This window comes from Mytilus galloprovincialis, chromosome 11 (assembly GCF_965363235.1).
Source record: "Mytilus galloprovincialis chromosome 11, xbMytGall1.hap1.1, whole genome shotgun sequence".
Lineage (NCBI taxonomy): Eukaryota > Metazoa > Mollusca > Bivalvia > Mytilida > Mytilidae > Mytilus > Mytilus galloprovincialis.
This window is the reverse complement of record NC_134848.1, coordinates 76,258,645-76,402,823: the sequence shown is the minus strand read 5'-3', so window position 1 is coordinate 76,402,823 and position 144,179 is coordinate 76,258,645. Positions and strand designations below refer to the sequence as shown.

The 144,179-nt window shown below is 32.4% G+C and overlaps 4 protein-coding genes across 5 annotated transcripts; 3 read left to right on the top strand and 1 right to left on the bottom strand.

Moving 5' to 3' along the window:
- Nucleotides 1–12,787: 12,787 nt before the first annotated feature.
- LOC143052821 (uncharacterized) lies at nucleotides 12,788–19,562 on the top strand. Of its 2 annotated transcripts, XR_012971260.1 has the most exons (5): nucleotides 12,788–12,925; nucleotides 14,130–14,675; nucleotides 17,734–17,912; nucleotides 18,614–18,629; nucleotides 19,271–19,562. XR_012971260.1 is itself a non-coding variant. In XM_076225929.1 (4 exons), the coding sequence occupies exons 2-4, from the start codon at nucleotides 14,228–14,230 to the stop codon at nucleotides 19,322–19,324; spliced, it is 681 nt and encodes a 226-aa protein (XP_076082044.1). In that variant the 5' UTR covers nucleotides 12,788–12,925; nucleotides 14,130–14,227; the 3' UTR covers nucleotides 19,325–19,562. The 2 variants fall into 2 exon arrangements, 1 of the variants encoding a protein (XP_076082044.1); XM_076225929.1 differs by lacking the exon at nucleotides 18,614–18,629.
- Nucleotides 19,563–44,581: 25,019 nt separating this feature from the next.
- Nucleotides 44,582–48,807, bottom strand: LOC143050908 (C-type lectin domain family 2 member D3-like). Its single transcript, XM_076224012.1, has 4 exons — nucleotides 48,549–48,807; nucleotides 46,490–46,569; nucleotides 45,946–46,042; nucleotides 44,582–44,682 (listed from the first exon to the last, which is right to left on the bottom strand). Exons 1-4 carry the CDS (start codon nucleotides 48,604–48,606, stop codon nucleotides 44,582–44,584), a joined length of 336 nt encoding a protein of 111 aa, XP_076080127.1. The 5' UTR covers nucleotides 48,607–48,807.
- Nucleotides 48,808–75,129: 26,322 nt separating this feature from the next.
- LOC143052003 (uncharacterized) lies at nucleotides 75,130–90,236 on the top strand. The gene is made up of 5 exons (XM_076224975.1): nucleotides 75,130–75,322; nucleotides 75,652–75,747; nucleotides 84,578–84,667; nucleotides 88,280–88,363; nucleotides 90,226–90,236. The coding sequence occupies exons 1-5, from the start codon at nucleotides 75,130–75,132 to the stop codon at nucleotides 90,234–90,236; spliced, it is 474 nt and encodes a 157-aa protein (XP_076081090.1).
- Nucleotides 90,237–100,137: 9,901 nt separating this feature from the next.
- LOC143052002 (uncharacterized) lies at nucleotides 100,138–138,693 on the top strand. The gene is made up of 3 exons (XM_076224974.1): nucleotides 100,138–100,159; nucleotides 103,483–103,611; nucleotides 136,832–138,693. The coding sequence occupies exons 1-3, from the start codon at nucleotides 100,138–100,140 to the stop codon at nucleotides 138,691–138,693; spliced, it is 2,013 nt and encodes a 670-aa protein (XP_076081089.1).
- Nucleotides 138,694–144,179: the final 5,486 nt, after the last annotated feature.

Below are 144,179 nucleotides of genomic sequence, written 5' to 3'. Positions count from 1 at the left end.
AATATTTGTCACAAATTTACCGACATTGTTGTGGTTTCTATTTATAGTCCAACATTCAGCAATTTTTCGAAGGTTGATTGTAGTCGTTTTCAAGCATATTTCTTGTTCATTTTGTAATTTCCGAAGCTTTGTGATTAATTTATATTGTTTGGTATTGTTGTGTATTAGATTTTGTTGATTTCAACGGGAAAAGTGAATATCATTGTAGGGTTTGTTTGGTTTTCAGGTGTGTTTGATTTGTTTCTTATTTCATCAAATGGACAATTTATCAGTCTCATTAAAACTAGTCCCTCCGAATGCCAAAAAAAGGAGAGTGGAAGTTGGTGTTGACAATTGCATTATCTGCAATTCTGTTGATGAAGAAAATTTGATAACATCAACGGAATCTGGAAGATAAAGCCTGATAAATGCTGCAGCAAAGAGACGTGATGATTTGTTTAGTTTTTTTTATGAGTTCTGCAATGAAATATCTAGTAAATTACCCGTATTTAGGTACCATAGATCATGTTTTAAAAGCTACACAAGTAAACATAATTTAAAAGCAGTAGCATGTTCTTCAGCTGAAAAGGAAACACCAGATATAAATTACGATTTCTCTAATTCTTTGGTGCCTGGAAATTATGATCACCCTCTCGATACATCAAAGTGTATTATTTGCCGCAAAATGTCACATAAAAGGGTGAAAACATTACATACCATTTCATCCGCTGAGCGGTTAGCCAATCTTAAAGATGCTGCTATTAGAGCATGCGACGCTGAAATGATTGATCGAATAGAGAAAGAGAATTTGCTCAATAAAGCAGCGTATCATGCAGCATGTCTGACTACATACTTGGCATATAGACCAAAATCAAATGATAAATCAGCGTATGATTTGGCATTTGAAAGAGTGGTTGAAATAATAGACAGAGACCTAATTTGTGACAAAAAGTCTCTTCTATTGTCATCACTCTTGACAATGTACCAGTCTTTTTTACCTGATAAAATAAGTAAGACCTACTGTAATTCCTCCAAGCTTAAGGCTAAACTTGAGAAGCACTACAAGGATGCAATTGTATTTTTTGCTCAACAAGGACAAGGTTAATCTAGTATTGTATTTGCTAGCGACATTTCCATTGGTGACTCTGTTAAGGCAGCTAATAGCATCAAAGCAGAATTAGAATTGCTTGAGATAAAAGCCGACTTGAGTACATGTAGCTCCACCAAAACCAATGAACAAACCGATATGCATGTACTCTATGCAGCCGCCTCAATATTAAGACAAAAAATGGAAAATGTATACATTTCTGGAGATTATTATCCTGCAAATGACGATTTATGTTTTTGCCAAAATGTAGAAAATTGTAATAATGTCCAGTCAGTATCCGCTGACATAGCTGATGACACAGATGAAATATCATGAAAATAGTTTTTGTTACAATATTTGATAGTTTTATTTTGGTTTATTATGGGTTTTTTGTCCCACGTTTCAATTTTATGAAATTAAACTCATCATAGATACTAGTACCAAAATTAACGTTCACGTCTTAATGTTTGAATAATTTCTACAAAATGCTTGCTCTCATTGTGTAGTTTACCACTCCAATATCTATATTATATCAAAAGGTATCTTGTATTGAGAAAGTTCATTTAAGGAAAACTCAGTGACATGTCTTATCCTTCAAAACTGAAAGGAAATTTAGCACGGCTGCACATTTTTATTGTTTTATTTATAAACTATGCATTTCGGATACTCTTTTAAACACTTTTTTCCTGAAGTATTTAAGAAATGCTATTTGTCGAGGTGAAATATCAAGGTTATTTTGCTACTGGTTTTTATTAGGCTTTAAAATTTGTATACCACAGACTACCTTCAAAAAAGTTAAATATAACGTTCTTTTGACGTCAAGTCCAAATAAAAAAACACAAAGTTGTATGAACTAACACATTGATACATAGTAATACTCATTTAATTTATTGAATAGATTATTAATTTTGAAAAATATCAATGGTATTGTTTCTCGAGATGAAAATAGGATTTTTTAAGTGATGACCTTTGACCTTGATTTTCGGCATAATGGTACCAGCTTTCATATTGACGACACATATTTTCAAAAAGTACACGATTTCAGCTTTCCAACGAGCTATTAAAAGTCCATGAGCAGTCAGGGGCATTACTTAAACAAGTAACAATTAAAATTACCTATACAAGTAATGTTGAAAACGAGGCTTATTTAAATATAACTTATATAAGTTATTTTTCTGAATATTATTTTTATAGGTGTCCAAGAATACAGATTTTACTAGCTTTAAATAATTTTCACAGTTATCTGGTTATTTTTCCCTTGATATATAAAAACTAATTCTTCAGAAACACTAATTAACTTTCCGATGCACTTATCTTTCATACCGACGCTTCTGGGTCAAAGATTGGTCTCTTGGGACTATTAAATTATCATTTTCCTCTAAAATCTTGAAGGTAGACTGATATACATAGATAGATACTTGTGAATTAATTAAGACCTGAAGTTATTTATAATTTGTAACCTAAATCAATTATATATGTGCCTTAGATAAGTGTAATTGCTATTATTTTCAAAAATGTTTAAAATAACTTATTCAAGTAATATTTTTGTTATTATTTTCAAAGTAACCCTTCATCTCTATACTCCTCTCAAATTTGATAAATTCTTTATTTTATGATATAAAATGTAGTTTAAAATCATGAAAACTACATTTAGTCTATGTTTCTATTGAAAATTAAAATAACTCTATTAAGTAATTTTATTGTATTTAAAATAAAAAATTACTTACATAAGTAATTAAAAAAAATAACTTGTTTAAGTAACGCCCCTGACTGATGAGGTATTTAGGTAATTTAAATTTCTGAAATTGTCTGCTCCGCCGCTCCACTATTATGAAGTACAATCTAGGTCAGATGTATGACTAGAAATAAAAATTTCAATCCAGTTTTAAACGTAAATCGGTTTTTATATCAACCAGTCTGCGCACACGCCAACCAGTTATATAGGGATAATAACAAAACAAATAAGACATGTCTCTCTTCTTATTTTAAAAATTTATAACGTAATATCTACATATTGCATCAATGCATTTTACCATGTACATTTTATTCTAAAATGCCAATTCTCTGAATTTTTGGTTTTTCTTCATGTAAATCATCGTCAAATTTATAATTATTGTATAAAAGTATTTAGTTTGAAGGCAAAAATATTTCTATGTAAAAAAAAAATTCAAAAATTCACCAGTTTTGATTTATATATAGTTTATTTTAAATTGTAAATTGCTCATGCTAAACATGTGTCTTTCATAACTGGATTAGTTCATTTTTTTCACAGATAAAATATCATTGACATCACCATCAGCATCCAGTCACGGAAAGACGGTTATACCTGGTAGCGAATCATTACATAGTACTATAGTCAGTGGTAAAATGGGAACACATAGTTCAGGAGAAATTACAATAATGATTGGACCTTCAAATAGCATGTCATTTCACGAGTCATTAACAGGTCATGTGCCATTAGCTGAGGGTATCAATGGAAACAATTAACATCAATCACTATATCACAATTCACCATTAGCTGAGGAATTAACTAACAGGAACTGTATAGTGCCAAAAATGGAATGCATACAGGTACAATATATAGATAAAATCGCTTTTCTCTGTTGAATACATTTTTATATCTATCTTAAACCGTGAATATTCTATTTCAATTTAATATAAAAAAAAAAAGATGTGGTATGATTGCCAATGAGACAACTATCCACAAAAGACTAAAATGACACAGACAACTATAGTTCACCGTACGGCCTTCAACAATGAGTAAAGCCCATACTGCATAGTCAGCTATGAAAGACAATGTAAAACAATTCAAACGAGAAAGCTAACGGCCTTATTTATGTTAAAAAAAATGAACGAAAAACAAATATGTAACACATAAACAAACGACAACCACTGAATTTACAGGCTCCTGACTTTAGACAGGCATATACATAAATAATGTGGCGGGGTTAAACATGTTAACGGGATCCCAACCTCCCCTAACCTGGGACAGTGGTATAACAATACAACGTAAGAACGAACTATAAAAATCATTTGAAAAAGGCTTAACTCATCAGATGGACAAAAATACAAGTGGACGTGGACGGGTACTAATACATCCCGACACAAAAAGACAAAATGAACAGATCTGAGAGTACTCGCAGTTATCTGACAGCTAGTTCAAAGCCACTAACAACCAATAAAAAAATCATGCATCTAAGACTAAACTATCAATCCATACACATCCAACATCCAATGGATTTAGTGTAAAGACGTCATAAACAGCCAGAGAAAAACATGACCTTGTGCAATGTCAAGTTGCAGGTATCGACAAATTGTAGATCCATGAATATGTATATGTATGTAACATACAAGTAATATTTAGTTAGCTTTTAATTTACTGATAACAAAATTAATATGTATACCAATAAAAACAATATACAATGATCTTATTACAGTGTTGATAAGGTAACCTTTTAAAATAAGTTTATTTAAAGGAGCAACAAGTTTACATGGATCATTTCTAAATTTTCGGGCACGGTTAACAACATTTCCGTAAAAATGAGTATGTGCTATCCCGTTTGAAAAAAGTTTTCTACAGGTACAACCAAACTTCAATACCAAATCTTTATATCTATGGAAAAAATTAGTAAAGGTTTTAAGTAATTTATGGTAACGATATCCCTGGTTTAATAATTTACCAGTAATACATAGGTTGCGTTCGTTAAAATCAAAAACGTCACAACAGACACGGGCATAGCGAACAAGTTGTGAAATATAAACACCGTAAGATGGAGCCAATTCTGCTGAAATTAACAGCAACATTATTTTGGGAAAATGAAAAATATGATACAACAACATAATGAAATGCAAGTAATACAAATTCAAGAACACACGAAATTTATATAATTATTTTAAACACATTAATTACTATGACGAGAGGAAGAGGTTATACAATGTAATAAGAAAACCTAACAATCTCAAGACTTTATCATTATTATCTTTTAAATGGATAATGAATTAGTTGCTGATTTCATGTAGTGTTTGTTTTTGTCAGTTTGGCTTATAGCATCATCATTTGCAGTTTGTTTTTAAGTTTGCAAATATATTTGTTTTCCATGCTTCTCTGAAACAGTATTTTTTATCTTGAATTTTACATATCAATAACAAAGTATGATTTTGTTGTTTCAATTGAAATTCAATTCACCAAAGCCAGACAAAAGAGCGATGGGAAATATATGTCTGAACTATACTCATTATTTTACAGGATGGACGGCCCATATTCAATCAAGCCAGTATGGTGATATATTGACTTGTGTAGTGTCATATAAACTCGGATATAAACTTGGTCAAAAAGAAACTGACGGTTGTCCCTCTTGTACATGTCTAAAATAAACTTTTCTTCATTTTAATTCATGTTTTCATTTATTAGCTTTATATTTATAGCCGAAATATCCTACGTTATTTTGGTCTCTATTTTGGACTTATTATATTGGCAATCATACACCATCTTCTTGCGTTTATGCTAACACAATAACAACAACCAACGTCATAAATAATTGATTCGGTTGGTCGATAATTTTATCAAGTGTTTTGATGTGATGAATTACAACATAATCACACCATATACACGATATGGACGAAGTATCACTTTAACTAATTATGAATCAATTGTACAACCCCCTTCCCTTTCATGAATGTGACCTACCGAATTAGACCATTTACCAGATTTGTTATCACATAAGCAACACGACGGGTGCCACATGTGGAGCAGGATCTGCCTACCCTTCCGGAGCACCTGAGATCACCCCTAGTTTTTTGGTGGGGTTCGTGTTGTTTATTCTTTAGTTTTCTATGTTGTGTCGTGTGTGCTGTTGTTTGTTTGTCTTTTTTCATTTTTAGCCATGGCGTTGTCAGTTTGTTTTAGATTTATGAGTTTGACTGTCCCTTTGGTATCTTTCGTCCCTCCTTTGTATTTCTGTCTGTTTATAAATTATGTTGTAAGATATATTTCTTTTGCTTCACAGCACGACTGTTTTATAAAATTTTAGCTTGATACACGATCCCTAACAGAAGTTCTAGTGAAATGCAAAACAAATAATACATCCACTCTAAATGAATTTTATAGTAAGAAAATTATGTTTTCGTCAAAACATCATGTTGAAGGCTGTACTTTGACCTACTACGGTCATGACGGTTTCCACTTAAATGGAAAGTTGTCTAATTAACATTGATACCATATCATCTTGTTTCTATCTTTGTTAACCTTGATAATAAGTGATACATTTCTATCCATCTGCAATTTAGCAAAGTTTTGCCATCCGAAAGATGAAAATTAAGATTAAAGGTTCCGTTTGAAACAACATTCATCACACAGTTGTGAATTAAAATACAATATCTACTTATATTCAAAAATGTTTTCATGCATTGGTCCCGTCCATGTAAGTATTACTGTGTAAGAAAACTTTATCTTTATATGCTGCATATACAAACACGTATGAAATTTCGAACAATTTGTGACCAGGTATTTTAAAATAACAAAATATATTATTGCCAATGCAAAATCGTATCGTCAGAGATTACATTACGTAGATGTGAGCCACAATATGTGGTATACTAGGGCCTAAGGCGGCAATAAGAACAACACAAACCTCTGAAGAAGGCCTGACATGGCGAAATGTAAATCTATTCAGAGAGAAGAAATAAGCAGAGGACCAGATAAATGAAAAACAAACAAACAAAAAAGAAATCATATAGTCCTTTTATCTGTAAATTTAAATCGTAGTATCGGTGTGTTTTATATAGTATAACAAAGTATACTTAGATCTGCACGACTGATGTAAATAAAACATTCACTGGCTTTGGTTGTTCTTATCAGTCCATCTAAAGTCTAAAATACATTGTTTTTAAAGCTCTATCTTCTTTATTCCTCAATATTGAACATTTGTTAAAAAAATGAAATCAAAGTGCTGAATAGCTCTGAGGGGAAAGACGGCCCTTGTTTCTATTCAATTTCTTTTTTTTTTGTGGGGGGGGGGGTATCTTTTGATAGTCTTCATATAAAGAATGAAAAAAAAGAAAAGCTTAAACATGTAGAAAGGTTGACAATATTGAAATGAATTGTTGTTTACTGTAATTTCCTTTCCTTAGTTTAGGATTCAATTTGGACCAATGGAAGAGATCTGCATCTTCTAAATCTAAACATTCGATTAAAGTTGATAGTTAATTATCTAAAATTCAACTGAATTCTGCCATTTGACAACAACTATAATATTTTTGGAAATCTTAATTGTGTACCACTGAACTGCAGGCTAGGGCCATTTTACATTTTTATTTTACAGTACTCTTAAGATTTTAATGTTTTTTCTTAAGAAAGTTTGGACTGAAAAATCTATTCAGTTTTAGATTTCCATTGATCAAGTTCCCAGTTACAACTCTCATCACAGGGATACCGGTACTAATAAAAAAACAATATGAATGATGTAAACTGTGTTTTCAAATCCTACATTTTAAAATATTTCTAAATTTCATGAATAAATACAATGTAGGTACACACAACAAAATGCAATATTTTTAATGTAATTCAATTTATTTTTACCATTACAATGATTATGTTGGTACACAAAGATTTAGTTTAAATGGAAGACTACTAGTCATATATCAAATGAAATGTCACATTTTAAGTGTTCAGATACATTAAAGTTTATTTTAGTGGATAATTACTTATCAATTGAGGTGCTCCTGAATTGGAGGAAGATTCTCAAAACAGAATTTTACAGAAAAAAAATGAAAAAAATTGTTTCTCTCCCCTATCATGTATCCCCACGATCTTTGTTTACTTTGAAACAGAAAGTTGTTGACCTACAAATTAAAGTATTGCATGTTGATGTTTGAATCATCTACAACAAACATTACTATGTTTAAATTTAAGAAATACCAATTTTTAATTAGTGCACGATCTCTGAGAATGATTTAAATAACCAGTGAAGGATATCCCTGCTTCTGCGTAGTGTGGCATTCCAACAATGACGTCACTATAAAATACAATGTAGGTTGGATATATTTAGAATATCTCGTCAAACTGATTTTTCCGGATTGTAAAAGAAACATAAATAGTGTAAAGGAGAGCTCAAGATACGATAATTTCGCGAGAAACAGAAGGGAAATGTGTAAAAAAGTGTTTAAAGTCAAACTACTCATTTGTGTGTCTCCCCCTCGTCAATTTCAGTAAGATTTGTTGGGTGGATTTCCACACTATAAAACAAAATGAATGATGTGAGGGAATGTCACTCTGGTCAACCCCATAGGGGATTCACGGCTTGAAGCCGTCTTTCCCCAAAAACAACACGTTTATTAATTTCTTGCGTCCGAAGCACTTTTCTAGAATGACTTTCATCAGGAACGCTCGCAGCCAAATATTTAAAATCCGAAGATATAGAAGTACCGAAAATCGATGAAGAGGTATGTCAAAAATACCTAAAATAAATAGCCAAATTTATCTTAAGCCAACTTTGCCTGAGGGAGTTGTAAATTTACTAATAGTTTCATAATAATTTCAAAATTTATAAACGGACAAATTCAGTTAAGTTTGTTAAATCATGTCAGTACCGAGACACTAACTACAGAGCTGGTGATACCCTCAGAGACTGATAGTCAGCAAGCAGAGGTATCGACCCAGTCATGTAAAAAATAGAAAACAACACGTTTAATAATTTCTTGGTACTCCAATAAACAAATTTAAATTCTGTGTTTCATATTGTGCAGTTATGTCAGCAGTTAATCTTTGTAAGTGTTTTGAATGTGCGTCAATCAATGAGTTTGACGTATTTCAAGCTGACTATTTTGATTAAAGTGCGTTTATCACGAAGTTATTGTTTTATCTGAACAAACCTAGTACAGCTGTTACTACAATCGTTTAAGTGAAAGTAACACTGCAAGATGCATGCGCCTGTCACAATTTGTTTGGCTTTATCTTCCATAGCAAGCAAGTGATATATAAAAGTCCAGAAAAGCTGTTTGGTCGACATGGGATTTCTTATCAAAACTAGTTCAATGTAATCGTATGGAATCTTACCGTTAGATTTTTTTATGTTTTATGAATGTGTATGCGCAAAACAGTCTTGATTAATATTAGAGCAATAGTTTTATTCCAAGGGCGTATGGTGCTTTTCAGTGGGTGCGTAAATTAGTCTGTTTGTTTGAAAATTATTAAAGACAAACAGCGGTCTACAAATAAAACAGTCGAAAACTAAAGACTCATCTCAACCAAACTGATGACGAACTCATGCGATCCGTATCTTTTGTTTCGATAATATTTGAAGGCTTGTAAAATACTCTATATCTGTTTTTTTGTATGTTGTAATTTCTTTCTCAGATGGAAATCTACAACAAAAAAAGTAAGACAAATTTCGAAAAATTGACATGTATCTTTTGAAGTTCGCTCATGCTAGAATGCAAACAATGATATGTTTCTTTGTGTATACTGCTATATCCAAATTGTATATAGTGCCAATTCTCGTTTCATCACATTGCATATACGAATTATTTCATTATGAACAATGTTCGATAACTGGAAGTTATATTTGGAAATATATCACCATGTAACTATTTATTTCGCGTGTGTTTAAATTTCGCTAATTTCGCTGTAAAGCTTAAAAGAGGGGCGATGGAGGAACAGTCAAACTCACAAATCGAAAATACATGGCTAAAAATGAAAAAAGACAAACAGACAAATTTAAGACTAAGCAACACGAACCCCATTAACAACCGGGTTAGATCTCAAATAAGAAAATTGTATTATTCGCTGTAGCTTAAAAGAAAGGCGATAGATACCAGAGGAACAGTCAAACTCACAAATCGAAAATACATGGCTAAAAATGAAAAAGACAAACAGACAAATTTAAGACTAAGCAACACGAACCCCATTAACAATCGGTTAGATCTCAAGTAAGAAATATTGACAACGCCTAAATTTCACTTAATATTTCAAAGTGTATCAAAATTTGAAAGTTCTTGTACAATATGTTCTTATAAATGAGTCTTTTGTGTTGTTAAGGTGACAAGGGTGTCTTCCTCAATCTTAAATTTTGAAGTAGCAGATAACAATTGTTCTAGATCTTTAATGAAAGGTGCAGATTTTGAAACTTGGAATGTAAATATAGAAAAGTATGTGTTTTATCATATTAACGACTGTAATTTCCCCCAAAAAAATCACCATACTTGTGTTTGATTCGATTTTTTTCGACTTTTGAAAAAAAAAGGTAAGATAAAAAAGATTCAGTAATTTTATAAAAGTAGGTTTTTTTAATTTACCTATTCTAATATGTAGCATTTTAGTCGGGTTTTTTTTTTATTCAAAAACATGTTATAACAGCTATCTTCTCACACTTTATTTAAAAATTCTATTATAAAACTTTTTTTTATAACGCAAAATTTAATTTTTCATGTATAATCTATAAAACAAAAATCTGACAATTTTGCACAACCTGTTACGTAAAAAAGATCTCGTAACCCATACTTTATATTATATTTGTGAGAAAAGCATGACAAATTCTTCATTTTGATAATATGGTTTTAAATCAAAACGATTGCTACACATAGTTTTCGCAACTCGATCTTGACAACACGGCAGTTAATTAGTGCCGAACTTTTGTATTAATAAGTGTCATAATCTGAACAAAATGCATTTAATGAAAAAAGAAATAATAACTGTCAAACGGATTTGTATTACTCATATTTCATTTGTGATTGATTACCTGTCGGTCATTCAATCATGATTAGTTTCATCTTTACCAAAGCCAAAAAGTTAGATTTTGGCGTGTATCTTTTGCATTCAGCAAATATTTAACAGATTTTTTTCGAAAAAAAATATCTGATGAAGAAATTATCTAATTAGCATACTTAAAACAGTAAATATCAAGCAGTACAAATATTCGTACGTGTGATTGTTACACTTTTGTGTTATAATAGTCTTAGCAGCCACTTCTATTTCTATATGAATTAGATATAAGTTTGATTTATACGAACGGATTAACATGTATAAATTATCATAAAAACCGAAGCAATGCTAGAATACTGCTTCTATCAAATCAAAAACAAAGTTTAGTTTTATCGATACATATTTGCAGTTTAAAAATTTGTCAAGTATTGAAGCATACTGTTATGTACATGTACCTGCTGTTTCCTAAACATCAAATTTGGGATAGCTTATCAATCAAATTGTTTAAATACGAATATCAGTTGTATGTCGAAAATATCGTTGTACGACCGTAACCCACAGTTTGTTAGTTATTAATCAAGAATCTGAGCGCTGTCAGCTTTATGTATGACTTTCAGTGTTATTGGTTTTAACAATGAAAAGGTTTATAAAGTCGAAATTAAAGTTGACTAATATGTTTCATCTCTGTGAGTTAAGAGTTATGACAATGAGTAATCAAGGAATTTAATAAACGCATATTCTTATTATAAAATGTTTGGAAATCTTAATATAACTATTTGATTCTCACCGCTCCAAGACTCACAATATCGATAACATACAAATGTAGCTTAGTATGTACAATTATATGTTGATCATTGATGCATTATTACGATGTGGAGGAAATACTGATCACAAACATTTTGAGTTAATCTTTAAGACGCCTTCTGTTCACATAGCGTGTCATATGTTTGATGGTAATGCATCCTTACTTCTCATTCCTTTTGGGTATAAGCGTTTAGGGTGAACGTAATTTCAAAAACAATATTGCTTTTGATGTGACATGATTTTACATCAGTGACGCTCAGATCAAAATTGTTAATTAACCAAACAAGTAAAAAGTTGCAGAGCATTGAGGAACTAAAATTCTAAAAAATAATTGTGCTTAATACGGCTAATGAAATCCATGCCTAGGGTAAGAAAATCCTTAGAATTTCAATTAATTTTTACTTTTTGCTAACAGTTAATTTATCAAAAATTGACCATGTTACTGATATACATGTCAACAAAGATGTGCTGATTACAGGGCTGGTGATACCCTCTGTGGATGCAGTTTACAGAAATTATTTCAGCTATGTTATACATCTAGAGTAAACTAACACAGGCGTCACGTATCAATTGACATACTTGAATAATAATAAATAGTGGATAAGGTGGATAATTGCTTTAAAACAATTGAGGTCGAAAGTTCATTACGTCTGCCATTTGTTATACTTTTAAGTCGTCCATTTGTGTCAATTTTGAGGACAAAATTTATCAATACGAGTAAACCATTTGAGTGTTAGACATGCAAATAAAGAACACCCCTCACCCCCTTTTTACATCATTCCGTTCCCGCTAAAAAAAAGTTCGTATTACATTTTAAAACAAATGACAAACAAACACTTTTTCCTTGAAAAAAAATGCTTGTAACCATATTCATCTGTTTATTCAGAAGAAAGTATTTTAATAGTTGATATATCAACGGAATAAATAGGTTGACAAATGTATAATAATGATAATATATAAATTATCAGACAGAGTAATAACAAAATCTTTAAAGTTTACAACTAAATTTAACTCTGGGTCTTTTCAACATTACAACTATTTAAATGTGTACATTTAACACTCGTGACGCACTGTTACCCTTTCTGACAGGTCGTTTTTAAACGAACAATAATATACGTTTATAGATTGTATCTAAGGAAATTTATACGCATTTCAATTCCTTTACACAAAAACCGGATAATGTTTTAAACACATAGTAAGTATGATATATATTGAACTGATATCACATATATTTTATCAAGTTTATCAGTATTATAATGACTCTAACTTGTGTAGTGTGTGTGTTTGGAGTGTAGGGCAGTTCGTCCTTGATAGTTACTTAGAAGGAATGTTATAAAGGGTTGTAGTTAAATAGAATGGTATGTATCATAAGTTAAATATAGGATGTTTAACTACATTTCAAATATATTACCTCAATGTATTACAATACTTAAATACGAAGCTGGGAAAACGAAATCAAACGAAGTGATACCCGGATTGTCAAACAGGTAGTGTTGTATACTATTTTTACTTCACCAACATAGATAATAGTTATCAAACATGTCAAAGGTAAACAATGAATAATTTACAGTACATAAATCATTCGAAACTTCAAGATAATATAATTAGACCAACCCAATATAATAACTACAATGTATATATCACTGCGCTATAAAACAATCTAAAAATCACATTCTTATATTATAAATTCAAAAAAAAATATTTATTAAATGCGATTGTTGAACAATGTATTAAAACGCAAAATTAATTATTTTGGTATTTGGACATCATGCATGAAATATAAACAATAAAACAAATACGAGGTATAATCTTTCGCGTAAAATGTTCGATATGATCATATTTGTAAAGGTATGACATCTTCAATTTTCAATTGAAAGATTAGTTTGTTATACATTTTGCCAGTCAAACACTATTGTATTATTGAAGTAATAATTCCCACGAATAAGAAACGATCTTGGTAGTTTCCCTTAATCCTGAACCTTCAACATCCCAAACAGGAAAGTCAGGGTTTTATAAGAACTTGAATACTGGATTACTTTATGACGAATTGGGACATCAAATAGTGTCATTTTCGTTTTTCTTTCAAATTCATCCATTTGTCCTTACGTTTTTGTTTTCTCTCTAAAGTAAGTATACTAGTCCTTGTGCCTTATTTACTCGGGAGCTTATTTATATATATACATCTCTGGGACGAAATTTCACTTACAATACCTTTATAACAATTAGTTGTAATATAATTATAAATATACAAACACTATAATTTACTCTACTATTAAATAACCCAAAAGCTAATCCTACTATATTTCCTAGAAATTGTAGCGTCTATACAACATGTACGAGATATTATCTTATCCAATGGGATTCACTCCATGTAACTGGATACGATTACTTTATCAGTGAACAATGCATATTCAAATATATCTGATATGTAATGAATTATTTATTCGGCCTATTACTGGTACGTGAATAATTGTAGATAATTGTGTTTGCATTTGTTTATTTACAAATCAGAAATCAACAATGTGAATAGAATAATAAAATTAAACTGTTCATATGTTTTAGATATACACATACTCATTGGAAGATAAAAATAGTTCAGACTTATACATGTTATATATAAATAGGGAAGTAATTCAACGTATTTCCTTGTATAAAATTGAATGATGGAAATTGATAACCAGATCATCCAGTGTAGTGTTGATGCATCATGTAGTAGGCATATCATATGTACTTCAAAAAGTGATTTTACTGATACAGATGTTATATCAAAAGTTGAGAAGTCGGAAGGTTTACCTGTATCAAATAATGAAAGTAACATACATTATGTTCAAAATGGATGTGCTGGTTCAAACATACTTCATCCACACGAAACAGTGATTTACAGTCAACGTGCACCACAACAAGCAAATGTTGAAAAGAAACGACAAGTCCTGTTAACACAACATGCACAAAGACACCATGGTATCAAAAATGAAAATAGAAGTACTCGACGTGCTAAGTTTAGATCATACTCAAAATATTGTATTAGGGAACAATCTTTTATTGGTTGGATATCAGATTGTGTTCTCCCTATATGGATGTTTGCTAAGGCAGGTTTCTTTTACAAAGGTAAATATAAACTTAACGTATTGTACATGTACAGCATAGTGCCATACACGAGTCCACTTTTTAATGGATGACAATAAGAATGAAAATGTTGAAAGAACTTTAATAAAAAAAAAAACCTCACGAAACAAGTTTTATACTTTTGATATTTTGTTATGCCACCCTTCTGAACTAGAACTTGTCTGTAGCTACGTGGGAGGCTTGCATAAATTCTCTGAATATAAAATGATGGCACTTCTAACCAGGCACGCAGTAATTCTTAAGGTCTTCAACGTCACGAACCAGGAAAAGTGTATTTTTTATTCTATTCGTCATCAGAGACCAGACATTTTCGATCGGGTTCAAGTCGGGTGATTGTGCAGGTCAGGTCGTTTGTGGTCTTTGGTTGTGCCTTTTCCATTTTTCAATGCCAAAATGTTTGGTTACAACTTGCCATAACTTATCGTCTACTATTTTTTTTATATACTTGACAGAGTTCATATAACCATTTACCATAGCTTCATAATATGTTATACATCCCAAGACCATAATATTACGATTGTGCAACATATTTGAAGCATTTAGGTCTCCAAATGTCATTTAACTTCCTCCAATCTTCAGTGTACCGTCATGTTTGATCACATTCGTCATCTTATCTGTAAATATAATTTTTTTTTCAAATGATTGTTAACAGTCCAATGAAGTTAATTATACAATAAGCAACTCTCTATTTTTGATTTACAACCCTGATGACAATTTTATTCCGAACAAAATCGTCTGGTGTACGCTAATTCATGCAACTTTAGTTGAACAGTTCGTCTGTATACTCCAGCGGGTGTACGAGTGTTGAATTTCTTAGTGGCATCCTTTAGGGTTGAACTTAGAGACGTTTTCACCATCCGTGACAAAGTGTTTTCTGCCTGTTAGGTGACAAATTTTCTCCTTACACTTCGTGACACAATTTCTGTATTACCTCGCATCCGTCAACGCTTTAAAAGCCAGGAAATTGTGGAATTAGCGCTTTCAAAGCTTTTCACAACACTGCTTGCCCGATTCCGGTTAAAAATTCGTATGTATAAAGTCAAGTTCGAGTTATTCGCCTTTGAACATGTTATTGATTTTAAGTTACATAACATCTGTAATGACGTTCTTAAAAGTCGGACACCAAACATCTAATCATCATCTAAAAAGTATAAACAATACATCCGTCAGTCAAATTCAGTCTTCAGGTTCATTTTCAGACTATTCCAATGTTGGAAATGCAATATTGATCCGTATAATTGCTTACATCTAATGCAGACTAGCAATCTGAAGACGTTTTTTGAAAAGAATGTATACTTATGACTATTGAATGTATGTGATCTTAGAGTGAACAAATCTTAATTGATTGCTTAGGTGGATAAGTATGGAAATTGACCGAAAGATTAAAAATTGGTCAAAATGCCCTTTTCAAAATTTGTTTTCTGATGTACTCTTTTTAAAATGGAAAGTGAGTCGATCTTTTACATCAATTGGTGTTATAGTTTTTCACGAAACATCATAATGAAATTTGCACAGTTTAAGTCGCGAAGGGAGTTTCATTGGTAAATTGCTCTGTCTATATTAACAGAATTGAAACAAAACTATAAGTGATTTTGAAATAGATCCAACCTGAGCAAATTTATGTTTGACGTATCTAATTTTAATCCATGTAAATGTTTAAAAGCATTAGTCTGTTAGATGTCACTATGAATATATAATTTGGTAAATGTTGTTATTGGTATTTCCTAAAAGACTCTCTGCAGAAGCGACAACAATTTGACCCTGCGTTCGACTTAAATGATTGTCATGTTGAAAGCTGGAGTGAACAGGTTTAAAATATAAACATGTGTTGATAAAATAGGATATGAAGCAAGAGTATCAACTCATTTTATAAATTAACATCTTGTACCGCTGCCAATAAGACAACCCGAGCCAATTATTATAATGATAATAAACTCATCTTACAGGTAGATACCAGGATTTTGTATTTACGCCAGATGCGCGTTTCGTCCACAAAAGAATCATCCATAACGTTTAAATCCAATTTTTTTTTTTTAAGAATTTATTTTCTGTATTTGGGATATTTTGTAATGATCATGTAGACACTCAGTCGTTAAGGATCTTGTCTTAGTCTTTATATTTGTCAATATATATATATATAATATCATTAACGGTACCAATTGTTCTGCACCAGATGCGCATTTCGACAAAACATGTCTCTTCAGTGATGATCGTGGCCAAATTATGTAAAATCCAAAGCATTATATAAAAGATGAAGAGCTATAATCCAAAAGTTCCAAAAAGTTTAGCCAAATACGTCAAAGGAATCAGAGCTTTGCATGAGGGAGATACATTCCTTAATTTACAATAATTTTTAATATTTTGTAACAGCAAATTTAATACACAAACAAATCCGTATTGTCATGTCAGTACCGGAATACCCTCTTGATACCCTCGGGGACTATCAGTCTACCAGCAGAGGTATCGACCCAGTGGTAGCATTAACATTAACGGTACCAATTTTGCACCAGATGCGCATGTCGACAATACATGTCTCTATCTGTCTTTGTGTAACCGTTGTTTATGCCTCACATCTCTTGTCATTGCAATTGCTATTTCATTGTTGTTTGTATTTCTGTCTCTTTTTTTACCATTAGCAATTTATCTTGCACATGATTCTTGTCGCACCTTATATAGGTATGATTCCATATACGATAGTTAATGTTTGAATGATACTTATTTTAACTCTTTATTTCACATGTTTCAGTCTCAATTTATATGAAAGTTGTTTTATATGGCACATGAACACGAATTGGCACTTATGCCACCTGTTTGGGTTTTTTTTTCATGTTAAGTAAATCAATTCCAAACAACGATCAACATGATCAATGTCGAATCTGCACTGTTTAGGTAAACAAAACCGAAAATCTTAGAATGCAATTACTGACATGTCAAAATAAACTAGTCAATGTAATTTGGAAAATGGCATTAATTCAGTTATACAAAGTTTAAACAGAAATGTAGTATTAAATGTTTTAACCTCCGCTATTAATGTATACAGGATTTGGTGACATCGTGGCTTGTTTTGAGTGTGGAATTATACATCGAAGATGGCAAAAGGATGACGATCCTGTCAAAACACATATTATGCTGCAACCAGATTGTCCGTATATAATGGATCTTATAGAAGAAGGCATACAATCATGTGAACAGCTCCAGAGATTTGGAAGCTGTAGTGAGGTAAGTTACAAGTTCCAAGTGCTCTACAATTGGCGATCTTGGAAAACAATCTAGCCTTTTCTACCACCATACTAAAGTAAGAAAGTATCTATAAAAAAACACCTTTTTGCACATCATCTAGTATATACTGCTTATTAAAAGCTACAAAGCATGGTTATTCATATTAATGTTAGATAAGACAAACACTTCCACTTGCCCTATTGGCAGGGAATAAGTAGGTTCGAGAGGGTAAATATTCCCTACATAAAAATGATAATTATTTAACCTCACGCTGGATCAAAGGGTACATCCGCAAATGTGACATTTGTGATACGCAGTTAAGAGTGATGGGACAATTTCCTAAATCAAATGTTTTAGGTTACTTTACACCGTTTTTCCTACTCACTTCTTTTCGTCCGTAAAGAATTTTACTGAATTAGGTTGACTATTTCAGAAAGCTGAATTGATCAATTGAGAACATTTCGTACATGTCGTAATGGAATGTAATTGAAAGCGCTGCTTAAGTGGAGCCGTTTTCTATATAATGCAAGCTAGCCTGATATAGTAAAATATTGAAACAACAGGACATTTTTATGTCATTATTTAAACGAAACAAAACGTTATTAACTGTACATTAATGTAAGCTTTTCTAGAGATGCTTTCCTTATCTTTTTTCCTAAAAACTACGTACAATATATACATAGTGACTTATTCCATTTTAGAGTTTCGAAATGAATGGTAAGTAATTAACCGTTTAGACAAATAATTGTCTTAGACGTTCATAAACTTTTATATTTAGTTCTACCATTTCGAAAGTAAGGATTTATGAAATCTGAACTTGTTTTGTTATGTAATATATAAAAAATCTACAAAACAATATTACATGTTTAGACTCAAAATCTGCTTTTATGTCAGTACTTGATTATTCTGGAAGCCAATGTTCAAATGTTAACGACCAAGTAACATTTTGAAATGTGGCACCACTACAACGAAGTGATATTTGTTAAAGTTGGAATGAGTAAAGTTTATATTACTTTAAATGTTGTTTCTTACTCTCTTTGTTCACTTAAGGGAAGAGTTTCAGAGTAGAGTATTACATTATACATTTTGAAAACACATTTGACGAAATATTATTAAAATCAACTAAATTCAAATGTAAGCAGCCACAGTACTATGCAAATATTGATGTATTATCGAGGATATTGAGCAAGCAGTTATTGAAAAGATAAAACTATTCCTTCAAGATAAGGGCTACATAACAATCTCGAGTTTTAATTTTTATAAATGATTAATTCGAACATAGAAAATGTACTGAATAAAGAACAATCTTGAAAGGCGTCTATATATAAGAGATGATATACAATATTTTATTTCTTCAGATGCTTCTGAAAGATCAAATAACGTTGCAACTATGTATTCATCTTCGAGCTTAGTAGAGTCGCCATCAAATCCCAGACTACAGTGCAAAGTTTGCCTGGTGAATGCACTGCAGATTACGATCCAACCATGTGGTCATTTTGCCATATGTCAAGACTGTTGTTCTCGTCTTAAACATGAAAACAACAGGTGCCCTATTTGCAGAGGACCAATAGACAATACCGTTCGCACATACGTCCCCTAAGAACATTTACATAGTATATATCCAGTACTCAACGAAAAGACAAAGAGAAATATATATATATATATATAGCTTTAAGTTTGTCAACAATTTAACAAAAATATTTCAAATGTTTTGTGTTCCTTATATCTGCTGTGATTTAAATAAGAATACCAGCATAAACGTTACCACAATATAGAAAGTATTTTAGGAAAACATGTATCAGAAATTCCAAAGATAAAGGACAAGGTTACAAAAAGTCTAACTACGTGTCATTGATAAAGGTGTATAATTTTTGTTTCGATACCAACATGCATACTACTTACACATCATATGACATTCATTTATCTCTTTATTAACCTTTTCATTTCCCCAAATATTAGTAGTGGGTTTTTTTTTCTTATTTGTACAAACAAATGTTGTATTACTATGAATAGATGTGGTACATGTATGTGCGCCCATGAAGCAATAACCAAAACAAAACATACTATGTATGATAAAAAAAACACACATGCATAATTATTCGTCTTTTTTACGATATGTCAGGTTCTACTTCGCCATGAGTCTAGATGTTTCTTATTGTTTACTCATGATTCTTGTCTTCAATTCCACGATCTTCATACTCTTTTACTTGGTATTTAATTGGGTATTCAATTTTTGTTCATTCGATTGATTATAAGACGTACTGAGCCAATGATCTTTAATTAATGTTTCAGAATCTATGTTTTAAGCAGGCTCGAGGGTTCAAAAATGTTAGCAAAATTTTAAACATTTTATTTGTCATTACAAATTTAATTTGTTTTGCTATTAATTGTTATTTAATAATTTGGTACAAAAAAAATCGATTTGTTTTTATCCTAGATGACTTTTAAAATGTATATGAAAATGATATTGAAAAAGGATCGAGTTATCTTCCTTTGGTGCAAAATTGTCATTTGTTTGCATCAAAATTGAAATTTTTGTTTAAACTCATCAAGGATTTGTATAGTATGAAGGATTGGAATCTCGTAGACTTTTGCATAGACTGTAGTTTAATGTCTTATGCAGCGTGAGATTTTATGTGATTACCCGTGATGCGTCTGGAAAATGCACAATGCGCCTTGATTAATGGCCGACATTTGTATCACCTAAACAAAAAGACCTCCGATATGTAAGTATTACAATCCATATGTATGTTTTGCTTGAAATAATAAGTTTTAAATTGTTCTGGTGTAATTAATAAATTTTACGATCGCAGTAAGAATACACGGCTCCATAGAATGAATTTGCATATTGACCGAAGTGACCTCACCCTATCCCGCCTATTGGGCGGTCCTAACATCATTTTCTTTTTTTTATACTCCTTCCTCCAAAATCAGAGATGAGTGATAATATTTATATTTTCTGATAGATATATGATTTTTCGTTTATTAAGTAAATTTCGTAGTGGTATATGCATTAGTTTTCCTAATTTTATCCGTTTCTTTGAGCTGACTACAACAAAAATGGCGTTCTGGAGCGAAAATGGGGTGGCTTTTGAAAAATGAATAAAGTTCTACAATGAGTCTAGAGTAATGTTCAAATATGTTTACAAACGTACAACATTGGTGATAAAGTGTATTGAAGAAAGCTCAAACCGCTAAATAAGGGAATTGTGATACTTTTCTATCTTTAAAACTCAATGTGGTTCTCAGATGAATCGCAATTTACCAGGCCTAAATTGGGAGGGGATCCAGTTGTCATAATAATCTGATTCTTCTTTCCTGTTTAAACCGAAATGAAATTGTTAAACCATGTGTTTTGAAATAGTTTTATATCAATTTAACTAGCCATGTTCCAAAACTCCATAGATTTGCCTTTGCGGCCGATGTGGAAAGGGACAACGATGGTAATCTTTTGAAATGTTCAGCCAATGTTTACTAGCTCAGCCCGGTAGCTGACCTTCAAAGTATTGTGAAAGTACATTGTGTACAAATGAATGTTCCTTTTTACTGACATCAATATAATACACCAACACAGCTCATCTAATTTAATGCGTTTTATAATGATGCATATGTATGATAAGTAGAGCTGTTTTTGTTTTCATTACAAATCACTGTCCCCCTTTATTATGCATATTATTATTATGGACTCCCTTTTTCTCTATCTGTTTATTCCACATATCACATGCATTACAAAATTAAGTCCATTTAATTATTATGCCTATTAATTATGGCGTATTACTAGGCTAAATTTTTTTCTGCAACAACTTCAAATCAAACAATGAATAAGGCCTTGCAAGATGTTTTCCTGTAACGGTGTCAAAGCAAAAATCAAAAATAGCCTTGGAAGAGGTTTTCCTGCAACGGCGTCAACGCAAATAATCAAAATATCAAGACGTCATAATTTTTTTAAAACCTGTGCATAACAAATATACACGAGCTTTTTTCTTTTCTAGGCCCAACTGCTCTAAACTATACTTCAGTCAAGTTCAGTTAGAGTTTTATATATATATAATATATGAAGGATATTCTGATATCTAACATTTATTCCTTTTATTGTTATTTTTTGGTGATGTACCCTTTTAGACTTATTATATATCATATTCTGTAGTGAAGTAATTTTATGATCCATCGCCCATCAAGATTTATCGTTGGCTATCATTCAGTCATTTTATATATATATTTATATTCATATCAAGATAGACCCAAATAGTTCCAACTTTTTTTTCTAAGTCACTCAATATTAAATTTTCCCATACATTTTGTTTGTTTGTTTTCAATACTGTGAAGATATGAAAATATCAATGTGTCTTTTGAAGACACGCATGCATGATGTGACAATGTGCTACATACGTAATGATATGTACATGTATATATACATAGTTTTGTAATTAAGCATTTTTATAAGCAAGCAACATTAAATTAAAATATATGATTTTTTTGCGACATCTTTTGATCCTACAATATTGCAAAATATTTAAAACAATAGAAACATTGCTACAAGTATAAATAATTCCTGAATTTGCATAAACCTATAGAAAAACTATAAACATAACAGAGATCTTGAGGTAATATTGCTATTGGTAAGGACAGATTTGATATTGGAATTGTTTAATCGATATGCTATTGTATTATTATTGCCACATGTGACTATATTACACATTTTTGTTCCAGTATTTTCCAAAATGCTCAAACTGGTGAATGTTAAGAAGAAAAGTCCAGGCACAAGGATTCAAGTCCCCAAAAAGTCTAAGCAGTTGTGTGCCAACAGAAGTTTTCCATTCATGCACTAATCATGTGGACTAGCATATATATGGCATGCCTTCAAATAGAAATAGAAATACTAGTGTATCGGTACAACTGAATGTCACTATTGACCGGAACGTTCCTCCTAATATCATTTATGGAGGATATACCAACAATATTCCATTGGATTATTTACATTCAATATCTTATACCAAAACTTGAGAGCTACGCTTTGTGTGTAGGGAACTTTGATAGTGACTAGATAGATGATCATGTGATACCTGGGTTAAATTGGATTATTTTTATATTTTAACATAGAAATAAATCATTGAACATCTTTATTTTAAATTCCATTACATGCCAGATTCATTTAATACTTCTGCTTGGTGTTAATTGTATATTGACAATTGTCTTTCTTTGTCACTGCCTTTATTAATCCATTTTTTCATATAAATATGTGTGATTAATGTCTTACTCTATGAGTACATGTATGTGTAGTAAAATAAGTAAGGAGACATGGGATATGATTGAAATGAGACAACTATCCATCCAATACCTACATGTACAATTATTGAATCAATGAATGTATGTCAACCACCATCAACAAAACCCATGCAACATAGCATGTTGATAAACATTATCACATGAAACCAACAGCCCATACATAATACATGTACAAAAATAGTTTTTATACCAAAGTTAAGACATAAGAGTAAAGAGATTCGGGATGTGGTATGATTGCCAATCGAATGAGACAACTCAGTTCACCAAAGAAACAAATGATGTTGATGTAAGCAATTATTCAATCTATTGGTATTTCTTATCTTGATAGACAAAAATCGTTTTATATATACATGTATATTCCTAATTGTGCGCTATAAAGTCAATTCATGTACAAGGCAAAATTGTACAAACAAAAAAGTTTTTATACCAAATTTGAAGTTAAGACCTAAAAGTAAAGAGATGTGGTATGATTGTCAATTGAATGAGACAGCTCAGTTCACTAAAGTTCAAATGATGTTGATGTACCGGTAAGCAATTATTCAATCTATCCTTGATAGACAAAAGTCAGTGTTTTACATGTATATTATTAATTGTGCGCTATAATGTCAATTCAAGACAAAATTATACAAAAAGTATCTTCTGTTAGACAATAAACATTTTAGTTATGTTTACAATGTCATTTATTGATTAATATCTATAGACGCTACTGTTTAAACCTAGCAAGCATGAAAGTTACAAACATAAAAGTATGTCTTTTGTTTTGATACTTGGTGTAAACTGCTGTTACTTTATACCTCATATGAAAGTGTACCAATGTACCGTCAGAAAACGATAGTTTTTTTTTATATATGACAAGTCGCTCTTTTCAAGTTAATTTCTGTATTATACATGTATAATTCATAACTAGGAATAATTCCAGGACTGACTTCTTGAGGCCGACATGTATGACAGAGAGCTGATTGACACTATAAGGTTGCCCTACTTATTCATGCACAAATTGATGTAAGTGCTCTGATAAGAAACAAAAGTGCATTAAAAGATGTAATGTTATTAGTACAAGTCAATTAAAAAAATTTGCTTGCAGTTTGATAATTTATAACACTCTGGCTAACGTTTCTTTTAAGGCTATATGTTTATGATGATTGAAACCGGCTACAGTTTTTTAGGGTTTACCAGTCACTGAGTGGGCTTCCTCTTTAACAGTACTTGTTCCAACCTTATGATAATGATCAGCCACTGACATGTATGTAAAACGCAATGCAGTAATTCGTCCTAAAATGTGTGGACAATTCCTTTTTGCCACAAAAATGGTTTTGCACCTTTTTCTCGAGATTGATAGTTTCCGAAGATGCAAATTCGCATATAGCTATAATGACATGATTTACAAGAATAAGATTTTTGTTTAATTTCTTTGACAATTGACTGAAAATAAAAATTTACAGAAGTTAACATACAAACACATTGTCAACTGTCGTTATACACATTGCATTACAATGTCCATCAAGTAAAACACTTAAATTAGGCTTTCTCGTCAATTGAAACTTGAGTGAAAATCAATAATAATTACACTTCAGAATGAATAAAGTCCTTTACCATTACAACATTGTCTATACGTGACAAAAATAAGAAAACAACTCGATGCATGTGTACAAAAAAATTACGTTCCGATATCGTAAGTGACGAGTAGTAGTAGTAGTAATAGTGGCGAGTAGCGAAGTCTCGCCGCGGAAGAGATTACGATAAACCGCGAGATTCCAATCCTTCTAACTATACAAATCCTTGAACTCATCAGACACCGACATCGAAGACAGATTGTGAGCTTGAATGAACGGTTACCTCATTTTTTTAATTTTATTTTTTTTATTTACTATGTGATCAAGTTTATCTATAGAACAAAATAGCGAAATCCTATATTAAAAAGATATGATTCACACCACGAGTCCCCTTAAACGACCATTTTCGCTGATCTAGACATTTGATCAATAGGTATATATGAGTGAGAAAGTGTTATGTCAGATGAAACAAATGTAAAATGAGTGGCTTATTGATCGATTGATTATAGTTATTCAACTTTCAATCCGAGTCACAATTTGTAAAAGTCAGCCATTATAATAGTTCAAAGTATGGTGTTCAACACGCAGTCTTGGCTCACACTGAACAGCAAGCTGTAAAGGGCCCAACAATGACTAGTGTAACACTATTCAAAGAGGAAAACCAACAATCTTATTTATATAAAAAAGAACTTAAAAGGAAAGCCATTTATGAACCATCTATACCATGTATCAACCCTTTCCTTAAACAATAGTGTAACATCAAAACATAGAAAGACAGCCTATGAAATATAAATTGAAATCGCTTAACTCAATCAAAAGACTTATTCACAAAAGCAAATGCACATTTCTTTAACGAATGAATTTGATCTTAGCACACTGTAAAAACAAATTATGAAAAAGAATCATATTTACTTACACAATTCAAGGTAAACATTGTAGTCTTTTATAATGTGACCTTTTTAAAAGAAATACCAATTCACACTAGGTTCTTTTTCTTGTTTTGCAGTTATAGTAACATTAACTTTCAAAATATTCATTAGGCATATGACAACAAAAATGTGTTTGCTGTTAGTAATGGATTGACGTTGTAACATGGACACTGTTTCGATATTAGGGACGTAACAGCTGTACGACAGGCACTGTTTTTGCCATACCAAAAATTTTAAATCGCACGATTGCCGTACCAGTATTTTTTTATGACACCCTTCTAGAACGAGCACTTCGCCTTACCAATATTTCAGTGTCTGCTATTATTGATACATGATTTAGGGATATACTTGACAGAACTGTCATGTGCCCATCCTCCACAATGACAAGTTCAGACAAAGCTGACCGTTGATGAATTTTTTTTTTTTCTAATATAAAAAAGAAGATGTGGTGTGATTACTAATGAGAAAACTGTCCACAATATATAATATGAAGTATTGCCTTGAAAAAATATTAAACTATTAAACTGTTAAACAACATAAGAACGAACTATAAAAAGTTTGAACTCATCAGATGAATACAAATAGAAATACATATAACAAAATCAAAGAGCGGACGTGGCTGGGTAATTATATAACCCAACAACAAAAGGACACTACGTACATATCTGGGAGACGTCTATTTTAGAAAAAAAAACGGTCGCTATCATTTGGTGATGACGACTTGTATGTTCAATTGATGCTCTTTTTCTAAAACTTTCTTACTCAACTTATCACTGAGTTTGTACTAACATGTGCATCATTACAGGAGTCACCTTTGGTGCATGATACCTTTATATTGCAGAGCACATATGATAATATCAGGTTTTTGATACGGATCGATTTGCCAGGTCTTTGGTCTTAAATGTTGTGTTTTTGTATACCTTGTTTGTCATTTTTTACGCCTAGATAGGTTGTTGCCTCAGTCATGTTCAATGGATTCCAGAACAATTAGATACACTTAACATACAAACATCCAAGTAATTTAGATTTTAGATTTTAGAATGTTATCGATTGTCGTTCACTGTAGTTTGTAAATTAACAGTAGCTTTCATACAAGTTCTTCACTTCAATAGGTGAGTTCATTTAAAGTCGTTAGACATTATCTGGTCAATATAATGGTCAAACGAATATTTATTTTAAAGAATGAATCCATTTGTTTTGTTTTATGTATTATGCTTATGGTTTTTCATGCTATCGAGATGGTGAAAGTCGTATTCTTTTAAGTATTACTTTTTTGAATGATATAACAATTCCAACGAGATCCATAAAAAAAATGTTTCCATATTTATTTGAGCGTTATATAGAATATGATTTCATTATACTACCTTGCAGCCTTTTGTTGAATAGTAAGAGAAAAAAAGTTCCTTGCATACAAAAATATATGATAGTTTTGACATTTTATCTTCCATAAAAAAGCAAATAAATTTTATACTTAAGTCATTTTCATCTTTATGTAATAAAATGCCAGTTTTATCAGAAAAACAATTATTATTATGACGATTTATGTCTATCGAAATAAAATAGATGAATACAAAACATCAAGTTTTCACATAAAACAAATGACAAAGAAGGACGAGAAAATCATGGCACACGTAATACTTCTTGCAAACATGTATTCAAAAGCTTGCATTGCTTATATGTATTTTATAGTTATAGTTGTGTCTTCTTTCTGTTCATAGATATAGGAAGATGTGGTATGAGTGCCAATGAGACAACTCTCCATAAAAAAAAAACAATTTATAAAAGCATGTTTGTATATTTATTCAATGTATGTTGTACTCACTGAAAAGAGTAAAAAGAATAACCATCCCTAGTTAGTACAACCACCTGCACGATATAATTGATGTTCATGTTACGAACCCAAGATAGACTTCATTGATCTTATAATGTTTCATTGAATTGTAAATTATATCTCCAGAAAACAATTACAAATTATTAGAATTTTGTTTATAACCAGGAATAGATGACTAAAGCCATAGTGGGCATACATTGATGAAATATTTTAACTTTATTTATAATTTTGCTATTCTACTGCTTTTGTTTGTATGTTTTTGATAGAAAAGTACCTGGAAATAAGAGTCAAAAGCACATTCATTTATAAAACAAACAGTAATATCATTACCCACAACTTAATACTCCTTTCGGATTCGGTCACAGTACTTAAAATCTTTCAATCCTTTATGGGTGGAATTTACATAGATAAATAAAATTGTACTATAATTAAAGAAACAAAATGAGGTTGTTAAATTCTAGGTATGTCTTTTTGTGCATCCTTGTTACATTTGCTTGTTTAAATAGTGATTAAATTGATAACACAATGTTGACTGCTGAACCCTTTTATGAATTTTTTACCTATTGTGTCCGTTTGTTTTGTTCACGAATCCATGACAATATAATGGAACTTGATGCGACTGTCATACAAGTGAGAGGTTTAGCTAGCTATAAAACCAGGTGCAATTCATTTTGTTCTACATAAGAACATGTCTATAACAAGTCAGGAATATGACAGATGTTATCAATTCGTTTGATGTTTTTGAGCGTTTGATTTTGCCATTTGATTAAGGACTTTCCTTTTTTAGTTTCCTCGGAGTTCAGTATTCTAATTTGTGATTTTACTTTTTTGAATGGTTCGTTTGTAGTCTCTCTAACGCGATAAGGGTTGATGACATCGACTTATGCAACCAATACTGAAACGTTATTTAAATCAGCACGTTCAACATAAATTCATAAAAATGGTGCAAAGCCTTAACTTGAATTAATTGTTCGTTGTTATATCATGTGAACTGAATAAATGTGTGTGTTCTAAGCGCCTTTCTTAATTACTATAAACAAGACAAATTCATATATATTGAATATAGATTATTGTTTTTTATTTATTTTATTATATATGGTGTTAAAAGATGCATGTATTGTAACATACATTGTTTACTTTAGTCAATACTTGCTCTTGATTGCTCCTATGTTTATCTTTGAACAAATGCGTCCACATAATTGTCTCATTGGTATGCTCTGTTTTACAAGCGCAGGAATATCAATAATAATTATAGCGCCAATCATTGAAATAAATAACACTACAGCAATTAATCCAACACCTTTAGATGATTTCCGGCCGTCTGGAGCACTGGTAAGTCTTCGTATAGTGCTTGATAACTGCGTTTTATCTACTAATAGATGTTGCCTGATTTTGGTAATTTCTGGAGCTAATAGCTCAAGCAATTCTTCATGTGTGTAATTATATGGGTTGGGTACATCAGCTGTGCATTCACATTCACATGAAGCTGCTAAAAATAAAATATTTAAAATTAACAACCCCTTTTTATGGATGACAAGTAATACACCGCTATTTGTGTTGTAAAACTTGTTACAACAAGTATTTGCATCTTCGAATTATGTGTAGGTGCACCGAGGCATGTCTTTTTGTTTATAGTAAGTGTACTTTTGACAAGCCATGTTTTATCTAGACACACAAGTGTTCATATGTATAAACCAACTATTGCATTACTAATGATATAGGGAATGGAAACGGAGAATGCGTTAATGAGGCAACATTCAATCCAGGAGCAGTTTTATACATTAATTAAAAAAAACCACCACAGTTATCTTTTCTCGACTGATACCGTTTCGGTTTCTCCTTTAAATGCTAATTATACTTTGTTTCGTTAGGTCAGGGTTTTGCTAAATGTATATTTATGGTGTTAAAATGTATGCAGTTAAGTGGATGGTTGTATAATTGGTTATTATCCGCAGCTCCTTTTTTCATATAACGGTTAAAAACATGTGGTTTGACACCCATGCTAGTTTAAAAGCTAAACTAAAATCCCATTTACCCTCATGATATTTTGGTGTTGTTCGTGTTGTTCAGTCTTTATTTTTTATGTGATGCTCTGTGTACTGTTGTGTTTCTGTTTGTCGCTCTCTTTTTTAGCCATGGATTAGTCAGATTATTTTCGATTTATGAATTCGAATGTCCATTTGGTATCCTACGCCTCCTTCGTCACTGATATTTGACTGTCAAGATTGACGATATGTCGTACTGCTCACAATGAATTGGGGAACTCTATTTCTCTAATTTGTGTGCTATTTTCACATTTCCTGACCGATGTGAGAAAAATATTTCTCCTCACTAGTGAAAAATCTGTTCTCGGCAAATGATTGGTTGAAATTTAATTGTGACGTTAAATTTTCTTGTTTTCCTCTGAATTTTCTTTTTTGTGACGTTATGATAAAAGGCGACCATGTCTGATGACGTCACATCAAAAGTACACAATTGTTCTCAAATCTTTGAAAAGGCAGGATAAAAATCATAAGAGAAGCAGATTCAACCACTGTAACTCGTGTATTACGATATTTCTCCACTCTCAACAGTTAAATTTTTAATTATTTAAAAAGCTTGACAAGCCTCGCGCTTTGAATATTAAAATTTAACTGACTCTAGTGGAGAAATATCGTAATACACTGGTAGCAGTTATGGAATCTATATTTCTCTAATATTTGTTAGTCAAAATATCGTCAGAAACTTAAGCTTTCTCAGTCAATTCTCCTTTAACTGTTTTCCATGATCTCAATACAGGCAACTCAGCAGAAAGCAGATCAATTGGAAGGTATTTTTTTTTTATTTAAGACAAACAAACCTTACATTTATAAATGAGTACGGCAGAAAATCGACAAATCTGCTTGGAATCTGGTAAAACTAGTTTCTATATAAAATTCTGCGCCATATACACTTAAGTATTGAAAACGACTTTTAAATATCTAAAATTATTCGTAATATCATCCCAAATATATAAAAACAAAATCTGGTATGACTGCAAATAAAAAAATATCCACAAGAGACCAAATGCACACCAATGACCAAATGACACAGAAACTAATAACTATTTGTACCCACATTTTCTTAACATACGTATGTATGTATGTATGTATAGCCTACCTTCTAAATTAAAGATCCACGACCCATTGGATCCCCAGCCAGTCATTATGCCATAGCCTTCAATCATAAACGAATTTGGATCAGTCCAATCGATAAAAGTATGGGAATCATTTCCTACTGCGATTCTACCACTGTTAAACCAATTCACAAATAGGTTGGTATACTCATCGCAAGACAGGACTATTGCTTGAACTCCAGTCATAAGTGCAGTTTTCCCGCCATATTTTCTTCGTAAAAAAATTGCAGTATTTGCCCTGCTACCTATGACAATTTCGTACAGGAATGTTGAATTTAGGTCACCTGACGATGACAGTAATACGAATGCATCATTACAGGCTTTGACTCGAAATTCCAAGGAAATGCCATCTATCGGTAAAATTCCGTACGGTGTAAGATGTGTGTATATGTCGTTGCTTGGGTTATTTCGACTGTCTTTTCTACCAACGTTATTTGTGTGAATTGTTATAGCTGTAATGTAAATAATGTAGCAATAGTGATATAATTCTCTATTGAGATAACTCCTCCTTGGTAGTAATATACAAATGAATCAATATAATTTTATTTCGGGTCCGATAACAGTAATATCGTATGTACCGGTTGTTATTATATTTCGGATACGATATCAGTCAAATACAAATGAATCAATATAATTATCGATATCAATAATATTAAAATTAACCAATGAATTACCATGAGTATCCCCTGAATTATTAATACATTGTTTTATATTACCAACCCTTCCAGAGCATCATTTTGTTTAAAGATAAATCTTATTAATCATATACTTAGCATTATATGATATTATATATTATATGATAGCTTTTGCATATGTGTTATGAACAGAATTACACACGCCATAATTTCAAACCCGGGGGCTAATTGCCAATATAAGTGGCCTATCGTGCAAAAAAAAAACCATAACAATGCCTTTCGTGCAAATTAAATGTGGTTTTTCCGATATCGTCTGTTTACTTTTCTTTTTTGTAAGAATTGTTTTATTATGACGTTAAAATTGTACGGGAACTTTTGTGATGTCCAGTAATGGCGGACGTATAGCGATAATGTGTATTGGTTCCATTGGTACATCTGTAGTACAGAACAGGCTGTTATTGAATAACTTATGAAAACATGGTTAAAAATTCAAAGATATGGATTTACAAAATAATGATACTTTATGATTTGCTGATATGGATCTACAGGAAGTAACACAAATGCCATGGACAATTATGAATAAACTCATAGTACAACATGTAGTAAAATAGTCATAAAACTGTAAATACCTCTATGCTTCGAGCTTCCAAATTTTCTATGTTTCAAAATGCCTCTTTAGGAAATGGTGTCATAAATATATATGGAGGTAGTGATGCTACTGTTAGACATCATTTTGTTGGATTCATAATTTAACACTTTATAAAGTTTTTGATTGTTTTAGTTATTTCATTTGTTTATTGCCTTAATTAAAAACAATTCCGGAAGTATATGATAAAGAGATTAATACATGGTCTTTTCAATATCGGCCCGAGTATCATCCCTCGACCAATATCAGCACCTCGACTACTTCTCAGGTGGTTGAGGGTCTCGGGATGATACCCGGGCCAATATGAAAAAGGTCATGTATTAATCTGTATATCTTACCATGATAAGTTTGGGAAAATGTACGTTCAACAATGAATATGGTGATTAATTTCGGTAATAATAAGTGAATTGAACTTATTTAAAGTCATCTATGTTTAAAAAATAGAATAGCTTAAAATATTAAAAAAAAGATACATGTTATTACAACCGAGGAGTTTGATCGTTTCAATCATAGTGTTTTCGTAAACAATTATCTTACCCGACAGTAACTTTATTCCATATACAGTCACAATTATATAAGAAATATACGAAGATCTCAAGCATACCATCTCATTTAATATAACATGTAAAACGTCAATTAAAAACATCTACAATTGGAAGTTAACATCATAGTTTACGAATATTTTGTAATGTTCCCATACTGTTTATTGATTTCTTAACAACTATATATTGCTATAGTTAAGACAATTGATTTTTAAATGTTTGAAGTTTACAAAGGACTTTAAACCATAAACACATTAAAAGGATAATTCAGGATTATTAGAAATGATCAACTTTTTAGCTTGATATTTTAAGTAAAGGTATTTGATCAAATCTGATAAGTTTGATTTATTTGTCAATTTAAAAACCAATATTTCAAAATTAAATCTAAACAGTTTTAGAATATCGCATTTCCTTCCATTAGAGTTTAATATAAAATCATTCTATCTGTATGTATCCATTTATCTTATAATTTTCCGTTTAATGGAGTCATGCGCATTGTGGTTTCATACTTTGTTTCCACTCCAAAGTGATGAAAATCAAATACATTTTAATAACAATGAATAAGTTACATTAACATGACAAAGGATAACATGGCTTTATATGATTTTTCATGTACATATTATAATCATCTAATTGCTTCTGACACTTAAACAAACACGATCTTCTGTTTAAATGTGTGCTAATATTTTTAATAAATCGTTGGTCAATTATGCTAAATGCATAATCTCATCTAAAGGTCATGAAAAAGGACGGTTAAAAAAATGTCTGAAAGTGTTCTTTTAACAAGATAACTCGAATACATTTAACGTCGCATAACTATGGTATTTATATTTTGTTAGTTTATAGGTTCATGTATGCGTGCATACAATTACAATGACATACTGTATTTGCTTTTTGTTTTAAGAATTTATTGTACTTGTAACTATAATACATAAAGTATTTAATCATAAATTTGATTTCAAAAATAATATTCAAAAGCACACATTGTCCAGCTTAATCTGAAAAGGTAGTCTCTTCTGACGCACGAATATGTTGTATTTTCATTTTGTGCACACTGGTATTTATGTTTTACATAAATTTTACTTGATCGAACGAGCATTAGAAAGTACAATATTATATTTACTATCTAGCACATAAACATATTTGATGGAATTTTCGCTAGATTTAAGTGTATTTCCGTTTGATGATTCATTCTAAGAATGTTGTACAATTTCACTATTGGTTCTCAATTAGTGCTACGTTTACCAGCTTTATCTGTGTGTGTTGTTAAAACACCTTTGTCATAAATGAAACAATATACAGCTGTTGTACATGCTATACAAACAGGTTTAACTATTTTGTTACTTCGAAGAAAAAATGCCTGTACCAAGACAGGTTTGGGACAGTTGCAATCTAGTTGCAATACCGGTAATTCAATGTGTGTTTATGTCATTTTCATGGACTTTTCCATTTTTTAGTTTACCTTTGAGTTTAGTATCTTTGTTGTGACGTCATTCTATCATTTGTTTAAAATATGTAAATATAAAATAACCAACTGGTGAGAAAGGACAACATTATATCAAAAATAATAAAGGTTCCTTGTAAGAAGACTATTCAAAATGGACTAACATATCGTCAAACGAATATTGTAATTGGTCATTTAGAATGAGGTCGTTCAAAAGTTTGATATTGTCAAAATGTGTCATTGTAAATCATTAGCCTGTATTTTTTATAATACTCGTTTATTTGTCAATTATATCGTTTGGTTGACAAACTTGCTACATTGATCTGATGATGACATTAAATTTGTAACTAATGATATAAACGTTAAAGACCTAATGAAACCCAACAGAACATTCAGGAAATACTTGACATTGGTCATTAAACAACAAACAATCAACCAATAAAACGCACCTATAGTAAAACGAAAACAGAAACGGAAATCAAAGCTATGCATTAAGACGATACATTCCTTAGTTTGATCATATTAAATTTTTATAGTCCAAATTTGAATCAAACAATTGCAGTGTTGTCATCCCAATAGACAGAAACAGAACCAGATTGAAGACAACATAGTTGTATAAATTCGATTGGTGTTGATAAAAAAGAAACGTAATAAATATAAGCCTTCATTATTATGACTTTCTGACTAATGTTTCGTATCCTTGATTCTTCGGTTACTTGGTTTCTATACTTAACTTTTTGAGGAAGCTGCTATGATTCACAGATTAGGATTAATAATGTCAATGTTATCACTTTACATACATTTGTATTCTTATTTTGTCTAGTTTCACTCGTTATATTAAAAACAACAAATATCCTTAACCTAAATAGAAAATCAGGTTTAGATAAACTTGTTTTTAAAAAAGCTGTGCACAGTTTGTATCTTAAAGACAAAAAAAGAGGCGGAATAAATCAAGGTTATAACTTAACATTGGTAACGCTGCGAGATCTTATATAAGGTCAATTGTCATCTGTTGTATATATAGTTAAAAAAATTAAGTTAGCATTTACAGGAAGTTTTTCGTTTAGTGCATTAAATTTCGATAAACATGTTTTATCTTACATTTATTATCTATAGAATAGTTAGAAAAACGTAGGACCATAATCGCTCCCATTTGAACACCTACAGACCTGGCCCTGACTATACACTTGTATTATATCTAGTTATTCGTGTTAATTATTTAGAATAAACGTATTTAAATTTTATTGATGTACGTCCTTCTTTTTATGTGTATACATAATTGTCAGAACAAATAAAGGTTTGGCACCAAACGTAAGTCTTACTTTGCAGTCTGTGATCAAAACAATTACCGCATTTTATTCGGTACAATGAAACCATCGATGTGGATACTTCTGTAGTGTTTCTGTTGTTTTTTGTTAATACACTTCGAAGAGTATAAATGGCTTCATACAACAACGTGTATGAACTTGCAATTATATTGTGAGTTTTTGTTCTGTTTACTTCTGTTTTTCTATTTTGTAAGAGTTTTCTTTTTCTTTTTTTTTATAAAGTCTTTCTATTTTTGTTTCACTCATGATCATTTGTTTGGTAACAAAATCGAAATATAGATGACGTAGATATAAAAACAATGACAACTAAAAAATGTACACGTACTTCAACCTCCGTAAAAAAGAGATCAAAAGGATATTTTAAAATACACCAACCGAAGTGAGAAACTTCGAAAATTCGTAACCAGTTTTAATGTTTTCTAAATGTATTTGAGATGTCATGATTAATTTTCACAACTGAAACACTGTTAAGTTATATTTTAACTATTTATCTTGCATATGAAAATAACAGCATATAAACAAATTGTATATTACATAATAAACCAGTAAACTTTCTGTTTTATGTCCACATCTAATCCTATTGAAACAAATTGTTTTTTTTTTTACATTTTTATTGTTCCAAATTCCAGTGTCCGCTCTCCGTATGATTGCAATAAGCAGCACCGACGCCACCAAATAGTGTATCTTTCATATAAATAAATTTCCACGGCCATTTACGCGTACACATCATGTACTTTCCGTCCTCAAAGTTGATAATTTTCCATTCACGTTCGGGACCTGTAATTTCGTTTGTTCCCCTCAAAGAGCCGTTGTCTTTCATATAGACATACCATGACATCCATTTCACAGATTTTATCAAAAAATAATGATCAACATTAGATAGAGAATGAAACTCAAAATAAACGCTCTTCCTATCATCAGGGCAATTTGTTCGCCAAATTGTGGCCCAGGGATTTTTCGACATCACTGTCCAATGATTAGGCTAGTTTTGCGAACGAAGGGAAAAACGTTTTCCATCCAAGTTCGTGTTCAGTGATTGCATTATAACATCTTTACTTTTGACATATGAACAGATAAGGCCATACTCTGAAGGGTTGAAACACCCAAAGAATGTTACCCGGATATAAGTTGGCTACTCAAACGTACGTTTCAAGAATGTTCTCACTGTGTCCTCTTCTTTGTTAATGGCATATATAATACCGCTTACTACTGGCGATAAGTCTATTGCATGCGCGATACAGAGAACTCTCAACAGAATCGTAGATCTTAGAAATGTTATACATACATAGAGTTTTATGAGTTCAATTAAGAATGGGAAACTTTTTTTATCACATTTTTGCATTTCATCTTCAATTTGTTTTTGTAGCTTCCCTATAAAAGTAGTGCCGTCATCGATGCTATTTCTATCCATAACTTTTGCGTCCGATTGCAAGTCGTTTGTAGAGTAGACGTGGTTTTCTACCCCCTCCAAATAAGCTTCCGACGTTTCAAATTGCTGCAGATTTAATAATTGGCTCTTAAATGAAAAATATAAAACAATTCAAACGAAAAATCGAACGGCCTGATATGTGAACAAAACAAAAACGAATTTATATATGATGTACAACAACAATTATGCTATTTATGGTTGATAAATTAATTCAACAAACTGATGATTAAAGCTTGGATATTTGGCATTGCTTGATTACATCTGCTAGATAATCAGAAACCTTATTATTGTTTGCATTGCTACATCAATACCAAGTTATTATCAAATATTATTGGTTTTTTGTGTAATATGAAAAATCCAAGTTCTCAAATAACTCAATGGTCGTTTATTGTTATTTTGTTTATATGAAAAAGTCTTATTCATATTTTTGTTGTGTTGTTCAGGTTAAGACTTCGTAAAAAAACAAATTCACTTGTGAATTAGTTAGGGTTTGAATCAAATTATTCAGAATCAATCATGTGTCAGATACACTAATTGAAATTACAGAATAAACCAATCTACAATTAACAAAAGACCACTTACCAGCGCCAATGTAGCCATTTTATCTGTGATACCTGTTACATCCTTGGATTCTTTCCTTTTTGTAATCTTAACAGATTTATCTTTCAATTCTTATTTTATGCGCAGGTTACTGATAATCTTATATGACGCATGTGTCACCAGTTTTATAATATACATGTAACTTTTCTTCTTATTTCTTTACTTTTGAAATAAAACTTTTACTGGGTCTTCCAAGTGCTCCACGAAACCTCTTTCTAAATTATTAACATCTATTTTATCAGCAATCAAAGACGGGCTTCACAGTTATTGTGAAACTGCCTATTATAGAGGTGGCGTGAATCAGATGTGGATAATTAAGAATTCCAAAGATCTTTTAGAGTACATACAATCTAACTCTCTTTTATCTTGTAACAGTATTAAAACATTTGACTTTTCTACTCTTAACACAAGTATTCCACATTCTAAACTAAAAGACAAATTGAAAGAGTTGGTATTGCTTTGCTTCATAAAAAAGAATGGCCAACGTAGATACAAATATCTTGTATTTAGAGAGGGATAAATCCTACTTTGTAAAGAATCACTCTGATTCAAATAAAAAATTCTCTGAAACTGATATTAGCAAGATGCTTGATTTCTTGATTGACAGCACATTTGTTACGTTCGGAGGATGTGTTTTTCAACAGACTGTCGGCATTCCAATGGGAACAAACTGTGCCCCTCTACTTGCCGACTTGTTTCTTCATTATTAAGAGTTTGACTTCATGCAGGAATTTCTTAGGAAGAAAGATAAGAAGTTGGCAATATCCTTTAACTCTACTTTCCGCTATATAGATGATGTTCTTTCCCTAAATAATTCAAAATTTAGTGACTATGTTGAACGCATCTATCCCATCGAACTAGAGATAAAGGATACTACAGATACAGTTAAGTCGGCCTCATATCTTGACTTACATCTAGAAATTGACAATGAGCGTCGGTTGAAAACAAAACTTTACGACAAAAGAGATGATTTCAGCTTTCCAATTGTGAACTTTCCATTTCTAAGTAGCAACATTCCAGCAGCACCTGCATACGGGATATGTATCTCCTAATTGAAACTATATTCCCGTGCTTGGATTTCCTATCATGATTTTCTTGATAGAGGGTTGCTGCTCACAAGGAATTTATAAAACCAAGAGTTCCAAATGGTGAGGTTGAAATCATCCCTTCGTAAGTTTTACGGACGCCATCACGAGTTGGTTGACCGTTATGGAATAACCGTTTCACAAATGATATCGGATATTTTCCTAACTACAATTCCCTTCCCTATCATAAATCTGACCGAACGAATTAGACTTATTTACCGGATTTGTTATCACATAAGCAACACGACGGGTGCCACATGTGGAGTAGGATCTGCTTACCCTTCTGGAACACCTGAGATCACCCCTAGTTTTTTGTGGGGCTCGTGTTGTTTATTCTTTAGTTTTCTATGTTTTGTCATGTGTACTATTGTTTTTCTGTTTGTATTTTTCATTTTTAGCCATGGCGTTGTTAGTTTATTTTAGATTTATGAGTTTGACTGTCCCTTTGGTATCTTTCGTCCCTCTTTTGTATCTTTTCCCGATATGCCACAGTTGGACGTGGCGAAAATAAACTTTTACATTATCAACGTCATTACCTGCCCTGGTACTGTATCGTATGCCCTTAAACTAATTAAAACGTCATTATTACGGGCGGTGTGATAATACAATAATTCTATAAGGAGTCACTAAATTCCATATTGGAGTAAAAGAAGGACGAAAGATACCAAAGGGACAGTCAAACTCATAAATCTAAAACAAACTGACAACGCCATGGCTAATAACTGACCCATATATATCTAATAAGGTCACAAATTCACTGTGTAATGAAATATCGTATCAACTATCTAACATATGGCGTTTAGACTAGCGGCCTAACAAAGAAATCAAGTCTTCTATATATTAAAGAATCAATTTCCATTTGACTGTACAGAAACAAATACAACCAATAATAGCCTGCTTACTTTTAATATGTTTTAACCGTACATCATCAATATCTTCATCTGTTGTCCGGTTTAAATGGGTTTTACACTTTTTTCTTACAGATTTATCACGTCATAACGTTAAACCAATAATTTCATAGAAATGTAAAGGAGATATCATGAAGTCAGTATAGCCTAAATTCAAAAAGGATCAGATCGTTTTAAAGGAAGATATTTTCCTTATATTGAACGTAATGTTAAAAACAGTTTTTAAATTTAATCGCAGTTTATGATTATTTATTTTTGAAATGTCAACTTCACCCGATATTTTTTGAACTTGATAAGATCAACAGGATGAAAACCGTAGGAATCTTAGATAGTGTTTGCAAGGTATACCAAGTAGGTATAATCACAGAATAAACTGAATTGTAAAATCATATATATCAGTTACATGCTATAAATATCTTTTATCAGGTACTTTTTCATGTTATTCAGTATCTCATTTGTTAAACTGTCATTCAACAAAAAAGTTTCACAAGGAAACACTTCAGCAGGAATCTAATTTTTTTGACTGTTTTGACATATTTGTAATATGTAAACATCTATGATATAAATACGTTTATATCTTTCCTATTCCAACATCTAATAATTTGTGCACGAACCGAACGACACATAATTATGAAAGTGTATACAGTAAACGACACATTTATAAATCACTGATCTAAAGATGATGATGATTTTTCTAAAAAAATAAATTTGTCTCGCACTCCATATATTTCTTATTGCATTGTTAACAATATGTGTCTAATACATAGTCAGAAGACGTGGAAACCATATATAAAACAATATGACAGTTATAATGCATATACTGTAAAGATACATTGGTTCTTCCCAACACTTGTTCTGCTAGAAACTTCAGTTTGTTTTTAAAAAAAATTGCCATGAAAACTGTTTTTTAGAACACATATTTTGTATAATTGTTTCCGTTCATAACAAATACTGATATATTCATTTCAATTAAAATAACATCACATAATACTGTTTCCGTTTAGAACTTGTATATTGGAGGAACTTCTATTTCGTGACAATACGATCGCGCCACTACTATTTAAGAGGCATTGATCAGAAAGCTTTAAAAGTGTAACGATGGGCATGCCTTTTCTGATGAATTGTAACGTGTGTGATGTTTAAGAGATACTAATAATTTCTTTTTTTTTCTTAAGACTGTGCTAATTGATTTTTGTGTCTAAAGCTCATAATTTCTACCATCACACGTTTCTTTCATTTATGCCACAAAAAAAATAGCATGAACATATTGGCCAAGGGTCTTTACCAAGCTATATTTTTACAGTTCCAAAAAAATATAAAAAAATTAGACGTCATGAAAAGCGCAAACCCAAACAAATCTTTTGTTGTACAGGACTGCCTTGACTGCTGCAAACCTAACCTTTTTGCTCTTGATTTATTTTGGTTTTATTCTTAGAGGACTGTCAATAGCATACATAAAATAAATACATTGATTTAGAGCGCAATGGAAGAAGAATGAAAAACAAACCATCATATCTCGAAAAAGAAGCAACAACAGCATTAAAATGTTATATCGCAAAAATACTGAAGTCCAAGCAAAATTCACTAATCAAATGACAAAAGCGTTAACACATCAAACGACTGAATAACATTCGTAAGTGATCGTAGGAACTTAGCGCATAAGCTACAACCGAATTATAGTTTCTACTCTTAATGTTGATAAACTTTTTTCAATGATATAACACTGTAAATTAGACTTACATCTAGAAATTGACAATGAGGGTCGGTTGAAGACAAAACTTTACGACAAAAGAGATGATTTCAACTTTCCAATTGTGAACTTTCCATTTCTAAGTAGCAACATTCCAGCAGCACCTGCATACGGGGTATATATCTCTCAATTGATACGATATTCCCGTGCTTGCATTTCCTATCATGATTTTCTTGATAGAGGGTTACTGCTCACAAGGAAGCTATTAAATCAAGAGTTCCAAATGGTGAAGTTGAAATCATCCCTTCGTAAATTTTACGGACGCCATCACGAGTTGGTTGACCGTTATGGAATAACCATTTCACAAATGATATCGGATATGTTCCTCACGTCGTAACTACAATCCCCTTCCCTTTCATGAATTTGACCTACCGAATTAGACTATTTACCGGATTTGTAATCACATAAGCAACACGACGGGTGCCGCATGTGGAGCAGGATCTGCTTACCCTTCCGGAGCACCTGAGATCACCCCTAGTTTTTGGTGGGGTTCGTGTTGTTTATTCTTTAGTTTTCTATGTTGTGTCATGTGTACTATTGTTTTTCTGTTTGTCTTTTTCATTTTTAGCCATGGCGTTGTCAGTTTGTTTTAGATTTATGAGTTTGACTGTCCCTTTGGTATCTTTCGTCCCTCTTTTACAAAACTGTTTTGATTTATCTCCATGAACACTATAAACCACGAGCAAATGATAATTACCTCGCAACAATTGGCAATTAGTGAAATAAGAACGTTATCCATGCCGTTAATGCTTTTTATTGTATTTCAATTGTCTTTTGTTGTTTCTTTTATAAATCCTTTTAAGTGATGTCGCAGATATTTAGCCAATTATTTCACCAGAAACACTACAAAATAAAGTTTATAATTATGCTATGCTAACCTAAGTTGACATTTTCTTTCATAATGGACATTTGAACTGAAAGTGACAGGTTCGTGTATTTTGCAATATATAATAAGTTAATATCCATAATCCATCTAAAACCTTTAATAATGAATACAAAACTTATAGGAAATATCTCTTCGGAAAGTCCCTATGCAAATTTTAAAATCAAAAGCTCAAACACATCAAACAAATGGACAAAAACTGTTATATTCCTGACTTGGAACAGGAATTTTCTGAAATGGAAAATAGTGGATTTAACCAGGTTGTATAACTAGCTAAACCTCTGAGTTGCATAAAAGTTCATCTTTGTAAACAAATTATCTCCTGCCAATGATTTCAGATATAATGGTATTTTTATGATGTTTGAGCTCCATCATTTTTGATATTATTTTAAAAGAAAAGTGAACACTAGATCTTAGTTGATTAATAAAATATGATAAAAAGTCAAACAACAACTTTATGCATTTCAGGATTCCGATTCCATTAAATGAAATGTTTGTGTTCAAATGTGAAATGAAAAAACACGCAATGCATAACGACGATTTTTGATGGGCGAAGGAATTAAATTTCACGCTACATTGAAGACCTGTTGGTGACCTTCTGCTGTTGTTTTTTTCTATGGTCGGGTTGTTGTCTCTTTGACACATTCCCCATTTCTATTATCAAATTTATTTGTTATAAATAAAGGCAACAGTAGTATAACGCTTTTTTGAAGTTCATAAATAGATAGAGAAAAAACAAATCTGGGTTACAAACTAAAACTGAGGGAAACGTATCAAATATAAGAGAACTACGACACAGCAGAAACACAATATTAAATTGTAACACACACAGAAACGAACTTTAATATAACAATGGCCATTTTCCGGACTTGGTACAGGGCATTTTAAGAAAATACAAACTACCTGATATGAATTTCTCATGTTATCCGATTGATTTGTTCTACATTATACTACTTAAGTATAATATTGGTTCTTCTTTTAATTTTGTTTGATGTGTACAATATATCTGTTCTTAATTAGCTATTGGACCGTCGTTTGGTTTGGTTTTTTCCAGCCCTAAGGTTATTAAATTGCTCTTAAACATAAAGCCCTTTCTTGCAATACTGATGGAAAAGCAGAATACAAATTCATTATCTGACTTATCACAATACAAACAAGTTGTTTTATCATTAATATTAATGTGATGATTAAGTTCACGGGGATTGCTATAATTATCATGATTACTTAAAATAAAGGAAACCCAATAATATAATTTTAAAAGAAAGTCTGCACTTACGAGTTTTCTTTTTTCGCAAATGAAATGTCTCTTAGTAGTGCATACAACATCATGCCATTTTCCAAAACTACTGGCAGATATCACTACGCAGTTTTCTCCAATATGTCCGTCAGGTTCGTTTGTTCCCCAGTACAGATCAGTAACAGTACTCTCATCAGAAGAGTATTCCCAATGGTTCTCCAGAACAATATCTGTAACTCCTATCCAATAGTCTAATGATCCTAAACGACATACATTATAGTTTACATATATATATACTCTTATCCAATAGTCTAATGATCCTTAACGACATACATTATAGTTTACATATATATACTCTTATTCAATAGTCTAATGATCCTAAACGACATACATTATAGTTTATATATATATACTCTTATCCAATAGTCTAATGATCCTAAACGACATACATTATAGTTTACATATATATATACTCTTATCCAATAGTCTAATGATCATAAACGACATACATTATAGTTTACACATATATATACTCTTATCCAATAGTCTAATGATCCTAAACGACATACATTATAGTTTACATATATATATATACTCTTATCCAATAGTCTAATTATCCTAAACGACAACCATTATAGTTTACATATATATATACTCTTATCCAATAGTCTAATGATCCTAAACGACATACATTATAGTTTACATATATATATACTCTTATCCAATAGTCTAATGATCCTTAACGACATACATTATAGTTTACATATATATATATATACTCTTATCCAATAGTCTAATGATCCTAAACGACATACATTATAGTTTACATATATATATACTCTTATCCAATAGTCTAATTATCCTAAACGACATACATTATAGTTTACATATATATATACTCTTATCCAATAGTCTAATGATCCTTAACGACATACATTATAGTTTACATATATATATATACTCTTATCCAATAGTCTAATTATCCTAAACGACATACATTATAGTTTACATGTATATATACTCTTATCCAATAGTCTAATGATCCTTAACGACATACATTATAGTTTACATATATATATATACTCTTATCCAATAGTCTAATGATCCTAAACGACATACATTATAGTTTACATATATATATACTCTTATCCAATAGTCTAATGATCATAAACGACATACATTATAGTTTACATATATATATACTCTTATCCAATAGTCTAATGATCCTTAACGACATACATTATAGTTTACATATATATATATACTCTTATCCAATAGTCTAATGATCCTAAACGACATACATTATAGTTTACATATATATATACTCTTATCCAATAGTCTAATTATCCTAAACGACATACATTATAGTTTACATATATATATACTCTTATCCAATAGTATAATGATCCTTAACGACATACATTATAGTTTACATATATATATATACTCTTATCCAATAGTCTAATAATCCTAAACGACATACATTATAGTTTACATATATATATACTCTTATCCAATAGTCTAATGATCCTTAACGACATACATTATAGTTTACATATATATATATACTCTTATCCAATAGTCTAATGATCATAAACGACATACATTATAGTTTATATATATATATATACTCTTAAGTCGACTTTTACATCTTTGTCAATAAATCTATTCCTTACAGATATATTAGACGCAAACCAAATAATTATGTGTTGATCCACACTAAAAGGCATATGATATAAATGTTGTTGTCGTCTGTAGTTCCATATTATAAATGATTGCAACTGACATTGTTCTGTTTCTGTTATGTTCTTGTTTTGTCGTAACATTTGTTCTTTCTTTGCTTTTTGTTTGTTGGTTTTTTTTTTCATTTGTTTAGTAGCTTTGTTAGCGTTTTGTCCACATCTGCTTTTGATAGCCTGATTTTGTATTCACAAGATGTTGAAGACACCACCATGACATATTTATGTATATGTGACTGGTAGATTGTTTGGTCAATACAAATCATTGTATTTGAAAATTATCTATACTAAACACCTCTCACAATAATTTAATTTTGAATGTGATGCATCTACTGATTGGCTGATAATGTTTGTCTATCAGCTTATAGACATGTTTTGTAATGTGACCGTGACGTCATCATCGATTTTTTCACGATTTATTCCGGCTTGAAATGTAATTTAGAATAAATTATTCGAAATAACATACAAAATGTGGTAACGCTGGTTATTCCGTGCGCATAAAAAATTGTATGTTATTTCTTTATTAAATAATGTCATGATTAAGCGCCGTCAAATTTGACCACATACTTCATTTATTAAGAATAGCTTTCGTTTTAAAAAAGACGTATTGATACATGATCAACAAAAAAATTGTACATTATTCGAAACATTGTGTAAAGCTCTCACAGTATGAGACCAACACAATACAAAGTTTGAATTAATCCAGTTCTATGATTTCTGAATAAAATTGTGTTATATTTATGAAATACCCAAGCAGGTCGGGGATCTCTTTGCTTGGATGGTCTACATAATTACAACTGTAATCACTAGCCAATCAACACTGCGGTTGTGAGTTTGAATTCCGCCCGTGTGGGTGCACTCGACTCCAATCCTAATTGACTAGGATTTTCAGTTTTGCTATCATAGGTCATTGGTTTTCTCCGGGCACTCCAAGCAGAACTGTCTAATACCAAAGTATTACATAACCAACAAAGAATGGCATATATTCAAAACAAATGTTATTACGATAAACCTAATCTTATCGACAACATTTTATAGATTTAAGTTATCGAACCTATATTAGACTGTTGTTGCAATTCTGCAGCAAGGAATCCTTGTTGTTCAGATGTTCTTGGTTCTGCCATGGTCGAATGAAATGCTTGGCAAAAACTCTGATAAAAAAGAATAATTATTCTATAATTTAAAAATGGATAATTCTTTAATCTTTCAAAGATAAGATTTTTTTTTTAAATTGCGAAAATGATCTCTCTAAACATTCGTTCTTTTTGTTGAAAAGGAAACTAAATTATTATTGGTTTCCTTTAGATGCACATTTTGCCAACTATTGGCTCTTTAGTGGTCATAGAGATTTAATAAAAATGAAAATGTAAAACATTAATTTACCATTAAAGTGTTGGTGTAACCAACAGAAAAATGTTAAGTCAAATCATGACAAGGAATCACAGATATGCATTTCTAATTGGTAAAATTACTATTACACAGACATGTCGGTTAAAACGTAATTTAATTTTAATATATTTTACTGGTTAGTGTTTAAATATTCTGTTCAGACGTGTGTTTTTAAAGATCGCGTTAATCAATAGATGAAGAAAACTCACCGATGCTCCTGACCAGGTATCTGTAATTTTTGCAAACAGGTAACATTTTTCTTGAAATTCCAACCATCCAGTATGACAACCTGTATTACATGACTAATCGTTGCAAAAAATAAAACCTTCAAGGTAGATTTTACCAAAAAGAAGAATTCTGACAGAATTTACGTAACAATTCATTAACCAACAGAACAAAGTGAAAACAATTGACATATACCTAACTTTGCACTGGCATTCATCTGATAAAATGGTGGGTTTAAACCGCGCACGTTATGGCAGTTGTTTATAGTTGTACAATATTAACAAAATTGGGTTAAAAATCAAAAGAGACATAGCTGTATTTGGAAAAACTTTTAGTTATTTTGGTTCTCAATGCTCTTCAACTTCGTACTTTATTTGGCATTTTTTACTTTTTTGGATTCGAGCGTCACTGATGAGTCTTTTGTAGACGAAATACGCGTCTGGCGTATATACTAAATTTAGTCCTGGTATCTATGATGAGTTTATATACTAGATTATTGTGACAATAATAAGGACCACGCAGCCAAACCTGTGTTGAAATATATCCAAGACATACAACACAACTGACTTAAACATGAAAAACAAAAATACAAATAAATATAACGATAACGCCAACTTAAATGCATTCGGGGTTGATAGTAGATACATTACATACTAAATTTACTATATAAACCACAACTTCAATAAAGTAAATAGTAGACAAATTGAAAAACAAAACAAATCATAATTGCACCTTCTGAACCGATCTGTTCCGCTAAGTTAAGATAAAACAATGTCTGAATGCATAAATAATTAGTCACGTCAAGAAGATTCATACGACTTAAATACACAAAACAGATTAAAAACAGATATAGGAAAACTGTTAAGGTGTAATACCAACATTGATTTCCCCTATTAGTCTTTGTTAAATTTGCACTTTTCAAAAAAATGTGTAGAATTTATCTTTGTTTCAAATAAAGAAATACTTGGCATGAGTAAAGATTTATCCTGTCTAGTACTATAGAAAAATATTCACATAACATTTCATTGTATATAAGAAAATAACCATCACTGGAAGTTAACCAATCAAATTTCTCCCCTCATTTTATCTGTGTACAAGGTTTAGTCACCATGTAACCTCAACATTACAAAATATTCTATAGAAATCCCAAATAAAGAAATAATGGTGCTTTGAAATACACAAGACATATGTTTATGACACAGAAATCTTTTACTGCAATAAAATGTAGGGTTAATTCATACAACTGTCAAATTCAAGGGAGTATTTTTTTCGACCTATTTTCGTATACAACCGGATGTGACGTACCATGATTTGGTAGTATTACACCTTAAGTAAATACAAACATTAAGAGTTTTATGAATATGTCTGTCCCAAGTCAAGAGCCTGTTTTATTAACCGGTTGTCGTTTGTTAATGTGTTATTTATTTCTTTTTTTTGTACATAGATTAGGCCGTTAGTTTTCTCGTTTTAATTATTTGATATTTGTCATTTCGGGGTCTTTTATGGCTGACTATGCGGTATGGTCTTAGCTCATTGTTGAAGACCGTGCGGGGAACTAAAATTGTTTATTTCGGTGTCATTTGGTCTCCTGTGAAAGAGTTGTTTCATTGGCAATCATACCACATCTTCATTTTTAAACATACAATATATCAGCATCTATAATTTATTACTTGAGACCATATTGTGGTATTTGTGAAGTAGAAATTGAATCATTGATTGATTGGTTTGGTGTTTTTTTTTAATTTGCGATGAACTTTATGAGTCGTTCTTTTGCGAGTACACTGATAACAATATACAAATTCTGCGTATCATTCATAACCAGTTAAACTTTAAGACATATCTTAAGGAAACTTATATGGATTGTTATTTCAAACGTACGTTTTAAGTTATTTATTTTGAATGGACGTACAAGTTTAATATGTATATATTATTTGATTTGATATTATGAATAACACTGACACAAACACGATACCAAATTATTATTGGACTAAATATGCAAGTTCATTGTCTATTTAAAGTAGTACATTGTATTTATAAACTTACCAGAAATAACTGGCGATGACACACATACAAAAAGAACTAAGGCACTGAATAATTTCATATTAGAATGACAGATGATTAAATTATACACATGTCCTCAAACACGTCAAATAGAGATAACAAGTCATACAGTTTGAATTTGTGAATATCCCTGAATATCTAATGTATGTAATATTTGTAAACCAATTAACTCTTCAAATCTGAGAATTGATATCGACTTAGTCTCTTCTTTTCTTTGGCGTAAATGCACATTTGTTATATTCACTTTATCAATGTTGTTTGTTCGAAGCGCTTTTATAGGTTCACATACATCCGAAACGCTCAAAGTTGAAAGACCAAAAGTAGGTCAATGATAAACACTAACATAAACCAGCTAAATGACAAAAAAATACATAAATATAATACAAGTAGCCCAGTCTTTCTAAGAGCTAGATACATGAATGTTTTGGATAGATGATTGGGATTTATATGATTGTTTACCAACTGACTGTTTGCACCTTGATAAAAATTACCTGATAAAGTGTGTCCCATATAAAAAATAATAATACTTCATTAATAAATTGTAGGTTGCTTTACGCCCCGTGGCAACAATTTCATGTGTGTTAAGGACGATGACAGTAACAATAATTACAATAGGTTGGTTATGAAAAGGAAGGTTACGATCGGTACATATTCGACAGAGCTATAATTTTCGCCTTGTAACAGGCTACCAACGGACTCCGCGATGATTTTTTACACGGGTTCTCAACGTAGAGAGCTAAATATTAGTATAATTCTCTAATTGCAACCATATATTATATGTATCTTTCACTGCATGTGCCATTTTATTCAAATAAAAAGGTCAATGTAACATGTGTCCGCATACACCCACTCCGTAAGCTTGCTTATTTGAATTTGTATCCATATGAGATACCTAAACTATATAAACACATTCAATAACAAACTTTTTTCGCTTTCTTTTAGATTCGGAAATTAATAAATATAAGGTTATTAAAGAAACGTTGGTTTCAATTTAATTTTCGAGTTTTATTTATTTACGATTTCAGACAACACAATTCTTCCCTGATGGCCTACACGATTTTTCACAAAAGGAAACAGTGGATTATGCCTCTTTGTACAAAATCTGAACGTCCCTCGACATTTTTTCTTAATTTCTTAAATTGGAGACAAATTGAGTTTATATTTGTATGCATAACATGTAGATTATGCAAAAATATTCTAAAAAGTTGAATACGTGAATTCTGATACAACCGCATGTCGAATAATTTAAATGACTTATCACCAGATGCTTTAATTAAAATAACTACATAAGAATAATTATGTAAACTAAGCAAATATGATAAGTGAATAAATAATGGCTTTAGTGCAGGACAATCAAATATGCATGGACATGGGATGTCCCAATGCTTATACAATTACATACTATGTATAAATGTTTTAACAGTAGTTCTCCGACAACAGACCATAATCTTATCGCACACTTGTTGATGTAGACGACACCACCGGGAATAACCGTTTAAGACTGGGATAGACGTACGATATTTATTACTAGCAGTTCACTCAGAAGAAGAAATGACTGTACCGTTTTAATGATTTGGATACAAAATTTCAAAAAGAATGAGAGTAAACGACAATGAGACAGCAACAGATTTAACTCCAAACATCTTCAGTTGACAGGCATCTGTATAATATATAGAAATAGGAAGATGTGGTATGAGTGCCAATAAGACAACTCTCCAAAGGACTAAGCTAACGTGTTTAAACAACTTATCTAACTTGTTATAATGACATAGCTGATCTAACTCTTTAGAACAACTTAGCTAACTCGTTTAAACAACTTAACTATCTCTTTTAACCCTCTTGCTGCCGGAGGGACACATATGTCTTTGTCAACAACGCCAAGCGACGTTGTCAAAAATAACCGCCCCGGGAGATTTGCCAATTTAGTTCCGTGTCTTTATTTGTAATATCTTCAATTTTTCACTTATTCTTACAACATTTGTATAAACTTCAAGATTATAAAAAAAAACGTTTTTTTTCTAAAGTGAACATTGATTGGTTAAATATTTCTCAGTCATGTCCTGTTTTTGAATTTGTTTGTTAGCTTTTTGGTCATGAATGTTTGTCTCTAATATTTAATTAACTGTGCATTTGTATTCAGATATCGCAGATCAAATTTATTCGTTCATTGTTTAATCATACGTTTTTTGATTGAGTTAAGTCTGCCAATTGATATTTTATCGTATGTTTTTCTTTGTTGTGATGTTATGCTATTGTTTCAGAAAAAGGGAGAAGGTTTGGATCCATTAAAACGTTTAATCCCGCTGCAAATGTTTGCACCTGTCCTAAGTCAGGAATCTGATGTACAGTAGTTGTCGTTTGTTTATGTAATATATACGTGTTTCTCGTTTCTCGTTTTGTTTATATAGATTAGACCGTTGGTTTTCCCGTTTGAATGGTTTTACACTAGTAATTTTGGGGCACTTTATAGCTTGTTGTTCGGTGTAAGCTAAGGCTCCGTGTTGAAGGCCGTACTTTAACCTATAATGGTTTACTTTTTAAATTGTTATTTGTATGGAGAGTTGTCTCATTGGCACTCACACCACATCTTCCTATATCTACTTTATACAAAGGTAGAGCGGGACAAAACACTATGACGTCGGGCAAAGCTATTTTAATTTTCTCTGAGACGCCTTCCTATGACGTAGGAAGGCTGTCCAGAAAAAAATAATTAAAATAAACTTGCCAGACGTCAGATTATTTGGATAAGTTTTCACTAAGATCACAACATAGTATAATTTGTGTCAGCTAAAAATATGATTCTTTCCAACTGGTTTAAAACTTGACAAACGGGAACGACGGCTTACATTAGGATTCTTTCCGACTGGTTTAAAACTTGACCAACGGGAAGGACGGCTTACATTAGGATTCCTTCCGACTGGTTTAAAACTTGACAAACGGGAAGGACGGCTGACATTAGGATTCGTTCCTCCGGTCATACATGTAGGCTTGATAAACGGATTTTATTCTCATTTTTTTATTAACTTAATTATTGAGAACAAAATTATTCAACCATATAATTGTTACACACAGAACCATCGTGTATGCGACATCAGGTATTTATGTGGTTAAAAAAATTGCGTAATAGGAAGAATTTATATAGAACAAAATATTGTTAACATGTTTCCGTCAGTAAGGTGTGTATTTAACACTTTCTATCAAAATGTTTGATTTTTTAACCCCGTATACCACCATTCCCCATGTGAAATTGAAATATCGCGTAAAAGAAATAATCCACAATGCTTTTCAACATAAAAATGGTAGCATACGCTATAAATTTATTAGTTTGGGATTTCATTAGGCATATTTCGTTAATAGTGACAAACAAAAAGGTAAAACATGATTCGCAGAAGAACAAGTGGTCAGTATGCTGGAGTTTCTCATCAACAACATATTTGTTGAGTTTGGAGGTAGACTTTTCCAACAAATTGTCGGCGTTCCTATGGGAACAAACTGTGCGCCTCTTCCTGGCGACCTCTTCTGATTTTCATATGAATCGGAGTTCCTTCAGACACTTGTCAAAAACAAGAGGATCAAAGAGGCCAGATAATTTAATTTCACTTTCAGATATATCGATGATGTTCTTTCCTTAAACAATCCGAACTTTTCTGATTGGGTTCCAATAATATATCCCCCAGAACTAGAAATTATAGAAACAACAGACACGGCTTCCTCCGCCTCATTTTTATATTTATATCTCGAATTTGACTTACACAGTCATCTCAGTACCAGAATCTATGACAAACGAGACGATTTTAATTTTGAAATTATAAATTTCCCCACACCTTAGTAGCAATATACCAACTTCACCTGCATATGGAATATATATTTCCCAACTTATTCGATATTCAAAAGCTTGCAGCTTCTACTCACACTTTGTAAAACGTCATCAGTGTCTGAGTAGAAAGTTCATAAACCAAGGGTATGTCAAAGAACGTCTCATCTTTTTTCTAAAAAAGTTCATCGGAAGGTTCCAAGATCTTGTTGATAATATTCCGTATCAACTTCACAAATAATACATGATGGTGGTGTATAGATTATGCGTACTGATGTTGTTTATCATCTTAACAACGCTTTTTATTGTACTTTCATTTGTCTTTGTTCTATTATTTACATTATTGTTACTGCGATTGTTTTATGTGATATTCATTTAACGTGGCTCTGTACTTAAACATCCCGTCGCTGTGTTTGCATTGTCTTGCATTTTTTGCTGGTGTGTTTTGTATATGCGACTTTTTGTATTTCTTTGGTTCTTATAACGTGACTCTGCACTTTAAACGATACCGTCAGTATGATATTGTTCTATTTTATGTCATTATGATATATTTCTATTATGAATTACAAAATACGTTGAACCACAAACGTCAAAATTATTCAATCGCGTAGTGGAATGAACTATTTATGGATTCTTATAAATTCTATATAACATTTGGACTATTTTAAATCTCGGTCTATTTCTGATATTAATTCTTACATACTTTTGATTGTTTAACCCTGTATTCTAACATTGCCTATAGATGTGAAATTTTAAAATTGTTTGTATATACATTGAACGACAAATATAAAATTTTCTGACTTCAGACACGCGAATCAATGAATAAGTTTGTGGATAGATGTTTTTCGGTTCTGTTAAATTGTTCCGTTTAAAATTGTTACACAATGATGACTGCTGTACCCATATTTTGACTATTTCATTTATTATATCTGTTTTGTTCACGCATCATTGTAAATATAACGGAATTTGATGAGACTGTCATCAAAGTGAGAGGGTTAGCGCTATAAAACCAGGTTTAATCCACCATTTTCTACATTGGAAAATGTCTGTACCAAGTCAGGAATATGACAGTTCCTGCCCATTCGTTTTTTATGAGTTTTGTTATTTGATTTTGCTATGTGATTATAGACTTTCTGATTAGATTTTCCTCTAATTTCAGAATTTTTGTGATTTTCCTTCTTTTTTTTTTTGTCCCTCTTGTATTGGTGGAACAGTGCGGGTGTGATTATATTAAAGTTGTACACATGGGGTTTTTATATTTTATTTTCCATGTCATTTGTTTTTGATATATTATTTTGTCTTCAAATAAATTCTATCTTAACACAGTAGCTGATCATTTTTTATTATCATAAATTGTACAATCTGTGAAAATGTCTATAATCATTTATAAAATGACAAATAGGTATTAATTTTTAAGAATTTGTAATTACAACAGTATAATATACTCTTTATGACGTACCTAATACTTATATTTCACTCTATATAATGATTATTTATTTCTCTAATTTCCATAATCCACTTAGTCCCGGATCACCATAACTACCTTCCACCTCACCTAACACATCTTTTTTTCATATAAGTAAATTTGCCAGGCCATTTACGTGTACACATCATGTATAATCCGTTTTCAAATTTTATTATCTTCCATTCTCCTTCGGCGCCTGGTTTTTCGTTTTTTCCTATCACATATGCGCTGTCTTTCATATAGACATACCATGCCATCCATTTCACGGATTTGATATAGAAATAATTATCAACTTCAGATATAGACAAACTCATAAAAGAGGCTTTCTCTATGAATCGGACGTCGTGTTGACCAAATTGTTCTCCAAATATTACTTGATATAACTACCTAGTGGTTTGGCTATTTCATTGATCGAAGAGAAAAATGGTTTATATGCAAATTGCTTTTGAGCGATTGAAATTTTACTCCCTTGCTCTTAGCATATGCAGCTATTAGGATATTCTCCGACGGATTGAAAAACGCGAAAAAAGGTTGCGCTTTTTTATGTTGGCCGCTCAAAGCATTTGAGAAATTTGATATCAGACTCTTCTTCCTTGTTTATGACATTTTTTTATACCGCTGACTACAGGTGACTTCGAATTCATTGTATGCGAACTACAACGAGTTCTTAGCATAATCGTACACCTCAAAAATGTTATACTGACATATAGATTCATTAGTTCAATCAAACGTGGCATATTACCATGTTTTTTTGTTTCTATACCATCTTCAATTAAATTTTTTAATTTGCCTATGAAAATGTTGCCCTCATTTATGTTCCACCATTCATATTTGTATTAATGTGTGGGTCATTTGTGTCGTCAAGATGTTTTTCAAGGCCCTCCAAATAGGCTTCCGATGTTTCAAGTTGCCTTACAATTCCTGCAAGTTCGGATTGTATGTGCCTGTCTATAAGCTGATAATTGATGTCAGCTAGCACATGACTGTTACGATTGGACCATAAAAATTGCAAAAACAACGTCGGTAATCGCAAAATTCCTAAATATTCTTTTTTTATGGTTTCACAGGCAGTATTCATTACTGATGTTAATTCAAATTCTTTCAAAAGATAGGTTTTACCATCATCTTTTTTAACATCTTGGAAAACCTTTCGAATAGTGCAGAGCAATTGAACAACGTTTTCGTCTGAACAGTTTGCAAAGAAAGATTTGATATTGGCACATACTAATTTGACTTTAATATCCAAATTCGCCAAGATAAGCTCAATTGCGTCGATTTCTTCAGTGATTGAATTTCAAGAACCGTTCTTTACCTGCATTGGAAATATTTTCAAATATGATTATACACTAAATACATTCTAATGAAATTACGCTACAAACGTTTTTTTTTTAATATCATACTGGACGGATGAATTCTAATAACCTCGCACTTGGTACATTCTTTACTTTACTACCTTTTGGACTAAGTCGGATGTGTCTATTCTGTGTTGGTCTTTGTATTATGTATTCGGGTTTTGTTTTATGTAATTAGTTAATACTTCAGTTTCATTATGGATATCTTTTATATTCATTTGATAAAATTTACTGTGTGCAATAGCATTATTTGTTCTCGATAATAAGGATGTTCTTATCCCAAGCATAAAAACATAGCCGTATTTGACACAACCTTTTTCAACTTTTGATCTTCAGTGCTGTACAACTTTGTACTTTTTTTCACTTTCGATCTTTTATATCTGGGCGTCACTGGTGAGTCTTGTGTGGACGAGACTCGTTTTTGGTGTATTGAATTTTAAACCTGATGCTTTTTGTTATTTATTAATCATGTGTTTCTTTGTCTAATACGTTCTCCTATTTATTTGTATTGTAGTCCTGTAATATTATGTTGTCATTTCGATGTTATATTTAATATTGCCATTAAAGTGCGAGGTTTGGCATGCCACAAAACCAGGTTTCACCTACCATTTTTTCCTTTAAAAATGTCCTGTACCAAGTCAGGAATATGGCCATTGTTATATTATTGTTCGTTTCTGTGTGTGTTACATTGTAATGTTGCGTCGTTTGTTTTCTCTTATTTTTTAGTGTAAATTCACATTGCGATAAGACGTGTCATGGTACTTGTCTATCCCAAATTCATGTATTTGGTTTGTTTTGATGTTATATTTGTTATTCTCGTGGGATTGTGTCTGATGCTTGGTCCGTGTCTGTGTGTGTTACATTTTAGTGTTGTGTCGTTGTTCTCCTCTTATATTTAATGTGTTTCCCTCGGTTTTAGTTTGTTACCCCGATTATTAGTTTTTTGTCCATGTATTTATGAGTTTTGAACAGCGGTATACTACTGTTGCCTTTTGTCAATTCATATTCTGATGTATTTTTACAAGCAAAATCCACAAGTAATTTTTTTTTAATCTGTGGACTTGGTAAATTACGTTCACTTCACCTTAACATAAAAAAAATCTGTCCTACAACAGTTTGTATTTTCGTTTTATAATCTAGTTACAAATAACGATATAATTGTATTTATTTAGCAATTTGTTCCTGTGATGTTGTTTCATATATCATATTATCTATTAATAAAAGATCAAATGAGAATAACGTAAATGATATCGAAAACTTCCTTATCAAAGTTCAAACTAATTTATTTGTGTCTAAGATTTAATAAAAGTGATTTAACTCAATGCAAAAATTTCTAAAATGCATTGAGATCGTTATAATCTATTTCAGAAATATTCAAATAATGTTTATGCATAACTGTTTTATTTTTTAGTTTTTATCATCTTTAATTGTGAGATTTGTGAGGTTTGTTTTCCAGGGCAGATATTTCTTGTATTTTGTTCTGACTGTTTCTTAATATATTATATTTAATCCTTCCTCAACCCCAATTGTTACCCTTCAAGAAATATCTCTATATTTTAATTTGAACCCACCATTTATACGAAATATTTTGGCGGACATTATTTTAGCGAATTAAAACTTTTTATCAGTAACTTGCATGACTACTTTTAAATTGGCAATTTGATTTTATCCGCGATAATAAACAAAAAATGTACACCCCGTCAAAATGGGGAACCATATTGCTTTCAAAAAGTAGAAAATCCGAAACTGTGTTGTGGGTTTTAAAAGGTCTCAACACGAAAATATAAAATAATTCAATTGAGAATATAAACGCCCTTATACATAACAAAACAATTTACACATAACAAAAATGCCGATATGAACCATAGACTACTACTAATTAAACTTTAGTTCTGTTGGGGTTTCATTGCAACATTTTTTTTTGTTCCATATGCAATGTAGTACTTCTAGTCAATCAATCAATCATGCAATTCAAACCTATTTGAATTGTTCTTAAAGGTTAATTTCGTGTTGTGGTTTTTTTTTCGGAAGGAGGATTGTTATAAATGACATACAATTGATTGGTACCCTTGGTCTATGCTGGTGGACGTGTCGTCCTCGAGGGTATCATGAGCCCGGTAGTGAGCACTGAGGCGTGGACATGACTATCAATTATACGTTCATTTTTCTTTAAACTAACTATTTGCAAAAGGATGACTTATTCAAATTACTATGAATGTGCTTATCCCAGGCATAAATTACCCTAGTCGTATTTGGCACAGCTTTTTCATTCAAACCCTTCTAAAAGACAAACAGAAAAAGCACCTTGCGAAATTCTTTAATTTTACTTTCCGATATATTGATGATATATCATTGAATAACCCATATATCAGCCAATACTTGCATCTCATATATCTCAGTAAACTTGAAATTAATGATACTACTGATACTAGAAGGACTGCTTCATACCTTGATCTTTTTCTCAATATTGACACATATGGACGACTTCACACGAAAATCTATAATAAACGGGACGATTTCAACTTCTCCATTATCAATTTCAAATTTCTCCGCAGTAACATACCCTCTGCCCCTTGGTATGGTGTTTACAATCTTGTTATTCTCGTGCATGTTCACACTATACGGACTTCATATTCAGGAGTGTGCTCCTAACGCAGAAACTGTCTCGACAAAGTTGTGAGAAGGAAAGATTATAAAACGACCCTCCGTAAATATTACGGACACCATGACGAATTGTTTTATCCATACGATGTATCGTTGTCCAAACTAACTATAGACATTTTTACCACGTGTTAGATTGTGGTTTGTCATTACGTCGTCTGATCTTTTTATTACCGAACGTGACTTATTATGCTTACCCTTCCGGTGCACCTGAGATTACCTCTAGTTTTTGTTGGGTTCGTGTTGTTTATTCTTTTAGTTTTCCATGTTGTGTCATGTGTACTATTGCATGTGTACATAGATACCAAAGGGACAGTCAAACTCTTAAATTGAAAATAAACTGACAACGCCATGGCTAAAAATGAAAAAGGCAAACAGACAAACAACAGCACACACGATACAACATAGAACACCAAAGAATAAACAACACAAACCCCACAAAAAACTGGGGGTGATCTCAGGTGCTCCGGAAGGGTAAGCGGATCCTGCTCCTCATGTGGCACCCGTCGTGTTGTTTATGTGATAAAAAAATCCGGTAAATAGTCTAATTCGGTAGGTCACATTCATGAAAGGGAAGGAGATTGTAGTTACGACGTAAGGAACATATCCGATATCAATTGTGAAACGATCATTCCATAACGGTCAACCAACTTGTGATGGCGTCAGATGGCGTGATAAACTGTATTGTAGTTATTGGTTATATCTTCCTCATAGCATCAACTTGCTAAATACTAAAACAAAGAAAATACATAATTTTAACGATACCAAACACGAAATACAAAATCATATACACAAATTCAAGCAAATACAAACACAAACACGTACAAAAGTGCATATATTGACACCATGTTTTTTTATAATATATTTGAAACATATCAGTTGATTTCCCTGTTGAATTTACATACCTTTTGTCTTAATTCGTAGATTTGTTTAAACACGGTATACACCTAGTTCGTTTTATATTGTTTTCAAAGTAAGGGTTAAAACGTCCATATACAAATCGATTAATTAGAGACTATTTCTAAAATTAATTATATATTACTTTAAAATTTTAATGGATTCAGTCGAGAAGGAAGACATAGACACTCTGTTCGAAAGGATTAAGGCAGTGAGGTCGTTGATACAAATCAGAATTCAGAAACTAAATAGGTCTATCAATGCCCATGCTACGCCAATCTTTAAAGACCCAAATGTTGCAAAACACCTATCCAACCTCCATGACAAATATATTGTTGTCCCCACAGATAAAGCCACAAACAACATCGTTTTGGTGTGTAAAAAACTAATTACATCAACTGCTTGATAAACCAATAAGTTATTGACAATTCACTTGGAAACTCAACATATACCCTCACGACACTTACCAAAGAGGAAATCCTGGATAATCATAGGTCTGTTCAATGTTCCTTTGGAATTTCAACTAAAGATTAAGAACTGGATCTTCCATTACTGTTTTAGATACCCAAACTACATAAGTGACAAACAACAGTATATTGCTGGGTCTTCCAAGTGCTCGACGAAACCTCTTTCTAACTTATTAACATCTATTTTATCAGCAATCAAAGACTGGCTTCAAAATTATTGTGAAACTGCCTATTCTAGAAGTGGCGGGAATCAGATGTGGATACTTAAAAATTCCAAAGATCTTTTAGAGTACAATCAATCTAACTTTCTTTCATCTCGTAACAGTATTACAACATTTGACTTTTCTACTCGTTACACAAGTATTCCACATTCCAAACTAACAGACAAACTGAAAGAGTTGGTATTGCTTTGCTTAATAAAAAAGAATGGTCAACGTAGATACAAGTATCTTGTCTTAGGGAGGGATACATCCTACTTTGTAAAAGATCACTCTGATTCAAACAAAAAATTCTCTGAAACTGATATTATCAAGATGCTTGATTTCTTGATTGACAACATATTTGGTACGTTCGAAGGACGTGTTTTTCAACAGACTGTCGGCATTCCAACGGGAACAAACTGTACCCCTCTACTTGCCGACTTGTTTATTTACTATTATGAGGCTGACTTCATGCAGGAACTTCTTAGATAGAAAGATAAGAAGTTAGCAATATCCTTTAACTCTACTTTCTGCTATATAGATGATGTTCTTTCACTAAATAATGCAAAATTTGGTGACTATGTGGAACGCATCTATCCCATCGAACTAGAGATAGAGATACTACAGATACAGTTAAGTCTGCCTCATATCTTGACTTACATCTAGAAATTGACAATGAGGGTCGGTTGAAAACAAAACTTTACGACAAAAGAGATGATTTCAGCTTTCAAATTGTGAATTTCTATGCAACAGCATTCCAGCAGCACCTGCATACGGGGTATATATCTCCCAATTGATACGATATTCACGTGCTTGCATTTCCCATCATGATTTTCTTGATAGAGGGTTGCTGCTTACAAGGAAGCTATTAAACCAAGAGTTTCAAATGATGAAGTTGAAATCATCCCTTCGTAAATTTTACGGACGCCATCACGAGTTGACCGTTATGGAACAGCCGTTTCACAAATGATATCGGATATGTTCCTTACGTCGTTACTACAATCCTCTTTCCCTCTCATGAATGTGACTCTTTCGTCCCTCTTTGCTATCCGCCCAAAAACTAAAATAACACGTTAATTTATTGGTTTTGATCATAAAGATTACACAACAAGCACGTTTGATTAAACATAATTTACCGTCAAAGATATCCAAACAGGGACAAGTTCTTGGTCCTACTATCGTTCGTAAAAAAAAAACGTACATGCAAGTTGTTCTTTTTTCTGACATATAGGGAGTGATATTTAATTCTTTGTGAAACATCACAGTGATTGTGATTCTAACAACAATCTCTGAAACTGACAATATAAACTTCTTTTTGTTTTTTTTTTTTCTTTTTCTAAACATATTTATATATATATATTTATTTTATTTTATGTATTTTTGTCATATAGCTCTTCAACTGTTTCGGTACTTATACGTCCTCGGATTTCAAATGTTTGGCTTTGAGCGTTTCTGATTAAGAAAAATCAAGAAAAGCGCTTCGTATGCACGTTATTTAATTTTTTATTATTATCACCTGTTACATCAACCCTAAGTTGCCAAGGGAAGCAACCAAGGGGCCCCAATTTTTACAGTCTCTTTTGTCAGGGGAAAAGCAAATGTTGAAAAAAAATCACATTGAAAATAATAAACATCTTTCTTTATAATTATCATCTATCTATGTGCAAATGTACATGTAACTATCATCTTCTATATATTTATACATCACACAATATATAATCTTTAAATAAAGTATTCATTATATCTGTATTTTCCTACCTCACAAGAGCTACCTGTATGTGTAAGCATGTTAAGAAGTATCAACTGATAGCACTTCACACCGTTCTTATGTTATGTTAATTTCTATTACATGAAATTTCTGGTCGATTGATCTTTTGCCATGTGCTTCTCGTTAAAAAAAGTATCTGTAAGGAAATGTGTAATTCATACATAATTAAAAGTTAGATTTAAGATTTTGTTTCCCAGTAAAAATTTATGTCAAAGATATGTCGAGTAAATATTTGCATATAATATGATACAACATGTCCTTGTTACAAGAATATAATATACATACACAATGGAAAAAACAAAGTACATAATGGGAGATGAGTGCAATGTATAAGGTAATTTGTTCACTTATGAAGAGGTCATCATAACACTAACCTGACCACCCAAAAATACATAGTTATATACAAAAAGTGTCACACATAGTAGAATTGACTTCATTGTTCGTATTTGGTTTAAGAGATTTGAAAAAAAATTGCATTTCATGTTTTATCATATTAAAAATCATCAATTTACTTATTCCTTTCTTTTGTTATTTTGCGATCGCGATGTTTCTAGTTTAAAAAAAAAACTATTTTGTGATAAGCAGCTCAGTATCTAGTATTTAAAATAAGACCTTTATGCATTTATAACACGTAAACTGATACTCGTTTCCGATTTTTGTATTTTTTTATACTTATCTGTGTCAGTTGTATTCTTTATCTCTAGTTCGATGAGATAGATGCATGCAGTATAGTCATCAAATCTTTAATTATTTAGTGAGATGAAATTGAGGTGAAAATGAAAACGAAGAAGGTGTCAAAGAGACAACAACCCGACCAAATAGCAAACAACAGCCAAAGGCTACCAATGCAGCGAGAAACTCCCGCACCCGGAGGTGTGCTTAAACTGGCACCTAAAATATTGTGTACAAGTTCAGTGATAATGGACGTCATACTAAACCCCGAAATATACACAAGAAACTAAAATTAAAAACCATACAAGACTAACAAAGGACAGGGGCTCCTGAATTAGGATAGGCGATAAAATGCGTCAGGGTTAAACATGTTTTTTTGAGATCTGAACCATCCCTCTATACCTCTAGCCAATGTAGAAAACTAAACACACAACACTACGGACAGTTAAACTCAGTTCAAAAGAAGCCCGAGTCCGGTGTCAGAATATATAACAAAATAAACTAAACAAGATGACAACGGTACATAAATTAACAAAGGTATACTAGCAGTTACTGACATGCCAGCTGCAGACCTCAATTGAACTGATTGAAAGATTATGTCTTCTTTATATGAATATCAAGTACAAATCTAAGGGGTTAAGTATTATACCATCGTGAACTATAGGAGAAGGACATTACCCGTATCATGCCAACAACTGGTTTTAGAATAAATGTGTTTATTTCCGATGCAGAGACTCTATAAGTGAATCAATATTAAAGCCAAAATATGCAATATTTAATGACCTGACACCAGTATCGATACATGTTGAATTATATTTACGAATGATTTCCTTGTACCGATGATAAAATTTAGTAGAATAGTTTGTGATATAGAAAACATCATCTATAAAGTGGAAAGTAAAGTTAGAGGATATTACAAACTTTTTATCTTTCATGAAGCCAGCTTTAAAGAAAGATAAAGGGTCAAATCGGCAAGAATAGGGTACAATTGGTTCCAATTATAATGCTGAAATTTTGTTGAAAAACGTGTTCTCCAAACATAACATATATGTAGTCAATCAAGAAATCAAGCATCTCAATAATGTCTGTTTCAGATAATTTTTATTTGAATCAGAGTGATTCTTGCATAGTAGGATTCATCTCTCCCTAAGACATGATTCTTTTTTTTTTTTTTTTTAAGATAACAAATATTTTATTCAATCATTTCCTGATATATAAATACCTAAGTTGGCCAGTTCGAATACTTACGGGCCCCTGTATTTTACTGCCTCATTTGACCAGGGAAAATATCAAATGAGTTTATACAATAGTTTTACATATCTAATTATATTTAAATAACCAATACAATTGATTTTCACACCTGGTAAGCATCACTGTATAAAATCACTAGCGTATATCCGGTTCACTGAACAAACATGTGTTGATTTAAACTGGAAAAACTTTAAAATTTGATTGTGAAAATAAGTTATAATTTGTATAGAAGAATTTTGATGTGATTGAACAGAAAATTAAAAGTATTCTTTAATGTATATATATATGTATATGGATTATAAAAAAGGATAAAGCACATATGATGAGTACAAATTACGAAGCATAATATATGTGGTAATTTACTAATGTAACTAATATGCACATGCAGACATAGATTCAAATAATAATTGAAAAAACAAAAATATTGGTTTTCTTTCTGTTACAATAACATATCTTTCACTACTTTATACACAAGATACAATAATATTAGTATATAGGGAATCGAACACACCTTTCGTTGAGAGCAGTAGAACTAAGTACATCTTCCTATATTTTATCGATAAAGAGTTTAATTTTCGTTTTGCCTATATATGTTATATCCGCGCATTAGAAGTTTTAATTCTTTTTTCATGTGCAGTTTTAGCAAAGCCTGTATAGACTGCACATTCAGTTATTACGTATTTTCCAAATAGCCAATTTAAAATAAAACCATCGTATTATTCGAATTCTCTGTACAAATTCCTAACAAAATATCTTTTTTAACGAGAACCTCGTCGCTTATAAGGTTACAAAGTTGTAAATTTCTAACAACCGTTTCTATCAATGGTTTAAGGTTTATGTACCCTTCTGTAGCCATTTTTGTACGAACTTTTCAAATTTCAATTGTATCAAAACTACAGTTATAATGAATAATAGAGATAGGCCATTTTGTACATATTCCAAGGGGAAACTTGATGAAAAGCATTATTTTTTACTGTTCCATTGCATTTAATAGAAAAAGAGGACTTTGTGGCAAATAAATCAAGATTTTTATAGAAAATCCACAGCCTTTATCCTTGTACTCTCATATTTGGCAATTTGATGACTGAATGATATAGGCTTATTGCATGCAGTGCTAGCATTGATTTCCTTAAAACAAGTTTATAAATGTAGTTATTGGTTAAGACAAGTATAAATATGGCCAAAATCAATTACACCTTTTAGGGTGCGCTCGACTTTAGTGACTCAGCACGAGGTGTTTTGGAATTTAAATGTTACTTAGAACTTTTTGTAAAAAAATAAACACTAGCACATCATAGAAAATCAATTGAGTAAAAGAGGGACGAAAGATACCAAAGGGACAGTCAAACTCATAAATCTAAAACAAACTGACAACGCCATGGCTAAAAATGAAAAAGACAAACAGAAAAACAATAGTACACATGACACAACATAGAAAACTAAAGAATAAACAACACGAACCCCACCAAAAACTAGGGGTGATCTCAGGTGCTCCGGAAGGGTAAGCAGATCCTGCTCCACATGTGGCACCCGTCGTGTTGCTTATGTGATTACAAATCCGGGAAATAGTCTAATTCGGTAGGTCACATTCATGAAAGGGAAGGGGATTGTAGTTACGACGTAAGGAACATATCCGATATCATTTGTGAAACTGTTATTCCATAACGGTCAACCAACTCATGATGGCGTCCATAAAATTTACGAAGGGATGATTTCAACTTCACCATTTGGAACTCTTGGTTTAATAGCTTCCTTGTGAGCAGTAACCCTCTATCAAGAAAATCATGATAGGAAACGCAAGCACGGGAATATCGTATCAATTGGGAGATATATACCCCGTATGCAGGTGCTGCTGGAATGTTGCTACTTAGAAATGGAAAGTTCACAATTGGAAAGCTGAAATCATCTCTTTTGTCGTAAAGTTTTGTTTTCAACCGACCCTCATTGTCAATTTCTAGATGTAAGTCAAGATATGAAGCCGACTTAACTGTATCTGTAGTATCCTTTATCTCCAATTCGATGGGATAGATGCGTTCCACATAGTCACCAAATTTTGAATTGTTTAGTGAAAGAACGTCATCTATATAGCGGAAAGTAGAGTTAAAGGATATTGCTAACTTCTTATCTTTCTTCCTAAGAAGTTCCTGCATGAAGTCAGCCTCATAATAATGAAGAAACAAGTCGGCAAGTAGAGGAGCACAATTTGTTCCCATTGGGATGCCGACAGTCTGTTGAAAAACACGTCCTCCGAACGTTACAAATATGTTGTCAATCAAGAAATCAAGCATCTTGATAATATCGGTTTCAGAGAATTTTTTGTTTGAATCAGAGTGATTCTTTACAAAGTATGATTTATCCCTCCCTAAGACAAGATACTTGTATCTACGTTGGCCATTCTTTGTTATGAAGCAAAGTAATACCAACTCTTTCAATTTGTCTTTTAGTTTGGAATGTGGAATACTTGTATAAAGAGTAGAAAAGTCAAATGTTTTAATACTGTTACAAGATGAAAGAGAGTTAGATTGTATGTACTCTAAAAGATTTTTGGAATTTTTAAGTATCCACATCTGATTCACGCCACCTCTAGAATAGGCAGTTGCAAAATAACTTTGAAGCCCGTCTTTGATTGCTGATAAAATAGATGTTAATAATTTAGAAAGAGGTTTCGTGGAGCACTTTGAAGACCCAGCAATATACCGTTGTTTGTAAGGACACTTATGTAGTTTAGGCATCCAATACAGTGATGGAAGATCCAGTTCTTCATCTTTGGTTGAAATACCAAAGGAACAAAGAACAGACCTATGATTATCCAGGATTTCCTCTTTGGTAAGTGTCGTGAGGGTATATGTTGAGTTTCCAAGTGAATTGTCTATACCTAATTCGTTTATCCAGCAATTAATGTAGTGACTTTTACAGACAAAAACGATGTTATTTGGGGCTTTGTCTGCGGGGACAACAACATATTTATCATGGAGGTCGGATAAGTGTTAAGCAACATTTGGGTCTTTAAAGATTGACGTAGCATGGGCATTGATGGACCCATTCAGTTTATTGATTCTGATTTGTAATAACGACCTCACTGCCTTAATCCATTCGAATATAGTGTCTACGTCTTCCTTTTCACGTTTAGCCCATTGCCTGGCATAATCCTCGACTGAGTCCATCAAAATTTTCAAGTTGTATTTCCAATTGATGGATTTAGGCTCAGGATATTTCGGACCTTTCGATAACACATTTCGTAGAGAAGTGTTATTAACAATGTTAAGGTCACCGGTAATAACGTGGCCAGCAGGATTTATGTTTCAAATTTTTATGTTTCAAATTTTATAACAAAAATCTCTGTAGGATGTGGATTTTCTATAAAAATCTTGATTTATTTGACACAAAGTCCTCTTTTTCTATCAAATGCAATGAAACAGTAAAAAATAATGCTTTGCATCAAGTTTCCTCTTGGAACATGTACTAAATAGCCTATCTCTATTATTTATTATATCTTTAGTTTTGATACAATTGAGGTTTGAAAAATTCGTACAAAAATGGCTACAGAAGGGTACATAAACCTTAACACTGTAACATTGATAAAATAAATGCTCAAGAGTTTCAACATTATTAATTTCATCACATAAGTGACATTTTCCTTTGACATATGCATTAGTTGCAGTCTTGTTTTCTGTATATATAATCCTGTGTATACATTTCCATTGAAATTCTTTAACTTTTCTATTAATATTCATTTAACTTAGATTTAGCCACATTTTTCCCTATTTATATACTCGCTATACAAATTTTCCCATTTTGTTGACGCATTGGGGTCTTAGTTATGTTAATGTTTATTGAAGACATTTTAATGTCAAATCCTTGATTTTAATGATTTTATTGTCTGGATTTAAAAATTCAAGGTTTTCAGAACTTCTGATTTTGTTGCTTTTTAAAGCAGGTTGATCATCGTTATTTTCTAAAATTTGCATGAATGTTTGTGGTATGGAACTTTTAATTCGTGAATATTCCGAGATACAATTACGTTTATCTATTAATTGTCTATATATTTCATTGCACGATTTGAAATCTTTGGTACGATCGTCCCATATATTACCAATAGTTTTGATCTGACTTTTTGAAAAGGAAGAATAAAGATTTGCCCTGAAATAAAATATCTGAGTTTCCAAATAATCATTGTTTCTTTACTACCATTTCGTTAAATATACCCTGTGTGATCTTTGTCAATTTTGACTACGATTTTAAAGCGCTTTTGTAATAAAGTGGTAGGTTTTTTTTAACTCAAGACCTAAAAGGTCAGAACATTTACACAGAAAAAGTTCATCCTCAAATTTCTTATCACAATTTTTTAACCAAAATTTACCTATTGCATTCCAACTAAATAATGGCTTATGTAATATCTTTAATCTACGTTGGTCATTCTTTTTTATGAAACAATGCAAAAAAACCTCTTTCAATTCTTCTTTCTCTTGTGTAAAACGTAGAAAAATCAAGTGGTTTAATAATATTGCAAGTTGAAAGAGTCTTAGATTGTATGTACTCTAAACAATCTTTGAATTTTTTTAGTATCCACATCTGATTCACGCCACCTCTAGAAAAGGCAGTTTCACAATCACTTTAATGACCGTCTTTGATTTCTGATAAAATAGATTTTAATTATTTAAAAAGTGGTTTGTTGGAGCACTCGGAAGACCCAGCAATATTCCAATGTTTGTAGGCACACAAATGTAGTTTGAGTATCTAATGCCGTGATGGTAGATCCAGTTATTTTTTTTTATTGAAATTCCAAAGGAACATATAACAGACCTATGATTATCCAGGATTTCTTCTTTGGTAGGTGTCGTGATGGTATATGCCAATATAAAGAGCAACGTACATATATCTTAATATGAAATTGAATGATCTGGCTTCTTTAAACTTCTTGCTTTTGGCAAATGTCTGAAGAAACCCCGACTATAATGAAAATAAGATGTACGTAAGAAGAGGCATACCGTTCATTCCAATTTGTTAAAAAAAAGTCTACTTTAAAATGAAAACAAATATGTTGTCAATAAGAAACCCCCGCATTTTGATACTCTTTCCTATATATATTTATATATATATTTATGATACAGTGAATTTGTATAATCAGGGATTATGTAGAATCTCTGATTTTTCAGGGAATATGTAGAATTACTTAAATCGTTAACAAGAAAAAGACATGAAGCATAGATCTATTCAGTTACTTAGAGTTTGTTCAAACCAATTAATAACTAATATAAAAAAACATCATGGCTATAAGACTAAATTAGTATGGTAACATTCTCTAGTTATATATCTACAAAATAAAACATAGGGATTATATCTTGGAACCAGAAGATAAACAAAACAAAATATTATATATCTCCTTAAGGAAGTGTTGTTCGTGAAACAGTTGTATTTACAAATTGCAATCGATACATAAGTTCATTCGTGTAAAAGCGTATCAGAAATCAGTTAATGTATGTGTGTAAATTTTTTAAATTGAAGAGTAAAAATAATGTACTGAATTCGAAGGACAACTATTTCTTTTAAAAAAACTATTTATATAAATAAGCGTGTACTTACCTTGCAATGCCTAAGTGCACTTTTTTGCAAAGGAAAATTGATTTTCAAAATAAAGAACACGATCCTTGTTCATTTAAAGTTTATTTATAATATTCATGAAGCTTTGGATTTTCTGAAAATGCATTTTAATTGTTGTATACAATGTACTAAGATTGTTTCACCTGTATAAATGACTCAGATTATGAGAGTTGACATATTAGACTTATGAGCTCTTACGTCATATATCCTTGGATATCCGACCAATAGGATAACTACTAAAGTACAAGTATTGACAATTGTCATTCCGGTGTTTGATCATAAGATATAACACTTCTTATTTGAGGTAAGATATTTCCCTATTGTTTTATCAGAAATATGATGTTGCTGAATTATTTTGATTTACAGTAATATTGATTGATGTATTAACTACTTAAGTGTTGTACGACATAAGTGAATGTTTCACGTTATGTTCATAGCTTTTATAATTTGAAAACTATGCCCTTTTTCAATATCTATTTTATTTATATTATTAGATGAATAGTTATTTCTTTTGTTGTTTTATTAAGATATGGATATAGTTATTATTTTAGCGGCAATTTCACTTCATCATTTCTGCATGGGGTTTTAATATACAAAATGTTAAAATATTCATGATGTTAAACTATTTTGTATTCATTGTGTGCAATAATGTTTCGACCTAGTTTGCTTAAATTAAAAAAACAGCGTTATTAAAGACGTGATAAATGCTAGTGGTTTTTTATAGAGTAAAACGTAACGTCCTTATTCTTTTCAAACAACAATGAACAAAGACTGGCCTAATAGATGTATGGTGAAAACTTCTGAAATCAGCAATACAGGATAAGTTGAATGAAACGATATACATGTGGCTAGAATAAAAAAGACGTTTTAAATGTCGAATAAACACAGTGGTTTTGAGATAAGAGTTAAATAACATTATGCCTCAGAATTTCCGTTTTTTTTTTTATAAGTTGCTGTAAGGCTAGGGTACCTGATGAGGATAATGTCTGCCTAGGTAATATAAAACCTAAACAGAAACACCTGGTGAAATTAAATATATTACTCATCAATATCTATGCGTATATATGTGAGTATGATTGCATTGTGGCAACAGTTTCAATCAAACCATAATAAATTATAATATAACAAACCTTTTAATTGATATTGGATCACTGTCATTATTTTGACTTGAAGGGTTTTTTTCAAGACCAAGTTTCTATGATTGGGCCCAATCTGGATGAGTTTGATCATACAGGGATGATGGTTTTCCTAAAAAAAAAAAAAGACATCTGTATAAATTACACTCACAGACGAAATTTTTTACCTATATATCATGATGTATATATTATAAATACATAATTAAATAGTCATTGCCCACCATACAATGTACACCTGGTGTCAAAAAGTAGAGTGCATAGTATGGCATGTTTATGAGACCTTAAGATAAACACATACATGTTATCCTATATGTGAAAGGGACAGTGGTCGTGAAAGAAGAAAAAACAAACTTACCACTTGCAAAAAGGTCTGAGCAGACATCGGAATATGTTGTTGGCATCCATGCGTTCCTTCCAATCGTACATATCCATAATTCTCTCCGTTTTGTTGACAATTCATTAGTCATGTCAGCTTGGCTTAAAACAACTCTCGTGACAGCATGATACGATCAGTTGACTTCACCCTAATCTTATCTGTTGTGACAGTTTAATAACACAGGTATTAACCATTGTGTTATTTATTCTAAGCTTTAGGCGATTTAAATGTCTCTAACTCGATACTAAGGTAAACAATTTATAGCATGCCCTAAAAGAAGGCGGCTGACCTTTTGAACGAGTGTGCTGATATCACATGAAATCTTTTTGTTTTATTTTGTCTGTTCTGCTTTTACTGAGACCCCCTTTATACTGAATAATGCTGTGCGAGTACACCAGGGTTTTTTGATTGGGCTTCGTGTCCTTTGTAGACATGTTTTTTTGTTAAATATCGGTTGGACATTCCTATCGTTTTTATTTAGTTAATTGTAAGGTCTTCTGCAGCTACGTTTTACTGGATATAAAGTATACGTAGTTACCTGAATCAATTTCTGGTTTTCTGGAACTTATTGCAATCCATAAAATTTTATCTGAGAAAGAAGCTGATCTAAAATATGATGATGTCTGCAAATTTTATAATATGTGCTTGTCAGTCGGTCTCCTGAATGGGTACATTTTATCAATGAAAATATTAATCAAGTTTCAAAGAATTTTGAAATTAATGCAGATTGTTTTTCTCTTTCTGTTGAATATAAAGAAGTTCCTATGCCACAAAGTACTCGAACTTTTTATAATCTCTTAATACAACTTGTTGGAAAATCGCCTGTATCAGAATCTTATTGGATCGAAAAATATCCAGAATTAGAACTTCAAAAATGTTATATTTTTAAAAAATGTATATATCTTGCCTGGTGAATACAAGGAACTTAATTTTTAAGTTCTTCATAGAACTTTGTTTACTAAAGTTAAACTTTTAAAATGTAACATGTCTGATAGTGACACTTGTCCAGTCTGTGCACAATCTAGAGAAGATTTAGAACACATGTTTATTAATTGTGTCAATTTGTCACAATTTACTGATTTTTTGAAGGATTTTTTTATGTGTAATGCTGATGATAACTTTGTAAATACGCTTGGTGTTGACCAAGCGATGCCTATGGATTTTTTTAAGAGAAGTGACGGGTTTAATTTTTATTTCTCTAATTTTATTATGAGTATAGCAAGATTTAATATTTATAAAAGAAGAAAATTCATATGGTTGAATCCTCAAGCTTAACTCAATTTAGTAGACTATTTCAAAACATTATTAGCAAAACACATCTCTCGCTATTTTTTATCTTTTAAATCAGTGAAAATAACATTTCGTTTATGAAAAATATTTTAAATTGGACAATCTCGTCATCAAAGTAACAGATAACTATGCAGAAATATTATATTAATTATAGACATACTAGTTTTTGAACTTATATTGAATTTCTATTTAATTGTTTGTAAATGACTATATGTAACTGTATGACTGTGACACCAGGAACTGTCTGGTGAATGTTTCATTGTACATATTTGAACAAAATTTTATCAAGAGACAAAAGTTACCTGAATCAAAACATTTCATAGACTAGTCAGTGGTTCAAGGTCTTGAAATGGGAAATACTGAAGATAAACCTTTGCATATAATTTCTGTCTAATAAAACACTAATATAATGGCTAGGTAACTCATAGCTATCAAATGAGCGTGTTCTTTTTTTTCTTTTAAATTGTTTCATTTAGATCAAATAAGTGTGTGCATACTTGACATGTCTAAGTATCACGTTTTTGTCAAAAGATAAATCGATCGTGTAAATAAAGAATGTTATCTACGACAATTTATTCATTATTTTTGATAAACTCTTTATTCTCTGTTTAGTGTAAATTAACAATTAATTCACATGGCTATCAATAACTCCATAGATGTATCAGAAGATGAAAGCTATTTCATTCTAACCGGTTAATAATATGAAAAACTATTTTTAGGTTCCAATATGTGGGTTTGTAGGAACTGCATGGAGTCCAATGACAATACACTAAATGACTGTAGCAATTGTAATACACCAAAGGACAGCACAGAACATGAAGGTACGAAAATAGTATATATGTATATACATATGTATATGTATGTTAGACTAAGATCGACGTCCGGTCTCTTATCGACATCCGTTCCTCAAATCGAGGTTCAATTTAAAGTGACGTTTTCAATAAAGGGTCTTATGTTGTTACTCTCTAATCGACGTCCAATGTAACGTCATATATTTCAAAAACGACGTCTGACCAATCGGAGTCTCCTCTCATTTGATGTATTTTAATCATTTAATTATTTGATCTGAGTTTGGTATTTCATATCATCATTATTGTCCGAAAATCGATAACAAAAAGAAAGTTCAATTAAAGGTTCATATTTTTAAAAATTAACTACAAGATTTGCAGTCATTTAGAACTTGACATGGAGGTACAGTTCACACTCTTCTATTGTTTGAAACCATATTTTGATATCTAGATGTAATTTACGTTTGGTCGAAGGGCTGCTGTTTCTTTAACATTTCCGTTTAAATCCTTTTTTTACATTGTAATCTCTTTTAAGAATTTAACATATACAATGTCACTTGTATATAATATACTTATTTCCTTTGGATCGCAGATGAAAGGTCTTTCATGATATATTTTTCCTGCAAACGGAACTCGTCAGAAAACAAAAACAAAAACGATAAAAAAAAAATCTTCAATTTGTTAAAAGAGGCTTTTACCAGACAGGGTAGACTATACAACTATTATCTAGAAGACTGGACATATTACCCATACATCCCCGATAACTTGGGTTTTGTTTTTTGGTCCTTTTTGTTGTTCTCCCGAACGTTATCATATACCGTCTTAAATTACGATTTTAATTTTAAATCTTGTAATTATACGTTTAGAAAGGACACATAATGTTGTAGAAACATTAAAGTAGAGCTTTGATAATTTTGAAACAAATATGAAGACCTTAAAAAGGCAATCAGTGTATAATAAGGTTATGGAAATCTGTAATTATATAAAAACGAAGCATCCATCAGCAAAGAGAACGTGGTTTTGAGAACTACCAGGGTATGTCAATAATCAGAAAAAAGATTTTTCGTATATAAACCACACTAAAATCTTATGAAATATAAAATTGAAGAAACTGTTAACATGAAATCTGGACAGTTGTATAAAATAAGATTGGAGCAAAGGATTGAAAAACCTTGTTGTGGACCTGATACTATGTTTTTTTTTTACATTACTATAATATTTCATTGAGCATTTGTACACATTTATTTTATTATTATTCATTCTAAAACAAATGAACAGTTGTGGAGGACTATAAACCAGATATCGATGATATTGAGGGTCATCTCACGCTTTCCAAGGGTGATGTTATCACAGTTCTAAAAAAAGGAGAAACAATGTGGAGAGGCAAACTTGGTAGACAGGAAGGATTGTTTCCAAAGACGTGCGTAACAGACAACATAAGTACAAGTTTGTATAATTTTCATATAAACAATAGCTTATAGAACACCACTTATGAGCTTATCCTGTAGTTTAGTAGAAATAACAGTCGATTAATTTTAACTATCGAAAATATTCTTACCCAATTTGATTGTTTCTTATATATGTTAACATCTGCGTATTGACTTGCAGGGAAATTTTTTATTTTGTTGTTTTCGCAAAAATGTAAACTCACTTTATTCCATTTTACACTGCACAAACTTCAACCTATAGCTATAACATATTATGTCTTGCTATAAGAAGAATTTGATTTTCAATACATAAGCTTTTATATGAATTTTTTTTACCGATTACATACATGTAAATACCATGAAAATCACATAACCATAATATAACCGCAACTTTTCTGTATGCCCACTTATCAACGAATAACATACAATGTATGCCTGTTATTCTTCGTGTGTTCATGATTCCCATCGTTTTCAGGTAGGATTAATATTCTTTGTTGGTTAGGTCTTTGAAGATTGTAATAGTTCCAAATAATAGAACATAAACGCGAATACGCATTTTTGATGAAAAACACGCCCAACTTATTTTTGTTTTAACTCTTTAAAAAAAAAAATTGTGTGACACAAATTAAAAAACAAGACACTAAATTAGCTGATGTTACCATCAAAACGGACAATTCCTTAGCAAATGGCAAAATTAAAGCCTCAAACACATCAAACGAATCGTGAAAAATCGAAGCAACAACCAGAATATGAATGAATCGCTAAAAGTGTCGAGACCGGGTAAAACGATTTTAAAATCGAGTCTTGCTATGCATGTCTCACCCGCAATGCGTATTCACTGTCAGACATGTAGATAATGGTGCACTAAATGAAACTGATCAATGGCAATGTGAGTATAAAAAAATGATATCGTAATAAATATTACGCGCGTCTGGCGTAAATATAAAATTTCAATCTTGGTATCTACATCTTCTGACATTGTACTCGGACTTCGCTTGAACTGAATTTTAATATGCGTATTTATATGAGTTTACTTTTCTACATTAGATAGAGGTATAGGGGAAGGTTGAGATCTCAGAAACATGTTTAACCCCGCCGAAATTTTGTGTCTGTCCCAAGTCAGGAGCCTCTGGCCTTTGTTAGCCTTGTATGATTTTTAATTTTAGTTTCGTGTGTATAATTCGGAGTTAAGTAGACGTCCATTATCACTGAACTAGAATACATATTTTAACCGGCCACTTGAAGGACGCCTCCGGGTGCGGGAGTTTCTCGCTACATTGAAGACCCATTGATGGCCTTCGACTGTAGACTGCTCTATGGTCGGGTTGTTGTCGCTTTGACACATTCTCCATTTCCTTTCTCAATTTGATTGAGTTTATTATTTATTGTTTGCATTAAATGTGTATTACAGAACAGCTATATAGGGTTGTAAAGCATTATTTCGATGAACATACAGATCATCTGAAAGTTGAGAAGAATGATGTAGTACGTGTTATTAACAGAACAAACAATGGTTTACTGTGGGTACAGTTAAAAGATGAGGCAGGTTGGATTCCTGAAACACATTTGGAAAAAGCCATTGCAGACAACGGTATGTAACATAAACAAATAATAATTCAATTATTTAAATTAAGCAAACGTTGCTGTTAAATTTTAATTATCACTAAACTACAAAAAAAGATTGTTATAGTTCCAACGAAAAGAAAATATACGCAAATACGAGTTTTTAATGATGAATACGTACATTTTTATTGACGAATGGATTAAGATAACAACTTCAGGTTGTTTTGAAGAATTTTTAAATATGTCTTCAACTTAAGGAAAAATACTGGTTACAGAAATGTTTGAAACCCATTATCAGAATTATCACGTATACATATTGTTATATTTAGGTAATGTGTTCTACTTTTGTATTTTAAGTGCCATTTAACTCAAGGATTGCATCAAAATCTGTCAAATTGAATCAGGAAATTAAAACAAAAACGGAAAACAAACAAGTTTCATTGCAACGACCATGTAAGTTTAATCTTTTAGAAATATATTAGCATGAAATCCATTTCCGAATATTTCACTTTGAAATTCACATGTCATGCTAAAAGTGCTCATCTGTACAGAACTGATACTATGAAGGCTTAATGAAAAATTATGACCTTATTTTAATATTTTTTTTCAAAAGAATTAAAATGTCTTATTGTTAACCTCCATGTACGTCATTATTAGATAAAAACATGTTTGGTTAAATGCCTTTCCTCATTGAGTAAATAATTGCTTGTAATTTTAATGAAAGGATTCAAATAAGATTGAGATTTTCATATTGCAAATAACTACACACATGCATTTCCGCTCTATGTCTACAAATTATAGTTTTCTGTTATAGTAATGTACACAACGTTTTTTAATGATTTCGCATTTCTGCTTTACTTACTTGTAAGCGGAGGTTCGTGCCGACAATGTGATTCAACTAATATAATAAAGCTTAAATTTAATGACACTTCTCAATATCAAGACTTTTAATTTGATCTTCATTTGGACTTGTTTAAAATACGGTAGCTATAAAACTGTAAACTTTTTATCAGGTACTTATTTATTTCTTTTCAAAACCGTATATGGACATAAAATTATTTTATGATAAAATTCGTATACGGAAAGTATATTTATATATATTGAATTGAAAGTTCAAATGATAATGAGTAGATAAGAATAAGTTGGTGATCATTAAAAGGTGAAGATATAAAGATAAATTATAAAATTCCCTTTCACATGATAAATAAAGGTGACAGTTCTTTGCCTATGTTAAAATGCCGTAAGTCGATTCAAAAAGACAGACCAAAGTAATAAATAGTAACTTGCATGAAATATAAATTGATAGATATCTGATGCGTTTACAGGGTTAGCGTTTTCTATCCAGGGACAATTGACACGATAGGTACATGTTCAGGTCAGTTCACTATACTAGATAATGGTGTTGAATCAAAAGTGAACTTATCTCTTGCAATATTTAAAAAAAAACATATTTTCAAATTAAACTGTCACATCAATGATATTATGTAAGTTCACATATACCACATGGTTTCTTTCTCAACCTAAAGGTGACAAGTTGTTGCAAAATCGGATAAAATTGGACACACAATACATATCAAGGAATGTACAAATGTATCTTTTTCTTTTTCATTTCATGTGATTTTATTTTTTTTAAACATTTTTCTTTCAATAAATTGCACGATTAAAATATTTTAAAAAACATATTTGAAAATTAATTAAGTTTTCAAATAAATTTTGTTAGTTTTTCATGAATGGCACAGGAAAAGGGAAACGAAAAAGCTCTCCTGATCACTGTTGACCTTACAGTATTTTCAGAAGATAATCTAGATCAGGTTTGCCATTTTCGGGCATACAACGAGGATATTTGTGGGCATCCACGTGCATTTCTAATTAGTAGTCTGACTGTATTAGTATTGCCACATTTGACACAATTATAAAAAAAAATGCTAAATTTAGAATGAGTTTTTTTATCATGTTAATATCCTTAGCAGTTGGGTAAATAATGTTTTCTTGCAATTTCCTTAGAAGTTGAGTAAATAATGTTTTCTTGCAATTTCTTAAAATCAAGATTAATCAAAGGGTATTGAGGACAATAAATGAGGCAGAATGTAATAATATTGAATTAAGAAACACAAAAACGGAGTGACCGCTTTGAATCTGCTAAGCAATCAACATGGACATTTGGTAACCCAAACTTTTCATAGTTTAAAACATAGTTAAAAGTACCCTTCATATATATTTTTGCATAGTAAAAAAATGATTTTGAAATTGACAATGAGGGTCGGTTGAAAACAAAACTTTACGACAAAAGAGATGATTTCAGCTTTCCAATTGTGAATTTTCCATTTCTAAGTAGCAACTTTCCAGCAGCACCTCCATACGGGGTATATATCTCCTAATTGATACGATATTCCCGTGCTTGTATTTCCTGTCATGATTTTCTTGATAGAGGGTTGCTGCTCACAAGGAAGCTATTAAACCAAGAGTTCCAAATGGTGAAGTTGAAATCATCCCTTCGTACATTTTACGGACGCCATCACGAGTTGGTTGACCGTTATGGAATAACCGTCACAAATGATATCGGATATGTTCCTTACGTCGTAATTACAATCCCCTTCCCTTTCATGAATGTGACATACCAAATTATACTATTTACCGGATTTGTTATCACATAAGCAAGACGACGGGTGCCACATGTGGAGCAGGATCTGCTTACCCTTCCAGTACCTGAAATCACCCCTAGTTTTTGGTGGGGTTCGTGTTGTTTATTGTTTATTTTTCTTTGTTGTGTCGTGTGTACTATTATTTGTCTGTTTGTCTTTTTCATTTGTAGCCATGGCGTTGTCAGTTTATTTTTTATTTATGAGTTTGGTATCTCTTGTCCCTCTTTTATGATATTAATATTTACCATACGGGAAGTGGGATAGACCACGAGTTGAAATAATCATTTGAACTACGTTAAAACTGTTGACGTAAGACATTCTTTTTTAGCAAGATCAATGGTAATTTTTTTTGCAAAGAGGTCGTCAGTTAAATGAAATTATTTTCAAAAACTATGTATTTGCTTTCAAATTATGTAATATAATAGCGGTAAAATCTCAAGACGTTATTATGTAAAGTAGGTAAACACTTCAGCATAAAATCGATTAGCATTTGTCACTTTAACAGACAGTCTCGGATATTCTTTTAAATATGCAAAAATCACCAACTTGCTGTAAATATTTAAAATAGACAACAAAGACAAAGAAACAAGCATTAATAAAATGATTTTTTTAATTTATTTGAATACTCATTTTTATATTAAATTTTTTATACCAGAGGTATTTCTTAAAGAATGACAAAATTAATTAGGATTAACAGTAAACAACCTGTTAAGTACTTTAACAGTTCTGCGCTTCCACCACTTAATGTTATCTATTATAGATTTTTTAAGAGGACATTAAACATATGAATTACACTTTCACGAAATTAAACCTATTTGTATTTGAATATATCTTAAAAAACTTCCCGTATATACATTTGCACAAGCAATATCGATCCTAAATTATCTAGAACGTATCAACTGCAATTTGATGAGAAACGTTCTCACTTAATTACCGTACATCATGTAAAGAAATTATCAAAAATATAGACTATGAAAAGAATATTTTGTTTGTTTTGTTCATGCATCGTTGTCACTATAATCATTAATGGAATTAATTGCGACAGTCATACGAGTAAAAGGTTTACACGGTAGGTATATTGTCCGACTAGGATCGAGGTTTTTCGAGTGATTTGGTCCGGAACACTCACATTAGATTGTTGACATCACGGATATATACAATTTATAAGGTGTGAGAAAAAGAAATATACAAATGAACGATACTTGTTTATAAAAAGTGTTGATAAACCATGTGCCTTGAAATTACTTAATTTGAGCCTTAATTTTATAGTTCTTAAACATAAACACATAACATCTTTAGCTATGAGAAATGTGTATAATCAATCGATAAAAAAGAACACACTCGAAAAAGCCCGGACTGCTCTCGAAAGAGCCCGGACATGAAAAAATTAATTTTGTGTCAAAATGTCATTTTCAATGCAATAACAATAGTTTTTTGTAAAGTTTCTGTATATCTACGTGTATATAGATTCCATGTATGCATTTTCGTCGACATTTGCATTGGAATGTGTAAGAAAATGGCTTTATTCGGTACTTTTGAATAAAAGCATTGTCAGGCTAATTTTAACTTTTTTAACGAAAAACAATGTCAGAATGATTTCATCTTTATATCTCAAATACTAGCATATCATGTATAACCTTGTATATCAAACTAGCTTTTAAATCACGTCTTGTTAGAAAGAAGTTTGTTTGTTTACACTTTCGATTATATTCACTCGAGAAAAAGTGGTCACACTCGAAAAAGCCCGATCAAATCACTCGAAAAACCACGATCCTAGACGGACACTATACCTACTGTGTTTAGCTAGCTATAAAACCAGGGTCAATCAACCATTTTCTACACATTGTATGTACCACGTTAGGAATATGACAGTTGTACTCCATTAGTTTGATGTGTTTGAGCTTGTGATTTTGCCATTTGATTAGGAACTTTCCTTTTTGAATTTTTATCGAAGTTCAGAATATTAAAATTTAATTTTGTTTCGCTAACACTGCTATGCAAATATTTTTTTCATATTGCGAGTTGACTATGACACTTGTTATACATTCCTTTGATGAGTTTAAGCTTTTGAAATTGGCATTTGATGAGGGACTTTCCGCTTTGAATTTCCTTTGAGATCAGTAATTTTGTGATTTTACTTTTTGACAAGTTTATCTATGATGTAATGTTTAGAAAACTCATGTTATCCTCTTTATTTCAGTGGAAAGACCGTTGGTTCATGTGTATTTGTTCTGCTTATTATTAGGTTATCTTTTTCTGTAGAAAGACCTGTTGTATTTGGTTTGAGTATTAGATCTTTCCACTTTTCTGTATAAAGACCTATTGTATTTATTTTAATAATTCTGTCTTTCCTTTTTTATTGTAGGAATACAAATTGTATTTGTTCTAATTAATAGGTTACTCCTCTTTTTCCTGGACATGTATTGATTATAAGGTATTTCTACTTTTTTTCTGGAAATACCTATTGTATTTGCGCTTAATTTTATTTTACCGCTTGGTTATTGTTAGAAAAAGTGTGGTTTGGTATTAGCATATGAAATCGTATATATCATGATTTTTGAAACTGACCCTGTTCAACCGAAGACTGTGTTTGTGATTACTCCTTCGCATCAGTAAAAGCTAACAACAACTGATTCTTCAAAATTGCTTGCTATATCCTTAGACCATTATGTTTAATTTTGACAAACGCACAGAGTAGACTAAAAATAACAGTTATTTCTCCTTATTTTCTAGAAATAATAAACTCATCATAGATACCAGGATTCAAATTTTGTTTTTGCGCCAGACGCGCGTTTTGTCTACAGAAACATATCAGTAATGTTTGAATAAAACAAAACAGCTAACAGGCAAAGTTGAAGCATTGAGGACCGAATAATCCCAAAAGTTTTGAATTAAGTGAAATGTTTTTGTAACAGGTAAAATACTAGTGATGGTTTGACTGATCAGAAACCGTTTTAGATATTGACAAAATATTTGTATTAAATTGTTATATATGACACCTTGTGACACATGCAATTTGGTTGAATGAGTACATTGACATTATAGTGTTCCCTTCTCAGTTTCAAAAACTAGCTGCATTGTGATATAATTCAATAGTCACATACAGTAGAGACAACAGTTCTCCATTTCTCGATGGAGTAAAGTCTTTTGTTCTATACCTTATGACTTCGACATTTATGTTCTCGAGTAAACCTTTGTTCTATCTTCATATTATACATGTTATACATGACAGAGTCATGGGACTTTTTGCATACGTTGCAAGTTTATATCATCTTTTAGTACTTGCAAAGTAAAAGTATATTGATCTATATATATCTTTTTAATTAGTGTCAAGTAAAAGATCATGATAAAAAAGCAAGTTTCATTTTTCAAACCGCAGGTTTTGAATTATCTCCTTAATTTCAAACAAACATGCGCTTTTAATTATCAATACTAATATTTTAAAACTTGGTAACACACCAGAAGTTTGTAGAATTACTCGTTTACCTATATATATTATTCTTGTCCTCGGAAGATATTTTCTGTCTTGGGCAAAGAAGTTGTTCTGGTTCAGTAATTGAAACGTTAGTTATCTTCGTGTTAGCTTCAAGCGGTATAGTTATCATGTTCAAGGACGTGGTGTGCCTCTATAATGTATTATCCAATTACCAGTTGTATTTTTCACGTTTCCCATATTGTTGGAATATTTCCTCTGAGTTATTTTAAATGAGAATAATGCATTGTAATTTCAGGAGTAGAGTCCCGTTGATTTGGAATATTATTACATTCAATTAGTGAAGGCATATCAAATTGTACGTCACGATGTACAGATGTGATTATGAAATCTCCTCCTCTTTCCCCGCAAATAGTTACTCTGCCAGGTACAGAGAGATGGTGTATGGTTGCACTCTACTTATGTGTAGTGCGGCGGTGTGTCGTTGACTTTCACACTCGTTAAAACTAATAAATAAAATTGAGATTGGAAATGGGGAATGTGTCAAAGAGACAACAACCCGACCATAGAGCAGACAGCAGCAGAAGGTCACAAACAGGTCTTCAATGCAACGAGAAATTATCGCACGCGGAGGCGTCCTTCAGCTGGCACCTAAACAAATATATACTAGTTCAGTGATAATGAACACCATACTAAACTCCAAGTTGTACACAAGAAACTAAAAGTTAAAATAATACAAAACTAACAAAGGCCAGAGGCTCCTGACTTGGGACAGGCGCAAAAATTCAGCGGGGTTAAACATGTTTGTGAGATCTCAATACTCCCCCTATATACCTCTGGCCAATGCAGAAAAGTAAACGCATAACAATACGCATACTAAAATTCAGTTCAAGAGAAGTCCGAGTCTGATGTCAGAAGATGTAAACAAAGAAAATAAACAAAATGACAATAATACATAAACAACACCAGACTACTAGCAGTTAACTGACATGCCAGCTCCAGACTTCAATTAAACTGATTGAAAAATTATGTCTTCATCATATGAATATCAGGCACAATCCTCCCCGTGATGGGTTTAGTATCATACCATCATAACATATATGAGAAAAACATAACCCGTGTCATGCCAACAACTGGTTTATTAATAATAATGTTTTGCAATCACGACTTCTGTGTCTGGTTTATTCACAGGACTTGTATCAAACATTGTTGTATTTTAACAGCTCCTTATGTTCTTCAATTGATTTGACTCAGAACGCTCGATATTCGTTCAAGTGATGCTTCGTCTTGTGTGGGATACACAGATCTTGTGATTGACTGATATCTCCAGTTTGCTGATCAACATTTGTCTTATGAACGTTGATTTTGGTGTACACTTGGTCTGAGGTTTACACTTTGGCGTAGCTCCTGTTGTATTTGGTGTGGCTTTTGACCCAAAGATGAAGGCAGATAATTCTGATAAAGGTGGAAGCAACTTCTCGTTTAGACTTGAATCTAAAATCCCTTGTTATCCACTTTTCTTTGGAGTCTGTATGGCATGTTTTCCACAACTGGATTTCTACCGGACGAAACGTCAAAATAATCTAGCAAACATCACAGCTTGGAATTTTCTTTGTGATGCTCTATTTCTGGGATAACATCTGACTAATCGTAAAGGAGTTTATTCTTCAGTGTTGGGAAGTTGAAAAGTTTGTTGACGAGAGACTCCTTCAATATTTCTGGAGCACCATTTCGGTCGTCCAGTCTCTCCAATAGTCTCTTTAGGCCTCTGATTTGGGTTGTTGGGTTATCATGACCTTATACTCATGGCATGTTTGTCAGACTATTGTCCAAGCCATTAAATAAATAGGTCTATCTGTTCCGAGTCTGAAACTTTTTATTCGTCTAGGACAATTTGACAGCTGACTTTCTAGGTATGAAAGGATTCTGCCCGGTCGTTAAAGCGTGTGAGCCGCTAGAACAGAAGGTCATTAAGTAGGAGAAATCTCCGACGTAGAATTGATTGGTTGAAGATGTGTTTAAGATGTATCTTCGAACCACCTTCTCTTTGGTACGTAACAGGAATTTCTTCTGAAACGCCCTGTTTTCCTATGCCAGTTATTGTTCCTTCCCAGATCTTGGATTAATGTACCATCTGATGATTAAGCATGTGTAGGCAATGCAGTAGGAGTTTGTGATGGCAAATTAGACTTTGAGTCTACCGAAAGTTTGCACTTAAAATATTTGGATTTAAAGGAAACGAAGGACGGTTTCGTCGTCTTGATAGAGCAAAAATAGCCAATGAAACAGTTAATGACAAATGAATAGAAATACAAGTGATCATAGTACCGTGCATTGCTCTTCCTATTCAAGAGAAATCAACTAACACATCCGATATTTGCTGGGGACAAGTTCAACATATCTTTGTAGATCGGCGCAGATTATTATTGGTCAATAGTTGAAGACGAAATAATAAGAGGAAATTGGCCGAACGCACTAAAATCTAAAACTGGATATGATTTGTTGGGACACGTGCTAGCTAAGAACGGAAGAAGTTCAAATCAATCTGCTATGATGAACATTTCAAATGACCACAGTGTCATTTTTTTTTTACGACTTTGAACAGATTTGAAGCGAAGAGAATTTGAGGAAACAAAACTTCCTACGAATCGACCAGTACATTATATTCTGCATAACCATGTTGTCAAGGAACGATCTAATTCACAGATACGCATCAATTTTTATGTTAGCTTCAAATATGAAGAGGTTGTCCAAATCTTAACGAATGCTTAGAAGAAAACCCGCTTCTATAAAATAGGTTATATATAGACAACAATGGCTTAACATATTATTACAGGAGATCGAGTAAATTACTCAAAAAAGGCAGATTCAGCATACGCTCTTGAAATTGGAAAAGGAGATAAACTAAACATCGTGTATGCATACGTATTTCATATTATTGAAAGTAATGGATATCGCATACACCTCTTTTCATAAGTAATCTAGCCATTGGTATATATAATATATTAGATAATGCATTCTCTTGTTCATTGTCAAAATAGTAGTCCTTGTTTAAGATATAGTTTGTGGTAACTGTTAAAATACTTAAACTAAACATTCAATATTCATTGGATTTGTGATAACAAGTAACAGTCTACCAACCAATAATGTTTTTGCATATTAACTATCGCTGTCACATATACATAATAAATTGTGTTTTAATTTGTAGCTCCAAATAAACCACAGACTGCACCAAAACCGGTTTACAGGACCATTGGGATGACGAACGAAAATAGTCCATTTGTTGGTCAAGGAACAAGTAAGCTTAAACTAAAACATGAAATAATGTAAATTTCTGTCTTTGTTTTTTTTTTGTTTTTTTGTTTTTTTTTTGTCTAGTTAAAAATTCTATATTGCTTTTTGTTTAACACTTTATAATAGCTTGGATTTTATCATGTTTTATTTCTCTTCCATCCACTTTCTTTAACATGTGTGTTTACAAAATGTATATTCTATAAACTACAAACCTCCACCCAAATTGCGACATCTTTTCCGCCATTCACAAGATTTTCTACATGCTCACTTGTCGTAGTTTGTATATATCAATATAGAAGCATAGTTGTTGTTCAATGTTCGCCATTGTAATTGTCGTTTAGTTTGTGATGACGTTCTATTCTAAAATATGGTATATTGTAAGGATCAATCTTCAATCAGCGTTTAAATGACAACAATGCACACATAAGATTAGAATAAAAACCAAAAAAGGTAATGAACATTTAAAAAGGAAAAGCTTCTAAGAATTCTAAATTGTAACTCGATTTTGTTTGTTCTTAAGGATTATGTACCCTTGTGTAGATTCAATGCTAAACATATGAAAATTTTATAGAAAATCCACAGCCTTTATCCTTGTACTCTCATATTTGACAATTTGATGACTGATAGATAGAGGATAATTGCATGCAGTGCTAGCATTGATTTCCTCAAAAGAAGTTTATTAATGTAGTTATTGGTTAAAACAAATAAAAATATGGACCAAATCAAGTACACCTTTAGGGGTGCGCTCGACTTTAGTGACTCAGCACGAGGTATTTTGGAGTTTATAGGTTGATAAGAACTTTTTGTAAAAAATAAACATCATAGAAAAGCAAGTAAGTAATCTATGTTTCAAATTTGATAACAAAAATCTCCGTATTAAAGGCTGTGGATTTTCTATAAAATTCTTGGTTTATTTGCCACAAAGTACTCTTTTTCAACTAAATGCAATGAAACAGTAAATAATAATGCTTTGCATCAGGTTTCCCCGTTGTATATGTACGAAATGGCCTATCTCTATTATTCATTATATCTGTAGTTTTGATGCAATTGAAGTTTGAAAAGTTCGTACAAAAATGGCTACAGAAGGGGTCATAAACCTAGATTGTTTTTCACTTTTATTTATCAGTATTCTACTGCTGACTATATTGACAATTTTTATTCTTTGTTATACTATCTACTGGATTTTCTGGACGCACAAACCTGTCATAATTTTAATATATTTAGGTATAAACATATTTCTGGTTCAAAGTTCGCAATTGTATTTTCCTTTTTGTTTACGACGGAGTTATATATCACAATATGCTATCTAGCAATTGTAAATCTTTCTATCAAAGTAAAAATGACTTGCACATAGAAAAGTAAAATATCAAAACTACCGAACTGCAAGGATAATCTTAAATGAGAAAAACCTTCTCAACTGGTAAAATCAAAAGGCTAAACATATACGAAATATATAAAAATGTTTATTTTTTATTTTTTTTTGTTTGCTCAATCGTGAATGAAATGCAAATAGTGAAATAATAATTTGCTTTTAGCAGCCAGTATGGTTCCATTTTGTCAAGTTGAGCTAAACAAAAATTGATTATGGATTATTCACTTGCAAGTTTTGGTGTTGACGTCGTGGTTTTCGTTTAACAAGTAATCCAAAAAACAATCCAGTACATTTGTTTATCTGCTTGTAACATAATCAAGGCTCTAAAAGTCTAGTATGTTTTGGTCATAGCTGTCGCACATTTCTTTCTTGTCTAATCTGTACAAAATTCTATTTTTCAGATGAATATATCAATGTAAACATGTTCTTTGAGCACCTTTATTTCAGAATATGTCAACCTGGTTTTTTAATTATACAAAAAGCAAATATGGAAATTTCGAGTAATTTTATAATTTTTCTAGTTTTAGCTTTAATCCTAGACTTTTGATTTGACAAATTGTTTTTTTTAAATAACAGATCACGTTTGTTTCAAATATTCCAATAAGATGAGAAGATGTGGTAGGAGTGACAATGAGACAACTCGTCATCCAAGTCATAATTTGTAAAAAGTAAACAATTATCGGTTAGAACACGGTCATAGTATTTATTCATCGAATGATGCAAATACAAGTAATTAAACATTAGAACAGGCAGCACCAGTACTACTCATTAGAACAAGCACAGTTCGTAAATGCTTCAAAGAAATGCCAACAAGCCATTACATGCAAACTTTATAGATTAACTTGTAAACCATGACTGCAGGCACCGTGCCGGTATTAAACAATTTGATTCCCTGCAAAACCTTGAAAAACTGAAATTACACGTTACAGAAATGCATACAAACCGATTTTTTGGCTTGGCCTTCATCAGGAACGACCGAAGCCGCAAATTTAAAAGCCAATGATTGAATTAAAATAAAACTAATACATGGTTGCAAGTTTTCAAAAAAAATCTGAATGAAAAGTTTTGTAATCAGCTTTTTATGCCCCATTTATGGGACTTATGTTTTCTGGTCTGTGCGTCCGTTCGTTCGTCCGTTCGTTCGTCCGTCTGTCCCGTTTCAGGTTAAAGTTTTTGGTCGAGGTAGTTTTTGATGAATTTGAAGTTCAATCAACTTGAAACTCAGTAAACATGATCCCTACGATATGATCTCTCTAATTTTAATGCCTAGTTAGAGTTTTTACCTAATTTTTACGGTCCACTGAACATAGAAAATGATAGTGCGGATTGACATCCGTGTACTTGGGACACATTCTTGGTTTTTTTTAAGACTCGCCTTCAACGCAATCTCCTTCGACGAACTGTTTAAAATTACCACCTTCTCAAACCGTGAAGAAGTCGGATAATTTTGTTGATGAAACATATAAAAGTAACAGTCAAAAAAACAGAAGAGGCATGTATTAGTACAATCTTATTTAATACAACGTGATTTACAAAACAAAACATGACCTAAGAAGTCATAAGAAAACAATCAATCCTACCAAATGAAAACGTATCAGATTGCCACATATCATTTAATATATATTTAACTTGGCAGCCATTAGCCTTAGTTTTTATATATTTGAATTTGTAATGCCATATTTGATTTAGGGTCTGATATGTTTTACAATTGACCCCAAAACACAACAAATGAATGGCAAACAACTGTCCTATTTCCGACTTGGTACATGCATAGTCAAAACATAATTATTTAAATTTCTATTATCATAAGGAAAGTAAAGGATATACCGAAATTAAAGCTCTCTCATCTATAATTAAATATAATGATAAATGATCTTCAATATCAAAAATGACTGTAAGATTAATCAATTTATTGAACTTCGGATTTAGCTACAAATTGGAATATTAATATGTATTCCAAATTACAACACGTTTTGGTGCTAAAGAATCGATAACTTAAAACCGGATTTCATATACCATTTTGATTTTGATAAGAAGAATACACATGAAAATACGCTTTCACAACAAACCTCTGTGATTCCAAACAAACGTTTCCCATGTTTTAAATATTGTTATTGTACTGCATAGATAATAAAACAAAATTTTCAATATTTATTAGAATTTAACAGTTTAAAAACCCGATTACCATTTAAAAATAAAACTTATCGCTGTCAGATAAGTGTATGTTTTGATTTTTAATTTTAGATAATCCACTGACTGTGTCAAAAACTGTTGACACGAAGTCGGAAACGATGAATCAAAGTAGTCCAGACTATGTTCAAGGAACAAGTAAGCCCAAATATACAAATAAAGTTATATGCATTTCTATATTCATTTCTGTTGTTTACGAGATTCTCTGCATGCTCACTTGTCCTGATTGTATTTCGCTATGTATACACGTATTTGTGTTTCCAAACTCACTATAGTCGATTTAGTTTGGAATGAGATTTCATAACAAAATATGGTATCATGCAATGATAAAGCAATCTATTAGAATTAGAATGACGATGATGTACATTAAATAGTAAAATAACAAGACTCCATTTAAAATGTGTCTTCAAATTGTTTATAAAATATAATTCCAAAATAACCAAAAGTGCAATGTCTCCATGTTAAAAATATACTCTTGATACTGTATTGATAAATTATCCTTTTCATTCATTTACGAGATTTTCCGTACGCCCACCTGTCGTAATTTTTACATATTTAGGTATTAATAAATAGAAGAGTACATAATATGCTCAATTCCAGAATAAGAAATAAACTTCAACAACTTTGAAAGCGGTTTGTGTTTGTTCCCGACGACATAGCAGCCAGCAATGTGATGGTGGTATGCCGTAAATACTGCATAGATTTTCTTAAGAATGAAATTTCAAATTCATTTACATAAAATACGTGCGCTCCACAGCTAGTCATAAGGTAAATAAACATATTATAACCACATCACGGCTCAATACTTATTCTGAACAAAAATTCGTACTATGTATTGGTTACGTAACCTCCATAAAAACAGTAAATTATCTTTTCATCTCGGCCTTTATTAAGTGTTCTACAACTTATCTTTGCGTGCATTTAACAAGTTCCTTAACTATACTATCAAAGAACGTATCAAAAAAAGGGTTTATAAATTGTTGTAGAGAAAAAATATTCTGTAGATGTTTTAGATAAATTACGTGCTTTTAATAATCCTTTGATTCTGTTTTCAGTTTTCAGTTTTGACTCTTCACACTACACAATCTTTTTTCTCTTTAATTAAATTGTCATTTGGTATATCTGAATCCAAATATATTTGCTGCCACTCATTTAAAGCATTCTTCTCTAATGAAGAAGGTAAATAAGCTTGATATACTAACTGGGGCTGTGATGAGATGATTGAAGTTCTTAATTTGCTTCTTGATAATATTTATGTATGTTTCGGCAACAACGTTTATCGACAGGTTGTAGGTATTCCAATGGGCACTAAGTGCGCCTCTTTAATATCAGACTTGTTTTTGAACTGTTATGAATCACTGTTCGTGATCAAACTCAGTAGACTCGTCTAAATTGCATTTAATCGGTAAATTCAACAACTCTTACCGTTATCGTGATGATTTTTTTTTTTTAAATAATCATTAATTATCTAAATATACTGTCAAATTTCACCAAAAGGAACTACTTTGAAATAAATCAAATTTAAACGGAAATAAAAATCCTTTTCTGAAGTTAGATATTTCGGTTTTTCAAGGGAAACTCCACACTATTTACGACAAAAGGGACGATCTTTTGTTCCCTATAATGAACTTCTTTTTGGATGGTGATGATCCTCTCGCACAAATTAAGGTGTTTATATTTAACAACTCGCTCGTTATACCCGTGTTTGTTGTGACGGGTTTTTTTTTATTATTCTAAGGAACGTAATATATGTGTCTCTGGTAAATTATTAAGCCAAGGATTTCGTTACAACGAAAAACCGAATACCTACAGTAAATTCTTCCATAGATACAAAGATTTTATTTTCAAATTTGGTTGGCACATCCTCGTTTTACGGAAAAGTTTTTTTCCGTGCCCGGAAATTTAGAATTGATTCTGGTAAACGATCCTTTAAATAAACTTATTATAGGTTGCACTTATTAATTATTATTACAGCTGTTCTCAAACCACGCCTCTTTTAGGAAGAACTTGAATATGCATAGAAAATTAATTTTGTTTACATACTTGTTCCCAGTTATGGTCTCTGTGTTCCATAACTTGTGAATATTACCAGTAAATAAACATGTGCATATTGTTTATATTGAAAACTGTGGTAACCCGTCATTCGAGGTAGGGGTAGTTGAGAAAATTAGTGTTAGTTTAAACTCTGAGATGTTCAGAGCATATAAACGTTGAAAATATGCCGCACAGCCCTATATGTTGATCTTTGAAAAAAATTGTAGTACATATGAACTTTCAATTCCAGGATAATATTTTTTTTCAAACTTCATAGTAAAAGTGGTACAGTTTTAGCCGTAAAAGGAGTTCATATGGGAAACTGCATTGTCAATATTTCCAGAAATGCAACCTCTAAAAGGTTATTAATTCAACACTGTTATTAGATCATTGTTTATTAGTTGTTAGTGACTTTGAACTAGCGGTCAGTAACTGCAAGTTCTCTCAGATCTGTACTTAGTGTCTGTTTGTTGTTGGGTTATACATGTACCCACGTCCACTCTGTGAAGTACTTCTTTTTGTATTCATCTGATGAGTTTAGTCTTTTTTTTATTTTTATAGTTTATTCTAATGTTGTACTGATACACTACTGTCCCAGGATAGGGTAGGGTTGGGATCGCGCTAATATGTTTAACCCCGCCACATTCTTTATGTATGTGCCTGTCCCATTTCAGGAGCCTGTAATTCAGGGGTTGTCGTTTGTTTTATTTGTTACATATTTGTTTTTCTTGTACATAAATTAGGCCGTTAGTTTTCTCATTTGAATCGTTTTACATATGTCTTTTCGGGGCTGTATCGGCTTTGCTCATTTTTGAAGGCTGGATGGTGACCCATAATTGTTAATTTCTGTGTCATTTGGTCTCTTGTTGAGAGTTGTCTCATTGGCGATCATTCCACATTTTTTTTATATTGTGGTTCAACGCTTCCAATTGTATTATTTATTATATTTTCTTTTTTCAAAAAAATATATCTTGTATTATGTTAGCAAATGAGTTTGGCTGTCCCTCTGATATTTTGTGTCCCTCATTTAGCTATCTGTTACAGTTACAAAACACATATTTACTGGTACTTTTATGACTTTTTTACTTTCAGAAGAACAACATTTAGCGCCACCTTATTCCCCCGACTGTCAACAATTTCAACCGTCTCGAACCGTACAGGAATCGACGAATCTTACTAAAGACACATACGATGAACACAATCACAAATACGGTACACACATGTATCAGTAGTATCTGATTTAAAATGTTTAAGTTTTAAATAAGTATATGATTATAAGAGTCATCAATAACAAATAAAAACGTATGAGATTGACTCGGAATGTTATGGAATTTAACTTGAAATGTGTATCATATCATATGTGTAATGATACAGATAGACACGAAAATATATAGATACCATTACCGATACCTTAAAAGAAGTTGGATCAGATGTGACCATTAAGCTCTATAGTATCCAGATTATATCAACCCGCTTGCTTATTACTTAATAAGATTACTAAGAAAATAAAAATAATATTCAGACTGAATGTTTCGAAAAGAGTAAGGATTTTTGAAGATTGCCAAAATGTAGTTTAGTTTAAAGATATTTTTTTATAGTGGATTAGGAAACAAGTTTTGCAACTTATATTAATCCCTTTCCACTTTGCGGGTGCAAGTGCTGCCTTGTAGCGACATTAGCCTACTCTTTTTCGAAATCTACAAGGGTGTCTTTAACGTGCAAGAGATATGGCTCTCTCTTAACACGGGTCAGCCATTTATCGTACCCTTCCGAGGGACTATCATCGTTTCCTCAAGACCATACTCGCAGATGGTGTCAAGGGAGAGCCGAAAATTGAGTTCCTGAAATTTTCATCCCAAACGGCAATCGAACCAGGAACCTTTGTGTCAGTAGTCCGATGCACTAACCACTACACCACGGCTCTTTCGTCAAAATGTAGTATTCAATGGTAAAATATATGTATAACAGGTTCATTGCCATAAATATTTGATTCTGCAATATAAATTACAAAACATTTTTGTAATCCTTGAGCGTTAGTATAGGGACAAGCAACCAAAAACTAGTTTTCAATCATTGACAGCAATCTTGTGAGCATAACCTACTTTGCTTCATAGGAGAAGCTTTGAATGCTTTTAAATTGTCTGAATGATCTGCTATATTATTCATTAATGTATTTATCTGTCTTTGGTGTTTTCGAATGTATTTTTACTATATTCCCGCCATGTTATGTTGTCATTTTAGCGGTATATTTAAAGTTGGCTTTAGATGATTTTTGATATTTATTTTTAGGTATTTTTGACATATAGCTATTCAAGGGTTTCGGTACTTATACATCTTAGAATTTCAAATGTTTGGCTTTTAGCGTCCCTGATGGGGGTTAATTTAGAAAAGCGCGTCGGACGCAAGTAAACGTGCTGTTTTCAATTTTTTAACATTGCCATAAAGCGCGGAGGTTTGGCTAGCCACAAAACCAGGTTTAACCGACCATTTTGTTTTTCTTAAAATGTCCTGTACCATGTCAGGAATATGGCAGTTGTTAGCTTCATTTATTCGTATATTTCGTTTCTATGTATGTTGCATTGCTACTTGTTTTTTGTTGTACTTCTGTGTTCTGATATTTCGTTTTGTTCCTCTTATAGTTGATGTGTTTCCATGTTTTTAAGTTTATAACCAAGATTTGTTTTTTCTAAATCGATTGATGACTCTTGAATAGCGGTATACTATTGTTGCCTTTATAGCTTGCTTTTCTGAAACCAAGCATAAAAAATACGTTTTATCTTATTTTAGAAGATTCTGCAATAACGCCTTCTCCATTGCCGGACCGTCCAAACCTACGATCTTCTCAAATGGAACAAACATTAGAGAAAGTGACAGACAAAATGTATGAAAAAAATAAACACAAATATGGTATGTTCTTTTATCAGTAATATTTGACTTAATACGGCTTGAGATACATAAAAAATAAACCATTCTGCCAAATAAAACAGCATCGAATTGCATCGTGAGGCCATGCTATTTATTCAGGACAAATTGAAATATACCATGTGTATAACGAAACAGATGAATACCAAAACAATTAGGTACCGTTTTTAAATCTAATCTATCAAAAACTATTGGTTTCAACTTGTCAAATTTTTCTTATGTTTTTCAATACCTTCAAATAGTTAAAGATGATAATCATATCATTGGTCATAACAAACAATCAACACTTTTCTGCTAAAATATAAGAGTATTCACAAGGTGAAATGTACAGGTGCAGCTTCCCATATTAGATGTAACACCATCATTGATTTCCCCCTATTAGACTTTGTTAAATTTACACTTTTAAAAAAATGTATAGAATATATCTTTGTAAAGAAATACTTGACATGAGTAATGTTTTATCCTGTCCATTACTATAGACAAAATATTCACATAAAATACCATTGCATATAAGACAATAACCATATCTGGAAATTAACCAATACAATATCCCCTCATTTTAACCTGTGTACATTTTCTTAGTGTATGGAAACATTCCATCATTTTCGTTTTAAACATCCATATCACCTTAATTCTTCTTATTTTGTCCTTGATGTCGATTTTCATATTTTGTCTGTCATTTACTCTGATGTTATTTCATTATGAAAAGATAGTATAAATTCTAATGATCCCATACAAAACTGTCAAATTTCTTTAATTTCATTAATACATAATAAATGAGATATTTATAGGAGAACGAATCGGAAAAAAAAATGGAGAAAAATATTCAAATTATTACCGAGCAACATGTTGTTTTATAAATGCTTTGATTTTTAGAATAGTTATTTCTTTTATTGACCATTAAATTTTGATAGAGATAGAGTAGAGAAAAATCAAAGGAACTGTGACATAAACCTCATGACAACACCAATTGTGTTTTTAGGAAATCACGATATTGTGTTGCATCTAACACAATTCTATAATTTAAATTATTAAATTAGAACACAAATTTGTTTTTGTTATAGTTGGTGTAGACGGAGAAACCTTAGCATCCACGGACTACGAAGGTACAGTGCTGATTTTTATTTTGATAAACATTTGATCATTTTCCCTGATTGTCTTTTGCCAAAATGTTGTTACAGTTATTTTCAATAAATAATGTTGATTTTATGATATGGCGTATTGTACAAACTTTAAAATTAATTTGCAAATATTACATTTTTCGAAGAATTGTTAGTTTTATTGTGGCATATTATTTGAGTTTCTAATGTTTACCACTTTTAACACTGCAGGTTTCAATAATATCAGTCACAGTATTTTATTAGAGGGCATAGAACTGTCTAGGCAGAAGCCTTTCGTGTTACAAAATATTATCTATATTCAATTCGATGCGTCATATGTGTTGACTTAGTCAATTGCATTTGCATACGATACGTTTAATTGACCTATTGAAGTTTGTCCGCGATTTTCAAAAGCTACACTTTGATTATGTGTATTGGATTTTTTTAAGACAAATCCTTCTATTCAGATCTACCAATAATATCTTCTTTATATTTTATTTTTACTTTAGGCTAGATAAAAGCTTTAAAATAAGCAAATAAAAAAAATGGGGCCGGTTTTGGCGATATTCTTACAAATAAGGGACAACCCAGTTCTCGTTGGAAAACAATGCGTTGTACAAATGTACACAGGAAGACACCCCCTCCCCCCCCCCCCCCCCCCCCCGCGAATGCTTCTATAAACATTTCATTTCAGGTTAGTCATAGTGCTTATGTGTCGAACAGATATTCCTCTTAAAATAGTGAAGACATTTTTATATAATACTATTGTTCAATCAAAGTATATCTGAAAGACAAGACAGTATTTTTCTTCCGATATCATGAATTTTAATTTCGTTAAAGAATGTTGTTTCTTTTTAATTTTGATGATAATTACTTAAAATCATTAGAAATCTAAGACTCCGTTTCCACTAACAATAAAGATCGATAATTTCTGAGATCGTTAATCTTTACTATTGCAAAAAAGAGAAAGATCGATCTTCAATCGGACTTAAACATTCCATCTCCAGATGTAGGTCTTACTTTGCTGTACATTATTGCTGTTTACAGTTTATCTCTATCTAAAATAATTCAAGATATTAACCATAGCTGCAAAATTTTCTGAAAATTACCACATCCGGGGCAGCAACCCAACAACAGGTAGCTTTATCGGCCTGAAAATTGCAGGGCAGATAGACTTTGACCTAACGATCAACTTTATTCTTCGTCAGATTTGCTTTAAATGATTTGGTTTCAGAGATATAAGCCAAAAACTGCATTTTACCCCTATGTTCTATTTTTAGCCATAGCGGCCATCTTGTTTTGTTGGCTGGGTCAGCGGACTTATTTATTAAAATAAATGCCCCAATGATGATTGTGGCCAAGTTTGATTGAATTTGGCCCAGTAGTTTCAGAGAAGAAGATTTTTGTATAAGTTAACGACGACTGACGCAAGACGCCGACGAACGCCAAGTGATGAGTAGGGCTCACATGGCCTTTGGGCTAGGTGAGCTAAAAACCAAATGTATTCGACGTTTTTTACGTCATTCTTCTGTATGCATTGATAAAGAGATGTGGTATGATTGCAAATAACACAATTCTCCACAAGAGACCAATGGACACAGGGAATTATTAACTATGGGTCACCGTACGGCCTACAACAATGAACAAATCCCATACCGCATATACAGCTATAAAAGATCCCGAAAGGACAAATGTAATAAAATTCAAACTAGAAATTAACCCAAAAAAATGAATGAAAAACAAATATTAACTCTTTTACAAACAACAACCACTTGATTACAGACTCCTTAATTGAGTTAGGATCCGTTTTAGCGCTCGACTGATACCGATACTTATTCGTTCCTTATTTGCTTGTAGGTTGAAGTACATTGCAATTATTACGGAAAAAATCTTTTCGAATATTTTCTTGTCTCTAGTGTTAGCTATGGGTTCTTAAAAGTTAAACATATCTATTAGCGCGTATGTACCAGTTTTAGTGCTAGACCGATGACCTGCTACTTATTCCCTTATAATATGTGTGTCTTATAGGTCGTATCTTTTAAAACAAGCTAGTCTTTTCCAATTTGCTTTTCTTGTCTTTTATGCTAGATGTAGCTATTGGTTCTTAGAGGTAAAATAAACCTACTAAGGCGTAAAAACTCGATTCAGTGCTCGACTTATGCCCTGTAACTTATTCGTTCCATATTCGCTTACTATACGTGTGTTATTCGGTGCACATTTTAAAAAATATCTTTTCAATTGTATTTATTCATTATTTTATTTTTTTATTTTCTGTAAATTACTCATCTTCAAACGAAATGACTGTTATAAGTAATTGATTTCTGACAATTCTTTGTTTTTAATGACTTATGACATGTTAAGCAAAAATAAAATTAAGAAAAGCAGAAGCATATAATTATCTAATGAACCAAGATTTTTTGTTATCGAAATGGTTAGACCGATTATTGTAGATATGTATGTATACTAAATGTAAACGTACAACTTCTAAAAAGATCGAAAACGCGAGATGCTCTTCAGAGATCAATTTAATTTCAATTCCGTACAAGTGATAACGGGGTTTATTTAACATCATTTAACAGTTTTTTTTATATCATTCATCCTTATGCATCTATGAATATCGAAATATTCCGTAATGTTGATAGAAACTTAGTCTAAGTATACTCATACAGCTGTCATACCGTGAGTATGAATAGAACCTAGTCAGACCTATTTTCTCAAAACTCCTGTTAATTGATTTTTTTTTCATATGCGTTTCTCTGTAATTCTTCATTTCCGACAACTTTTAAATATAGGCACGATCATAGTTTTTATACAACAATTTGGCACCTTGTACATAAATATCAAACAAGGTAAATCGGAACAAACTCGGAATGGTCATATACAAAATAACCTAAAATGTTAGAAGCTTATATGTTAACTTCTCTAGATGTACTTTGTTTAACATGTATGCGTCGTTAGGTTACTGTTTTGTAGGTGTTTACTAGAAATATAATTATTATATTCGTGAAAAATATAAGTGCCGTACATATTCAAAATACGCCAGTGCAATTTACCATATCAATACATAGGTACGTAATGTACCTATTGCTAAAGATACACTGAAATACTAAACCTAAAACAATGTGTACCTTTCTGTAATTGCATTTGTTCTGGGCAGTGTAATGTTTGTTCAATTAATTCAATTTTATTTCTACTTTTAGGGCTTATCAGAAAAAGCCTTACCGATGAAACAAACGAGACAAGTGATCATGAATATGATTATAATGAAGGTAACCTTAAAACGTATTTATGCCACAAAATATGTTTTTTAAACACATCTAAATATTGTTTCAGTTTGTTTTGAACGTAGTCTTACATTAAATATGCATGCACATAGTCAATTAATTCCCAGCAACATGAGATACAAAGCAAATATCTTTCCAGCATTTTTTATTGAGTTAAGACATTCCAATTGCATGATATTTTATAGTGTGTTTTCTATGATGTGATTTTACAATATTGTTTCAGACACGGGAGAAGGTGTGGTACCATTAAACCGTTTAACCCTGCTACTATTGTTTGCACTTGTACTAAGTCAGGAATCTGATGTTCAGTAGTTGTCGTTTGTTGATGTGAATCATAATACATTTAGTTTCTCGTTTCTCGTTTTTATATACCGTAGATAAGACCGTTGGTTTTCCCGTTTGAATGGTCTTACAAAAGTATTTTTTGGGGCCCTTTATAGTTTGCTGTTTGGTGTGAGCCAGGGCTCCGTATTGAAGACCGTACCTATAATGGTTTGCTTTTATAAATTGTGACTTGGGTGGAGAGATGTCTCATGGCACTCATACCACATCTTCTTATAATTACGTATTTTGACTTACATGTTAGCAGATGCTATCGCATAGTCTACATTTAACTGCTTTATGCGACAATTTAATCCATAATTCAGGCAGCTCTGTTATAAAACTCCAAATAAATCAAATCATGTGTTAAACACGTTTCACACTGTCCTATAGTACATGCGTTGTACATAACATAGTTGTGGGTACAATTATGTGATGGGTGTATCAAATGAAATTGAGGACGACTTAGTTCTTTATCAGTGGTTGACGTTACAAGGAAAAGATAATAGACCTTTAGTCGAGATTTACAATTTGGTCAGTGAATAATTATGAAAGGTACCAAACTTATGATTTGATATGTCAAACGCGCGTATCGTCTTCACAACACTCATCAGATGCTAAGATCCAAATTTATAGTTAAAAAAAAACAAGTATAAAGTTGCAGAGCATTGAGGACCCAACATTCAGTGTCATATGGAATATGTGGCGTGTTCAAGTGAATTTTCCATACAAATGTTCCTTTGTCATGCAGCACAATAGTTATGTTTGGACGTTACACGATTAATGACATATGTTTAATTTCAACCTAAGAAAGTCGAAACAATATTGTGTTTACCTTTAACATTAACATACGATTTTGGACTTTTGATTACGATACGGACAATATGTTAATTCATAATCATTTGATTATTTGAGCAAATATGCAAAAACAAATAAGTTTTGTTCAAAACCCGTGACGCCCCTCTATTGAATTCGCTAAGGGTAACACACTTTTGAATTTAAATCTTTTGTTGAAAATCTAAGACATGCATATGATACTTTTACCTTTGACATCAATAAAGATAATACTAATAATGATAATTAATGTGTATTCATGTGATTCAAATAGTAAAGCCTATATAAAGCATGTATACCATTCAGTTCTCCAATTAAAAAGAATCTAAAGATTAAACAGCATTGTGACTACAATTGAAACGATTATTTCTTGCAATTATTGTTACTCTCTTCTGGTCTAATTGTGAATTTGTTTTGAACATCAAAACCCGTAACAATACAATTCAGAATGGAAATTGGGAATGTGTCAAAGACACAACAATCTGACCAAAAAGTAATAAACAGCCGAAAGCCACCAGTGGGTCTAATTGACATATTTGTAGTTTTTAAATATAATTTCCTTGAGAATTAAGTAAAAAGCCGATTATTATGGTATATTCCGTAATTGCAGTCAATATCAAGTTTTCAAATAAATTATATTGAACCCATGCATCGATATGACATGTCGGATAATTAAGAGATATTTCACAAGTGTGCTGATTCACACACTAAACGTTTAAAGTCGATCTGTAGAAGTTTCTGACAACACAACACTTCCATTGTCGGATCGTGTTCAATCGTGTTTGGGTTGTACATAGTTGGGTGCAAAAGACGCTCGTTATTGTGATCATGGCTAGATAAACTCATTTATTATCACATACAAATTAACTATCATTATGTATTTTCATGTTTCCCATAAAATTATAAATGTCTTTTTTTTGTAATTTATTTTTATTTCATCTGAAAATACACCAAGAATTGTGATACATAATTATATAGTTAATTCATAATACATGTATTGATATTAAATTTTTCAATAAAAGTCTAAAATTAAAAAGTTTGTTATGCTAATTGTTCTAAATGTTCTACTCGATCATACACATCCTTTTTCACTCTAGATTAGAATACCTGAATAAGTTGATTAGGTTCAGGATGGCATGAGCCTTCTCCTCTAGCCACATGCATCACTGTCTATACAATGATGTTGAACATGAGAGGTACCAGGAGAGGCCAATAGAGATCAATAACAGATAACATGTTGGACAGAATCACATAATAAATGTCAACCTTAGTCAAGGGGAGATAATTCAAATACAATCAAACAAAAACTAGTATATCAATATATATATAACAATATCAATAAACATAGATAGTACTTTTAAGATGCACACAAATCACTGTTCAGTTGTGATGTGCATCAACATATTATTAATTCTACATGAACTATTATAAAGCCTTAAGTAAGTACAAAATAGAAAGATATCTCCTCAAATGTGAACTCAGTTTTTAATTAATTCCAATTTACTATCAAATTTCTCTCTTGCTTTAGGGGATCTGTAAAAGGAGGTAGATATTTTTTCTATTCGGTAGGAATTTTTAATCATAGGTAAAACACCTGAAAGAGTCGGTAATGAAGTATTAAAGCGACATGTATAAATGTAATATTTAACCAAAATAAAGAGTAAGTTTAGGGAAGACTCTGACCCAAGAACAATATTTTCCACATTAGATATTAAAGTTAAATTATTTTCAACTAGAAGAAGTGCTGCAATTTCTAACCACAAATTTCTAACTAGGGTACATTCCCAGAAAAGGTGTCTTATAGTTTCTTTAGTTTCATTACAGAAACTACACAAGTTAGTTTCTTTTAACCCGTATTTCTGCAATAATGCATTTGTAGCAAGAGTTATATGTAAAATCTTAAACTGGAACATACTAAATTTGTTGTTTTTAGTGCAACAAAAGGGTAAACTATAAATGAAATCCAAATTTTCTATATGAGTGCCTAGTTCCTTACACATTTTGTCTTCTTGTTTTGTAGGACGTTCTGTATACATTGACAAGAATTTTTTATAAAAGAACTGACATGACTTTTTATTGTTTTTTATAAATTCAAATTTATCGTTAGATATGTGCGTAATTTTCTCTGAAGTAATGATTAGATTTTTCCAGTCTCTTGGTATCATATGAAGCAAAGAATGGTATTCCAAGAAATTAATATTAAGATAATATTTTTCGCAGAATTCTTTTAAAGTTAAAAAAATACTGTTTAAAATGTCTTTATCTAATAAACGTTTGCACATTTATCAAAGTATGAGTTTGACTGTCCCTCTGGTATTTTTCGTCCCTCTTTTATCAAAACTGCAGCCATACTACCTCGGAAAATATTATTATTCTATCTATGTATTTCGTTTGCTAAGAGATAATCATCGACAAAATATCTTTCTTTTTTACTTTGCCATTATATATGCACTAAGAACTTCATTTAAGGGATCTGGTTTCGATTAAGTCATAAAAACATAATATAAAACTGTATTAATTATGTAAAAATATTACCGATTGGTAGTATATGCTCAAATCAAAATAGGATACCAATGTTCAGAACCGTTTCACTTTATATATGAATTCCTGGTTTAACTTGTAGTGGACATAAAAGAAAGGCGAACGTTACCAAAGAGACATTCAAACACATTAGTCGAAAATAATCTGACGACGACATGTCTTAAACGAAAAAGACAAACAGACAACCAACAGTACACACAACACAAATAGAAATCTTACGGCTGAGCAAAATGAACAAAAACTAGGGTGAGTTTCAAAGCCGTTTGATCATTTCCAATTCACAAAAGGGGAGACCTAAGGGAGATCCGTAAAACAAATTTAACAAGAATAAAACATATACTGTTTAACTATTTAACACTTTCACCTATAAATCCATAAAGATTTTGATAGTTCTCTGACGTAAACATTTGAACATTTAAAAGAAAGCTCAGCGAAAGTTCCAATACCTTACAGATAAATGTACTTACCTTCTTCACAAATGATACAGGATATTTTTGAGTCATCGGTTATAGGTGCTGACATTGTATTCACATTGTCCATCATTGTATTTGCTTTACACTGTTCCATTTTGTTTTATTAATATCTTCCTATTGGTCAAATGACTCTTTGCGATACTTGGTGGTTGTGCATTCAGTGAAATGTATAGAATCATAGAAGGGATTATCCAAACTGCAGTTGTATCATTCAGAGTTTTACGTCTCTTTCCAACGATTTCAAATCTGAATAATATCTGCATTTTCATAAGTCGAATATTCGTATCATCATAAGCATAAATACGTTTGAACATTTATAGCGTTCCCGATAAAGGTATATCCAGATAAGCGATGCAGACGCATGCAATTTATGTCACGATGTTTAATTTTATACAGCACTTATGGTCGATTCCGAAACTCAGAAATTAGTACTTCGGTACTAAATTCATTTAAAGCATACTACTTGTACGATTCGCTCGTGTATGTAACAATGTTTTAGATTTTAACGAGAGAAATTTATGTATTAGTGAAAAATTATTACACCAGGGTTTTCGATATCACAAACTAGTCAAAACATTTACTAAATTTTATCATCGGTATAAGGACATCATTCGTAAATATAGCTCAACATGCAGACTTTTTATAAGTTCAGATATTTCACATCCAATTGTTTATGGAAATATTCTTTATAAAGCACAAAGGTGTCAGTATTCACCTCAAAAACTAGCAAAACCTTTGAATAGACTTATTAAGAAGGGATATAGTTACGATACTGTTGTCAGGTCATTAAAGATTACATATTTTGGCGTTAATATTGATTTACTTATAGGGTCTATGCGTCGGAACTAAACACATTTATTCAAAAACCAGTTGTTGGCATGACACGGGTTATGTTCCTCTCATATATGTTATGATGGTATGATACTAAACCCCTAACGGGAAGGATTGTGCCTGATGTTCATATGATGAAATCATAATCTTTCAGTCAGTTTAATTGAAGTCTGGAGCTGGCATGTCAGTTAACTGCTAGTAGTCTGTTGTTATTTATGTATTATTGTCATTTTGTTTATTTTCTTTGGTTACATCTTCTGACATCAGACTCGGACTTCTCTTGAACTGAATTTTAATGTGCGTATTGTTATGCGTTTACTTTTCTACATTGGCTAGAGGTATAGGGGGAGGGTTGAGATCTCACAAACATGTTTAACCCCGCCGCATTTTTGCGCCTGTACCAAGTCAGGAGCCTCTGGCCTTTGTTAGTCTTGTATTATTTTAATTTTAGTTTCTTGTGTACAATTTGGAAATTAGTATGGCGTTCATTATCACTGAACTAGTATATATTTTTGTAGGGGCCAGTTGAAGGACGCCTCCGGGTGCGGGAATTTCTCGCTACATTGAAGACCTGTTGGTAACCTCTGGTGTTGTTTTTTTTTCTATGGTCGGGTTGTTGTCTCTTTGGCACATTCCCCATTTCCATTCTCAATTTTATATTTAAAAACATTTTCGCTGGGGAATTTTGAAAATATAAAGAAGCTGAGATCTCAACTATTCTCAGGCAAATTTTTGTTAAATGTTTCTGAAGTCAAATAGTGTTTCAGTCGTTTCACTTTTTATATATTTATATATCCTTATCTTTATCACATTGTTACCTTCCGCCACTCTTCTAGAACATCGTCTATTTAATGAACACTAATATGTAAAATATAATGTTTGATCAACTCATTTGAGTATATTTTAATAATTTTCAGATATGAACGATGAATGCACAGATGCTGTGTCAAAAGACAAAGGTCAACCGATAAAATCTGAAACTCCAAAGTCGGAGGAAAAACCAGCACTTCCTAAGAGACCGCCACCATACAGACCAAACACTGAAGGTATTTGGTCTTTAAAGCATACGCTTCGATTCTATTTGTAAAACGTCAGTTCATTTAGGTTTAAGCATCGATAAGTTTGGATTTTCCATGAAATGTTAACTAAGCAACTGCAAAATCTTTAATCGCATTCTGCACATTTTTGCAGTCTTTAGATATTTCCACTATTAGTATCCATACTAAATGCATCATTTAGTTTATATCCATTCGATTGGTGTGTTTGAGCTTTTGATTTTGCCATTTGATTATAAATAGGGACTTTCCGTTTTAAATTTTTCTTGGAATTTAGTAATTTTGTGAAAATACTTTTTATATCTTATCTGTGGCATGAAACACAAGAATAAAAATCGTAGACACATACTGATTAATGTATGTCAAGACAACTTTTACTGTCAGATGACCTATAAAAATGTATAATCCACCCTAGGTGAATTAATCAGAATACTGGATTTTAAATTTTTTTAATGATAAATTTGTTGAGTTGATTTAATGCAAATCTGAGAAGAGAGTCGGTATTAAAATAGGAACCTCTGCAAACCGTCTTGACATTGTGTTCATACAAAAGTCCTCTCAGAAACAAAAAGAAAAAAAAACTTCTTGCAAAGTTCCTTAATGTCCTTTTCGGATATATGTTAAGTCCGTCCTTTTATTGTATAACCCATAATTGAGTGTGCGCTTGCTTCAAATTCATTCAAGTGAGATTGAAATCAAGATAACTACAGTAACTAGAATGTTTACTTCATATCTATATCTGTTCCTATATTTTTACACAGATGTACGACTTCATGTAATAATCTTAGGCCGTGTTCTCATTGACCTAAACTCGGTGTTGTGTTAGTGTAATTCACAAGTAAAAAAAACACAATTACGTTCCCTTTGATAAAACTCAATGTTAACATAATAGTTTAAATCTTGTTTTGTCTACATGCAGTCGATAGTCAATGTAGAACTTGTGTGGTTCAGTGTACACAAAACAAGACATTTAGAACACGCATTTTACCATGTATATTTAAAGAAGAAACATTTCTTAATAGAATTGATATTCCTAACAATTATTTATTTAGGTTTTTTTTACCGAATTATTTGTCTAAAGTCATACATTAATTTGTTTGCAATATAAAAAAATCTTTCAAGTAGCCCTATTAGGGAGCAACTATTTAACTACATGCGGGAAAGGGTTATGGTTTAAATGTTCGACAAAGGTTATTTTATTTTTAGGGGCATAGCACGAACATTTTTATTCAGTACCTTTTCAAAGCTATCAGTCAAATAATTTTGTTCAAAATTTAACAATATAAGGTATGGGAGAAATCTGCATGCAGAGTTTTTTCCTCATTGAACAGAATACTTTTTTCATCAATTTTAGAATCAGAATATTTTTAATATTGATAAAAAAAAATCAGTTGATTGGTAATTCCCTGAACCCCTTATCCAGACTCAAAGCATAATCATTGCCAAACATATTATTCATTTGAAAATGTCTTCCCGGTACCTTTGATAACTATTCCCGAATATTAACTTGATGAACAAAAAAATATTTGCCACTGGTCAATCAACAATTGCATTACCAAAACACCCTAAAAATCTCAATCCTTCTTCTTCGTTTGAAGCCTACATGATGTAATGCGTAATTAGTGACGGATTCAGACGGGGCGAGTTCCGGGGGTTGCAACCCCCCTTTTTCGGACGAGCAATGCTTGAAAACGCGTGTATTTCAAAAATGTTTTCATCCGCCTCTGGTAATCGAAACATCTTTGGTATCTTTAAAATAAATGAAAATATTTAAAATGGCTTTCATCACTGCTAGAATATATGTTTTTATTTTAATTCGATTCTATGTAATGAACATTAAAATGACATTAAGTTTATAAGTGTGAACAAAACATATGCGCAGGTAACTAAACCAGATGTATAGATGTGAACAAATTTAGTGTAAAACCAGTGTACATTACATTAAACTAATTGTAAACATGTTTACTGTACATGGCGTTTGGTGTGAACACGGCCTGAGATACATGTAGCCGTTGTTATTTCAACTTTCTAAGTGTACACTTCTCATCTTTCAACTGTATCCAACTATCAATTGGAATTCTATTTTACAAATCTAATTAGGCTCGCTGCACTGACTACTCGACTCATGCTTCCCTTTGAGTATTATCAACACACTTGCAGAAGGATCGAGCAAGTGCTATCAATAACGTAATTAAACAGTATAAAAGTTAACTAAAAAAAAGCTCAGATATGAATAACATTTGAAGAAACATTTGTAATGGAACCTGATGTGACTTGGTGGTATTTCATCTATAAAAGGTCCTCTGTTATATTAATCGCTGATCTTTAGTGCTCTATTAAGTGCTTGTAATTCAGTGGTTGTCGTTTGTTGATGTGTAACATAATTGTTTTCGTTCAATGTTTTGTACGTACCTAAATTCGGCCGATAGTGTTCTCGTTTGAATTGCTTTACATTTATCATTACGGTGCCGTTTTATAGTTGAGTATGCGGTAAGGGCTTTTTTTATTGTTGAAAGCAGTATGATGATATATAGATGTTAATTTCTGTGTCATTTTGTCTCTTGTGTAGATTTGTCTCATTGACGATCTTACCACAACTTGTTTTTATATTATTTAACGGCCCATTAGTGCTCAACCTTAAATGAAGATTCTAACCTATCAATACATGTAAAACTAAAAGTTGTTGATTTATAAGATAGTGACGACTTATGAACGCTTAACACAGTAAAGAATATGCGTTTGAAATTTATTAAAACTTAATAATATAATATGAAGGGCTGCTTTTAAAACCAACACCTCTAATACAATAAAGTTATGAAAGATTTCTTTATTCTAATAGTTTTAGACGCAATAAAGACCGTTTGCTTGCAAAAACTTACCCAAATACATTTTTAATAAAAGCTTGAGCATTTTAACATTGTTTATTATTTCTAACCGTGTCGGTTTGTAATATCATCACAATTTCCGATTTTAACACGCATACCCCGTTATCGTCAGGTAAATATGCTACGTGATGGCGTTCGTAAAAATAACGAAGGTGTGATTTCAATTTTATCATTAGAACTCTTGGTTTTATATCGTCCTTGTGAGAAGCAACCCTCTATTGAGTAAACATGAAGAATTTAGGTTACTCATTCATTTTGAGAAAATCATGACAAATTTAAAGGTCTGACTGAAGAAACTTTGAAATGTGTAAACACAAAAATGTGGCAAATAATTCATAAATATTTAGGATGAGAACATTAACAAATTATATAATATTTGGTAAGTCCTGGTACAGATACCGTTCGGTGGGTAGGTCAGAATATATAGACTGCCACTGAAAAATAAGGGTACACTGTAAAGGCAAAGAATGTTGGCCTCTCCTTGCAACAGGCCATCATCAGACTAACAGAGTTGTTACAAGGGTTCTAAGCGTGCAGAGATCGTGTTTCTCTCTCTATAAGCCCTATTCTAACCTGACGTGACTACATACTAGTATATTTGTATATCCTGCATAAACGGACGACCCCTTTTGGTAAGGATTTAACAACAGAAGCTACGTGATCCTATTTCTATTTTAGAGTTAAACAATTTTAAAAAGGTTTGTTAGAGAGATATGCTTACCCTTCCGGAGCACCTGAGATCACCTCAGTTTTTTTGGTGGTGTTCGTATTGCTTAGTCTTCATTTTTCTTTGTTATTTCTTGTATACTATTATTTGTTTGTTTGTGTCTGTGTCTTTTTCTTTTATAGCCATTTCACTCACATCAATTTCACGTGAATTTAAATTCATGTGAATCTCACGTGAAATTCACATCAATTTCACCTCAAACGAGCTTATACGTGAAACTTACGTGAAATCAGTTTATGTAAGTTTCACGTGAATCTCATGTGAATTTCACATAAAAATCACGTAAAAAATGTTCATGTGAAATACACATGATTTTTTAAAATACAGAATTTCAAATAACATCTAAATTTTCAAATTGAATTAAAATCATGAAAAATATCAATTTTTTTAGGGTAAATTTCACATGAAATTCATCTGAAAAAAATCACATCAGATTCGTGTGAATCTCAATTCACGTGAAATTCACATGAAAATTTTCACGTGAGTTTCATAATAAGCTCATTTGAGGTGAATCTCACGTGAATTTTTTCATGTGAACTTCACGTGAGATTCATGTGAAATTCATGTGATCAAATTTTGCCTGTGTACATACATTTTCACATTTGACAGTGTCCTTAGGTCTTGCCATTAGTCCAAGATTGCGTTGTGTAATATCATCATGAAATTTTCGAGCGTCACTTATGAGTCAACTGTAGACGAAACGCGCGTCTGGCAGAAATACGAAATTGCAATCCTACTATCTATGATTATTGTATTTGCAAACACTGGGTCGATGCCACTGCTAGTTATGTTTTTATTCCTTGAATGTATCACCAGCCTAGGTAGCAGTCAGCACTTCTGTTTTGACGTGTATTTTCATTGATAAAGTCATAATTTAAAATTAACTGTTAAGAGAACTTTGAATTTTTGATAACCTCAGGCTTTTCTACCTCAGGAATAGATTGCGTTAGCTGTATTTGGCAAAATGTTTATGATTTTTTTAATCCTAAATGCTCTGCAAGTTTGTACTTCCTTTTCTATTCGAGGGTCACTGATACGTTTTTTGTAGACGAAATACGCGTCCAGCGCAAATAATAATTTCAATCCTGTTATCTATGATGCGTTGATCTAACTTCAATTTTCTAGTTTTTTTGTCGCTGTCTTATGAAGGCATGTACATCAAAAGGCTCAATATCTACATTGTGGTCACTACTAGTTCAATATAGACTTTTTTCAAGTTCTCGTTCCTTTTTTCAGGAAAACTTAGCATTCCTTTATTATATTTCCAACTGTGGTACTCATTATTATTAGCTAACTTCAATGCATTAAAATATCTTGTATTATTGTCACCAATCTTTTTCACTAAATTATCAATTATTTTGTACTGACTCTTTCCCTCATATTATCTTCATTATATATCACCAGTGTATCTAACTTTAATGAAGTTTTTTCAGTTGTCTTCTTTACGCTGAAATATTCTCGTGATCTTCTCTCCAAAATTATTTAATAATTTCTTGACAATTTCACTCACTAAACGTTGTTTTTTTTATTCCTTTTGTTGTAACAAATTAATTAAAGCACTATTTAGGTCAGTGTTTAGGAGAATAACTGCTCATTTGCCTTTTAGATGCTAACATTGTTTGTACCGTTTTTATACCTTTAATATCCCCAGGAATAGTTTTAATACTAACAACACTACTCAGAAAAACCAATCAAATACCAAGTTTTCCAAAATATATGTTTCCAGTACAGTAGATCCTATATATCAACAAAATGTGCATACAATCACATTTCTGTAAAGTTCATCGTTTCCGAACATCATGAAATGATTTCCTTAAATAAATTCCGTAGTTATAAAAACAGCTTTAATTTGCCAAAAAGAAGGGCAGATAAACTTAAAGATCGACATAAACTGACCACGCCATGGCTAAATAAAAAAAACAAACAGACAAAAAAAAGTAAACAAGAAACAACATAGAAAACTCTTAAACCCCACCAAAAACTGGGGGTGATCTCGGGTTCTCCGGAAAGGTATACAGATTCTGCTGCACGTGTGGCACACGTCGTGATGCTCATGTTATTTTGATCCCGGGTAATACTTTAATTCGTTAGGTAACATTCGTACAAATGGAAGGGTATTGTAGTTACGACATAAGAAACAAATTCCGATGTCATCAGTGAAAGGTTATTACATAACGGTCAACCAACTCGTGAATGTGTCCATCAAATTTACGAAGGGATATGCTCAACTTCACCATTCGGAACTCTTTGTTCAAATGCTTCCTTTGGGAGCAGCAACCCCTATCAATTAATTCATGAGTAATTCATGATACACTGAAAAAACTGCAGAGCTGAAAATCAACTCACTACTTTATTTGCAGCCATCTCAACCATGTAACTTAATCAATCCAATCGCGTAAGATTCAATAGCTATGACCGTTCCACATAAAAATATGTGTAAGAGGTGAATTACTGAGAGGAGAAAATTTTCAGTACAATATCTTATAAACACATCTACGCGCTTTTTTTTTGTGTTTGTTAAATATATAAAAAAAAAAAATATTATCTATATTGGCTTTTTTTTTACCAGTCAACAAAATTGATAATATTTTAACAAACGCATTATCGATAACAGAACTCATGTGTGTATGCGAGATGCTCAGCGCGGTACATCTATAGACGTTTTTCATCAGTTCGCTCGAAACAAAATGTTTAAAGGTAAAATGTCGAACGAAGTTAAAAAGCATTGAGTACCGAAAGGTTTTCCTAAATACAACTAAAATATACCGGTAACACACGAATACATACCGCAAAATCCTTTCTTAAAATACTGCGAAACACTTGTATCTGATTTATTCACTGGTATTTCTCATAACGTTAGTTAAAATTTACGCTGAAGACCCATAGGTAGCCTTCTACTGTTATATGGTCTTTGGCTAAGATGTTGTCACTTTGACACATTCCCCATTTCTATTCTCAATTATATGGTACGGAAATCATCAAATTACCTTAAAACAATTAAAATGCAATACATACCTGGGGTATCCGCACCTTAGCGTGTCAAATCGGTCTTAAGTGTATATTATAAACAGTAAATTAAAAAAAAAAAAAAAAAAAACATATGAAAAATATTTCATGCAAACAAAAATGAAAGTGCTAACTAATAAAAGGGATGAAATATTTATCAACTTTGTCATCAAACCAAGTGTTGTAGATAAAATCCCATCAAAGCTTATACTTTGGTACGCCAGTCTTCACAAGTCTGATAAGTAGCGATTGAATCATATAAATAAATAATTTCCACAGTGAAAGTAATTCTTTTTCCTTTTCTGATGAAAAGAAAACAGTAGAATCTAAAAGACGATTTTAATTTTATTGTCTGTGAACCGTTTTATTTGAAAAACTAATGATTGGTTGATCGGTTTATTCTCCCTAAAAAAGACACAAAAAAACTCATATAGGTCATTATCCCAACTGAATAAACTTACAAGCAGTTTTACAAGCTTATCTATGTTTATTAATATACGGAAGTGAAATACTAAAAAAGAATTATACTCCAATCAACGGCTTTGATTGATAGTGCTAGTATAATTAGGCCGTGTTCACACCAAACACCATGTACACTGGTTTCACATTAAATTTGTTCACATCCCATCCATACACCTTGTTTAGTCGCATTAAATTTGTTCGCATCCATACACCTTAACTATATGTCATTTTAATGTTCATTACATGGAACCACTTGGACAATAGAAACACTTGGACAACTTTCCTACTTTGTAAAGGATCACTCTGATTCAAACAAGAAATTCTCTGAAACTGATATTATCAAGATGCTTGATTTCTTGATTGACAACATATTTGTTACGTTCGGAGGACTGTTTTTCAACAGACAGTCGGCATTCCAATGGGAACAAACTGTGCCCCTCTTCTTGCTGACTTGTTTCTTTATTATTATGAGGCTAACTTCATGCAGAAATTTCTAGGGAGAAAGATAAGAAGTTAGCAATATCCTTTAACTCTACTTTCCGCTATATAGATGATGTTCTTTCACTAAATAATTCAAAATTTGGTGACTATGTGGAACGCATATATCCCATTGAACTAGGGATAAAGAATACTACAGATACAGTAAAGTCGGCCTCATATCTTGACTTTCATCTAGAAATTGACAATGAGGGTCGGCTGAAAACAAAACTTTACGACAAAAGAGATGATTTCCGCTTTCTTATTGTGAACTTTCCATTTCTAAGTAGCAACATTCCAGCAGCACCTCCATACGGGGTATATATCTCCCAATTGATACGATATTCCCGTGCTTGCATTTCCTATCATGATTTTCTTGATAGAGGGTTGCTGCTCACAAGGAAGCTATTAAACCAAGAGTTCCAAATGGTGAAGTTGAAATCATCCCTTCGTAAATTTTATGGACGCCATCACGAGTCATGCGAGTTGGTTGACCGTTACGGAATAACCGTTTCACAAATGATATCGGATATGTTCTTTACGTCGTAACTACAATCCCCTTCCCTTTCATGAATGTGACCTACCGAATTAGACTATTTACCGGATTTGTTATCACATAAGCAACACGGCGGGTGCGACATGTGGAGCAGGATCTGCTTACCCTTCCGCAACACCTGAGATTACCGCTAGGTTTTGGTGGGGTTCGTGTTGTCTATTCTTTAGTTTTCTATGTTGTGTCATGTGTACTATTGTTTGTCTGTTTGTCTTTATTATTTTTGGCCATGGCGTTGTCGGTTTGATTTAGATTTATGAGTTTGACTGTCCCTTTGGTGTCTTTCGTCCCTCTTTTCTAGCAGTGATGAAAGCCATTTTGATGATTAGCACCAATTTTAAAGGTGCCTCGATTACCAGAGGCGGATAAAGGTATTTTTATAATGCATGGGGTTCCAAACATTGATCATCCAAACACATTTTCAAATGAATCATGTTTTTGGCAATGATGATGCTTCGAGTCTGGATTAGGGGTTCAGGGAATGACCATCCAAACTACAAAAGGGGTGGTTGCTATATTTTTCATAAACAATATTCTGATTCTAAAATTGATCTGAATCCAGATTTTCCCCACACCTTATAGTGTTAAATTTTGAAGAAAAAATAATTTGATTGATAGGTTTGAAATAGTAAATAAAACGTTCGTTCTATGCGCGACAACAATTTTGTGTTGAACATAAAAAAAACATAACCCCCTTTCCGCATGTAGTTAGGTATTACATACCATACAACGATAACAAAGAAACAGGCCAGTAACAACCGTTGCCGGATAGTTTTTATGCACGAGTAGTCAGGTGGACCTGACAACAAGTGCAGAAAGACTATACGGCAGGTTGTATCCGGCCTAGTGTTTTGATACTTTGGTTTTGTATCTGACTTGTACGACGTTTCAAGGAAGAAGTATTACATTTTACTGAAGATTTGAGAAACTTAATTGGCTCCAAAGCAGTATGTAAGTTATAGAACAATAAAGTATAGTTAAAATCCTCAGACTCAAGCTGGCAGCCACTTTTTGCCAGCAGCCAACTTTGATGATATGTGTAAAAACCTGCATGAGACTCAAACGTTCCAAAAATCAATTAATCTTAGTAAAATGCAATTTATCAGCGGAAATCGATATTTCACGTTTTGTACTGATTTTAAAGGCATTTCATTTCGTTTTAATTATGTGAAGCTAGCGGTCTGTTCGTTATTTGATATTCAATAATTGATATTCAATATCCAACAGGTTGCTAGCAGTCGGTTCAATATTCAAATTTAGTTGAAAATCATTTAAAAGCAAGAGGGAAAAGTTACCCCGGAAATCGTTTTATGACACCTCCAAGCTGTCGTTAAATTTCGTTGTCCTCGAATATAAACCCTTATATCAGTTGCATATTTGTCTTTATGTTATATAGATTTTTATCAATAAAACGACACCAGCCGTAGGGATATGGCGAAAAGTACCGAATGTGTAGCTTGTATAGGAAATATGTAAATGCGCGACTTTGAATCTCTGTGGTGGCCAGACGGGCCCGGATCCCAGAAAAATATTTAAGAGGGGAAATAGCCTGGGTCAATACCTTTGAAATGAGCTAGGTCAGGTTCGGAACTTTGCCGTAAGGATATGTCGAAAGTACCGAATGTGTGGTTGGTATGGAAAATACGTAAATGGGCGACTTTCAACCTCTGTGGTGGCCAGACGGGCCTGGATCCTAGAAAAAATATTTAAGTGGGGAATTGCCTCGGTCAGCACCATTAAAATGAGCTAGGTTTGGTTCCGAACTTCCCCATAGATATACTAGAATGCTGAGGCATACCGATTGTGTGGTAAATATTGAAAATTAGTTATCAGGGCAAATTTGTACCTCTGTGATGGCTAGACATGCTCAGATCGCTGAATTTTTTTTAAATCTGGGAGTAGCTCGAGTCAAAACCTTTCAAATAAGCAAGGTACGGTTCTGAACTTTGCCGTAGGGATATGACGAAAATGACCGAATGTGTGGCTGGTATGGGAAATACGTAAATGGGCGACTTTGAATCTCTGTGGTGGCCAGACGGGCCCGGCTCCCAGAAAAATATTTAAGTGGGGAATAGCCTGGGTCAATACTTTTGAAATGAGCTAGGTTAGGTTCGGAACTTAGCCGTAGGGATATGCCGAAAAGTATCGAATGTGTGGTTGGTATGGAAAATACGTTAATGGGCGACTTTGAACCTCTGTGGTGGCCAGACGGGCCCGGATCCCTGCAAAATGTTTAAGTGGGGATTAGCCTGGGTCAATACCTTTGAAATGAGCTAGGTCAGGTTCGGAAATTTTCCGTAGGGATATGTCAAAAGTACCGAATGTGTGGTTGGTATGGAAAATACGTAAATGGGCGACTTTGAACCTCTGTGGTGGCCAGACGGGCCCGGATCCTAGAAAAATATTTAAGTGGGTAATAGCCTTGGTCAGCACCATTAAAATGAGCAAGGTTTGGTTCCGAACTTTACCATAGATATACTAGTATGCTGAGGCATACCGATTGTGTGGTAAATATTGAAAATTCGCTATTAGGGCAAATTTAAACCTCTGTGATGGCTAGACAGGCACAGATCGCAGAAAAAAATTTAATCTGGGAGTAGCCTGAGTCAGAACCTTTCAAATAAGCAAGGTACGGTACTGAACTTTGTCGTAACGATATGCCAAAGAGTACCAAAGTGTGTGGTTATAATGGAAAATACGCTGAGGGGCAATTTTGGACCTGTGTTGGGTCAGACGGGCACGGAACCCAAACACATATTAAAGGGATGAATAGCTTCAGTTAATTCTTTTTCAACTATTTAGATATGGTTAAGTACTTTGTCGTAGGGATATGCCGAAAAGTACCGAATGTGTGGTTGGTATATGGAAAATACGTAAATGCGCGATTTTGGACCTCTGTGTTGGCCAGACGGGCCTGGATCCCAGAAAAAATAGTTAAGCAAGGAATAGTCGAGGTTGATAAAAGCTAGATCTTGTTCGGAACATTGCCGTAGGGATATGCCAAGGAAAATGGTCAACATGTGTGATAAATATGTGAAATTTTCTAAGAGGCAACTTAAAATTAAATTTCAAGGTTAATTTTCAACGTTATATTCTGTCTGCTTTTGTTGTACACTAAGCTCTGTAAGTTTATTGCATCAATACAGGGTAGCAAAAGGAGAACGATATGTGTTGGTTTTTTTTATCTGATTAAAACTAATGTCATATCTAGCCGATAAAAGAGAGTCACATTTTCATAGAACCATCTCAAGAGAATTTACAATTAAAATTAAAACTTTTTTGTTTTTGTAAAGAATTTACAACTGTATGTTGAGTTAAAGAAAAAACAAAGAAAAAACATGCATTAGATTGTGTATGACAGCGAGTAATTTCTGGACTGTTTGAATTGCAAGTCAAAAGGATATGATCATTTAAGAAATTACAAATCGGAATGTTTTGTAACTTTGCAGGAATATGAATACGATGTCTTTTTCCAAAGATCACCTTGAATTGGGTCAAACCAGTCACATTTTGCATGAAAATAATATAAAAGGAAATTTATATTTTCCTGAGTATGTATTAACCCGAAAATTATATAGAAAATCCTTCCCAACGTCTCATAAGGGCTAGTGATGCCCTACAGGTTAGAAGTTCATTACTTAAAACAGGTACTCTCTTGGCAAAGGATTTGGGGTTACAGGAATAAAGTAGAAAACCAAAAGTCAAACGCATCAAGTGTTGCCACGTACAGAAGTGTTTACTAAAAATGAATTAATATAACTAGCAAAGAAACGTGGTATGCCTTGTACATCTACGTTAAGGACAAACGACTTCAACAAGACATAGCAAAGGAACATGTTATTAAAGTGAAATATGGTAGAAAAGTACTACAGTGAACATTGAACCATTTGTTAGTACATTTTTGAGGCAAGTCGAAGTGTTATGCATACATTGGATTAGCAAAAATGTGAAATGTGAAAAGTGAAGAAGACATCAAAGGTACAGTTAGTACTTCGAGTAGACTTGGTAAAAAAAACCTGCAACAGGTGAAAGTGATTCAATTATTTAGGTCAACTCAAGTTATTGTTACTGAATCTTCCAACTAAAACACTGATCTTACGTTAACAGTAATGAAAGTATCGCATCTTGCATGCGTGATTGAAAGAGGGGGTGAAAGTTTAGCCATATTGTAGAATTACACCTTCATAAGTCTTACATCCGCCTTTCAGTAAAACTAGCGCAAAAGAAGGCCATTACTAACGCTGCGTTTTCTAAAGTACATCATGAAGAGGTGAATCAGAAAAGTACACACCAAGTGCGTCAAAACAAAAAACGTGATAAAGAGTTGAACTAGAAGGGGTTAGTTTTCCCAATGTCGTTCAAACACATTGACAAATTGGAAAAGCTAACTACCACCTTTTCTATTAACGTGTTCGGGTATGATGGTGTTGAAATAAACAACAATGATTAAAAAAAATGAAGTACCCGTTAAGAATTTCAAAGAACAACGGAAAGGACATAACCCACGCAGACATGTTGTATTTAACCAATGTTACTAAACAACATTACTGATGGATAAAAAAAGTTAATCACATTTTTTAAGAGCACACGTGTCATCTACAATGTCACACTGTTTTTGTCGACGTTGTATGAACCACTGCTCAAGAGAAGATATTTTAGACGAACATTTATAGTATTGTGATCAGAGGGATGGAGTGAAAATCGAGATGCCAGAAGAAGATACCTTTACAAAATATAACAACTGCAAACGTATAATGCGATTTCCTTATGTTAATTATGCAGACGTTCAAAGTAACTTAGAACAGATAGACACATGTCAACCTGACGAGTCAAAAGCTTGCACGAATGCTTACCAACAAAATACTCCTTCAGGTTTTACTACCGCTTGTAGAAAATACAAAGAAACAAAAGTGTACTCAGGGGATGATATGGTTAAATATTTGTGGCTTGTATGAAAGAGGAGATGAAGGACATTGCAGACATGTTCATAGATAAAAAGACCTGATGATGACTGAAGACGACCCCCAATGTTTTAAAGCGAGTTCACGTTGTCACATGTGCGATGATGAATTAGGGGAAGGCAAAGTGCGTGATCACGACCACTTGATCGTAAGTATCGTGGTGCAGTACATATAATTAATGTAACTTAGCTTTTCAACTACCTACCTTTGTTCCCATTACATTTCATAACTTAACAAGGTATGACGCCCATTTGTTCGTAAAGGCATTGGAGGTTTACTGTTTGAAGTGAATTGCATTCCCAATGCCGATGAAAAGAACATTACTCTTTCTTAGAAAGTGGATGGGTAAGAATGTTATTCATTGATTCGTGTAGGTTTATGTAGAGTTCATAAAACACCTTATATATTTAGCTAAGAATTTAATGCTGAACCAATTTAAGGTATTGAAGTCCTGTTTTATGAGCATTATGAATGAATGATAAAAAAGATTTGTAGCCTTACAAATTCATGAAAGGTCCTTATAAGATGAAGAAAATACCTGCTAACCAGTTTTACAACCGACTTAACAATGAACACATTAGTGTGGCTGACTATACTGAGGCAAAAAAAGTGTTTACAACATTTAACTGTCAAACATTACAATATAAAAAAAAAGATGTGGTATGATTGCCAATGAGACAACTATTCACAAAAGACCAAAATGACACAAACATTAACAATTATAGGTCACCGCACGGCCTTCAACAATGAGCAAAGCCCATACCGCATAGTCAGCTATACAAGGCGCCGATTACGACAATATCAAATAATTAAAACGTGAAAACTAACGACCTCATGTAAAACAAATGAACGAAAAACAAATATGTAACACATAAACAAACGACAACCACTGAATTACATGCTCCTGACTACCACGACTTATACTTGAAACGAGACGTTGTGCAATTGGATGATATCTCTGAACACTAGTGACATTTGTTTAAAACATTACGGGCTTGACGTTTTCCATTATTACACGTCATCAGGGCTAGATTACGATGCGGCGTTAAAAATAAGCAAAGTTAGATTACAATAGACAACTTTCGAGTTCGATGCATTTCCGTCAAAAACTCCGGTTTTAGTGAACGTCATTTGTGCGTTTAGGGGCGTCGTCACTTCCATTCCAATGTTGAGCGAGTTGTTGGAAAACTATAATTCTATATTGTACGAATTATTCGGCAAATTGAATTCTCAAAATTGACAATCTGCATAGCTGTCATTAGAAAATTGTCATTATGTACCTACAGAACAACCATTATTTCCAGTTTATCCTGCACAATGACGATCACTAATACGCTTCATAAACGTAAATAGTGCAGGGATACAGGCGACCCCCTCTATCTGGTAAATGACGTCATAAAGGCGAGCATAATTGACGAGTTTTTTCTGGTGACGTATGAACTCGAAAGTGGTCTATTGTTTGAATAAGCAACACGAGAGGGGGTTGCTCAAATAAGCCACCGACATGGGGTGGCAAACAACAAATACATGAGTAACTGTGACCCTTCACAACCTACGACTTTCTTGGAATACTTATGTACTAACTTTTTGTATGTGTTGGCCATGTCAGAACCGTAGCCAACAAGGGTTTTGAATGGGGGACGACTTTGAAGACATTGACATGTGGGAAGATGAGGATGAGGTTGGGTACATAATTGAATGGGATTTGGTTACTCAGTCGACCTTTACGATAGTCATAACGGTTAAACCTTTTATACATAAAAAGCATAGAAATAAACAAGTTTCATAAGTTGGTACCGTATTTAAATGCCAAGAAAGGTGTGAAGTATGTTCTTTATCATAGACATTTGAAACAGAGTTGTTCTCATGGGTTGGTATTAACAAAAGAGTATCGTGTGTTAAAATTTAAGCAATCACGATGGCTAAAAAACCTTATAACCATAGCCACCACTTGCACCGTGTCTGAAAAAAAAATTTCAAACTGATGATCACCTCAAAGTTTGGAAATACCATTGTTAACATACTTTAACGGGTGAATATAAAATGAGAGTCTACCAAGAAGCAACCGTTGAAACTAATAGCTAAACCCAACTGTAACCGTTGTGTGGTTTTTAACGAGTCCATGGTAGTAGTACACATGAAGAAAACCAAACTCAAGTTTGACAAGCCTATGTACTTGGGAGCATGTATCTTAGACATTTCAATGATTTTAATGTACGACATTCATCATGAAACTCACGGGAACAAAGTTCGACTACTGTTTACCGACACTGATAGTTTTGTCTATTAAATTCAAACTGACGACTTTTACAAAGACATGATCTCTCACATTCCAACCAAGTTTGAAACATTAAACTATTATACCAAAGTCAACAAAAAACTGATTGAAGATGCATTCGGTGGTCAAATGATGGCTGATTTGTAGGACTTCGTGCAAGATGTGTAAATATCGAATGGATGATGGTTAACACACCAGGGAAGCTTAAGGAAAAAGAAACAAGTCAATCGACCGATCATTCCGTGTAATGATTACAAGACGTGGTTGATGACCCAGTAAAGTTGTCATAGAAAAATGAACGTCATTCACAGTTACCTTCAAAACGTGGTTACTGGAGAAACTCACACAAGATGACAAAAGTTACATTTTAAAAGAGGGAATCAAAACCCTGGCACATGGACATTACAATATTGAAAAAAAAATCATAAAAGACGTTTTGTAATAGAAGTAACAATGCCTGGTATCATCAAACCTCTAAAAAAACAATATTATATAAAGAACAAAAAGTTTTATTATATGTTATCAGAATATGGATGTTTTTGAAATATGATTGCAATTTCGCACCCGTGTGGAGGATTGAAAACATAAAAATAAGTGATACGTGTACAAAACATTCTACTTCCAAACAAGCCACTATCAAAGGAAAATTGTAGAAAACAGTTAACATTCTACAGATATCCCATTTTAGAGGTGTATTATTGCGGGCTACCCTACCTTCCAAACCCTTTAAACCTACCGTTATGGGACAGGTAAACCATTGGACGTAATGGTAATAGACAACAAGCAAATAAAGTTAAGAATGGAAATGGGGAACGTGTCAAAGAGACAACAACCCGACTACACAGCTTCCTTCCCTCCTTAATTACGTTATGGTAATTTACTTAAAACCTAAGATTTACTACAACATCGATGAACTTGAGATAAGAGCACCAGTGGTCTCTGGACACTTCTTTTAGTGTGTGTTGAAATTGTTGTCTGAAGGTAAACCTGTCCATGACAAACACATTTGGATTTTATGGAAATTGAGAAATAAATAGGAGTCAATAACCTGCAGACTCGAACATGTACGACAATCGTACCACTAACCTAAAATATCCGACTCATGGTACGCAAGCTGCAACAAAAACGATGGGTTATGCAGCAAGTGAAAGACTATATGAAACAATTAGAATTGCAATTTACAATCCCAGTGTAACCAGATGAAGACGGATATACAACGACTAGAGAAAGGATATGATAAAACCATTAAAGAACTTGAGAAAAAGGTAGATGAGTTTAAAACCACTCTGCAACAAGAACTCGAGGTAAATAAGATTAGAAACTCGACACATAAAAACATTGATGCACTCTCGAAACGTTTGTTGTCAATGGAAGCTTAAGAGCAAATCAAGGAAGATCTATTGCCTTAACGTACTTTTTATATCAACCACAAATGCTGTCCGTACTTCTCGTCATATCTCTACGGCAAAGTTACAAACAAAACCTAGTAATTTCAGGTAGCACCCCACAGTTAGGTGTGTAGTTTCGCATTTTGGCCCCTGTGGACTTTTTAAATATGTGAGCTAGTGTGCAATAACATTCATTTTTGGATAGCTGAATATTAACATAGCCTTCGTATTGGGTTTATATGAACATCAAGATTATATACTGTATGTAATATAGGCTGTATTTTGTATGACAGTCCGTATTTGTATATCCATAAAATACACTGGTCCGTCAATTATTGGGACGTGTTTTTCCAACTTTTGTCGCACGACCTTTGCGATTAGATTTTACGAAAAAAATGAAGCAAACGACACCCATTTTTTATTTGATCATTAGGAAGATTAATGTCATTAAAATTCTAGTTTGATCAAAAATTTGGGTTGATATGTGACATGTTCAGCCCCCTTTTTTGCAATATTTTTTATGATAAATAAAGCAGAATGTTGCCATGGATACACATAAAAGGATTTTTGTTCACCCTTTCAACTTTTGAAAATCAAATCTATGCAAGATACTGATTACATACATCACATATGTACAACACAAACAGTTAGGTTAATGTATTAGAAATCCAGGAACAAGAGATGATAAAACATTTTGTGGCTCATTTTTAATTGTATTTACTAGCTTTGGAGTGCTACCTCAAAGGTGTTGACCAAGGCTACTCCCCACTTAAATATTTTTCTGGGATCCGGGCCCGTCTAGCCGCCACAGAAGTTCAACGTTGCCTTATAGTGAATTTTCAATATAAACCACTAATTATGTACTCTTCGGCATATCTTAACGGCAAAGTTTCGAACCAGACCTAGCTCATTTCAATTGTGTTGACCGAGGGAATTCGCCACTTAAAAATGTTTCTGGGATCCGGGCCGTCTAGCCACCACAGAGGTTAAAAGTTGCCCTTACAGCGAATTTTCCATATTAATCACACATTCGGTACTCATCGGAATATCTCTACGTCAAAGTTCCGAACCAGACCCAGCTCATTTCAATGGTGTTGACCGAGTGAGTTCGCCACTTCAATATGTTTCTGGGATCCGGGCCCGTCTAGGCAACACTTAAGTTCAAAGTTGCCCATTTATGTATTTTTCATACCAACTACACTTTCGGTACTCTTCGGCATATACCTACGGTAAAGTTCCGAACTGGACCTAACTCATTTCAAAGGTATCGACACAGGCTACTCCCAACTTATATTTTTTTCTGGTATCCGAGGCCTACCACCACAGAGGTTCAAAGTTACCCTTATGGTGAATTTTCCATATTAACCACACATTCGGTACTCCTCGGCATAATGGTGTTGACCCACGGGGGGGGTAACTTCAGTAGAAATTCAGTACCTATAGTTATATAAATATTTAAGAAAGAATGACCTATACTTATACACAATATTTAAAATATGACCCATGCTTATATAAGCCCTAACTCATCATCACTCATAATTCATAAATAAACCAGCTACCCTTAAGGTAGATTCATGGTATACCGCCATCTTGGATTGAACAATCACAGTTAAAAATCGGTCTAGTTATTTGCCTAAATCTGCAAATTTGAAGACAGATTTGCAATTTAATGGTTAGACTGTTTAATACATTTGTAATAATATAAAGAAAACTTGGCAATATATTGTACAATCCAAAATATTTAAACAAATATAATTTTTCTTGCTTTTAGAATCATTTTTTTCAAACGAGCCATTTAAGGGGAGATAACTCTTTTAGTAAAAAATTTATACTGGACAGATAGGGAATTTTTTTCTTTTTACTTGTAGCAAGAAAACAAGTTCGGTGACACCATTTTTTCTTTTTATTTTCTTAAAACATATTACAAAACCTATCTTTTCACAATTTTTTTCAAAATTCTATCTCATAGATTTTTTTTTATGCACACAAATGTGTTTTCCCATGAACAATCTAACCAAATTTAGGCAATTTTCAACGACTCATAGCTTGAAAATAGCACGGTGACCCCTCCTTTTTATTATATATTTGAAAAGAGTATATTAAAATCTTCATTCTGGCTAATTATAAGAAAATTCTGTCTCAAAAAATATTTACTTATGATCTACCTTAAGTTTTTATATATGAATTGACATCGTTTGGTGCATATCAATAGCATATTTATATATGATATGTAGATCATACCCCAAATCAATATACAGTTATCAAACGTAAATGCATATTCATATAGGATGTCATTAAAAAGGAGGGTCATTTTTATATAAAATCTCGCAAAACTATGACCCATATTATTGGCCCATCCCCGTATACCCAATAATAGGAAGTTAACCCCCCACCCCCGTGTGTTGACCAAGGCTATTCGCCACTTAAATTTTTTTCTGGGATTCGGGCCCGTCTTGCCACCACAGAGGTTCAAAGTTGCCCATTTATGTAGTTTCCATATTAACCACGCATTTGGTACTCTTCAGCATATACCTACGGCAAAGTTCCGAACTGGACCTTTTATTTAAAAGTTATCGACCCAGGCTACGCCCCACTTAAATATTACCTGGGATCCGGGCCCGTCTGGCCACAACAGTTTTAGTAGTAATTGAATTATTTGTATCGGCACATTTGACAAGGACAATGTTTAAATTGGTAATGATGCATGCCGTACAAAATAGTTTACTTAGGATCTTCGCATTAAAAAAGCGATAATCATTATATGTCTATCGAAATATTTTTATTTGATACATACAGAAATAGATATTAAATATGGTTTCAGCTAAAATACTTGATATTTGAGGATGCCCAGTATATGGAAAACATGTAACAGCTAATCATTATTAAACTGCTATTCGTTTGGGAGGCTTAAATATGTAGTTTCTGTTGCAATTGCCCTACCGTTGTCAAATTTGAAATATTATACCAACTTGGATCGGTAAGGGCATTTTTGATTATTTTGTTTGGGGACTGCTCTCCATGCAGTTATAACATCTCAACTGTCACAACCTTTGGAAATTTAGAGTTGTGCCAGTTCACATCTCAAATAACTATTTTTATTTGGCATATCTTTGTAATCTTTGCTGCGTGTTTGAAAATTTTTTAATTGTACCAGCGTCTGTGGTGTCCGCTTAAATTGTATAAACTTTCAAGATTTTTATAGTGTCTCAATTTGAATATATTGACATGATTCATTTGACATCGTGCTATTACCGAAGAAGGATATCTGTTATCCGAAATATCTAATATTTGTTAATTTTATAGTTAATTAATGGTGATGTTGTACCCTTTTTTACTTGTTATATATTATATTTTGTAGTGTACAGAATCATATTAGATGATCCATCGCCCTGTAAGATTAATCGTTGACTATTTTAAGATGATATGTAAATGTTTCACGTCCGGCTATCCTGTCTAGATATTTATTCAGTCATTATATATATATATATATATATATGGGGCAATATGCGCAATTGTTTCTACATAGGCGGTAATGGTAACGTTTTCTTCTGTTGCTTAGCCCATATCATAAACTTGTATATGTATGATGGCTTGTTTCGAAGCTGTGACATTTTACACATGTGGTTAAATTTTCGGGGTACGAAGTGTGATTCATTTTTCCGTAAATTAGCAAACCCCGAGTATTCTTTTTGCGATGTGGCTCCTCATGGTAAAAAATCCCATTTTTGACACAATAAGTTCTTTTAAAATTTAATACTTTGAACACATTTAATGGCTCCATAGCTTTTACACATTTATTCTGTGTTCCCTTACTTTCTAAATTAACACAAATGGTTCAGCTCAGTCATTTGTTTATCATAGAAATGTGTCAAATATCACTACACAGAGATTTTTTGTTTACACGTGACTTTTGAGTTCCTCATTTCAAGGCGCATTAGGGATATTGTCCCATATATATATACACACACATGGAAAAAAGTATTGCATCACCTTGATTTTTTAAACCTTGGAAAATCAAACTGCTTTTTTGATAGAATATGATAAAATATTTATATAACAATATTAAAAAAATCTAATGATAACATCGTCATTATAAGAATTAAAAAAAATGTATGGAGAAAAATGATTTAATTAACCACAATTTTGATAACAAAATGAGGTAATTTTTGTACCAAAAAATGCATTAAAAACTTTAACTGTAATCGAACTTTACAATATCAGACAATTCAAATTTTAAGATGATTTTTCACATCATGGTTGATTGTTTTACACCAAAGAATCAATACTTGGTGCAGCCTCCACTCACAAGAATAACTGCCTCTAAAGTTCTTCTTGTGCCTACGACCATTTTACGAATTTAATGCTAAGGTAATCGCAACCTTTCCTGATGAAGGGAATTGTTTAATTCATTAAGCGTTTGAACTAGGGTGTTCTCTCGCGCATTTTACGCCCAATAAAGTTCCATACATGCTCGATATTGTTCAAATTCTGATTACAATCAGGCCAAGAAAGTTAAACCGAGTTTCATTGGACCAATGGATCTTCATTCAAGATGCTTATTTCAACTTTGGCGAGCTCTGCACAATTGAACACGAGCCACTTTCTGTCTGATTTGAAGCAAGAGTCCCGGAAACAGTCATGTCGCACGATAATCAGTAGTTACGAGTCGGTTTCGAGCAGTTTTTGTTTTAAGTCTTTTGTATGGCAACCACTCTCTTTTCATGATTGTAAGTTGTTTGCAAAGAATTTTCTTCTGACCAAACTGCATAAGGCTTGGTTTTCCATAGCTGATGTTTAATGCGGTTTTTATCCAACGCAATGATAGGTTTGAACGTAGTTTTCAATTTAGACTTATTTATATTTTTTCGTTTGGGCTTGTATCATATTTTCCCTCCGGTTTATATGATCCGTTCATCCTATATTGACTCTTAAAATTCAAGAGTCTATCTTAAATTGAGGGTAAATTATATGTCCTTCCAAATACCGTTTCGATCCTTTACATCACTGAAGAGACATATATTGTCGAAATCTAGATCTGGTGTACAAAAAAAATATTGACACCTTATGTTTGTGTCATAACATCTTGGCCACAAGTTAATTGTTTTCTGTTTAGTATTAAATTTATATTTAGATCCATTTTGTTACATCTCCTGATCATTTTTTTTTTTGCTCCATAAAAAGGGGGGCGGTATGTTCTTTTCTGAATATATTAACTATTTACATTTACAATGCCATCACCCAATATACAGGTTTTTTTTGTTAATTAGCAATATTATATATATACGGTATTCGAAAATCAGGAATCATGCAGATCAATTATTTGTTATCTGCTTTACCATAGTTATTTTTTTCTCATAAAATTTGGGAATAAAATATATTTTGTTATTAGGAGAAAAACATACCCTCCTTTTTAGCTCACCTGGCCCGATGGGCCAAGTGAGCTATTCCCATCACTTTGCGTCCGGCGTCCGGCGTCGTCGTCCGTCGTCCGTCGTCGTTAACTTTTACAAAAATCTTCTCCTCTGAAACTACTGGGCCAAATCAAACCAAACTTGGCCACAATCATCATTGGGGTATCTAGTTTAAAAAATGTGTGGCGTGACCCGGTCAACCAACCAAGATGGCCGCCACGGCTAAAAATAGAACATAGGGGTAAAATGCAGTTTTTGGCTTATAACTCAAAAACCAAAGCATTTAGAGCAAATCTGACAGGGGTAAAAATGTTTATCATGTCAAGATCTATCTGCCCTGAAATTTTCAGATGAATCGGTCAATCGGTTGTTGGGTTACTGCCCCTGATTTGGTAATTTTGAGGAAATTTTGCTGTTTTTGGTTATTATCTTGAATATTATTATAGATAGAGATAAACTGTAAACAACAATAATGTTCATCAAAGTAAGATCTACAAATAAGTCAACATGACCAAAATGGTCAGTTGACCCGTTTAGGAGTTATTGCCCTTTATAGTCAATTTTTAACTATTTTTCGTAAATTAAATTAATCTTTTACAAAAATCTTCTCCTCTGAAACTACTGGGCCAAATTAATCCAAACTTGGCCACAATCATCTTTGGGGTATCTAGTTTAAAAAATGTGTGGCGTGACCTGGTCAACTAACCAAGATGGCCGCCACGGCTAAAAATAGAACATAGGGGTAAAATGCAGTTTTTGGCTTATAACTCAAAAACCAAAGCATTTTGAGGAAATCTGACATGGATAAAAATGTTTATTAGGTCAAGATCTATCTGCCCTGAAATTTTCAGATGAATCGGTCAATCGGTTGTTGGGTTGCTGTCCCTGAATTGGTAATTTTGAGGAAATTTTGCTGTTTTTGGTTATTATCTTGAATATTATTATAGATAGAGATAAACTGTAAAAAGCAATAATGTTCAGCACAGTAAGATCTACAAATAAGTCAACATGACCAAAATGGTCAGTTGACCCGTGTAGGAGTTATTGCCCTTTATAGTCAATTTTTAACCATTTTTTGTAAATTAAAGTAATCTTTTACAAAAATCTTCTCCTCTGAAACTACTGGGCTAAATTAATCCAAACTTGGCCACAATCATCTTTGGGGTATCTAGTTTAAAAAATGTGTGGCGTGACCCGGTCAACCAACTAAGATGGCCGCCACAGCTAAAAATAGAACATAGGGGTAAAATGCAGTTTTTGGCTTATAACTATGAAACCAAAGCATTTAGAGCAAATCTGACAAGAAGTTAAATTGTTAATCAAGTCAATATCTATCTGCCCTGAAATTTTCAGTTGAATCAGTCAACCCGTTGTTGGGTTGCTGCCCCTGAATTGGTAATTTTGAGGAAATTTTGCTGTTTTTGGTTATTATCTTGAATATTATTATAGATAGAGATAAACTGTAAACAGCAATAATGTTCATCAAAGTAAGATCTACAAAAAGGTCAACATGACGAAAATGGTCAGTTGACCCGTTTAGGAGTTATTGCCCTTTATAGTAAATTTTTAACCATTTTTCGTAAATTAAAGTAATCTTTTACAAAAATCTTCTCCTCTGAAACTACTGGACCAAACTAATCCAAAATTGGCCACAATCATCTTTGGGGTATCTAGTTTAAAAAATGTGTGGCATGACTTGGTCAACCAACTAAGATGGCCGCCACAGCTAAAAATAAAACATAGGGGTAAAATGCAGTTTTTGGCTTATAACTATGAAACCAAAGCATTTAGAGCAAATCTGACAAGAAGTTAATTTGTTAATCAAGTCAATATCTATCTGCCCTGAATTTTTCAGATGAATTGGACAACTGGTTGTTGGGTTGCTGCCCTCCAAATGGTAATTTTTAAAGAAATTTTGCCGTTTTTGGTTATCTTGAATACTATTATAGATAGCGATAAACTGTAAACAGCAATAATGTTCAGCAAAGTAAGATCTACAAATAAGTCAACATGACCTTAATGGTCAATTGACCCCTTAAGGAGTTATTGCCCTTTATAGTCAATTTTTAACAATTTTCATTAATTTGGTAAATTTATGTAAATTTTTACCAAATATAGTTCTCTGTTACTAATGGGCAAAGTTCATTATAGATAATATTGTAAGAAGCAAAATCGTTCAGAAAGTAAGAACTTCAAACACATCACCATCACCAAAATACAATTTTGTCATGAATCCATTTGTGTCCTTTGTTTAATATGCACATAGACCAAGGTGAGCGACACAGGCTCTTTAGAGCCTCTAGTTTAAATTAAATGCCGAATCCCTTAGTGTACTGATATGAATAGTATTTAACTGGAAATGTTAAAAAAAAAAAATTTGATGCTAACGAAAATATTTTATTTAAATAGTTATCAAAGGTACCAGGATTATAATTTAGTACGCCAGACGCGCGTTTCGTCTACATAAGACTTATCAGTGACGCTCATATCAAAATATTAGTAAAGCCAAACAAGAACAAAGTTGAACAGCATTGAGGATCCAAAATTCCAAAAAGTTGTGCCAAATACGGCTAAGGTAATCTATGCCTGGGATAAGAAAATCCTTATTTTTCGAAAAATTCAAAGTTTTTAAAAACAGACAAGAAATATGTCGGTGAACCAAAAAGTTCAAATCTAACTGAAAATTAGAATGCCCTTTACTCACTGATCATGCAAGAGTGATTCTATTCATAAAAAGTGTCCGTGTAGCAAGTGTCGGTTAGTGTATAGAAAGGTATATACTATGACAATTAGAGCGAGGGGCTACAGTTTAGCACATATTTACAACTTGAGTAATCCTGTAATTAGTCTATTGATATGTTTTGGCTGACTATGTGTAGCTCATTTACGTAGTTTTATAAATCTACTCACTATTATCATTGTAAAATATTGACTCCAGAATGAAAAGATTGTAGTTGTTGGTGTAAGTATGTTTATATACATAAAGCTGTGTTTTACTATACATGATAAATTTTAAAACAAAAGAGGGTGGTGGAAAACGCTTATTTTTGTTGGGTATGATCAATGCTTTGAATGAGAACATACAGTTGGACCCCCTCCCCCTTTTTAGCTCACCTGACCCGAAGGGCCAAGTGAGCTTTTCCCATCACTTTGCGTCCGGCGTCCGTCGTCGTTAACTTTTACAAAAATCTTCTCCTCTGAAACTACTAGGCCAAATTTAATCAAACTGAGCCACAATCAACATTGGGGTATCTAGTATGTCCGGTGACCCGGCCAACCAACCAAGATGGTCGCCATGGCTAAAAATAGAACATAGGGGTAAAATGCAGTTTTTGGCTTATAACTCAAACATGTCAAAAACCAAAGCATTTAAAGCAAATCTGACATTGGGTAAAATGGTTTATCAGGTCAAGATCTATCTGCCCAGAAATTTTCAGATGAAACGGACAACCCGTTGATGGGTTGCTGCCGCTGATTTGGTAATTTTATGGAAATTTTGCTGTTTTTGGTTATTATCTTGAATATTATTATAGATAGAGATAAACTGTAACCGGCAATAATGTTCAGCGAAGTAAGATTTACAAATAAGTCAACATGACCGAAATGGTCAGTTGACCCTTTAAGTAGTTATTGCCCTTTATAGTCAATTTTTAACCATTTTTCGTAAATGTTAGTAATCTTTTACAAAAATCTTCTCCTCTGAAACTACTGGGCTAAATTAATCCAAACTTGGCCACAATCATCTTTGGGGTATGTAGTTTAAAAAATGTGTCCGGTGACCGGGCCATCCAACCAAGATGGCCGCCACGGATAAATATAGAACATAGGGGTAAAATTGAGTTTGTGGCTTATAACTCAAAAATCAAAGCATTTAGAGCAAATCTGACGGAGTGAAATTGTTTATCATGTCAAGATCTATCTGCCCTAAAATTTTCAGATGGATCCGACAACCAGTTGTTGGGTTGCTGCCCCTAAATTGGTAATTTAAAGGAAATTTTGACGTTTTTTGTTATTATCTTGAATATTATTATAGATAGAGATAAACAGCAATAATGTACAGCAAAGTCAGACCTAAAAATAAGTCAACATGACCAAAATGGTCAGTTGACCCCCTAAGGAGTTATTGTCCTTTATAGTCAATTTTTAACAATTTTCATAAAATTTGTAAATTTTTACTAACATTTTCCACTGAAACTACTGGGCCAAGATCATTATAGATAGAGATAATTGTAAGCAGCAAGAATGTTCAGTAAAGTAAGATGTACAAACACATCACCATCACCAAAACACAATTTTGTCATGAATCCATCTGCTTCCTTTGTTTAATATTCACATATACCAAGGTGAGCGACACAGGCTCTTTAGAGCCTCTAGTTTGGGGGTTAGAACCTCTTTTAGAAATGAATGAACCTGCCCTGGTATGTACCCATTGGTAGTCTAGTGGATAGTTTACATGCATGAAATATCTATCACTGGACATTAAGCAATCAATAATCAATCAATTCATGACGAAATATGCTTAAATTGCTTTAATTTCCCTTCATGGTTTTACTCTTTTTTTTTGGGAACAAAGTAATTACATGGAAGATAAATGATTACAATTTTAGATGGCATTGTACTCTAATCAAGTTATAAATAACTATATGTGTTACTTTTATTTAATTGAAAGAAACTTTTATTGTCAAACACATTTAAAGATCCAAGGATTAAATAGTGGGGTGTTTAAAATTTAATTTGAAAAACTAGTTACAAACTATTTAGTTTAATTTGGAACACAACATTTTTTCAAAATAGCCAGTAGCAAATTTTTTTTTCAATATCTTGATTACGATACAATGAAATCTTAACCTTGTGATCATTCATGCGTAGTTACTTAGTACACGGGAAAAGTATGTACTATTACACACCAGCTCCTTTGTTTAAACTGGGGTGATCTGAGCCGGATCCCCCCAGCCAGATCACCCCAGTTCTAATTAAAGCCTATTGTAAATATAACAATAGGTTCGTTAGCGATGGCAGAATACTGTTCAGTAGGATGACACTTTCAGTAAAATATACTCACTAATTGCTTACAAGAATATATGTCATCTAAGTTTGCCCTTATATACATGAACAAGTGATTATATATTTTTTTTAGAGAAAAAAAGGGGGGTCAAATAAATTTTCATTCATGGGAATGACTTTATAGGGGTCGAATCATCAAAATTGTTTTTATATACATTTGTAAAAAGAATAAATATTTCAATAAAATCAATCATCAATTTTAATACGCTATATATTTATTGAATGAAATACGCCGATATGTCTATTTAAAATTGAATGTAACATTCGAGTTATTAAAGACGAAAGACATTCCTTCTGACTTCGGTCTTTTTCCGGCTATCACGGTTTCTGATCCCTCCTTTAACTGTACGCATTTCAGATTATTGGTGTCTTCAGCTTGTACGTTATCACTGTCATTTTTCTGCAATTGCAGAATTTCGGACGCTTTACGCTTTTGTCCCTCGCTTGGTCTATTGTAGGACCAAATAGCATTACTTCGGTGTCCCGTTTGTTCCCGGACCAATTGTTCTGGAACCCCAGCGTTGAATAATCTAGTCGCTGCTGTAGCACGAAGACTGTGGTTAGTAAAAAACCCATCTACCCCTGCGTCATTCATAATGTCCTTAACAATATTTTCGAGTTTTTGTCTTCCAACAGGTTGCTTACTAAACCATACTGGCTTTGCACATGTTACAAGTGGCTTAAAATAAAATACTGATGGGGGTCTTTCGGCAGGTAATTTGCTCAAGTATAACTGAAACACATTCACAATGCACCTATCTGGCTGTTGGGCATTACTGTAGGCTTTTGCTGAATGGGGCTCAATGTTCCTGTGTTCGAGACCACCACGATATGTTTTAGAAATGGATTCAGTATACTGGATATATCCAGAACATATCTTAAAATTGTCCATGGTGAGGCTCCTGTGTTCCTGACCACCTCTTAAACCAAAATTAACACCAATAAGCCAAAACATTGTGCGGAGGAGTTTCTGTGGAGTGTCTGTTCCCAAATGACCATTTTCCCAAAGTTGCTCTTCAATTGGTGGAGGTATTGGATCAGCTTTCTTTTTAAATAAACCAACGCCAGCTACTACTTTTTTGCGCATGGTATTACTAATAACATTTCTTACAGACTTAAATTGTTCTCCAGAGAGCAATTGAAAGTTTTTACCATTAATTTCGAAATATTTCATTAAGCCACATGCAATAGAAAATATGGTATCTGATTGATATTTCTCACCATCTTGTCGTTTCACGGATGTAAAGAATAAAGGCAGTAACAAAATAAGTTCCTCATCGACCAAATTCAAAATATCCTTCTCATGAGCACATTTGATTGATGGTGAAAACTTTTGATTTTGTGCTGCTGTCTTCCAGGAACAATATAAATTGTATGCCCACGTTGCTTTCCTCTTAGTGTTATTCGGTACACAGACTTCCATTTCTTTCCTTACCTCTGATTCCGTCAAAAAAGCAAATCTATTGGCTGATTCCTGACCGTTGATTGGGTCTGAAATATAAGGAAATGAAAATTAAGGACAGGCTCCCCATAAACTGATCTAATCACAAACTAAGACATGTAAAATAAGACACAGTTTCAGAGACAATAGACCATGACAGAGGGGACGGAGCCTAATAATCTCCATGGAAATGAGATGTGTCAATTCTAAAACAACCGCATGCCACATTTGATTGACCTACCACTTGTGATTCATTATAAACTAGACTTAACCACATACTTATACATTGCTGTCGACACCAAAAATCGTTTACATTTGTCTCGTTTTTCGACTCCGTTAAGGCGAGACAAAAGGGGATAACACATTTCCATTCTTAAAAATGTAAATTGGTCGTAATTTGATTAAATAATAGTATCACCCAAAATGGTCGAATGGATGGTTGTTTGTCGTCCAGTGGCAACTTAGATGCATAATAAAGACGATAACATGGTAATGAGAAATTTATACACAGTTGCTAGCTCATGAAGTAATAGTCCGCACAAAAACATATACGGTTTACAGATTAAAGAATAACACATCAATGCTACAGAAAAAAACCGCAGAGAAAACCATCCATTAAATATCAAATAGAGAATAATGGAGTCGGGAAATGTTAACAATAGGGTTCATCAAAATTACTGAATTAATTGTAAAATTATGTTAAAAATTAAAGAATTTACAATTGAGGATCACTCTCAAGACCCTCATGCCATCGAATGTTGAAGCTTTTGATTTGATCCAATGAAGGATTAAACATTTCTGCACTCGAGGCGAGCACATTAACCATAACAACGTCGAAGCGAGTTCCCTGAATTCGCAAAATAAAATGTGTAAGGGTTCCACGGAACCCAGTGTCTGGCATACTTTTGCTGTTAATCGCACACTCAACATGAATGAAAAAAAAACAATAAAAATATTCCTCTCGATACTGTCTATTGATTATTATAAGCTTTTGTATGAGTTTATTAAAAATTCAGGATAGTTTATGAATCTTATAAATGTTTTAAAAACTTTAACGGCTGACTTTATGTAAAATAACTGAAAGAAAAATACCATTTATAAGTAAAATAATATGATCTTTAACAAGCTCCTGTCCAAGTTTGGTACAATCCCGGATTTTTTAAGAAAGTTATTAAAATTTTAAAACCCCGAACCACACAGTGAATCTAATGGTTCATTGCAGAAAATCTAAGTCCATTTATAAGTATATAACGGAAAAATGGAATTTTATTTTTACAAAATTTACTTCTGGATACTATCATATGAACATAAACAAGCTTCTGTCAAAGTTTGGTAGGTAGTAAAGAAAAGTTACTAAATTTCAAAATCTTTAACCCCAGTGTTCTTTTCTAATATTTGCGGATGCCGCAGACGACGGCGATGGAAATTCAATGTAGGATCGCTCTAGAGTCGCTTTTTCGACTAAAGTCGAAGACTCGTCAAAAACCTTTTCTAAAAGCTTTTAGTCAAGTTACAACACTTTTCGTTTTGTATTTTAACTAATCATTTCCCACTGTTATTTTAATGGATATAAGTAGATGTTGTATGCGTGCCAATGAGACAACTCTTATGATATATTTAGAATCGGAATATAATATTTAACAAACATAATAACACACTTTTTCTTGCTCGTATTAAACTGAGTCATCATTTTTCAAATATATATTCAACAACTGAAAAAGCATCATCTCTATCAATTTCTTTCTAATGTAAAAAAAATTTGTATAAGGAATTCAGATACCCAATAACGCCGGAAAACAGGAACTTTGTTCCTAAAAAAGCCGATTATTTCAAATATCATGTTGAAAATATACTGCATGTTCATAAAATGTTATCAAACATATATAGATTATCTGCTTATGGAAAGATGTGATGCGTTATTTGTGTTGTTGAGTATATTACGTAACCATACTGAACACTTACCGATAGCTGTGTGTGATCTGGTAGCTTGATTGAATACAGGAGCATCGTTTTCAAATAAATTGCTAGCATCTAAAGCAAAGTTTATATCACCATGGTCAAATGTGTCACTCTCATCTACAAACAGAAAAGAAAGCATGTTATCAAGAAGATGTTTTATGATTGCCAGTGAGACAACTAGTAATAAATTTTAAAATTAAAGATCACAGTACGGACTTCAACTTTGATCTTAGACTCACGTCATAAAGTAGTTACATGTACCATCAGTGTTTGTTTTTTTATCATTGGTGTGTCTTTATTTTTTTATTCGGTAAAGTTCTATAAAATAATTTTTATTATAAATTTGGACATTTTGATGAGTCATTGTATTCCATTGCTGTTGTTGCGTTTGGTGCCATTCAATTGGTTTTAGTTCCTGAAACATTTATCTTGCATATGTGTTTATTTTGTTTTGTTTATTGTCCTTTTGCATCGTAAGCATGTCATTTGAATAAACTGTAAAGTATTTTTTTTTTCCTTAGTGTTAAAGGCAGTATGATTGCCTTTAATACTTAACATTCACTCTATTTGAACTTTGTTGGACAACAATGTTTCATTGGCAATTCTAGCACATTTTCTTATTTTCATAGTAAAATTGTTTGATATTAAACAATCTTTTTATTGTATACGTGTTTAAACATTAAACAATTTATTAACAAGCATTCAAGGAGAGAATCGCGTAAAAACACTTTCATGAAAATAAAACATTTTTAAAAACGCATTGCTAGCTTTATTTTCATATTGTAAACCTTTCTGATTCCTTGTGCGATTTACCGTTATCAAGTAAAAGGAAAATGAATTAAACGTACGTTACACATTAACACACAGGTCAATCAATTACATGCTTCGGTGATTAATTTGGAAATAGATTCAGACGTAGATCTTTAAAATGCGTATAATTTTTGTTATTGAACTTTCTTAGGGAGCTACAATTTGATCTGTATTAGGGGAGGGGGGTGTATAAGGAAAACAAATTTAAAAAAAAATATTGTCCCGCTTTTTTGTTTATTATTCGTAATCACTGTCCTGTATTTTTATTTTCCATTATATCATGACTTATTTTTACAAAATTTTCACCCTGCCTTTTTTTTTAACTCAAAACTCCTGTCAACCGTTTTTCAAAATTCATCATTTCATCCTACCCCACCCCACCCCACCCACATATTAAAAATGAAATGGTTGCTCCCTTATACTATACATGAATACCGGAAATGAGTGATATGATCTATAACTGATATATATAACAAATTAACATAAAACAGTAGCGAATCAATGCCGGTGAATTAAAAAAAAAAAAAAAAAGATAAGGGACATTGCCCCCCCCCCCACCCCTCTAAGTCGTATCTCCCAACAAATACCAGGATAAACAGATGGACGGACAGGATTTATTTTTAATTCCCGATCAATAAACATTATTTTCAACAGAAAGTCGAAACCTAAACATTTTAATTACCTTGATCTGTTCGAAACGAATTTTGTGTAATGAAGATGCTGTCATCCTCAGCTTCTTCTGCCAGATCCAAAGCTTGGCTCAAGATATCATCTGTTTCGTAACCTCTTTCATCGACAGTTTCCATATTGCAAGTGAAGAAAACCATAGAGATGGATCTATTTTATTTGCTCTCTTGATTTTCAACTCACAAAAAGATGACATTTTAAAAAGAACTCAAAGAGTTCACTCCGTAAAAAAAAATAAAAAACTTTTCAATTGTCTTTTTTCTCTGAGGTGACGGAAGGGGGCACTAATTTGATAGATTATAAATAGTTTTGTTGTCAGTAAATATGTCATATTTTTCCGACTAAATTTTTATTTATTTATTTATCTAGGCCTTAAAAATTGTAAGCTGGGGTGTAAAATAGTTATCCCATTCGGACTTGGTATGTCAGAGTCAGATCACCCCTCAGGCCTCCGGCCTTTGGGGTGATCTGACTCTGACATACCGCGTCCTTATGGGATAACTATTACTGAAAGTTAGAAGGCAAATTCAAGCAATTTGATAGGACGAGAAGTTGTAGGTATGTGCTAACTAAAAGGAGTCGGTGTATCGTCTAAAAAGAGTCCGTGTAACACCCGTTGTTTTACTGTTTTTCTAAAGCTTTGTGGGGGGCAAAGTCGTACAAATAGTTGCTCCCTTATAAGGCTACTTAATAGGTTTTTTTATGTAACAAACCAAATAATATATCAAGTTTAGACAAATTATTCGATAAAAAAACAACATAAATAATTGTTATAAATATCAATTTTATTAAAAAAAACGTTTCTTCCTTAAATATACCTGGTAAAATGCATGTTCTTAATACCTTGTTTTGTGTACACTGAACCACAGTACATTGACTACCGCCTGCATGTAGACAAAACATGATGTAAACTACGTGTAAACATTGAGTTTTATCAATAAAAACGTAATTGTGTTTAGTTTCAGTTCAATGAGAAAACGGCCTTTTAAGATATCACTGGTTGACATGTAATACTGATTGACAAAAACACAATGGTGGGGTTATGAAGTTCACCGACACAAAATGCCAAATATAATTTTCAAGTTGAACTTTTTTATTTCAGGTAGACTAGAAGATACTGAACTCAGGTTAGTTATGGTAGGTAGGACTGGCTCTGGAAAGAGCGATACTGGAAACACAATTATGGCGAAAACTGGTCATTTCGAATCAAAATTATCCGGAGGTTCAGTCACCCGTGAATGCAAAAGAGGTGAATGCAACCATGCAGGGCGTAAGGTAGTGATTGTAGATACACCTGGTTTATTCGATACGAAAGTGTCGTATGCTGAGATATCAAAAGAAATTATCAGATGTGTGTCAATGTCAGCACCGGGTCCACATGTGTTTCTTTTAGTTATTCAGATAAGCAGGTTCACAGATGAGGAAATTGATACCTTAAATCGTCTTTTTGAATTATTTGGAAACGAAATGGGAAAACATGCAATCATTACATTTACCAAACTTGATGACCTCGAAAGTGAAGGAATCAAAATTGAAGATTATATAAAAACAGCTCCAAAAAAACTGACAGAATTCTTGAAACTTTGTCAAAATCGATATATTACATTTAACAACAAAGCGTCTGAGGTGAATAAAACAATGATGGTTAAAGATCTTATTGAGTTCGTTGATTACATTGTAAAAATGAACAGAGGGCATCATTATACAAATACGATGTATAAGGAAGCTGAAGCAAGTTTACAGAGAAAAATTAAAGAAGTCGAAAAGACAATAGAAATTCAGAAACGAACTGAAATTGAACGAATACAGTCAACTTTTGTTCAGCAAATAAATACTGTCAAGGACGAAAATCAGATATTAGCTACCAAAGTTTTAAGTCAAGAAGCCGATCAAGAAAAAGTTCACAGAGACAAAGAGATCGCTCTACAAGAGATCAATAGATTGAGAGAGGAAATGAATAACATTGACAAGGAGCGCAATGAGGAGATTTATCTTAGGAAAAAACAGGAGAAAATAATAAAAGAACAGCAGGCAAAGGCCTTAGATGAAAAGGAAAAACAACAGATTGAAATTCTCCAGACTATGCAAAAACAGCAAGCTGAAATGAATCTCAGAACTCAAGACATGGAACGTCAGAGGCAATTGCAACTTTCGACAGCTAAAGAGAATCATAATGCAAAAATAGAGGCTGAAATAAAACGAGTTATGGATGGGACTGAGCAAAGGTTTAATGAGCTATTAAAGATCTTGGAAGCTAAAGATAAAGCAAATGAAAAACTTCAGGAACAGAATAAAGCAATGCATGCTGATATGCGTGAAAGGGAGAAAGAGTTCAAAAAACTACAGGATGAACAAAGAAAACAATTAGAGCAGGAGAAACATCAAGTATATGAAGATCTAAAAAAGCAGATGGATAAAAAAATGAAAAGCATGAACGCCTCAACGGAAGAAATATTAAAAGAACAGAGAAAGAGGAATAAACAACAAATTGAAGAAATCAAGAAAGAAAATGATAGAAATAATGCTCAACTTCAGGAACAAATAAAACAACGTAACGATACATTGAACAAAATAAGGACTGAAAACGACGAAAAGCTCTCTAAACAACAAGAAACACATAAAAAGCAGTTAGAGGAAGAAAAAAAACAGAACGAATTCGCTTTAGCGAAAAAACGGGAAGAACAAGATACATTATTGCAAACGCTTTCCCTGAAGCAAAATGAAATGGAAAACAATTACCGAAAAGAGAATCAGAAGGCTCAAATTCAGATGAAAGAAGAATTTGAGAGACAATTGACAGCGCAGAAAACATCGATGGACGAAAGAATGGCTGACACGGTCCATGCACAGCAAGAAGAACAAAAAAAACTAAAACAGGAACTAGACGAAAATAGAAGGAAATTAAATGACGAACTGAATAAGGGCCTCGTGGACAAGATTAAAGACATATGCCCGTTATCTTAATCATGTTAATGCTTAAGAAATATATTAATGTCTTTAAATCCTTTTCGTGCAAATTTTTTTTTTTTTTGGCCGAAATACTTTCAAAGTTTTTAATTCTACATATCTCATTTGAATATCATCGACTGCACTGTACTTATAATTAACATTTCTGCGATAATTGCTATTTACAAAATTGTTAAAATGAATACTAAAATATAAAATTAGGAATGGAAATGGGGAATATGTCAAAGAGACAACAACTCGACCATGGAGTAGGAAGCAGCCGAAGACCACCAAAGGGGACTTCAGTTAGCCGCTAAATAAAAACATGTTCTAGTTCAGTGATATAGACTAAACTCCTAAACATATAAGTGAACTAAAATTAAAACCATACAAGACATGATTTACTGAAAGTACTCTCGGATCTGTACTTAGGCCACGTCTATTCTGTGTTTTTGTTATATGTATTTCTATCACCCATCTGATGAGTTAAGCTTTAGTTTTTCAACTGATTTGTATGGTTCGTTCTTATGTTGTACTGTTATTCCACTGTCCCAGGTAAGGGGAGGGTTGGGAACCCTGTAACATGTTTTACCCCGCCACATTCTGTATGTATGTGCCTGTTCCAAGCCGGGAGCCTGTAATTCAGTGGTTGTCGTTTGTTGATGTTGAACATATTTGCTTTTCGTTCATTTTTTTTTGTACATAAATAAGGCCGTTAGTTTTCTCGTTTGAATTGTTTTACATTTGTTATATCGGTCCCATTTATAGGTGACTGTGTGGTATGGGCTTTGTTCATTATTAAAGGAAGTATGGTGGTCTATAGTTGTTAATTTCTGAGTCATTTTTGTCTCTTGTTGAGAGTTGTCTCATTGGCAATCATACGTACCACATCTTTTTTATACAATGACAAAAGCCAGAGGCTCCTGACTTAATAATAACGCAATAACGCGGCTTAATTAAATATGTTTAATAAAATCTGAAACCTCTCCATAGCCAATGTCGAAAATAAACACACATGCATATACATATAAAAAAGAAGATGTGGTATGATTGCCAATGAGACAACTGTCCACAAGAGACAAAAATGATGCAGACATTAACAACTATAGGTCACCGTACGGCCTTCAACAATGAGCAAAGCCAATATCGCATAGTCAGCTATAAAAGGCCCCGATATGACAATGTACAATGATTCACTAAACGGGCACACGTTTTGTACTGTTTTCTCTCTTTATATTATTTGTAAACTAAATAGGTGATGTAACAAACAAACAAAAATCTTCTTTGAAGCAAATGATCAGCAGTAAAGTTCTAGAATATCTCATTGGCTGGGACATGTTTGACCTGATGTTGAGTTTTGCTGGCATACCAAAACAGGATGTTCAAGTTCTTTCTTATATTTTTCAGTCTACGTGTTTCATATACAGTTTAAATGTCTATTTAAATGATTTTTTTGTGTGTTTAACTAATGATGTTGGTAATTATTCATATATATATGGAATTGTTAATTAATACGTTGACACATACGATGTTTGTTAGTTTCAAAGTTTGTTTTTTTGGCTGTAAATAAACCAGAGACGCTTACCCGTCAACGTGGTATCGTTGATGTTTTATGTATGCCATTTTCTCATGTTGGTTTTTTATTTCTTTTGTTTTGCTTTAAATTGTAAACTACTTGTGTCTCTAATTTATTTTACATCGAGTTGCAAAGTGAAGTATTGAAATTAAAGAGGAAAATCTTCTAGCTAAAATATTCATTGATAGAGGTTTCTTGCATGCTTATATTATTAACAATATCCGCCGGGATAAAAGGTAGTTCTATTTACAAAACTACCATCCTTAATTTGACAAATTTTCACACCTTATCCACTAAATATTTACAGGAAATCAACATTTTTATTATATATTTATGATTATATATTTATGATTATCAATTAAAAATATTTATTACATTGGTTGCAATGAATTACATTGATTTCCCAGTTAGATAAAAACCGATAATTTCACATGTGAAATAAACGTGGTTATTTCACTCTCTGACGTCATACAACAATAGGCGTTGTCAAGACGTCGATAACGTCAAATCAAAACAAATTGTCAATGCGTAGGAAAAAGATATAGTTCCTTACATTTTCTACATTAATTTCATAAAAAAAGGCCATTTGCCAATGTAATAAAAAGAATAACTAATCGCCGTATTTGAATATCAAAAATAACACAACTTGTGACCGAACGCCGCTATGGATTAAACTCGTGCTCCGCACTCGTTTAATCCATGCGTCGTTCGGTCACGCGTTGTCTTATTTTTGATATTCAAATACGGCGATTAGTTATACTATAAATATTATTAATGTTTGCATATATATATTAAATATGTATTATTATTGTATGCATATAAATTTATCAAATTTGTATATATCATTATACTGAATTTTCTGAGATCTTACTTAATTCATCCGTACTTTGTATGTAACTATAACTAATTCATTATTTTTGTTGTACTATCATGTAAATTGTGATAAAATTTGGTGTGTTCTTGTTTGAGTAGTATTGTTTGTCAGTGTGTGATGATTTTAATAACAAATATGATAAAATGAAGTTTTTATTTTTTTATGTATTATTATTTCTTTTTTTTTAAATTATTTAATTAATTAATTGATTAATTTATCAATTTATTAATTTATTAATTTATTAATTTATTTGTTTATTAATTTATGTATGTGTTTGTTCGTTTATTGATTTATTTATTAATCGATTTCTAAATCACACTTTAATTACCATGTAGCAATTAACACTTGCTGAAATGCTGTACAAGTCTAGCATGTTTGAACTTTTTTCTGAATTTAATCTGATTCTTACGGCTGTCACTTTTGTACTGTTATGTAACTAAAGTAGTATAGATTATGTATTTGTTTGAAATACTTCAGGCCACCCTCTTCGATTAAAATATGTAACATCAAAAAAATCCTAATCATAAGTCTCTGGCATTAACTCTTCATCGTGTTTTACATGTCATTCGGAATAGTTGATACGTTGGTATACTCCAGATATGTCAGATATCCACGTAATACAGTTATGTTCAACACCATATGCATATACCATATCAGTATGAAAACTGATGATATGAATGGCATTTGGACAACTATAAAAACCTACTCCACAAAAAGTATCCCAGGCAGATAACCATAGCCGTATTAGGCACAACTTTTTGGAATTTTGGGTCTTCAATGCTCTTCATCTTTGTTTGGCTTTCTTTCCAATTTTGACGAGAGTGTATTGGTGAGTCTTATGTAGACGAAACACGCGTCTGACGTATTAAAGTATAAGCCTGGTACCTTTAATAACTATAAACATGTCGTAAGGTTCTAGTGTATTGTTAATTTGTGTATTTCTCTATCCTGAATTGGTTTGTTTCATTTGTTTGTACTGTAGTCCTGTCATGTGATGTTGTCATTTTAGTGTTATATTTAATATTGCCATGAAAGCGGGAGGTTTTGCTAGCCACAAAACCAGGTGCAACCCATCATTTTTTTTTTTAAATGTCCTGTACCAAGTCAGGAACAGGCCAAATTGTTATCTTATGGTTCGTTTCTGTGTGTTTTGCATTGTCGTTTCGTTGTTTTCCTCTTACTATATATTTTATGTGTTTTCTGGATTTGTTTTCTCTCATTCGATTGATGACTTTCAAACAGCGGTATACTACTGTTGCCTTTATTTGGAACAGGTACAAACAGCAGAACTTGGGGTGTTGTAACAATACAGCACACAAGTCATTTGAAAGGTGATTGTCCGCTCTCAGATCGAAGCCAGGCACAAAACATAGGTAACAAAAAGACAATAGACACAATGTTCGGAACTAAGAGTACGTGTATTTACTGAGTGCAAGCTCAAAACCAATGATAACAAATAAATGAACCATGTTTCCAAGACTAAAGTATAAATCAGTACACGTCCAATGGACTTGGCATAAACAGTTGAAGAAATACCAAATCTAGCTAGCTACAGTAGGTTGTAAACCAGTTTTATTTCAGTCAGATAATTAGAAATTGAACACTCTTTATGTGTCACGCTTCGCCATAAAAGACAATTCGTTTACAAATTCAAGAAACCGTTGACAACTCTAAAACAATTTATCCATCGGATCACCAGCAGTGATGGCGATACATGACTTTGTAAATTCTGTATACTAGTATACATCAACCCAACAATGTTAGATCTGTAAATTTGCTTTCGCAAATTTTTTAATCTTCCCGTGCCAGGATTCGAACTCATGCTTATGGCAAGCCGTTTTACTATTTATTCGAATTTCAAGATATCTCCTATAATATATAAGATATCTCCTTTAATATATAAGATATCTTATATAATTTCATTTTTATAAGATATCTCATATATCATATAAGATATCTTTAATGTTATATAGAGAATAATACATGGCAAAATCCGTATCATATGTCGTATCATCCCGAGACATCAATATCAGCCCAAGGGCCTTTAGGCCCGAGGGATGATATTGGTCGAGCGTGATACGGCATGTGATACGGATTTTGCCATGTATTATACACTTTATCATATATTTCAACAGAAGAGTATTATATTATATGAACTGTTTTCTGATCCATAGCACTGGGTTACCTTCAGTTCTACTTTTGTCTTGTTTCAAAGGCCTTAAAAGAACTGCTCAATTACTTATCCGAAGCACCTGGGTTACCTTAGAATTTGCGTGCTGTTGTTTTAAAAATATTTTGTTTATTATTGTATTTATTTGTGTGTTTTGTATTTTTCATAGTTGCATTTAGTGTGCCAACAAATATGAAAACGTGACGTTCGTGACGTCACATACAATATGAAAACTCGACGTTCGTGACGTCACATACCAAACAATGACGTCATTCAAAAAAAAATTCTTAAGCAAAAAAAAAAACCAAAACTGACATTATGTAAAAAAAAAAAAAAAAAAAAAAAAAAAAAGTAGGGGTGTGATAAAGGGTATGCGATAAAGGGTAGGGGTGTGATAAAGGGTATGCGATAAAGGGTGCGCATCAAAGTTGCGCGATATGGATTAAACAGCAGGCTTTTTATCACATATGCAAAACTACTGTATTTACTACTAAACATATGATAAATGAAAATATCTTTAATGTTATATAAGATATCTCATAAAATTTATATGATATCTTATATGCTTTGCTCTATCCTAATATATTTTAATACGTGTGCATATGGTTGTTGATTTAGATATTGATTGATATAAAATGGAATGTCAATTTTTATGATTTACCTATGATAGCAGAGGGGCATTATGTTTTCTGTTTTGTGCGTCTGTTCGTTCATCAGTTCGTTTTTCCCTATATACTACTTCAGGTTAAAGTTTTTGGTTAGGTAGTTTTTGATGAAGTTGAAGTCTAATCAACTTAAAACTTAGCACACATGTTCCTGATGATATGATCTGTCTAATTGTAATGCCAAGTTAGAGTTTTACCCTAATTTCACGGTCCACTGAC

Excerpts from the sequence above, each read along its gene's own strand:
- LOC143052821 (XM_076225929.1), top strand. The coding sequence starts at position 14,228 with ATGATGGAAATTGATAACCAGATCATCCAGTGTAGTGTTGATGCATCA. Across the intron at positions 14,676-17,733 it reads GGCAGGTTTCTTTTACAAAG|GATTTGGTGACATCGTGGCT; the intron begins GTAAATATAAAC and ends TAATGTATACAG. Across the intron at positions 17,913-19,270 it reads GATTTGGAAGCTGTAGTGAG|ATGCTTCTGAAAGATCAAAT; the intron begins GTAAGTTACAAG and ends TTATTTCTTCAG.
- LOC143052003 (XM_076224975.1), top strand. The coding sequence starts at position 75,130 with ATGTGTATTACAGAACAGCTATATAGGGTTGTAAAGCATTATTTCGAT. Across the intron at positions 75,323-75,651 it reads AAAAGCCATTGCAGACAACG|TGCCATTTAACTCAAGGATT; the intron begins GTATGTAACATA and ends TTGTATTTTAAG. Across the intron at positions 84,668-88,279 it reads ATTTGTTGGTCAAGGAACAA|ATAATCCACTGACTGTGTCA; the intron begins GTAAGCTTAAAC and ends TTTTAATTTTAG.
- LOC143050908 (XM_076224012.1), bottom strand. The coding sequence starts at position 48,606 with ATGAAATTATTCAGTGCCTTAGTTCTTTTTGTATGTGTGTCATCGCCA. Across the intron at positions 46,570-48,548 it reads GTCATCGCCAGTTATTTCTG|GTTGTCATACTGGATGGTTG; the intron begins GTAAGTTTATAA and ends CATGTAATACAG. Across the intron at positions 46,043-46,489 it reads ATACCTGGTCAGGAGCATCG|AGTTTTTGCCAAGCATTTCA; the intron begins GTGAGTTTTCTT and ends CTTTTTTATCAG.
- LOC143052002 (XM_076224974.1), top strand. The coding sequence starts at position 100,138 with ATGAACTATTATAAAGCCTTAA. Across the intron at positions 100,160-103,482 it reads GAACTATTATAAAGCCTTAA|ATATGAACGATGAATGCACA; the intron begins GTAAGTACAAAA and ends AATAATTTTCAG. Across the intron at positions 103,612-136,831 it reads ATACAGACCAAACACTGAAG|GTAGACTAGAAGATACTGAA; the intron begins GTATTTGGTCTT and ends TTTTTATTTCAG.